Source organism: Coregonus clupeaformis, chromosome 17, assembly GCF_020615455.1.
Source record: "Coregonus clupeaformis isolate EN_2021a chromosome 17, ASM2061545v1, whole genome shotgun sequence".
Classification (NCBI taxonomy): Eukaryota; Metazoa; Chordata; class Actinopteri; order Salmoniformes; family Salmonidae; genus Coregonus; species Coregonus clupeaformis.
This window is the reverse complement of record NC_059208.1, coordinates 38,267,157-38,411,335: the sequence shown is the minus strand read 5'-3', so window position 1 is coordinate 38,411,335 and position 144,179 is coordinate 38,267,157. Positions and strand designations below refer to the sequence as shown.

At 42.9% G+C, this 144,179-nt stretch overlaps 2 protein-coding genes across 3 annotated transcripts; both read right to left on the bottom strand.

Moving 5' to 3' along the window:
- Positions 1-41,371: 41,371 nt before the first annotated feature.
- On the bottom strand, positions 41,372-52,802 carry anxa14 (annexin A14). Of its 2 annotated transcripts, XM_041901884.1 has the most exons (13): positions 52,719-52,802; positions 52,069-52,108; positions 51,464-51,560; positions 51,230-51,318; positions 50,973-51,086; positions 46,460-46,550; positions 46,189-46,268; positions 45,947-45,985; positions 45,764-45,854; positions 45,558-45,653; positions 43,635-43,690; positions 43,408-43,515; positions 41,372-41,942 (listed from the first exon to the last, which is right to left on the bottom strand). In XM_041901884.1, the coding sequence occupies exons 2-13, from the start codon at positions 52,093-52,095 to the stop codon at positions 41,883-41,885; spliced, it is 948 nt and encodes a 315-aa protein (XP_041757818.1). In that variant the 5' UTR covers positions 52,096-52,108; positions 52,719-52,802; the 3' UTR covers positions 41,372-41,882. The 2 variants fall into 2 exon arrangements, with proteins under 2 accessions (XP_041757818.1, XP_041757819.1); XM_041901885.1 differs by lacking the exon at positions 45,558-45,653.
- A 3,213-nt stretch (positions 52,803-56,015) lies between these two features.
- LOC121586376 (beta/gamma crystallin domain-containing protein 1) lies at positions 56,016-124,546 on the bottom strand. Its single transcript, XM_041903000.2, has 20 exons — positions 122,296-124,546; positions 101,114-103,175; positions 89,824-89,871; positions 83,121-83,239; positions 81,868-82,081; positions 80,730-80,869; positions 80,382-80,508; positions 80,140-80,175; positions 79,877-80,016; positions 79,653-79,779; positions 70,726-70,880; positions 66,951-67,077; positions 66,691-66,726; positions 66,443-66,555; positions 63,848-63,977; positions 63,324-63,463; positions 63,091-63,214; positions 62,699-62,857; positions 60,339-60,498; positions 56,016-57,070 (listed from the first exon to the last, which is right to left on the bottom strand). Exons 1-20 carry the CDS (start codon positions 124,407-124,409, stop codon positions 56,982-56,984), a joined length of 6,360 nt encoding a protein of 2,119 aa, XP_041758934.1. The 5' UTR covers positions 124,410-124,546; the 3' UTR covers positions 56,016-56,981.
- Between the last annotated feature and the right edge of the window lie 19,633 nt (positions 124,547-144,179).

Genomic DNA, 144,179 nt, shown 5'->3' with positions numbered 1-144,179 from the left:
CACCAGGCCTCGACGAGTCTCCCCCTGGTGGCTAAGCTGCGGTACGCCACAGTATATGTACATTTTGAAAATGCCTCAATAGTTGTTTGTATTTCATGCAAGTTCCTGCAGCATATCCATACTCTAGCATCACACCTTTCGGGAAGCTTTAGGAATTGTTGATGAAACAAAATGTACTCTAATCTGTTAGATCTAAAACAAACCAACCAATTTTTATGACCCTATTAAGTTAACAAATGTACTTATTGCATTATCATTTGTCATTGTCATGCTTCTTGCTGGGGGTTTTTCACATGGTGAAGTTGCATTTATGGAATAAACAAAACTTAGTATACCAATCCCTCCCCTCCTCTCTACCAGAGCAAAGAGCAGAAATTGTTTCAATTAGATTCTGATAGCTTATTGACATGATAAAGCAGCTATTCATATGCCGTAAATAGAGAAGTGTTTAGGGCAGAGAATCCAATATATGAGATAGCTACAGATAGTACTAGATACAATGGTCAATTCACACAAACATATTAAGACTGTATATTTTAAATTAACACCGTGATTTACACTAACCGATTGGAGATCTACTGTAGTATCACCAGTAGCATATTACCAGTAGCAATGGCTACTACTATTATGGTACGAGCAGTGGCTTATCTCTCTGATAAACATAAAAGTGCCCTACAAACAGGAAATGCGTGTGGGATGATAAGACATGTGATAAGGCTCTCCTACAAAGGCTTTGCCCACTGGGCACAGACGTCAATTCAACGTCTATTCCACGTTGGTTCAATGTAATTTCATTGAAATGACGCGGAAGTACCTGTGCATCAAGTCTGACACCAACAGGCTCTTGAACAGCTTCTATCCCCAAGTCATACGACTGATATATATCTAACAAAATAGCTACACGGACTATCTGAGTTAACCATGTATCTTTATTGACCTTTTATTTCAATCTTTGCACTGTCTCTATGCACGCTCACAGGGCCCTACACACTCACAGTCACTCCAACACACACACACAAACACTAACTCCAACATTTTCTCACTCACACGTAATATGCACATACATTTATACTGACTCTACACACCCACTCATATACAAGCTGCTGCTACTCTGTTTATCTTATATCCTGTTGCCTAGTCCCCTTACCCTTATACATATCTACCTCTATCACTCCAGTATCTCTGCACATATAAATATGGTATTGGAACTGACTTTTTAAATATTTCCTGTATGCTTACTTACTTACCTTATTGTGTATCTCATATTTCCTATTCTTATTTCTCATGTTTTTTTTTTCTTTCTAGTAATACATTTTTATTGATTATTGCATTGTTGGGTTTTGAGTTTGCAAGAAAGGCATTTCACTGTACTTGTGCATGTGACATTAAAACTTGAAACTTGAAATAACGTTGATTCAACCAGTGTGTGCTTTGTCCAGGTGATATGGGTCACAATCAGTATTTCAGGAACTGCAAACAATAGCAGGTAATATCACAATTCAAATAGAAAACAATATCACAGTAGCCTACAAGCTTACTGGTATTTTATTCTATTCATATGATTGAGAACAGGGATATTGAAACCAAAGTTAGTTATTGGTCAAAAATTCCTTATCATAATATCAACAGTCGACATTACAATTTTGAATAAACAGGTGGGAGAACTCAGCACTGCCAGGTCTCAAAGTAGTCCAGTCAGTGTTGGTTTTTGTGGTCACATTCCAGTTCATGTGGTTTGGCTTATCTGATCTACTCTCTCAAATCCAGGCTCAGTCACTGTTGGTTTTTCATGGAGGTGATTTAAGGTTAACACTGAATAGAAAGAGAACAGAGGTCGGTCGGTGATGAAGTTTGCTGACTTTTTATTAGAGGTCGAACACATCATACAGATTGTCGGCCTGCACAGTAGGGAGCCGCTTCCCTACCTATACAATAATAGGTAAAACCTGGCTGTGTGCACGAAGAACTGCGTCTTCTCTGGAAACAGGCATTACATTAATCAGAGTCTAATATCCATTTCAGACAGAAAATGTGCTATATTACCTGTAAAAAATATAAGACGGCAATGTTTATACAACCCGCTTTCAAACAGCCCCTTATTTACCACTTTCTTGCAGGCATACAGTGAGGGAAAAAAGTATTTGATCCCCTGCTGATTTTGTACGTTTGCCCACTGACAAAGAAATTATCAGTCTATAATTTTAATGGTAGGTTTATTTGAACAATGAGAGACAGAATAACAACAACAAAATCCAGAAAAACGCTTGTCAAAAATGTTATAAATTGATTTATATTTTAATGAAGGAAATAAGTATTTGACCCCCTCTCAATCAGAAAGATTTCTGGCTCCCATGTGTCTTTTATACAGGTAACGAGCTGAGATTAGGAGCACACTCTTAAAGGGAGTGCTCCTAATCTCAGCTTGTTACCTGTATAAAAGACACCTGTCCACAGAAGCAATCAATCAATCAGATTCCAAACTCTCCACCATGACCAAGACCAAAGAGCTCTCCAAGGATGTCAGGGACAAGATTGTAGACCTACACAAGGCTGGAATGGGCTACAAGACCATCGCCAAGCAGCTTGGTGAGAAGGTGACAACAGTTGGTGCGATTATTCGCAAATGGAAGAAACACAAAATAACTGTCAATCTCCCTCGGCCTGGGGCTCCATGCAAGATCTCACCTCGTGGAGTTGCAATGATCATGAGAACGGTGAGGAATCAGCCCAGAACTACACGGGAGGATCTTGTCAATGATCTCAAGGCAGCTGTGACCATAGTCACCAAGAAAACAATTGGTAACACCTACGCCGTGAAGGACTGAAATCCTGCAGCGCCCGCAAAGGTCCCCCCTGCTCAAGAAAGCACATAGACAGGGCCATCTGAAGTTTGCCAATGAACATCTGAATGATTCAGAGGAGAACTGGGTGAAAGTGTTGTGGTCAGATGAGACCAAAATCGAGCACTTTGGCATCAACTCAACTCGCCGTGTTTGGAGGAGGAGGAATGCTGCCTATGACCCCAAGAACACCATCCCCACCGTCAAACATGGAGGTGGAAACATTATGCTTTGGGGGTGTTTTTCTGCTAAGGGAACAGGACAACTTCACCACATCAAAGGGACGATGGACGGGGCCATCCCTTCCCTCAGCCAGGGCATTGAAAATGGGTCGTGGATGGGTATTCCAGCATTACAATGACCCAAAACACACGGCCAAGGCAACAAAGGAGTGGCTCAAGAAGAAGCACATTAAGGTCCTGGAGTGGCCTAGCCAGTCTCCAGACCTTAATCCCATAGAAAATATGTGGAGGGAGCTGAAGGTTTGAGTTGCCAAACATCAGCCTCGAAACCTTAATGACTTGGAGAAGATCTGCAAAGAGGAGTGGGACAAAATCCCTCCTGAGATGTGTGAAAACCTGGTGGCCAACTACAAGAAACGTCTGACCTCTGTGATTGCCAACAAGGGTTTTGCCACCAAGTACTAAGTCATGTTTTGCAGAGGGGTCAAATACTTATTTCCCTCAGTAAAATGCAAATCAATTTATAACATGTGTTTTTCTGGATTTTTTTGTTGTTATTCTGTCTCTCACTGTTCAAATAAACCTACCTTTAAAATTATAGACTAATCATGTCTTTGTCAGTGGGCAAACGTACAAAATCAGCAGGGGATCAAATACTTTTTTCCCTCACTGTTTGCCCATTTTATACATATCAGTGTTTAACTGGCAAATTGGGAGGGGTGGGTGGTGTAGTTAAACCATGGGGGCTGTTTGCAGTTAAAATTAGAGAGGTGTTAAACAATGGAAGTGTTAATGTATTTACCTGCAAAAAAGCAGAGAACCATTCACACAGACCAGATACCTGTATTTTGGTTACAGGGTCAGTGAAAATGCAGGTATCATGACTAGGTCTTTAGGTGGATTTTAATTTGACATGTTTTTTTTACCCCCTACCTCTTTCAGATATACCAAAAAGCAGGTAAAAAGAAGCATGCATGGTAAATTAGTGGAAACTTTGTTTGTGTACGAAAGGGGTGTAAGTCCAAATCTAAAAGTTCTCTCATCCGAACCTCCACTGCCACCAAAACGATAAAGCCACTTATACTATTATGTCCTCCTCAGTCCACAGAAAGTTTAATGACTGCAAGAGAGAGACCCAGGTCTGACTAAAAATGTGGTGCAGTACAGATGCTCACTGTATAGAAGGGGAGATGCTGCCTATCTAGTCAAATCACATCCATCTTCTTTAGCGTCCTCAACCTCAGCTACCCCCTGGGCAATGCCATGTTATGTTCACCACACATCACTCATTTGCTTCCTTTTTTACATATCAGGCAAATTTCAGTATCTGCTCTCTCTGTATCCAAACCCTAATGGAGCGAACTGGAGTCAGTCCAGTTACTACTTAATTATCGTGACGTTAGACGTCCCCAGTTGGATCTCCGTCCGTGACTATGAAACATTATTACTTTTGGGAACCTGGTAGCAGTATAAAAAGCCAGAGAGAAGGTCGGACTCTGCCATATAGACAGGGGAAACCGCTGAAGACCAACTGGGAGAGAGATGGGGAAGTTTATACTGTTTGCCTCTCTGGCCTTTCTGCCATTGGTTCTCATTGAGGTAGGTGATGCTGTGTACTGTACTGCATCTTTGTTCCCCTTTAAAGGCAGTGGTTGGCACATAGATTCAAGCAAGGGCTATTCTATTACGTAGCAAAATATATAGAATTTGTCTGTTTAAATGTACACTACCGTTCAAAAGTTTGGGGTCACTTAGAAATGTCCTTGTTTTCGAAAGAAAAGCAATTTTTGTTGTCCATTAAAATAACATCAAATTGATCAGAAATACAGTGTAGACATTGTTAATGTTGTAAATGTCTATTGTCGCTGGAGATGGATGATTTTTAATGGAATATCTACATAGGCGTGCAGAGGCCCATTATCAGCAACCATCAGTCCTGTGTTCCAATGGCACGTTGTGTTTACTAATCCAAGTTGATCGTTTTAAAAGACTAATTGATCTTTAAAACCCTTTTGCAATTATGTTAGCACAGCTGAAAAATTTTGTGCTGATTAAAGAAGCAATAAAACTGGCCTTCTTGAGACTAGTTGAGTATCTGGAGCATCAGCAATTGTGGGTTCAGTTACAGGCTTTCTTCTGAAACTCGTCAGTCTATTCTTGTTCTGAGAAATGAAGGCTATTCCATGCGAGAAATTGCCAAGAAACTGAAGATCTCGTACAACGCTGTGTACTACTCCCAAACACAGAACAGCGCAAACTGGCTCTAACCAGAATAGAAAGAGGAGTGGGAGGCCCCGGTGCACAACTGAGCAAGAGGACAAATACATTAGAGTGTCTAGTTTGAGAAACAGATGCCTCACAGGTCCTCAACTGGCAGCTTCATTAAATAGTACCCGCAAAACACCAGTCTCAACGTCAACAGTGAAGAGGCGACTCTGGGATGCTGACCTTCTAGGCAGAGTTGCAAAGAAAAAGCCATATCTCAGACTGGCCAATAAAAATAAAATATTAAGATGGGCAAAAGAACACAGACACTAGACAGAGGAAGATTGGAAAAAAGTGTTATGGACAGACGAATCGAAGTTTGAGGTGTTTGGATCACAAAGAAGAACATTTGTGAGACGCAGACCAAATGAAAAGATGCTGTAGGAGTGCTTGATGCCATCTGTCCATAATGAAGTGACAAACACAGTCACCGGATCTCAACCCTATTGAGCTGTTGTGGGAGCAGCTTGACCGTATGGTATGTAAGAAGTGCCCATCAAGCCAATCCAACTTGTGGGAGGTGCTTCAGGAAGCATGGGGTGAAATCTCTTCAGATTACCTCAACAAATTGACAACTAGCATGCCAAAGGTCTGCAAGGCTGTAATTGCTGCAAATGGAGGATTCTTTGACGAAAGCAAAGTTTGTAGGACACAATTATTATTTAAATTAAAAATCATTATTTCTAACCTTGTCAATTGACTACATTTCCTGTTCATTTTGCTATATTTCCTATTAAAACTCATTTCATGTATGTTTTCATTGAATACAAGGACATTTCTAAGTGACCCCAAACTTTTGAACGGTAGTGTATGTTTGCAGTAGCTAACCATAATCATTTTAAATTCTAATTGACTACGCTTACTTAAAACATGCCAAACAAAAATGAGCTGTCCACAAGCTGATGTTTCTTTGCTTAGTCAAATGTGTTCTGTTTTAATCACAACGAAGGGTACAGTATTATATTACAAACCAAAATGTAATATATAATAATAATACAGTGCCTTGCAAGAAGTATTCATCCCCCTTGTTGTTTTTCCTATTTTGTTGCATTACAACCTGTAATTTAAATGGATTTTTATTTGGATTTCATGTCATGGACATACACAAAATAGTCCAAATTGGTGAAGTGAAATGAAAAAAATAACTTGTTTCAAAAAAGTATAAAAAATAAATAACGGAAAAGTGGTGCGTGCATATCTGTTCACCCCCTTTGCTATGAAGCCACTACATAAGATCTGGTGCAACCAATTACCTTCAGAAGTCACATAATTAGTTAAATAAAGTCCACCTGTGTGCAATCTAAGTGTCACATGATCTCAGTATACATACACCTGTTCTGAAAGGCCCCAGAGTCTGCAACACCACTAAGCAAGGGACACCACCAAGCAAGGGGCACCATGAAGACCAAGGAGCTCTCCAAACAGGTCAGGGACAAAGTTGTGGAGAAGTACAGATCAGGGTTGGGTTATAAAAAAATATATAAAACGTTGAATATCCCTCTGAGCACCATTAAATCCATTATTTAAAAATGGAAGGAATATGGCACCACAACAAACCTGCCAAGAGAGGGCCGTCCACCAAAACTCACGGACCAGGCAAGGAGGGCGTTAATCAGAGAGGCAACAAAGATACCAAAGATAACCCTGAAGGAGCTGCAAAGCTCCACAGCGGAGATTGGAGTATCTGTCCATAGGACCACTTTAAGCCGTACACTCCACAGAGCTGGGCTTTACGGAAGAGTGGCCAGAAAAAAGCCATTGCGTAAAGAAAGAATTAAGCAAACACGTTTGGTGTTCGCCAAAAGGCATGTGGGAGACTCCTCAAACATATGGAAGAAGGTACTCTGGTCAGATGAGACTAAAATTGAGCTTTTTGGCCATCAAGGAAAACGCCATGTCTGGTGCAAACCCAACACCTCTCATCACCCCGAGAACACCATCCCCCACAGTGAAGCATGGTGGTGGCAGCATCATGCTGTGGGGATGTTTTTCATTGGCAGGGACTGGGAAACTGGTCAGAATTTAAGGAATGATGGATGGCGCTAAATACAGGGAAATTCTTGAGGGAAACCTGTTTTAGTCTTCCAGAGATTTGAGACTGGGACGGAGGTTCACCTTCCAGCAGGACAATGACCCTAAGCATACTGCTAAAGCAACACTCGAATGGTTTAAGGGGAAACATTTAAATGTCTTGGAATGGCCTAGTCAAAGCCCAGACCTCAATCCAATTGAGAATCTGTGGTATGACTTAAAGATTGCTGTACACCAGCGGAACCCATCCAACTTGAAGGAGCTGGAGCAGTTTACCTTGAAGAATGGGCAAAAATCCCAGTGGCTAGATGTGCCAAGCTTATAGAGACATACCCAAAGATACTTGCAGCTGTAATTGCTGAAAAAGGTGGCTCTACGAAGTATTGACTAGTTCTGCACGCTCAAGTTTTCAGTTTTTTTGTCTTATTTCTTGTTTGTTTCACAATAAAAAATATTTTGTATCTTCAAAGTGGTAGGCATGTTGTGTAAATCAAATGATACAAACCCCCCAAAAATCAATTTTAATTCCAGGTTATTAGGCAACAAAATAGGAAAAATGCCAAGGGGGGTGAATACTTTCGCAAGCCACTGTATATGACAGATGTTTTTATCCAAAGTGACTTACAGTCATTTGTGCATACATTTTATGTACGGTTGGTGCTGGGAATCAAACCCACAATCCTGTCCTGGCAAGAGCCGTGCTCTAGCTACTGAGCTACAGAGGACCAATATGTTTAGTAGCCTAAAATGGATTATTATAGATAATGTTGATGAATGACATGACAGGATAGCATAAATATATACTCAGCCCTACTGACCATACTTAGTCAATGACACTTCGGGATTTTTGGCAATGAGATCCATGGGTATCTGCTATCTATCCCGACGTATCCCTTTAAAGTGATACACTGGGGTTTTAGGCATTTTCATACTATACATAATTATATTATTCACACTATCTCACTGCCTTTTCTAAAGTCTTATAAAGGATTATAACACCTATCAATTCAAAACAATTTGAAGTAAAGGGGGGGGGGGGGTAGAAGGATTACTTTATCCTATCCCAGGTATTCCTTAAAGAGGTGGGGTTTCAAATGTCTCCGGAAGGTGGTGAGTGACTCCGCTGTCCTGGCGTCGTGAGGGAGCTTGTTCCACCATTGGGGTGCCAGAGCAGCGAACAGTTTTGACTGGGCTGAGCGGGAACTATGCTTCCGCAGAGGTAGGGGAGCCAGCAGGCCAGAGGTGGATGAACGCAGTGCCCTCGTTTGGGTGTAGAGACTGATCAGAGCCTGAAGGTACGGAGGTGCCGTTCCCCTCACAGCTCCGTAGGCAAGCACCATGGTCTTGTAGCAGATGCGGGCTTCAACTGGAAGCCAGTGGAGTGTGCGGAGGAGCGGGGTGACGTGAGAGAACTTGGGAAGGTTGCGGCATTCTGGATGAGATGTAGGGGTTTAATGGCACAGGCAGGGAGCCCAGCCAACAGCGAGTTGCAGTAATCCAGACGGGAGATGACAAGTGCCTGGATTAGGACCTGTGCCGCTTCCTGTGTAAGGCAGGGTCGTACTCTCCGAATGTTGTAGAGCATGAACCTACAGGATCGGGTCACCGCCTTGTAGTGTGTATATACAGTGCATTCAGAAAGTATTCAGACCCTTTGACTTTTTCAAAATATTGTTACGTTACAGCCTTATTCTAAAATGGATTCAAATGTATTTTTTTTTACCTCATCAATCTACACACAATACCCCATAAAGACAAAGCAAAAACCGTTTTTTTTTTTTTTTTGCAAATGTATTAAGAATAAACAACTGAAATATTACATTTACATACGTATTCAGACTCTTTACTCAGTACTTGTTTGAAGCACCTTTGGCAGCGATTACAGTCTCGAGTGTTCTTGGGTATGACACTACAAGCTTGGCAAACCTGTATTTGGGGAGTTTCTCCCATTCTTCTCTGCAGATCCTCTCAAGATCTGTCAGGTTGGATGGGGAGCGTCACTGCACAGCTATTTTCAGGTCTCTCCAGAGATGTTCAATCGGGTTCAAGTCTGGCTCTGGCTGGGCCACTCAAGGACATTCAGAGGCTTGTCCCGAAGCCACTCCTGCATTGTCTTGGCTGTGTTCGTAGGGTTGTTGTCCTGTTGGAAGGTGAACCTTTGCCCCAATCTGAGGTCCTGAGCGCTCTGGAGCAGGTTTTCATCAAGGATCTCTCTGTACTTTGCTCCGTTCATCTTTCCCCTGATCCTGACTAGTCTCCCAGTCCCTGCCGCTGAAAAACATCCCCACAGCATGATGCTGCCACCACCATGCTTCACCGTAGGGATGGTGCCAGGTTTCCTCCAGACGTGATGTTTGGCATTCAGGCGAAAGAGTTCAATCTTGATTTCATCAGACCAGAGGATCTTGTTTCTCATGGTCTGAGAGTCCTTTAGGTGTCTTTTGGCAAACTCCAAGCGGGCTGTCATGTGCCTTTTACTGAGGAGTGGCTTCCGTCTGGTCACTCTACCATAAAGGCCTGATTGGTGGAGTGCTGCAGAGATAGTTGTCCTTCTGGAAGGTTCTCCCATCTCCACAGAGGAACTCTGGAGCTCTGTCAGAGCGACCATCAGGTTCTTGGTCAACTCCCTGACCAAGGCCCTTCTCCCCCGATTGCTCAGTTTGGCCGGGTGGCCAGCTCTAGGAAGAGTCTTGGTGGTTCAAAACGTATTCCATTTAAGAATGATTGAGGCCACTGTGTTCTTCATTGCTGGAGAAATGTTTTGGTACCCATCCCCAGATCTTAGCCTCGACACAATCCTGTCTCGGAGCTCTACAGACAATTCCTTCAACCTCATGGCTTGGTTTTTTCTCTGACATGGACTGTCAACTGTGGGACCTTATATAGACAGGTGTGTGACTTTCCAAATCATGTCTAATCAATTGAATTTGCCACAGGTGGACTCCAATCAAGTTGTAGAAACATCTCAAGGATGATCAATGCAAACAGGATGCACCTGAGCTCATTTTTGAGTCTCATAGCAAAGGGTCTGAATACTTATGTAAATGTTTATTTATTTAATACATTTGCAAATATTTCTAAAAACCTGTTTTCGCTTTGTCATTATGGGGTATTAGGTGTAGATTGATGAGGATTTTTTATTTATTTAATCAATTTTAGAATAAGGCTGTAACGTAACAAAATGTGTTAAAAGTGAAGGGGTCTGAATACTTTCCGAATGCACTGTAAATAAACATGACAATCTTAATATCATGCATATCAGCAATATTTAGGCTACCTAATGATCTGGGTTGCAGTAAACGTATGTTCATCCCATAGAGATATGTGTTCAACCCAGAGCTAGACAGCACAGAAAAATAACATAAATGCTCTGGACACTGTTCTGTTTTTGTACAATTAACAGTATTTGATAACTACATCATTTAAGGTATTCTATGTATTCCTCCTTGCAAATCAAATCAATCAGATAGAATGAAGAAATCGAGGCCTCTGCATGATTGCAAAATAATTAATAGCTTTGAGAGTTCTAATAGGATTAAATGCTATTAATAACCAATCAATGCAACATTTCCCTGTCACCAATCTCTCCTCTCCCTCTGGTGTCTATGTTTGTGTATGGGAAAGCTCTGGTGAGAGGAACTAAGAGATAGGATTTATCTGTAAAAACAAAACAAACTACTAGATTAGACCAGATGAAAGGCAGAGGAGACAGGGAACACTTATGTAACACAGAATACAGACTGCAACTGTCAGCCACGAGAACTGGAGCCATATGCAAAGTAAGTGTGGCTGGAGCAGTCAGGTAGGGTGGTTGACCTTTTGTGGCATAGCCATGAGTCATTGTCGACCTCTCGGAAACAGTGTGGGAGGACTTTATCTCTGCTATCAGACAATTGGAGTCAATCTTTGGCTAAAGGCCGCAACACACTTCATGCAAACTACGCAAACGAGCGATGGAGCATCGTTTTCACATGTGGTTTTGTGTGGAAAAGGGGACTGGACCGTATACGACGCTCCTTTGCTCTGTTTGCGTGAAGTGTGTAGCGGCCTTAACACAGTCCAGTCTGTCCAGTCCCCAACCACGTCTCATCATAGTGGATAACTAATGTGGGAATTGATTAGTGCACTTTCATCAGTGCATCTTTGCTTGAAATGAATTGACGTAATAATTAATGACATAGATATGAAATCTACAAATTATATATAATTGACTATTGGCCATGACGACTGACATCACATTAAGATACATTACCATTTATGTATCATGACATACTGTATATAGGGGTGTTATAGCAGGGCATTTCAATTAGCTTTTTGCTCGTTGTTTGTTTCATGAGTTATAATAATATGTTATCTGATATATCTTTCTCCTATGATCTTTGACAGGCTACAGACATAACTACCAGCGCAACTGTTACCCATACAAACATTACGACAGTAACAGCAACCATCTCATCAAAACCCGTCAGCAACCAACACTCAGAGAACACCACATTTCCAAACGATTCCTCCATGATGACAACCTCCAAAAACAACATCAGCAGTAACGTTACCATGGGACCTCTTACAATACATGTCTCCAACCATACAACAATGACCGCCACAACCCTTGGCACGCAGTCCACACACTCTACTCTAGTTACCACCACCACCACCACCGTCACCCAAACCACCACGACAACCACAACACCTGTGTCCCTGCAGACCACTGATTATATCACAGCAAACCAGACCAACACAACTGCTGCCAACCATATGTCGCCCACACCTCATGGAGGCACCGCAGCCCTGTTGGGCTCTTGCAGTCTACTCCTGGGGCCCCTGATCTCCATAATGATCCAAATGGAATAGGAATAAGAACACAGCCCTGTGGAACACTTTACTGGAAGAGTACATTACTTCACAGTCATTCACTAACAACTCATAAAAAAAGGTTTGTGTGCAGTTTCACAGGTGCAGGCTTAGTAATAGTGAATAATAATAATGAAGGTGCTATATAAAGGTGGAAATTGTAGTAGGTGAGCTGTGTATACTATTCATTAGGCATGGACATTGTATGAAGGAGCTATGAAGATGCTTTGGGACTGAGACTCTCAACAGACTGATCGAAATGACAAGCACTGAGCCCTTCCCCTCTTTTCACCACTACCAATGACTGGTCCCCACAAACTTATAAAAAATACCATGTATATGCATATCACCATGTGCAAAATTGCTGAAAACATAATCACCAGCACAAGCTTAATTTCTTTTATCATAATAATAATAATAGTTAATAGGACATGTGAAACGTTTGATTGTACTGTAGTTGTAAATAAAAAACACTCTTGTTAAGTAGTACCATTGTACTGTATTGTATTGTAGTACCATTTCGTTTTTAGAATTTTTAAGTAAATACTAATTTTGGCCATTTAAGGGGGCGGTACACCAACATTTGAAATATGGTTATTTCTAGTAACAAAAAGTGACTCATCCATTGATCTTGAGAGAAAATGACCAAACATATTATTTATTTAATTACCCCACAACCAGCATTAGCATCGCTGCTAGTGAAACACTGGCAGTGGTAGGGCCTATGGCAGAATGCTTTAAAAAGCAAGTCACTTCAAACCAAATGTTATAGCAATCCAAGTACCATAAATTGCATACAGAGAATATTGGATGATATTATAGGAATTCTGGTATTTATATAACATTTCCCGTAAATAGTCCAGTGACGCGAGCCTACCAGACGAGCTAAATACCTTCTATGCTCGCTTCGAGTCAAGCAACACTGAACCATGCATGAGAGCACCAGCTGTTTTGGGGGAGTTTCTCCCATTCTTCTTTGCAGATCCTCTCAAGATCTGTCAGGTTGGATGGGGTGCGTCGCTCCACAGCTATTTTCAGGTCTGAGATGTTCGATCGGGTCTGGCTGGGCCACTCAAGGACATTCAGAGGCTTGTCCCAAAGCCACTCCTGCATTGTCTTGGCTGTGTGCTTAGGAGTCCTGTCCTGTTGGAAGGTGAACCTTTCGGACAATTATTTCGACCTCATGGCTTGGTTTTTGCTCTGACATGCACTGTCAACTGTGGGACCTTATATAGACAGGTGTGTGCCTTTCCAAATCATGTCCAATCAACTGAATTTACCACAGGTGGACTTCAATCAAGTTGTAGAAACATCTCAAGGATGATCATTGGAAACCGGATGCACCTGAGCTCAGTTTCGAGTCTCATAGCAAAGGGTCTGAATACTTATGTAAATAAGGTATTTCTGTTTTTTTATTTAATACATTTGCAAATATTTCTAAAAACCTGTTTTCACTTTCTCATTATGGGGTATTGTGAGTAGATTGATAAGGGGAAAAAATAATTTAATACATTTTAGAATAAGGCTGTAATGTAACAAAATGTGATAAAAGTCAAGGGGTCTGAATACTTTCCAAATGCACTGTATCTACCTCAATTACCTTGTACCCTTGCACATCGACTTGGTACTGGTACCCCGTGTATATAGCCAAGTTATTGTTACTCATTGTGTATTTTCCAGAGAAACCTGGATTCATATAAATATATTAATTAGATTTGCCCTAAAATAACTACTTTTCGGGAATACTCACCAATAGTCGAAGCTCGCATCCACTACAAGACAATGGTACTTGCCTACGGAGCAGCAAGAGGAACTGCTCCTCCCTACCTGCAGGCTATGCTCAAACCTGAGACCCCAACCAGAGCACTCTGTTCTGCAACCTCTGGTCTCTTGGCCCTCCCAACCCTACAGGAGAGCAGCTCCAGCTCAGCCCAGTCCAAGCTCTTCTCTGTCCTGGAACCCCAATGGTGGAACCAGCTTCCCCCTGAAGATAGGACAGCAGAGTCCCTGCCCATCTGAAACCCTACCTCTTCAAATAATATCTTAAATAATTGTTCAAACCTTGTCATATGAAGAGAAATAATGAAGAGAAATTATAGATAAAACATATCGGTGCTCATCAACCATTGGACATTAACATTACACAACAAGTTGGAAATTGCAAATTCAACAATGAGTGGTTGTCAATCCAGCATGACTTCTGTCGCGCTCAAAACAACTGGAAACTCACAACTGGGAAATCTGACTTCAGTGAGTTCAAGACAACGAGCTCCGACTGGGAAAATAAGTTTTGAACGGTCATTCAACTCGGAATTGCAAGTCGGGAATGGGCCTCTTTCTAGAGCTCCGACCTGAAGATCACTGACGTCATCATGATTCTACCTTGTTTTTTCCTGAGTTCCCAGAGAATGCCAGAATGCCCACGAAGGACCACCGTGCCACCTTCCTGTTCAAGCTAGCACAGCACAACAAGGCGAGTCCAAAAATATCTTGTATGCTTGCTGCATAAATTATATAATATGCCAGGGAGATATGTATACTGTAGCTAAGAAAGTAATATATGTGTATTTTGTGTAGTAAGCTGTTAGTGGCCCTCACCCTCATAATTTTGCCTACTGTTCTGACTTGGCGGTGCACATGTAGCCTATAGCCTGTTTTAGAGAAATGTAATCATCGAATATTATAAGAGCTTTCATTGTCTGCTTATGTGCCCCCTTTATTTATCCTACGGTTCGGACTTGTTGTACAGGGAGAATACTGTAAGAACAGCCCATGTTCTGAATTCTGTCGGTGTACATATCAAAAGTGCTGAACAAATAGTAATTTCCTAGCTCGCTCATTAATGTCTTAATCGAAATTACGCTCGTAGTCCCCTTATGCCAATCTATCTGCACTATTAAAGCTGATCCACGCGACTCCTAAGTCGAACCAGCAGGCCGCCTCGAGTGCCTCTCCTCCGCCAGCAATGTTTTGGGTCGGCCTCTGGAATCAGTTCAATTGTTCTCTGGAGAGCGAACAAAGGATCTGCTTCGGGGAAGTTGTATTCCTGGTCGTGATGCTGGTAGTTCTGGTGAGTTACCGCCACTCTGATATCCAATAGTTCTTCCCGGCTGTATGTAATGACACAAAACATTTCCTGAGCTAATAATGTAAAAAATTATTCATAAAAAAACTAAATACCGCAAAGTTTCCTAAGAGCTAGTCGCGAGGCCACCATCTCCGTCTGCACATTCTTGGTTAGGGGACAGAATGCAGTCAGACCATCAAATAATTGGCATATATATTACTCTTGCAGAATTTCCACGTGGGCGAGGATATTGGAAATGTAATCAAAGCCTATTGGATGATAACTTGTTTTTAACTAGGATAGATCCCCTTATTGTATGGGGCACGTTTAAATGTGCCTTTAGAGGCCATGCAATTCAGTACTCATCTCTAAAACAAAAGCAATTTAGGTCAACAGAGTCCATATTAACAAAGGAAATGGAAGGAATAATAGTACAGATAGAAAGCAATAAAAACTGTACCATAGAGGCACAGAATAAGTTAGAGGAAAAACAAAAAGAAATGGAGGAAGTTATTCAAGAAAGATCAAGTGTAATATATTATACAAATAAAGCGAACTGGATGGAAAATGGGGGAAAATGCACCAAATTATTTTGTAATCTTCAACATAGAAATGCTACCAAAAATAATTTACTGAAACTTGTGACAATCGATGGAGTCACCAAAGATTCACCAAACAATATTTTGAAAGAGAAATCAAAGTACTTTAAGCACATGTTTTCGTTTCAGTCTCCTCCATCTCCACTAACCAAAGATAACTGTATGGATTTGATTTATAATAATAATGTAAAATTAACAGCTGTACATAAAGACTCAGGTGAAGGCCAAATTACAGAGGAGGAACTTCTTGATGCAATTAAAGCATTTCAGTCCGGGAAAACTCCAGGGTTGTATGGCATACCAGTCGAGGTATACCAAACCTTTTTTGATATACTCAGAGGACCATTATTAGCATGTTTTAACCTCTCCTACAAAAATGGTAGATTATCAGATACTCAACAAGAAGGTCTGATTTCATTTTACTGAAGCAGGATCCAAGTGGTAAATATAAAGATTTGGTCCATTTAAAAAATTGGAGGCCCCTTACACTTCAGTGTTGTGATACAAAAATTCTAGCAAAATGCATAGCGCATATAATTAAAAAGGTATTGTCGGATATTATTAATCCTAATCAGACAGTTTTTTTTTACATGAACGATACATTGGAGATAATATAAGACAAGTTCTCGAAACAATATAACACTATGAAAAATCTGGGAAACCAGGCCTGGTTTTCATAGCTGACTTTGAAAAGGCTTTTGATGAAGTACGACTGGAATTTATATACTGTATACAGTGGAGAGAACAAGTATTTGATATACTGCCGATTTTGCAGGTTTTCCTACTTACAAAGCATGTAGAGGTCTGTAATTTTTATCATAGGTACACTTCAACTGTGAGAGACGGAATCTAAAACAAAAATCCAGAAAATCACATTGTATGATTTTTAAGTAATTACTTTGCATTTTATTGCATGACATAAGTATTTGATCACCAACCAACCAGTAAGAATTCCGGCTCTCACAGACCTGTTAGTTTTTCTTTAAGAAGCCCTCCTGTTCTCCACTCATTACCTGTATTAACTGCACCTGTTTGAACTCGTTACCTGTATAAAAGACACCTGTCCACACATTCAATCAAACAAACAGACTCCAACCTCTTCACAATGGCCAAGACCAGAGAGCTGTGTAAGGACATCAGGGATAAAATGGTAGACCTGCACAAGGCTGGGATGGGCTACAGGACAATAGGCAAGCAGCTTGGTGAGAAGGCAACAACTGTTGGCGCAATTATTAGAAAATGGAAGAAGTTCAAGATGACGGTCAATCACCCTCGTTCTGGGGCTCCATGCAAGATCTCACCTCGTGGGGCATCAATGATCATGAGGAAGGTGAGGGATCAGCCCAGAACTACACGTCAGGACCTGGTCAATGACCTGAAGAGAGCTGGGACCACAGTCTCAAAGAAAAGCATTAGTAACACACTACGCCGTCATGGATTAAAATCCTGCAGCGCACGTAAGGTCCCCCTGCTCAAGCCAGCACATGTCCAGGCCCATCTGATGTTTGCCAATGACCATCTGGATGATCCAGAGTAGGAATGGGAGAAGGTCATGTGGACTGATGAGACAAAAATAGAGCTTTTTGGTCTAAACTCCACTCGCCGTGTTTGGAGGAAGAAGAAGGATGAGTACAACCCCAATAACACCATCCCAACCGTGAAGCATGGAGGTGGAAACATCATTCTTTGGGGATGCTTTTCCGCAAAGGGGACAGGACGACTGCACCGTATTGAGGGGAGAATGGATGGGGCCATGTATCGCGAGATCTTGGCCAACAACCTCCTTCCCTCAGTAAGCGCATTGAAGATGGGTCGTGGCTGGGTCTTCCATCATGACAACGACCCGAAACACACAGCCAGGGTAACTAAGGAGTGGCTCCGTAAGAAGCATCTCAAGGTCCTGGAGTGGCCTAGCCAGTCTCCAGACCTGAACCCAATAGAAAATCTTTGGAGGGAGCTGAAAGTCTGTTTTGCCCAGCGACAGCCCCGAAACCTGAAGGATCTGGAGAAGATCTGTATGGAGGAGTGGGCCAAAATCCCTGCTGCAGTGTGTGCAAACCTGGTCAAGACCTACAGGAAATGTATGATCTCTATAATTGCAAACAAAGGTTTCTGTACCAAATATTAAGTTCTGCTTTTCTGATGTATCAAATACTTATGTCATGCAATAAAATGCAAATCAATTACTTAAAAACCATACAATGTGATTTTCTGGATTTTTGTCTTAGATTCTGTCTCTCACAGTTGAAGTGTACCTATGATAAAAATTACAGACCTCTACATGCTTTGTAAGTAGGAAAACCTGCAAAATCGGCAGTGTATCAAATACTTGTTCTCCCCACTGTAAATGCCTGGAATATTTAATTAGTAAGAATGTCTCACCCCATCATCAAGAATGGCCTTTTTCCCTTTATTCAGATTACAACCTCTCACTTTCGGTTATTTGAAAATAAAATAATCTCCAAAATATCGCTATTTTTAAAACAAGCCATAGAAGGTTGGTTGTAATATCAGTTTAATCCACTAGAAAGAACAGAACAAATAATACAACATATATTGTGGTTAACTCTAATATACTCATTGATTTAAAAAAAACATTATTTTAAAAAAGTAAGGGAAAAAAAAGTATGAGAATGTATGCACTCACTAACTGTAAGTCGCTCTGGATAAGAGCATGTGCTAAATTACTAAAATTTAAAAATTTAAATGATATCATAAATAGGACTGGTGGAGTTATGTCACACATGCAGCTAACAATAATATATGGAAATGTCTGCTCTACCCAAAATTACAACCAACTAATTGTAGCATTACCGCAAAAATGGAAGAGGCAAGTGGAAGAGGGAAAAAGTAAGGAACTTGTCTGTTGGCCCTCCATTAAAGATCAAAATTGGTTAAAGAAAATTGTGATAAATAAAAAAGTATACCAGTTTCATTTAAGGACCAAAAAATGGACAGCTGGAAAAGCATTCCAGGTGAAGCTGGTTGAGAGAATGCCATGTATATATACAGTACCAGTCAAAAGTTTGGACACAGCTACTCATTCAAGGGTTTTTCTTTATTTGTTACTATTTTCTACATTGTAGAATAAAAACTAGACATCAAAACTAGACATAAAAACTATGAAATAACACACATGGAATCATGTATTAACCAAAAAAGGGTTAAACAAATCTAAATATATTTTAGATTTTAGATTCTTCAAAGTAGCCACCCTTTGCCTTGATGACAGCTTTGCACACTCTTGGCATTCTATCAACCAGCTTCACCTGGAATGCTTTTCCAGCAGTCTTGAAGGAGTTCCCACATATGCTGAGCACTTGTTGGCTGCTTTTCGTTCACTCTGCGGTCCAACTCATCCCAAACCATCTCAATTGGGTTGAGGTCGGGTGATTGTGGAGGCCAGGTCATCTGATGCAGCACTCCATCACTCTCCTTCTTGGTCAAATAGCCCTTACACAGCCTGGAGGTGTGTTGGGTCATTGTCCTGTTGAAAAACAAATTATAGTCCCACTAAGCGTAAACCAGATGGGATGGCGTATCGCTGCAGAATGCTGTGGTAGCCATGCTGGTTAAGTGTGCCTTGAATTCTAAATAAATCACTGACAGTGTCACTAGCAAAGCACCCCCACACCATCACACCTCCTCCTCCATGCTTCACGGTGGGAACCACACATGCGGAGATCAACCATTCACCTACTCTGCGTCTCACATAGACACAGCGGTTGGAACCAAACATCTCCAATTTGGACTCATCAGACCAAAGGACAGATTTCCACCGGTCTAATGTCCATTGCTCGTGTTTCTTGGCCCAAGCAAGTCTCTTCTTCTTATTGGTGTCCTTTAGTAGTGGTTTCTTTGCAGTAATTTGACCATGAAGGCCTGATTCACGCAGTCTCCTCTGAGCAGTTGATGTTGAGATATGTCTGTTACTTGAATTCTGTGAAGCATTTATTTGGGCTGCAATTTCTGAGGCTGGTAACTCTAAAGAACTTATCCTCTGCAGCAGAGGTCTTCCTTTCCTGTGGCGGTCCTCATGAGAGACAGTTTCATCATAGCGCTTGATGGTTTTTGCGAATGTACTCGAAGAAGTTCTTGAAATGTTCTGTATTGACTGACCTTCATGTCTTAAAACCTCAAACCTCTGGCTCTTTTTTATATATATATATATTTTTAAAGTTTTCCCAAATGTGCCGAATTGGTTTTCAAGTACATAACTATAGAGAACATACAAAAATGCTATGGTAATACAAAATGTAAGTTTGCACACTCCCATAAAGGATCATAAAGGATGGATCATTAGCTTCCCTACAGAAAATACACTAACCTTCACACATCTAGATGGCTGGGCGGGGTGGGTGTGGAGTCAGAGGTCAAACTGTACAACCCAGTTCCTACATTTGAATATAAAAATGGATTTTCAAACAAAAGTACACTACATTTTATCTATGGGACCCTCAGGATGACAAAACAGAGCAAGATTACTGAATGTCAGTACATGATTTACCTTCAGAGGTGAATGTACCAAACCAGTTGCCGTGATAAAAGTGTTTTGTTGTTGTGCACTATCCTCAAACAATAGCATGGTCTTTTGTTTGCTGTAATAGCTACCATAAATTGGACATTGCAGTTAGATTAACAATAATTTAAGCTTTCTGGCCATATAAGACATGTCTATGTCCCAGAAAGTTGGCTGTTGTTTACATTTTTACATTTACATTTTAGTCCTTTAGCAGACACTCTTATCCAGAGCGACTTACAGTTAGTGAGTGCATACATTATTTATTTTTTAATTTTTTCATACTGGCCCCCCGTGGGAATCGAACCCACAACCCTGGCGTTGCAAACGCCATGCTCTACCAACAGAGCTACATCCCTGCCGGCCATTCCCTCCCATACCCTGGACGACGCTGGGCCAATTGTGCGCCGCCCCATGGGTCTCCCAGTCGTGGCCGGCTATGACAGAGCCTGGATTCTAACCAGGATCTCTAGTGGCACAGCTAGCACTGCGATGCAGTGCCTTAGATCACTGCGCCACTAGTCACATATCGCAACACCATTCTAGTCACATATCGCATATTGAGCAACAACTGTCCCGTATAAGGGACACCGATCCCTTAGAGGTTAAAGTAATGATGGACTGTCGTTTCTCTTTGCTTATTTGAGCTGTTCTTGCCATAATATGGACTTGGTCTTTTTCCAAATAGGGCTATCTTCTGTATACCACCCCTACCTTGTCACAACACAACTGATTGGCTCAAATGCATTAAGAAGGAAAGAAATTCCACAAATTAACCTTTAACAAGGCACACCTGTTAATTGAAATGCATTCCAGGTGACTACCTCATGAAGCTGGTTGAGAGAATGCCAAGAGTGTGCAAAGATGTCATAAATGCAAAGGGGGTGGCTACTTTGAAGAATCTCAAATATATAATATATTTTGATTTTGTTAACCCTTTTTTGGTTACTACATGATTCCATATGTGTTATTTCATAGTTTTGATGGCTTCACTATTATTTTACAAAGTAGAAAATAGTAAAAATAAAGAAAAACCCTGGAATGAGCAGGTGTGTCTAAATTTTTGACTGGTACTGTATATATACACTACCGTTCAAAAGTTTGGGGTCAGTTCCTTTTTTTTGAAAGAAAAGCAATTTTTTTTGTCCATTAAAATTACATCAAATTGATCAGAAATACAGTGTAGAAATTGTTAATGTTGTAAATGGCTATTGTAGCTGGAAATGGTTGATTTTAATGGAATATCTACATAGGCGTACAGAGGCCCATTATCAGCAACCATCAGTCCTGTGTTCCAATGGCACGTTGTGTTTGCTAATCCAAGTTTATCATTTTAAAAAGGCTAATCGATCATTAGAAAACCCTTTTGCAATTATGTTAGCACAGTTGAAAACTGTTGTGCTGATTAAAGAAGCAATTAAACTAACTGGCCTTATTGAGACTATTTGAGTATCTGGAGCATAAGCAATTGTGGGTTTGATTACAGGCTCAAAATGTCCAGAAACAATAACTGCTAGAGCTGCCCAGTTCAACTGTAAGTGCTGTCAGGGGCGCAACTTTGGTTTTAGAAGTAGGGGGGGACACTCCAAACAGCCTACCCGACCGTTCGGAGGCGTCCGCATGGTCCTAAAGCACACAGTTACCTCGTTATGTGTCACATTTCAATTATAAAACTGGGGGGGACAAAAATGCAATTTCAGAATGTCCCCCCCTCCCCAGTGAAAGTTGCACCCCTGAGTGCTGTTATTGTGAAGTGGAAACATCTAGGAGCAACAACGGCAAATAAATCGTCTGTCCTAAGTTGCAACGCTCAATACTGAGTTCCAAACTGCCTCTGGAAGCAACATCAGCACAAGAACTGTTCGTCGGGAGCTTCACGAAATGGGTTTCCATGGCCAAGCAGCCGCACACAAGCCTAAGATCACCCTGCGCAATGCTAAGCGTCTGCTCGAGTGGTGTAAAGCCATTGGACTCTGGAGCAGTGGAAACACGTTCTCTGGAGTGATGAATCACGCTTCACCATCTGGCAGTGCGACGGACAAATCTGGGTTTGGCAGATGCCAGGAGAACGCTACCTGCCCCAATGCATAGTGCCAACTGTAAAGTTTGGTGGAGGAGGAATAATGGTCTGGGGCTGTTTTTCATGGTTCAGGCTAGGCCCCTTAGTTCCAGTGAAGGGAAATTTTAACGCTACAGTATACAATGACATTCTAGGCGATTTTGTGCTTCCAACTTTGTGGCAACAGTTTGGGGAAGGCCCTTTCCTGTTTCAGCATGACAATGACCCCGTGCACAAAGCGAGGTCCATACAGAAATGGTTTGTCGAGATTGGTGTGGAAGAACTTGACTGGCCTGGACAGAACCCTGACCCCAACCCCATCGAACACCTTTGGGATGAATTGGAGCGCCGACTGAGAGCCAGGCCTAATCTCCCAACATCAGTGCCCCACCTCAGTAATGCTCTTGTGGCTGAATGGAAACAAGTCCCTGCAGCAATGTTCCAACATCTAGTGGAAAGCCTTTCCAGAAGAGTGGAGGCTGTTATAGCAGCAAAGGGGGGACCAACTCCATATTAATGCCCATTATTTTGGAATGAGATGTTCGACGAGCTGGTGTCCACATAGTTTTAGTCATGTCATGACTGTAAGTCGCTTTGGATAAAAGCGTCTGCTAAATGGCATATTATATTATATTATGTAGTGTACGTTGTTTATCTGATGCTACAAAGAATAATGTTATCTGTTTTAATGTTAATGCTATGTAAGTCTATGTATTTTACACATATTTTACACAATTTTTGATAGGCCTATGACCTAGGCCCTATGTATTGTACATTCCACTATGACTATGCATTATTGCACTAGTTCTTGAAAAAATATTATAGTTTAGTTTGCATGGACCTCCTTTGATGTTGCACAATCATACATCTTCTTTAACCCCAACTGTTTGCAGTTTACAAAACCCGTAAATACAGAGAAATGTTCTTTGCGAATGAATGGGCAAGGCTTTGGCAACTTTGCATTCATGGGCGGTCCCCCTTCTGTAATGTGGGCTGGTCAAGGTTGTTTCCTGGATGGATGGTATCTAAGCTGAGGACGGTGCATTTGATCCGTTATATAAGACCAAGCTCACCCTAGGCTGTAGTCAGACTCTACACAGCCAGATCAGACAAAGGATAGCAAATCCAGTATAGTAGACACAGGACTAACCCAGGACAGCAGTTTCCTCTAGTATCTGACCCATAAGACACCTCACCTCTCTGCAATATGAAGTACCTGGTTCTGGGACTCTGCACACTGGCCCTGCTGGCCTCCACCATGGCACAGGTAATGTACTAATTCCTTATTCAGAAATAACAGCTGAACACGTTTTAAATTCATTAGCATCCCACTCTCTTAGCAAGGCTCTGCAGGGGGAGAAAGACATAGAATGGATGGAGCGATGGGGAGACCTGACTAGATCTAAGTGGTCCTAATGGTGGATAGAGGGCAGGATAGACAGTGAGACTGGTAGACTATATTGACCTGTGGTATAGTAAGCGCTTGGAAATGCGTAGTGCATAACAGCAGTGATCCACTATACGGTAGCTTCACCCTCATGTCGGTGATAGCAAGCAGGCTTGGTAGTGCTAGGTATCAACAGCCAATCCAGTAGGGGCTGGAAACTATAGTGAACTTCGATTGATCAATAGCAACACGATGACGCGGAGTACATGACAAAAGTTCAGCTTTCCCCAACTTTGGTCCCACCCTGTTCACGCGCCCTCACCCATGCTTGCATCGCCCACTTCTCTTCCCTTCATTGAAAATGAACGGGGCTCCATTGTTTCATCACCCCCAACATGCTAGATGGATTTCTGCCTTTAGGGAAGTACCAAAACACCTTGATAGGGGAGACGCATGCAAGCAGATGAGGAAATTTGGCTAGGATGGAAGAAATTATACCACCCCAGCAATTTTCGAACTGTCCCTAATTCATTTCAGTTTCAAATAGACATGGGGGAATTAACGCTGAATTAACATGTAGCCTAATGTAAATAATTCCATTTTAACCAACAGAATTCTACAACAAGACCAACAACTGACCACAATTATTCTACAACAGGACCAACAACTGAGCAACAACATTCTACAACAGGACCAACAACTGACCAAAATAATTCTACAATAGGACCAACAACTGACCAAAATAATTCTACAATTGGACCAACAACTGACCAAAATAATTCTACAATTGGACCAACAACTGACCAAAATAATTCTACAATTGGACCAACAACTGCCACCACAGAAGCCACATGGTCAACCACTCTCACCACACCAGCAGGGGGCAGCCATGTCTTCAGTTACTCCCTGACTGTACTGTTTGGTTCGACAGCCACCCTGATCCTGCATTCACTATGGAAATGATCGCCACCTAGACGGCAAGAGTCACATTTACCGCACCATCCTGAGAGCGTGTTGGAAACTGAATGAAAAGCACAGGAGAATGATCTACACAGCTTTCTCTTGTCTCTGACAATGTTTTTTTTTTTTTACATTGACCTTGAGGTTTGTGTGTCCTCTGTGTATTTCAAGATGCAGAATTAACATACTCTGGTTGATAGGTATGTTGCAATGCCTAAAATATATGAATGTTTTATAATCATTCCAGCTGTGAGTTCCTTTGAACAAAATAGCTAATTATACAAATTGTGAATGATTTATTTTCTCATAGCACAAATGTTGATCAGTACCCAAATACAATGTTTTTTCTTTATTGCTATGTGACCCAGTTAAATATATCATGATCTTTTATCACAGTAAATCGGTTTATCTGAATTTCTCTTGCTTTCAATCTTAATATCAGTTCCATTGTTTAGCTTTTTAGGGCACGTTAAGGTCAATGTATTAAAAGTGTCCACTCCAAAAGTTCCTTCAAAGGAAAAATAAATATATTCTAATCTAATTTAAGATAAAGTTATTAATTAACAATGTAAGTATTATCAAAATATATCACATACAATGTGACTGCACTTATCAATACAGGTACAGAAGGCGCATTGACGACATAGATACAGTAGAAGCTAAACTAACTATAACAAGGTTTATCATCTTATCAGACTTATACCCCAATATACACTGAGTGTACAAAACAACTGCTCTTTCCATGAAATAGACTGACCAGGTGAATCCAGGTGAAAGCTATGATCCCTTATACAGTGGGGGAAAAAAGTATTTAGTCAGCCACCAATTGTGCAAGTTCTCCCACTTAAAAAGATGAGAGAGGCCTGTAATTTTCATCATAGGTACACGTCAATTTTTTTTCCAGAAAATCACACTGTAGGATTTTTTATGAATTTATTTGCAAATTATGGTGGAAAATAAGTATTTGGTCACGTACAAACAAGCAAGATTTCTGGCTCTCACAGACCTGTAACTTCTTCTTTAAGAGGCTCCTCTGTCCTCCACTCGTTACCTGTATTAATGGCACCTGTTTGAACTTGTTATCAGTATAAAAGACACCTGTCCACAACCTCAAACAGTCACACTCCAAACTCCACTATGGCCAAGACCAAAGAGCTGTAAAAGGACACCATTAACAAAATTGTAGACCTGCACCAGGCTGGGAAGACTGAATCTGCAATAGGTAAGCAGCTTGGTTTGAAGAAATCAACTGTGGGAGCAATTATTAGGAAATGGAAGACATACAAGACCACTGATAATCTCCCTCGATCTGGGGCTCCACGCAAGATCTCACCCCGTGGGGTCAAAATGATCACAAGAACGGTGAGCAAAAATCCCAGAACCACACGGGGGGACCTAGTGAATGACCTGCAGAGAGCTGGGACCAAAGTAACAAAGCCTACCATCAGTAACACACTACGCCGCCAGGGACTCAAATCCTGCAGTGCCAGACGTGTCCCCCTGCTTAAGCCAGTACATGTCCAGGCCCGTCTGAAGTTTGCTAGAGTGCATTTGGATGATCCAGAAGAGGATTGGGAGAATGTCATATGGTCAGATGAAACCAAAATATAACTTTTTGGTAAAAACTCAACTCGTCGTGTTTGGAGGACAAAGAATGCTGAGTTGCATCCAAAGAACACCATACCTACTGTGAAGCATGGGGGTGGAAACATCATGCTTTGGGGCTGTTTTTCTACAAAGGGACCAGGACGACTGATCCGTGTAAAGGAAAGAATGAATGGGGCCATGTATCGTGAGATTTTGAGTGAAAACCTCCTTCCATCAGCAAGGGCATTGAAGATGAAACGTGGCTGGGTCTTTCAGCATGACAATGATCCCAAACACACCGCCCGGGCAATGAAGAAGTAGCTTCGTAAGAAGCATTTCAAGGTCCTGGAGTGGCCTAGCCAGTCTCCAGATCTCAACCCCATAGAAAATCTTTGGAGGGAGTTGAAAGTCTGTGTTGCCCAGTGACAGCCCCAAAACATCACTACTCTAGAGGAGATCTGCATGGAGGAATGGGCCAAAATACCAGCAACAGTGTGTGAAAACCTTGTGAAGACTTACAGAAAACGTTTGACCTGTGTCATTGCCAACAAAGGGTATATAACAAAGTATTGAGAAACTTTTGTTATTGACCAAATACTTATTTTCCACCATAATTTGCAAATAAATTCATTAAAAATCCTACAATGTGATTTTCTGGAAAAAGAAATCTCATTTTGTCTGTCATAGTTGACGTGTACCTATGATGAAAATTACAGGCCTCTCTCATCTTTTTAAGTGGGAGAACTTGCACAATTGGTGGCTGACTAAATACTTTTTTTCCCCACTATATTTGTCACTTTTTAAATCCACTTCAATCAGTGTAGATGAAGGGGAGGAGACCGGTTAAAGAAGGATTTTTAAGCCTTGATACAATTGAGACATTTATTTATATATTTTTATTTCACCTTTATTTAGCCAGGTAAGCCAGTTGAGAACAAGTTCTCATTTACAACTGCGACCTGGCCAAGATAAAGCAAAGCAGATTGTGTATGTGTGCCATTCAGAGTGGGAATGGGCAAGACAAAAAATGTAAGTCCCTTTGAACAGGGTATGGTAGTAGGTGCCAGGCGCACCAGTTTGAGTTTGTCAATTACTGCAATGCTGCTGGGTTTTTCACGCTCAACAGTTTCACGTGTGTATCAAGAATGGTCCACCAACCAATGGACATCCAGCCAACTTGACAACTGTGGGAAGCATTGGAGTCAACATGGGCCAGCATCCCTGTGGAACACTTAGGGCACCTTGTAGAGTCCATGGGGTTAAACAAATCAAAATATATTTTAGATTTTAGATTCTTCCCTGTGCCTTGATGACAGCTTTGCACACTCTTGGCATTCTCTCAACCAGCTTCACCTGGAATGCTTTTCCAACAGTGTTGAAGGAGTTCCCACATATGCTGAGCACTTGTTGGCTGCTTTTCATTCACTCTGCGGTCCAACTCATCCCAAACCATCTCAATTGGGTTGAGGTCGGGTGATTGTGGAGGCCAGGTCATCTGATGCAGCACTACATCACTCTCCTTCTTCGTCAAATAGCCCTTACACAGCCTGGAGGTGTGTTGGGTCATTGTCCTGTTGAAATACAAATTATAGTCCCATTAAGCGCAAACCAGATGGGATGGCGAATCGCTGTAGAATGCTGTGGTAGCCATGCTGGTTAAGTGTGCCTTGAATTCTAAATAAATCACTGACAGTGTCACTAGCAAAGCACCCCCACACCATCACACCTCCTCCTCCATGCTTCACGGTGGGAACCACACATGCGGAGATCATCCGTTCACCTACTCTGCGTCTCACATAGACATGGCGGTTGGAACCAAACATCTCCAATTTGGACTCATCAGACCAAAGGACAGATTTCCACCGGTCTAATGTCCATTGCTCGTTTTTTTTGGCCCAAGCAAGTCTCTTCTTCTTATTGGTGTCCTTTAGTAGTGGTTTCTTTGCAGTAATTTGACCATGAAGGCCTGATTCACACAGTCTACTCTGAGCAGTTGATGTTGAGATATGTCTGTTACTTGAATTCTGTGAAACATTTATTTGGGCTGCAATTTCTGAGGCTGGTAACTCTAATGAACTTATCATCTGCAGCAGAGGTAACTCTGGGTCTTCCTTTCCTGTGGCGGTCCTCATGAGAGAAAGTTTCATCATAGCGCTTGATGGTTTTTGCGAATGCACTTGAAGAAACTTTCAAAGTTCTTGAAATGTTCCGTATTGACTGACCTTCATGTCTTAAAACCTCTTAAACCTCAGACCCTTTTTTATAATTTTCGCCTAAAAGGACATACCCAAATCTAACTGCCTGTAGCTCAGGACCTGAAGCAAGGATATGCATATTTTTGATATAATTTGAAAGGAAACACTTTGAAGTTTGTGGAAATGTGAAATTCATGTAGGAGAATATAACACATTAGATCTGGTAAAAGATAATACAACCAAAAAAACATGCATTTTCTATTATAAAGTTTCAGACTGACCCAGTGAAGAATTACAACACTACACAATATTTTGTATATAGTCTGCCAGGAGTTTTCCCAAATGTGCCGAATTGGTTTTCAAGTACATAACTATAGAGAACATACAAAAATGCAATGGTAATACAAAATGTAAGTTTGCACACTCCCAGGAATGTCATAAATGATGGATCATTAGCTTCCCTACAGAAAAGACACTAACCTTCACATATCCAGATGGCCGGGCGGGGTGGGTGTGGAACAGAGGTCAAACTGTAGAACCCAGTTCCTACATTTGAATATAAAAATGGATTTTTCAAACAAAACTATACTACATTTTATCTCTGGGACCCTCAGGATGACAAATCAGAGCAAGATTACTGAATGTCAGTACATGATTTACCTTCAGAGGTGAATGTACCAAACCAGCTGCCGTGATAAAAGTGTTTTGTTGTTGTGCACTATCCTCAAACAATAGCATGGTATTTTGATTTGCTGCAATAGCTACTGTAAATTGGACACTGCAGTTAGATTAACAATAATGTAAGATTTCTGGCCATATAAGACATGTCTATGTCCCGGAAAGTTGGCTATTGTTTACAACACCGTTCTAGTCACATATCGCATATTGAGCAACAACTGTCCCGTATAAGGGACACCGATCCCGTAGAGGTAAAAGTAATGATGGACTGTCATTTCTCTTTGCTTATTTGAGCTGTTCTTGCCATAATATGGACTTGGTCTTTTATCAAATAGGGCTATCTTCTGTATACCACCCCTACCTTGTCACAACACAACTGATTGGCTCAAATTACATTTACATTTACATTTACGTCATTTAGCAGACGCTCTTATCCAGAGCGACTTACAAATTGGTGCATTCACCTTATAGCCAGTGGGATAACCACTTTATAATGTTTTTATTTATTTAAAAAAGGGGGAGGTAGAAGGATTACATTAACAAATGCATTAAGAAGGAAAGAAATTCCACAAATTAACTTTTAAGAAGGCACACCTGTTAATTGAAATGCATTCCAGGTGACTACCTCATGAAGCCGGTTGAGAGAATGCCAAGAGTGTGCAAAGATGTCATCAAGGAAAAGGGTGGCTACTTTGAAGAATCTCAAACTAAAATATATTTTGATTTGTTTAACCCTTTTTTGGTTACTACATGATTCCATATGTGTTATTTCATAGTTTTGACGTCTTCACTATTATTTTACAATGTAGAAAATAGTTAAAATAAAGAAAAACCCTGGAATGAGCCGGTGTATATACACTACCGTTCAAAAGTTTGGGGTCACTTAGAAATTTCCTTGTTTTCGAAAGAAAAGCAATTTTTTTAGCCATTAAAATAACATCAAATTGATCAGAAATGCAGTGTAGACATTGTTAATTTTGTAGCTATTGTAGCTGGAAACGGCTGATATTTAATGGAAGTGCACTGGGGCCTCCCACTCCTCTTTCTATTCTGGTTAGAGCCAGTTTGCGCTGTTCTGTGAAGGGAGTAGTACACAGCGTTGTACGAGATTTTCAGTTTCTTGGCATTTTCTCGTATGGAATAGCCTTCATTTCCCAGAACAAGAATAGACTGACGAGTTTCAGAAGAAAGTTATTTGTTTCTGGCCATTTTGAGCCTGTAATCAAACCCACAATTGCTAATGCTCCAGATACTCAACTAGTCTCAAGAAGGCCAGTTTCATTGCTTCTTTAAATCAGCACAACAGTTTTCAGCTGTGCTAACATAATTGCAAAAGGGTTTTCTAATGATCAACTAGCCTTTTAAAATGATAAACTTGGATTAGAAAACACAACGTTCCATTGGAACACAGGACTGATGGTTGCTGATAATGGGCCTCTGTACGCCTATGTAGATATTCCATTAAAATCAACCATTTCCAGCTACAATAGCCATTTACAACATTAACAATGTCTACACTATATTTCTGATCAATTTGATGTTATTTCGAAATTAGGTGGTTTTGGCTGGGGTGAAAATGACCCCAAATAACATATATATCTTTAGTCCATATTGATACAGAAACACTAAACAATGATTTAGATTTATTAAGAAAAAGTTGATTGACAAAGTCATGAAAGAATTTAATAAATGACCTTGATCAAAAATATGCCTCTGGGGTCAAAATGACATCAGTTGGTAGTATGATGGTTAAAGGAAAATGTTTTAACAACCGTCATAACTGATGATAAACTAGCAATACAAACACAACACATACTCAAATAACATTTTATTAGGAGGATGAGCCCAGTTCAAGGAAATATGAAACTAGTTACACTATGAATTGTGAACTTTATTACATTCACTGGAAATTGGGAGGGAATACAATGTAGCAATGAAAGAGTCAGGTAATAGAGGTCATAAAGAAACAAAAAGGGGTGATGACGCCATTCAAATTGACTTTCCGCATCTCGGAAGGTGGTGGTAAGGATTAGATGCGTCATTTATCATGTGGTTCATGCCAACCACACTTATCTAAAAGCCGATAAGGCCTAACCCACTGTACACAGTCTGGTTGAATCAACATTGTTTAGATGACATTTTAATGAAATTACTTTGCACCAACGTGGAATAGACGTTGAATTGACGTTTTCCTCAAGGGTTCAATAGAATGTTAGCCTATGTATCTGATCCTTTATGCTCACATGCCATAAGTGATAAGCAGTGTCTAGCTGACATGAGGTCGACACCTGTGTGAATCTATATCAGGTAATAGTTTTTTCATGGTAACTGAGGGGCTTCCCTAATGAAACCCCTATTCCCCATATAGTGCAATAATATGGGCCCTGGTCAATGGGCACGGGTGAGTTTGAAATAGTAAGACCCAGATACACTATATATACAAAAGTATGTGGACACCCCTTCAAATTAGTGGATTCGGCTATTTTAGCCACATCCGTTGTTGACAGGTGTAAACTCGAGCACACAGCCATGCAATCTCCATAGACAAACATTGGCAGTAGAATGGCCTTACTGAAGAGCTCAGTAACTTTCAACGTGGCACCGTCATCGGAAGCCACCTTTCCAACAAGTCAGTTTGTCAAATTTCTGCCCTGCAAAGTTGCTGTCAGGGGCGCAACTTTGGTTTTAGAAGTAGGGGGGGACACTCCAAACAGCCTACCCGACAGTTCAGAGGCGTCCGCATGGTCCTAAAGCACACAGTTGCCTCGTTTTGTGTCACATTTCAATGATAACACTGGGGGGGACAAAAATGCAATTTCAGAATGTCCCCCCCAACCCTGTGAAAGTTGCGCCCCTGAGTGCTGTTATTGTGAAGTGGAAACATCTAGGAGCAACAACGGCATATAAATCGTCTGTCCTCGTTTGCAACACTCACTACTGAGTTCCAAACTGCCTCTGGAAGCAACATCAGCACAAGAACTGTTCGTCGGGAGCTTCATGAAATGGATTTCCATGGCCAAGCAGCGTCGGCTCGAGTGGTGTAAAGCCATTGGACTCTGGAGCAGTGGAAACGCGTTCTCTGGAGTGATGAATCACGCTTCACCATCTGGCAGTGCGACGGACGAATCTGGGTTTGGCAGATGCCAGGAGAACGCTACCTGCCCCAATGCATAGTGCCAACTGTAAAGTTTGGTGGAGGAGGAATAATGGTCTGGCGCTGTTTTTCATGGTTCGGGCTAGGCCCCTTAGTTCCAGTGAAGGGAAATTTTAACGCTACAGTATACAATGACATTCTAGGCGATTTTGTGCTTCCAACTTTGTGGCAACAGTTTGGGGAAGGCCCTTTCCTGTTTCAGCATGACAATGACCCCGTGCACAAAGCGAGGTCCATACAGAAATGGTTTGTCGAGATTGGTGTGGAAGAACTTGACTGGCCTGCACAGAACCCTGACCCCAACCCCATCGAACACCTTTGGGATGAATTGGAGCGCCAGGCCTAATCTCCCAACATCAGTGCCCCACCTCAGTAAAGCTCTTGTGGCTGAATGGAAACAAGTCCCTGCAGCAATGTTCCAACATCTAGTGGAAAGCCTTTCCAGAAGAGTGGAGGCTATTATAGCAGCAAAGGGGGGACAAACTCCAGATTAATGGCCATTATTTTGGAATGAGATGTTCGACGAGCAGGTGTCCACATAGTTTTAGTCATGTAGTGTACGTTGTTTATCTGATGCTACAGAGAATAATGTTATCTGTTTTAATGTTAATGCTATGTAAGTCTATGTATTTTACACATATTTTATACAATTTTTGATAGGCCTATGGCCTAGGCCCTATGTATTGTACATTCCACTATGACTATGCATTATTGCACTAGTTCTTGAAAAAATATTATAGTTTAGTTTGCACAATCATACATCTTCTTTAACCCCAACTGTTTGCAGTTTACAAAACCCGTAAATACAGAGAAATGTTCTTTGCGAATGAATGGGCAAGGCTTTGGCAACTTTGCATTCATGGGCGGTCCCCCTTCTGTAATGTGGGCTGGTCAAGGTTGTTTCCTGGATGGATGGTATCTAAGCTGAGGACGGTGCATTTGATCCGTTATATAAGACCAGGCTCACCCTAGGCTGTAGTCAGACTCTACACAGCCAGATCAGACAAAGGATAGCAAATCCAGTATAGTAGACACAGGACTAACCCAGGACAGCAGTTTCCTCTAGTATCTGACCCATAAGACACCTCACCTCTCTGCAATATGAAGTACCTGGTTCTGGGACTCTGCACACTGGCCCTGCTGGCCTCCACCATGGCACAGGTAATGTACTTATTCCTTATTCAGGAATAACAGCTGAACACGTTTTGAATTCATTAGCATTCCACTCTCTTAGCAAGGCTCTGCAGGGGGAGAAATACATTGAAAGGATGGAGCGATGGGGAGACCTGACTAGATCTAAGTGGTCCTAATGGTGGATAGAGGGCAGGATAGACAGTCAGACTGGTAGACTATATTGACCTGTGGTATAGTAAGCGCTTGGAAAAGCGTAGTGCATAACAGCAGTGATCCACTATACGCTAGCTTAACCCTCATGTCGGTGATAGCAAGCAGGCTTGGTAGTGCTAGGTATCAACAGCCAATCCAGTAGGGGCTGGAAACTATAGTGAACTTCGATTGATCAATAGCAACACGATGACGCGGAGTACATGACAAAAGTTCAGCTTTCCCCAACTTTGGTCCCACCCTGTTCACGCGCCCTCACCCATGCTTGCATCGCCCACTTCTCTTCCCTTCATTGAAAATGAACGGGGCTCCATTGTTTCATCAACCCCAACATGCTAGATGGATTTCTGCCTTTAGGGAAGTACCAAAACACCTTGATAGGGGAGACGCATGCAAGCAGGTGAGGAAATTTGGCTAGGATGGAAGAAATTATACCACCCCAGCAATTTTCGAACTGTCCCTAATTCATTTCAGTTTCAAATAGACATGGGGGAATTAACGCTGAATTAACATGTAGCCTAATGTAAATAATTCCATTTCACCCAACAGAATTCTACAACAAGACCAACAACTGTCCAAAATAATTCTACAATTGGACCAACAACTGACCAAAATAATTCTACAATTGGACCAACAACTGACCAAAATAATTCTACAATTGGACCAACAACTGCCACCACAGAAGCCACATGGTCAACCACCCTCACCACACCAGCAGGGGGCAGCCATGTCTTCAGTTACTCCCTGACTCTACTGTTTGGTTCGACAGCCACCCTGATCCTGCATTCACTATGGAAATGATCGCCACCTAGACGGCAAGAGTCACATTTACCGCACCATCCTGAGAGCGTGTTGGAAACTGAATGAAAAGCACAGGAGAATGATCTACACAGCTTTCTCTTGTCTCTGACAATGTTTTTTTTTTTTTACATTGACCTTGAGGTTTGTGTGTCCTCTGTGTATTTCAAGATGCAGAATTAACATACTTTGGTTGATAGGTACGTTGCATGCCTAAAATATATGAATGTTTTATAATCATTCCAGCTGTGAGTTCCTTTGAACAAAATAGCTAATTATACAAATTGTGAATGATTTATTTTCTCATCGCACAAATGTTGATCAGTACCCAAATACAATGTTTTTTCTTTATTGCTATGTGACCCAGTTAAATATATTACATATTAATTTATCAAGTATTTTATTAAAATCATGATCTTTTATCACAGTAAATCGGTTTATCTGAATTTCTCTTGCTTTCAATCTTAATATCAGTTCCATTGTTTAGCTTTTTAGGGCACGTTAAGGTCAATGTATTAAAAGTGTCCACTCCAAAAGTTCCTTCAAAGGAAAAATAAATATATTCTAATCTAATTTAAGATAAAGTTATTAATTAACAATGTAAGTATTATCAAAATATATCACATACAATGTGACTGCACTTATCAATACAGGTACAGAAGGCGCATTGACGACATAGATACAGTAGAAGCTAAACTAACTATGATAAGGTTTATCATCTTATCAGACTTATACCAAAGTATACAAAACAACTGCTCTTTCCATGAAATAGACTGACCAGGTGAATCCAGGTGAAAGCTATGATCCCTTATATATGTCACTTGTTAAATCCACTTCAATCAGTGTAGATGAAGGGGAGGAGACCGGTTAAAGAAGGATTTTTAAGCCTTGATACAATTGAGACATTTATTTATTAATTTTTATTTCACCTTTATTTAACCAGGTAAGCCAGTTGAGAACAAGTTCTAATTTACAACTGCGACCTGGCCACGATAAAACAAAGCAGATTGTGTATGTGTGCCATTCAGAGTGGGAATGGGCAAGACAAAACATTTAAGTGCCTTTGAACAGGGTATGGTAGTAGGTGCCAGGCGCACCAGTTTGAGTGTGTCAAGAACTGCAATGCTGCTGGGTTTTTCACGCTCAACAGTTTCCCGTGTGTATCAAGAGTGGTCCACCAACCAAAGGACATCCAGCCAACTTGACACAATTGTGGGAAGCATTGGAGTCAACATGGGCCAGCATCCCTGTGGAACACTTAAGGCACCTTGTAGAGTCCATGCCCCGACGAATTGAGGCTGTTCTGAAGGCAAAAGCAGATGGAACTCAATTTCAGGAAGGGGTTCCTAATGTTTTGTACACTCAGTGTATATTTGTTAATCTAATACTGCATGCTATAATAAATAAATAAGGAAATAGGGTGCATTGCGTTCTAAAGACAGAAACAAAACAGGGGGAAAGTGGGTGGTACGCTCCATTTCCACTGAAAATATACACTACAACGACGATACTGTCCTGTTGTTGTGCATTGTCATGGAGTACACTTTCCAAAAGCCAAAGGACAATTATTAAACTGTATCTATTTCCCCTTACCGGTAAATGCTGCATGTCTTCTCACTTCAATAAAACACATCAAACAATAGCATACTTCCATGCTGTTATCAGGTTATTATGGAACTGATGGGCCAATTTATGTTTTATGAAGCGGTATTAGTTTGTGGTTGTGACATGTCACTATTTTCTGTAATGACAACTCAAAGAGTTATTCCGCTACACTGCCAAACTGAACAATATCTCAAAAGTGCATTGTAGGCATACCTGATCTAAATATATTGTGGATTATAGGCATATATGATCTAAATATAGAATTATATATTTATTTTTGACAGTGAAGTTCAGGATGAAGATGGGAAGTCATTTGGGAGAAATTCTAGGTCTTCTTTGCTCTACTGTATAACATGTCTGACCTCACCTGCTATATCAATTTTCTGGTAAGAGGAAGTTCATCCCCAAACAATACAGTAAATGTGACACAATAATATTTTATCAAAGCAATAAAAACACAACTGAAGTGAGGCTTTATCACAGAGCTGCAACGTCACTACAGGGAAGTCTATCAGACAAGAGGATGCAGTTTAAAATCCAGAGGATGCAGTTTAAAATCCAGACGAGAACTAAAATGTTCAATAAAACAAGTATATTCAGAAAACAAGGTTTACGGTCTAGGCAAAACAAAATAACTCATGGGTATATTGAGGTGAAGGAAGAATAAGAATAAATGTTGTAGTTCTATGCATTATGTTGTAGTTCTATGCATGATGTTGTAGTTCTATGCATGATGTTGTAGTTCTATGCATGATGTTGTAGTTCTATGCATGATGTGTGAGAAGATATAGTAGATTGTCCATTCAATAGACATCATAGAGAAAGGGGCACAAGTTGTTAGTGGGACTAATGTTCTTCCATAGCCTAGGTCTGGTGTGGTTGTCTATGGATCATACAGTGGGGAAAAAAAATATTTAGTCAGCCACCAATTGTGCAAGTTCTCCCACTTAAAAAGATGAGAGAGGCCTGTAATTTTCATCATAGGTACACGTCAACTATGACAGACAAAATGAGGGAAAAAAAATCCAGAAAAATCACATTGTAGGGTTTTTAATGAATTTATTTGCAAATAATGGTGGAAAATAAGTATTTGGTCAATAACAAAAGTTTCTCAATACTTTGTTATATACCCTTTGTTGGCAATGACACAGGTCAAACATTTTCTGTAAGTCTTCACAAGGTTTTCACACACTGTTGCTGGTATTTTGGCCCATTCCTCCATGCAGATCTCCTCTAGAGCAGTGATGTTTTGGGGCTGTCGCTGGGCAACATGGACTTTCAACTCCCTCCAAAGATTTTCTATGGGGTTGAGATCTGGAGACTGGCTAGGCCACTCCAGGACCTTGAAATGCTTCTTACGAAGCCACTCCTTCGTTGCCCGGGCGGTGTGTTTGGGATCATTGTCATGCTGAAAGACCCAGCCACGTTTCATCTTCAATGCCCTTGCTGATGGAAGGAGGTTTTCACTCAAAATCTCACGATACATGGCCCCATTCATGCTTTCCTTTACACGGATCAGTCGTCCTGGTCCCTTTGCAGAAAAACAGCCCCAAAGCATGATGTTTCCACCCCCATGCTTCACAGTAGGTATGGTGTTCTTTGGATGCAACTCAGCATTCTTTGTCCTCCAAACACAACGAGTTGAGTTTTTACCAAAAAGTTATATTTTGGTTTCATCTGACCATATGACATTCTCCAAATCCTCTTCTGGATCATCCAAATGCACTCTAGCAAACTTCAGACGGGCCTGGACAAGTACTGGCTTAAGCAGGGGGACACGTCTGGCACTGCAGGATTTGAGTCCCTGGCGGCGTAGTGTGTTACTGATGGTAGGCTTTGTTACTTTGGTCCCAGCTCTCTGCAGGTCATTCACTAGGTCCCCCCCGTGTGGTTCTGGGATTTTTGCTCACCGTTCTTGTGATCATTTTGACCCCACGGGGTGAGATCTTGCGTGGAGCCCCAGATCGAGGGAGATTATCAGTGGTCTTGTATGTCTTCCATTTCCTAATAATTGCTCCCACAGTTGATTTCTTCAAACCAAGCTGCTTACCTATTGCAGATTCAGTCTTCCCAGACTGGTGCAGGTCTACAATTTTGTTTCTGGTGTCCTTTGACAGCTCTTTGGTCTTGGCCATAGTGGAGTTTGGAGTGTGACTGTTTGAGGTTGTGGACAGGTGTCTTTTATACTGATAACAAGTTCAAACAGGTGCCATTAATACAGGTAACGAGTGGAGGACAGAGGAGCCTCTTAAAGAAGAAGTTACAGGTCTGTGAGAGCCAGAAATCTTGCTTGTTTGTAGGTGACCAAATACTTATTTTCCACCATAATTTGCAAATAAATTCATAAAAAATCCTACAATGTGATTTTCAGGATATTTTTCCTCAATTTGTCTGTCATAGTTGACGTGTACCCATGATGAAAATTACAGGCCTCTCTCATCTTTTTAAGTGGGAGAACTTGCACAATTGGTGGCTGACTAAATACTTTTTTTCCCCACATAGGCTAGGACTGGGACTGCTTAAAAAACGTATTTGTATTTGGCAATCTCTGTAATAAAAATAGATTTTTTCATCAAATAATGATGTCATTTGTGTTATATGACGCCAAGGAATTTGCTAAGCAACATCATTGCCCCTGGACTGTGTTCGTTCTAGCAGCTATCAGTATGATATTTATTTACACATTTACCCAAATTAAGATTTTCCATGAACAGAAACAGTAGAGTAAAAGTAATGGAGAGGTAGTGTAAAACACTAAAAGTGATGTGTTGAACCTTGACTCTGCTGTTTTGTACACTGACATGATATGCATGCCGAAACTGCCGGTAAAAAACCCAACAACACGTGCACACACACACAATCTTCCTGAAACCAGAGGAACGTGGTGTGTTCACACCTCGGCACATGCAGGGACTATATATATAAGAGAAGTCCAACTCAGAAAAGGACATAGACTCTACAGCACTCGATACACTGAGGACCATCTCTGGATACATAGAACAGGACAGACCATCAACAACTTTCCAAGCCTCCTGCAGTATTTTACTCTTAGGACACCTCACCTACTCTCCAATATGAAGTATTTTCTGGGACTCTGTACACTGGCCCTGCTGGCCTCCACCATCGCAATGGTAATGAAATGGACAGTACTCAACAGAGTTGGGGTCAATTTCATTTAAAATCAGTTAGTTCAGGAGATGACTTAAGATTCCAATTCAAGAATTAAAAAGTGGCATACATTTTTTCAAAATCACTTACTGAATGGTTTTTTGAAGTTGAAATGGAATTGACCCCAATCCTTCTATAAAATATCAGAATTACTGAACAATACTTCAGACGTGTTGCATTTGAATTTGATGACTGAGGATTTTTTTCTTTGGGGAAAAGCAGCAACGTCTAGTATGCTATTAGTCTGCAATTGAGTACCTTGAAAGTTACAATTTCTGGTGTCGAACCGTAATCCGGAAAGGTGTCAATTTCATTCCAGTAAGTGATATTATTTCCAATAAGAATTTCAATTCACTTCCTGGATTTAAATTGAATTGACCCTCAATCTCACTGTTACTACATTCCTTAAAGCTAGAATCCTTAATTTAAACAATAACAAAGCGGTCACCCCGCCTGTGTTTTGGTAAAAAGCTGAGGGATGGGCCTGGAGAACTGTAACCACTCTCAAATTCATACACAGAGCTATGGATGAAAATACTATAGTTTTAACTATGGGCTGGATTCAATCCGTATCGCCAAAGTATCGCGGAAGATCCACGTTAAAATTGAAAGGTAATTTCTGATTGAGCCGACATATGCAGCATTTACCATGAATGCAGTCTCCACAACCGCAGGAATATTGCCTTTGATTGTCAATTGCGCTATAAAGCAGATCTCTATGGATTGAATAGAGCCCTATGTTTTGAGGCAATACAGTGTTTGTTTACATTTAAATTGTTTACAAACATTGGAGTAAAACAAGCTTGCATTTTGGATTCTGATGGGGGACGACAATTGAACTAAAGGCTCTATTCAATCCGTATCGCAGAAATTCAACGTTACAGTGTAATTTAAATGTAAAGGCAATGTTCCCACATTAGTGGAGACTGCATTCACTGTAAACGCTGCATATGTTGGCTCAATCGGAAATTACCTTTACATTTCTAGCGCGCAATCTGTAACGCTTCAGCGATACAGATTGAATAGAGCCCTAAACTCATGAGGCAGTTATAAGTTATATTCTTCAAGAATCAATGTGTATATATCATTCATTTATAAGTCCAAAAATGTATCCAGCAACTAAGGACTCAAGCTTCAAAAGGGACATTATACTTTCAAATAAAAGTTTGTTAGTCCAATGACATCGGTTGTGTAGATCCAGCTATACGCCTCCATATCAAATTAATGGAAAAGATGAGCACTGAATAAAACCAGGAAATTAGACAGTGCTAATCTTTTCCATTCATTTAGGAGTGAGGCCTATAGCTGGATCTACACAATCAATGTTTCATCTTGACATTAGTCTATTTTTGAGGTCTGAAAACATCTGACAAACTTTCATTTATGAGTGAAATGTCCCTTTAAGAATGATTTGCAGTCCATATTGATTCCATTGTTTCTTCTATCATTCTCTGTATTCAGGATACCAATGCAACCGCTACTCCTGCAACGGCTGCTCCAACAATGGCTGCTTCTGCTCCTACAATGGCTGCTCCTGCAATTGCAGCTCCTGCTCCTACAACCGCTGCTCCTGCTCCTGCTCCTACTCCTACAACCGCTGCTCCTGCTCCTACAACAGCAGCACATGTCCCACCCACCACACCAAGTGGCAGCCCAGCAACCAGAGCATCTCTGTTGTGTTCTGTGGTGCCTCTTCTGCTCTACACCCTGTGGTTCTAAGTGGTGCACCCCCTCTGGCCTGGAGTTTGTATTGCTCAGGCCAAATAGACTGACTGGCTATGAATGAACCCAGAGCTACTGAGGAAAGCAAACATGTATGTGAAAGTATGGATTTTCCTCTACTGGCACACAGTCATTGATGTTTCATGTTAGAGGTTAAACTTTGCATATGGACACGTTATGAGAGAAGCAAGTTGTTCTTAAACTTGAATGTGTTGTAAACAGTCACCAATGGATACAATTCTTTGGGCAAACAGATATTTATTGAGGAACTTGCCTCCACTGCCCTTTTAGACGTATTTTTGTCTGTTTGTTTTTTTTAAATGCACTGATTAGAAGGAATTAATGTTGTAGAAAATATACTTGATTGTAATCCAATTTTTATTTTAATAAAAGTATGGAAGTACACTTCAAATTAAAGTACACTTCAAACAATTATAGAAAAAATTTGTAGAAACTGACTTTACTGTCATTTTAAGCATTATGAGTATTAGCAATTGAACAACGTTTTATTTTCTTGTATTACCGTGTAGGACTGAGACATAGAGCAATACAGATGTAGGATCTTAATTTGATCAATGCAGGACATGTAAAACTTGTAGTGTATTTGAGGTTTAAAAAGGCTTCTGAAGTTTGTAATTTTCACTTGATTTCAGACATGATTTTTCCTTACAAAAATGTATCAACCCCTACAATATCTTGTATTAATTATAATCCACATAACAATTCACATTTCCGGTTGCTGCAGAAATATTTTCTTGCTGTAGCAAACTTCCTCAAATTAAGATCCTACATCTGTATACTGTAAATACTAAAATGTGATTAGTAATGTGTAGGCTGAGCTAATGTGAAATTGTACACAAAACTCAATTCTTTAGTCTTCAGATCGACAGATAGCCAGCAATGCTTGTAGGTGATCTCCTTTGAATTGTTTCTGTTGAAAAACATTGGAACATTTAAAAATTTTAAATTAATTTTGAAAGACTGTTGGTTATACTGCTTGGTTGAGATACTGTAGATAGTTTCATTGACATGCATTTCTACTGTATTTGTTACAGGAAATAAATAAATTACTTTTTTTTTCATTCCTCAAACAGGTGTGCTACTGGCATACAGATAAGTGTGTGTACATGTGGGAGTCTAAATGTGCATTACATCTGGTGGGTGGATGCACACAGTGGTGTAGTGGTGCCTGGAGAAGTGGGTATACTCTAATTCTGCCCAAAATTTCCCAAACGGCCAGACCGGTGAAGGACAGGCACCCTGTGTGATTTGTTTTCTTCAGATTTTCAATCTCACAAATTGGATGTTAAGAGACTGGTAGACCATCCTTGTTGCACAGTCATCCCTAGTTAACACAGCCACAAAGTCATAATTACTATTTCCAAACTATATAGGCCTATATTGGACTTACTTTTTAATTATTTAAGTTTCAATAAATTGTAGCAAGGTACATAGCAAGGTAGCAATGGAAGACGAAGAATTGAATAGCATTCTCCAATATATAAATCCCCACTTCCTGCTCAGACCACAATAAAAATAGTTATTGAGGAACGTCTTAAATGGCCAAAGTGTCTTTGCACTTTTGCAAACTGGCTATGGCAAAAGTGCATGTTTTGGGTTCTTTGGCCAATTAATGGACAAGGTGAGAACATGTTGTATAGTGGAATGTACATCAGACATGATTTATGACAACATGTCTGTATGCCATGAAATTGAACATATTTCAGACGTATCTTACAGAAGCATGAAATCAGTTCCATATCACTGTACACACTTTCCATCTACACTTCACTGCCTGATGATTGCATTACAATCAACTGTGATTTTGTGAAATTATTCATCAGCTTCATCCTGGAGAACAACACAGGTGCAGCAATTCAGCTTTCTGAATTGCCCTATAGGCACCAGAACATCAAATCTAAGAACATTTTGAAGATTGTTCCACAAATAAGGTGCAAGAAAACTAAAAGCTTATTTATCTAACTCATTAGAGACCAAATACATTTCCAGAGTTAGCCATCGCTGAGACCGGGTGTGGTAACTCATATGTCTAAAGTTTAGTTTTGATGTTAGGTACAGTGGGAAAACATAGCAATGTATCAACCTATGTGACATCAAAGAGGGCCAACCAACTTTCTGGTAGAGAATGCAGTGATGAGTACTAAAATTGTCGCCCGTAATATAATATATGATACGGCGTATACCTCTACTACACTACTTTGATACGCATGAGTGGGGATTAAGACGTGAGTATAGGCAATGCCCAATGAAAAAAAAGTGGGTATACCTGCATATAGCCCCCACTACACCACTGGGTACACATACACTGTACATATGATTGTATGTGTGTGTAAATGTGTCTGTTTGGTCCGTGCATGCATATGTGTGTGTCTGACCTGTAGGGCTGTGTAGAGTGAGGTGCCTGTCTGTCTGAGATAAGCAACTCTCACACACAGCAGATCCTCCTCACTGTGGGACACCATCACCCCCTGGACTATGGCTGCCTGGAGGGGACAAACAGAGATTTACCAACCAAACACAATGGAAAACCAAACACCCCAAAGACAGACAGACGGACGGACGGACAGACAGACTCATGAGTTCTGAATATGTTGATGCTTACCTTCATGGTCTCGAGTCTTTGAGCCAGGTAGAGGTTTGGGCTCTGTATGCAACGCACTGTTATCAGAGAGAAAGGTTAGTGATCCTTTGTGTGTGAGTCCATGCACATATTAACATACAGTTGAAGACGGAAGTTTACATACACCTTAGCCAAATACATTTAAACTCAGTTATTCACAATTCCTGACATTTAATCTTAGTAAAAATTCCCTGTCTTAGGTCAGTTAGGATCACCACTTTATTTTAAGAATGTGAAATGTCAGAATAATAGTAGAGAGAATGATTTATTTGAGCTTTTATTTCTTTCATCACATTCCCAGTGGGTCAAAAGTTTACACACACTCAATTAGTATTTGGTAGCATTGCCTTTAAATTGTTTCACTTGGGTCAAACGTTTCAGGTAGCTTTCCACAAGCTTCCCACAATAAGTTGGGTGAATTTTGGCCCATTCCTCCTGACAGAGCTGGTGTAACTGAGTCAGGTTTGTAGGCCTCCTTGCTCGCACACGCTTTTTCAGTTCTGCCCACAAATGTTCTATAGGATTGAGGTCAGGGCTTTGTGATGGCCACTCCAATACCTTGACTTTGTTGTCCTTAAGCCATTTTTCCACAACTTTGGAAGTATGCTTGGGGTCATTGTCCATTTGGAAAACCCATTTGCGACCAAGCTTTAACTTCCTGACTGATGTCTTGAGATGTTGCTTCAATATATCCACATCATTTTCTTTCCTCATGATGCCATCTATTTTGTGAAGTGCACCAGTCCCTCCTGCAGCAAAGCACCCCCACAGCATGATGCTGCCACCCCCGTGCTTCACGATTGGGATGGTGTTCTTCGGCTTGCAAGCCACCCCCTTTATCCTCCAAACATAACGATGGTCATTATGGCCAAACAGTTCTATTTTTGTTTAATCAGACCAGATGACATTTCTCCAAAAAGTACAATCTTTGTCCCCATGTGCAGTTGCAAACCATAGTCTGGCTTTTTTATGGCGGTTTTGGAGCAGTGGCTTCTTCCTTGCTGAGCGGCCTTTCAGGTTATGTCGATATAGGACTTGTTTTACTGTGGATATAGATACTTTTGTACCTGTTTCCTCCAGCATCTTCACAAGGTCCTTTGCTGTTGTTCTGGGATTGATTTGCACTTTTCGCACCAAAGTACGTTCATCTCTAGGAGACAGAACGCGTCTCCTTCCTGAGCGGTATGACTGCTGCGTGGTCCTATGGTGTTTATACTTGCGTACTATTGTTTGTACAGATTAATGTGGTACCTTCAGGTGTTTTGAAATTGTTCCCAAGGATGAACCAGACTTGTGGAGGTCTACAATTGTTTTTCTGAGGTCTTGGCTGATTTATTTAGATTTTCCCATGATGTCAAGCAAAGAGGCTCTAAGTTTGAAGGTAGGCCTTGAAATACATCCACAGGTACACCTCCAATTGACTCAAATGATGTCAATTAGCCTATCAGAAGCTTCTAAAGCCATGACATCATTTTCTGGAATTTTCCAAGCTGTTTAAAGGCACAGTCAACTTAATGTATGTAAACTTCTGACCCACTGGAATTGTGATATAGTGAATTATAAGTTAAATAATCTGTCATGCACAAAGTAGATGTCCTAACCGACTTGCCAAAACTATAGTTTGTTAACAAGAAATTTGTGGAGTGGTTGAAAAACGAGTTTTAATAACTCCAACCTAAGTGTATGTAATCTTTCGACTTCAACCGTACCTCTACTGCATGTACAGTGCACTCTGTGCTCTGCTGCTTGTGGGCTCATAACTGTTTTCACTGGACATCCATTTCATTAGCAATGATGTAAGCATATGATGTAAGATAAATGTAAACATTTGAATGTACACATTAAACACATGACACACACCCACACCCACACCCAGACACATGCACACACATTCCAGTGTTTTACCCAGTGTTTTCAGCCCAAGTCTCACATCTCCACTGAATGCTTTCTCTATTGCTTCATCCACTGGCTCATGCTTCTCACTCTCCAAATTGACGAACACTGCACACACAACACAACTATATTACACACACACACACACACACACACACACACACACACACACACACACACACACACACACACACACACACACACACACACACACACACCTTGGTTAAGATGTTCAGAGTCTCTGGTCGTCAGAATGGTGATCCATGGTCCAGGATCTGCCTTTGCCTGATTGATAGCTTCAGAGAGAGCCTGCTCATTCACAAGCACATAAGGTTAAACAGACACAAACTCACACACACAAATACACGGTGCAGTACACTAGTGCATTATACTGTACGCACCTCTGTGTCTCTTTGCACCACACCTCCTCCCTTTTCCTTCTATTGAGTGTGAAGAGGTAGAGGAATAGAGACTGGGATCAAGATCAGTATTTCTAAACGTTTTTAATTATATCGTTTGCCTATTTAAAATGTACATGTACAATTTAGTCATTTAGCGGACAATCTTACAGAGGTTCTTCTAATAAGTGTAACATGTTAGTGAAGAGGATTTCTGTCAGGGAGGGGAGAGGGACAAGGTTCACCTTGAGTAAGGCCACGACGAGTTTGGCAAAGTCCCCACTGGTCTCACCCTTCAGGTCCGTCTCTAGATCCTTATTATACTCTAAAACACACACCACATTAAGTTATGGGGACATTATTTGGCCTCTGAATACTTTGGTGATTACTTCATTAGAACATATCACAGTAGAACTGTATTGATGAAAGAGCAATTCTGCAATGTGATGTTATGAAGTGATTGCAGCAATTTAGATAATGATGTCTTTATAATATCTTTGAATTGTTGTAACTTACGCTCCTTGTAGGTAGAGGTGATGTTGGCAAGCACCTTGGGTGACCTGGTGCACAGAATCTCTAGCAAACCCTCCTCATCTGTACCAATGCCCTGTATATAAAAAATACAGCTATTTGACTTTGTCATTTCAATTACTGTATGTTGCTCATCTGTACATTTACAGTATGTCTGCTCAATGTTCCATGAACCTGCTCTCCCTCCCTCCCCCCTCCCTCCCTCATAGACATCACTAGGATGTATGATCAGGATCATGGACTCATTTCTATTGATCAAGAAAAAGCTTTTGAAAGTGTGTCATGCATATTTGATTAGGCAGGTGTGTCCACTCTCGTGTCAGCTCTACAGTCTAGCCATATAACCACTGCTGTGTAGGCTGAGGGAGAGGCTGCAGGGGATGTCAGTTCTGGGGGCAGTAGGTGGGGTTCGTGTTGGCTTATGCTGATGATGTGACACTGTTTGTCAAGAGGGAGGGAGATGTGGAGGAGGTTAGCATGGCTTTATTGTTGTTTGAGGTGAACTGGGAGAAGAGTGAAGGGTTGATTATGGGGATATGGGCCAGAGCAGGATGTCCTAGACTTACTGGGGGGCTACAGTGGGGCAGAGTAGGGATGAAGTTCCTAGGGGTGTTCTTGGGGACCTCAGAATTCCAGGAGAGAAACTAGGAGGGGCTGGTGGACAATGTTGCTGCTAAGTTGTCTAAATGGTGGGGGTTGTTGCCACTGATCAAATAAAATCATCAAATTAAATGTTATTTGTCACATGCTTCGTAAACAGCAGGTGTAGAGCAACAGTGAAATGCTTACTGATGGGCCAAACAATGCAGAGAGAAAAATAGAGAAATAATAGAAAAAATTATAACATAAGGAATAAATACACAATGAGTAACGATAACTTGGCTATATACACGGGGTAAGTACTGAGTCGATGTACAGGGGTATGAGGTGATTGAGGTATAGGTTGGGATAAAGTGACTAGGCAACAGGGTAGACAAACAGTAGCAACAGCGTATGTGATGAGTCAAAAGAGGTGCAAAAAGGGTCAATACAGATAGTCTGGGTAGCTATTTGGTTAAACTATTTAACTAACTATTTAGAAGTATTTTAGGGGAACGGTGCTTTCACTAACAACTTGGCCGCTTCAATGCTCTGGCACTGGCTGATGGTGTTGGACCCCCCACAGAGTCTCGTCAAGCATCTGCAAAAGTTACTTGTGGACCTTTTTTTGTCTGGTCGACACTGGACATGCATAAGGGGGACAAGGGCTGGTGGACATTGGGTCCAGAGTCACAGCTTTCCACCTACAAGCTGTGCAGAGACTTTTGAACCAGCAGGGGGTGTGCTGGAGAGACACAGCATGGGCTATTCCAAGGAAGGGAGGGGCCTTGGATATGACAGGCACTTGTTCCTTTTGGATCTGGAGCAGGCCGATATGTCAACCCTTACTCCGTTCTACCGCGCTGTGCTTTGGGCGTGGAACGAGACTCTTAACTGTTTACAGAGATGTTTCATGGCCAGGAGCATGGATAATGGAGGAGCCACTCTTCCACAACCAACTCATCCAGTCCAGAGTGCTGACTTCTGTGAGCTTGCGAGCCAGACTTGTGAGAGCGGGGTGACTGTGTCAATCAGATTTGTGAACATGGTCCCTAGCTGTGTGTTGCCGCTTTCCATGTCTGTTGTCTGTAACTTGTGAGGTGTGGAAACACTTTGTTGCTTTTATGAATTTTGCCTTGCTGCTTTTTGTTCTATGTTGCTCGGTCTGTATGCTACGTCTTGTTTGTCCTATGTTGCTATGTCTGTATGCTATGTCTTGTTCTATGTTGTTATTGTCTATATTGTAATTGTTTTTAATAACCTGCCCAGGGACTGCGGTTGAAAATTAGCCGGTTGGCTAAAACCGGCACTTTTACTGAAACGTTGATTAATGTGCACTGTCCCTGTAAAAATAAACTCAAACTCAAACTCAACTCAAACTCAAACTAAGTTAGGTGATCTGAGAGAGAAGGCTGAGTGGAAATCTGCCAGTGACATGACAGAGGCTTCCTCCATTAAGTAATCCAGGCTGCTGCAGCAGGTGGTGGAGGGGTTCCATGCTGCACTACCGGGCTCCTTCAGAGAGCTGCTGGGAAACAGGCAGAGACTGGGCTGTTTAACCATGAATGACACTGATCTAGCTCCTTTTACCATCTATCTAATTTTTTCCCAGCTGCTGCTGCAGGGGAACACCAGCAGGGTGAGGAGATTATTTTATTGTTCAGGACTCCGGAGCTGGGGGTTTTTGTACAACCAGCAAACAGGCTTTGTATATGGTGGCTGTCAATGTGGATCAGAAAGACAATCTGCATGGGCTGAGAGCAACGGGGTGGCCGGGGGCTTGCGACCGGTCCCTTCTCTGAGAGGATGTTGGCGCTCCCTGTATAAGACTCCCATAGAGAAGTGTACTGCTGATCTACAGTGGAGGATTATTCACGGGCTATCGCCACAAACAGATATGTGTCACACCTTGATCCACCAGTGAGGAGGGGGTGTTTGTTCTGTGGGGAGGAGGAGACAGTGCAGCATCTGTTTTTCTTTTGTTCCAGGCTGACAGGGCTGTTTTCTGTCCTGGGGATGGTGGTGTACAGGGCTAGGGTTGGGGCTGACATGGGACCTACAGTACCAGTCAAAAGTTTGGACACCTACTCATTCCAGGGTTTTTCTTTATTCTTACTATTTTCTGCATAGTAGAATAATAGTGAAGACATCAAAACTATGAAACAACACATATGGAATCATGTAGTAACCAAAAATGTGTTAAACAAATCAAAATATATTTTATATATATATTTTTTTTTTGCCACCCTTTGCCTTGATGACAGCTTTGCACACTCTTGGCATTCTCTCAACCAGCTTCATGAGGTAGTCAACTGGAATGCATTTCAATTAACAGGTGTGCCTTGTTAAAAGAACAGCTCAAATAAGCAAAGAGAAACGACAGTCCATCATTACTTTAAGACATGAAGGTCAGTCAATACGGAAAATGTCAAGAACTTTGAAAGTTTCTTCAAGTGCAGTCGCAAAAACCATCAAGCGCTATGATGAAACTGGCTCTCATGAGGACCGCCACAGGAATGGAAGACCCAAAGTTACCTCTGCTGCAGAGGATAAGTTCATTAGAGTTACCAGCCTCAGATTGCAGCCCAAATAAACACTTCACAGAGTTCAAGTAACAGACACATCTCAACATCAACTGTTCAGAGGAGACTGTGTGAATTAGGCCTTAAGGATCAAATTGCTGCAAAGAAACCACTACTAAAGGACACCAATAATAAGAAGAGACTTCCTTGGGCCAAGAAATACGAGCAATGGACATTAGACCGGTGGAAATGTGTCCTTTGGTCTGGAGTCCAAATTGGAGATTTTTGGTTCCAACCGCCATGTCTTTGTGAGACGGGTGAACGGATGATCTCCGCATGTGTATTTCCCACCGTAAAGCATGAAGGAGGAGGTGTTATGGTGTGGGAGTGCTTTGCTAGTGACACTGTGATTTATTTAGAATTCAAGGCACAGTTAACCAGCATGGCTACCACAGCATTCTGCAGCGATACGCCATCCTATCTGGTTTGGGCTTAGTGGGACTATCATTTGTTTTTCAACAGGACAATGACCCAACACACCTCCAGGCTGTGTAAGGGCTATTTGACGAAGAAGGAGAGTGATGGAGTGCTGCATCAGATGACCTGGCCTCCACAATCCCCCGACCTCAACCAAATTGAGATGGTTTGGGATGAGTCGGACCGCAGAGTGAAGGAAAAGCAGCCAACAAGTGCTCAGCATATGTGGGAACTCCTTCAAGACTGTTGAAAAAGCATTCCAGGTGAAGCTGGTTGAGAGAATGCCAAAAGTGTGCAAAGCTGTCATCAAGGCAAAGGGTGTCTATTTGAAGAATCTCAAATATATTTTGATTTGTTTAACCCTTTTTTGGCTACATGATTCCATATGTGTTATTTCATAGTTTTGATGTCTTCACTATTATTCTACAATGTAGAAAATAATAAAAAGAAAGGAAAACCCTTGAATGAGTAGGTGTGTCCAAACTTTTGACTGGTACTGTATATGTTGGAGGGCCTAGGTTTAGCGTGGCTAAGAGGCGAAGGGACTGCCTAGTAAACTACCTGTTCGGGCAGGCAAAAATGGCAGTGTGGAAGAACAAGAAGCATGAGATGCAGGGGGTGGGGTGTATGGACCCCAGAGCTATGCTGCTGGGGCGGGCTCGGCTGACACTGGATCATGCTTACTGTGGGCTGATGAACCATCTGGGGAACCTTGTAGAGGTTTGGGGTTCTGTGTGCAGTGGACGAGGAAGGGTGGCTTGGTTTTAACTGTTTAGTACTGTTACAATGTAGTAAAGAGTGTACTAAAGTGATGCAAATTATTGGGCCAATAAAGGTATTTTTGAAATATAAAAAGTATCTCTCTATCCCCTCCCTTCCTCCCTCTTTCTCCTGTCCCCCTCTCTCCCACCATCCCTCACCTCCATGGATTGTCTCAGACGGTAAGCATCGAACTGCAGTGGGGTCATCACCAAGGCCAACAGCAAATTCTCCAACTCCCCAGACAGGGCCTTCTTCAGCCCAGAGGACAACTCCTGGATCAGGGGGACAACACATAGTCAGTGGGCATGTTGACTCCAGACACTGAACTATGGTCAGTTTGGAATTTTTACCTGTAATGGTTGAGGTTAGGATTTGAAGTGGGTAACCTGGTCCCAGTATTGTAGTTACTAGTTACCTTCTCTGTGATGGTTTTGAAGGTCTGAGCGATGATTTGTCTTTGAGCATTGTTGCGGTTGGTCAGGATTTTTATCAGAGTAACTGCATCTGTAATCAGACCAGAAACGATATCTTGTTAAGAATGTATTAAATAAAACAATGCAAATAATTTTTAATACCCAAGGGTAGAACAAAATTAGCATTGAAACACATATACTTGAATCATTATGAGTTCTGATGACTGAGGCTGTACCTTTCTGTTCCAGGGCAGCCTGAATGTCCAGAGCATCTCTCTTAGCATGGAAGTAAGGGAAGGGCCTTATAGTACCCAAGGTACCCCAGGACATATTCTAGGAGAGGACCAGTGAAAGAATGAGGAAGAGAGGAAGGGCAAGGCCAATGGAGGAGAGGATGGAGGGCGACGATAGGGGAAATGGACAGGGAGAGGGGTAGGGTAAAGATAGAGAAAAGGCATTGGAAGGGGGAAAAAAAAGGAAGAGGGGGAAGAAATGGGGAGAGTGAAGAAAGTTAAGTGGGAGGACAAGGAGACAGATGAGGGGGGAGTGAGAAATGGGAGGGAGAGAGAGCTCAGTAAAACAGTGACAAGATGAGGACTGTGAGGGAGAGGGAGGGGAGTGAAACTGACAAATGTGCATTTTGCCTGGCAGACATTATCCTAAAGGTTTCACACTCTTCCATTTCACAACGGAGAATTTTAAGAATTTTAAACATACAATTGTCATCCATAGTGCAGGAAAAAGAGGCGGTAGGACAGGTAGGGTGAAGAAACACTGACGAAACTAAGATAACGAGATGAAAGATTGAAAGACAAAGGGGACAGAGGTTCCTAACACTCACATATGATGGCAAGTACTCAATGTCCATGTCTGAATTTCACCTGCAAAAGAGGAAACAAGAAAGACCATTTAATACAACGCCACCATTGTTTTATGCATGAATGAATACACGTGAGGAATGATGGAATGTGTCGTCGTTAAAAACTCAGATTTTATCACAAAAGCAGTCATGACCTATCATAAGTAACAAGATTTTGTTAAATGCATTGATAGCCTTTACAGAAGGGTGTTTTACAGAATCAAAACCTGTAATTAAGGTTTTTTAAGTCAAAAAATGCCTTATAGTGTAGAAGGCACTATAAATGCGTTAACTATGTGTAACCAATGTCCTATTTCTTGGGTTTTCTTTACATGTATTATTTATTTTTTATAAGTTATACTATTTTGATATTGATTACTGCACTGTTGGGTAGAGCTTGCAAGTTAAGCATTTCACTGTACTTGTGTATGTGACAATATAACTTGAACTTGAACTTAGCCCACAACATAAAATTCTGAAATTCATAAAGGTTGCCTGCCCAAAAGACAGAAACCACTCTAAAGTCACTCACAATCAGTAATATGATAATATGGTCACTAATATACACACTATAAGCTACAATCCTTTCTCAAAAGAGCGGTCAGACAAATAATGATAGTAATAGTTCCTACCTGTGACAAAGAAAACCTGTGGTCAGAACGAAAGGTGAGCAAGTAGCTAAACTGCCCTTACAACAACTAAACTGCCCTTACTGCACCCGCCTCACTCTCTTTCACTCAGATTCCTCTTGTGAAAATCTTATTTTTGAACCTATGAGAGCTCAGGACCCATGCTTAGGTCATTGCCATTGGTCCATCAGATAACTACGGCAACTCGCGTAGATAGCTAGGAATGTTAGACATTTCCTAGTTAAGGAGGCATCTGGACTATCTGGTCTATTCCAGTGTTTCCCAAACTCGATCCTCGGTACCCAAAGAGGTGCACGTTTTGGTTTTTGGCCTAACACTACACAGCTGATTCAAATGATCAAAGCTTGATGATTAGTTGACTCTTTGAATCAGCTGTGTAGTGCTAGGGCTAAAACCAAAACATACACAGAGTTTGGGAAACCTTGGTCTATTCAATCAAATCTGTTATCCAAGTATCCGGGGTAAGTTCCTTCTTGCAAACGTTAAACGGGTGAGTTTTTGTGCAGGGCAAGGAAGGTTTCCTCAACCTTACCACATAAACGAAATGACCCGTTTTGACTGAAACAAGAGGGACTGAAACCTTAACGTTAAGAATGGAGGGAGTCCAACAAAGGAGCCATTCAACACCCCGGACTGTGAAAACCCCTAAGATCAGATATCCATTCAACAGCTCTGATCTTGTTCCTCCAGTTTAACATTACACAGAGAGAGAGAGAGAGAGAGAGAGAGAGAGAGAGAGAGAGAGAGAGAGAGAGAGAGAGAGAGAGAAAGAAAACATTCTACTTCTCTATGTATTTCCACTTGACTCAGTCCTAAAACTATTTTGTTTTGGCAATATTTACATATACAGTGCAATGAAAAAGTATTTGCCCCCTTTCAAATTTTCTCTACTTTTGCATATTTGTGATACTGAATGTTATCAGATCTTCAACCATAACCTAATATTAGATAAAGGGAACATAAGTGAACAAATAACACAACAATTACATATTTATTTCATAAACAAAGTTATGCAACACCCAATTCCCCTGTGTGAAAAAGTAATTGACCCCTTACACTCAATAACTGGTTGTGCCACCTTTAGCTGCAATGACTCCAACCAAATGCTTCCTGTAGTTGTTGATCAGTCTCTCACGTCGCTGTGGAGGAACTGCTTTAACTCAGTGACGTGTGGGTTTTCAAGCATGATCTGCTCGTTTCAAGTCCTGCCACAACATCTCAATTGGGATTATGTCTGGACTTTGACTAGGCCATTAGCAATTTTCATGTAGACTTGATTGTGTGTTTTGGATCATTGTCTTGCTGCATGACCCAGCTGCGCTTCAGCTTCAGCTCACAGACAGATGGTTTGACATTCTCCTGTAGAATTCTCTGATACAGAGCAGAATTCATGGTTCCTTCTATTGAGGCAAGTCGTCCAGGTCCTGAGGCAGCAAAGCATCCCCAAACCATCATACCACCACCACCAAAGCATCCCCAAACCATCACACCACCACCACCATGCTTGACCTTTGGTATGATGTTCTTACTGTGGAATGCAGTGTTTGGTTTTCGCCAGGCATAATGGGACCCATCTCGACCCATCTCGTCCAAAAAGTTGACTCGAGTTTGCCAAAAAGCACCTGGATGATCATCAAGACTCTTGGAAGAACGTTCTATGGACAGATGATTCAAAAGTACAACTTTTTGGACGACATGGTTCCACTGCTCCAGCTCCTTCAAGTTGGATGGGTTCCGCTGGTGTACAGCAATCTTTAAGTCATACCACAGATTCTCAATTGGATTGAGGTCTGGGCTTTGACTAGGCCATTCCAAGACATTTAAATGTTTCCCCTTAAACCACTCAGTGTTGCTTTAGCAGTATGCTTAGGGTCATTGTCCTACTGGAAGGTGAACCTCTGTCCCAGTCTCAAATCTCTGGAAGACTGAAACAGGTTTCCCTCAAGAATTTCCCTGTACTTAGCGCCGTCCATCATTCCTTCAATTCTGACCAGTTACCCAGTCCCTGCCGATGAAAAACATCCCCACAGCATGATGGTGTTCTCGGGGTGATGAGAGGTGTTGGGTTTGCGCCAGACATAGCGTTTTCCTTGATGGCCAAAAAGCTCAATTTTAGTCTCATCTGACCAGAGTATCTTCTTCCATATGTTTGGGGAGTCTCCCACATGCCTTTTGGCAAACACCAAACGTGTTTGCTTATTTCTTTCTTTAAGTAATGGCTTTTTTCTGGCCACTCTTCCGTAAAGCCCAGCTCTGTGGAGTGTATGGCTTAATGTGGTCCTATGGACAGATACTCCAATCGCTACTGTGGAGCTTTGCAGCTCCTTCATGGTTATCTTTGGTCTCTTTGTTGCCTCTCTGATTAATGCCCTCCTTGCCTGGTCCATGAGTTTTGGTGGGCGGCCCTCTCTTGGCAGGTTTGTTGTGGTGCCATATTCTTTCAATTTTTTAATAATGGATTTAGTGGTGCTCCGTGGGATGTTCAGTTTCTGATATTTTTTTATAACCCAACCCTGATCTGTACTTCTCCACAACTTTGTCCCTGACCTGTTTGGAGAGCTCCTTGGTCTTCATGGGGCCGCTTGCTTGGGGGTGCCCCTTGCTTAGTGGTGTTGCAGACTCTGGGGCCTTTCATAACAGGTGTATATATACTGAGATCATGTGACAGATCATGTGACACTTAAATAAAGTCCACCTGTGTGCAATCTAACTAATTATGTAATTGGTTGCACCAGATCTTTTTAGGGGCTTCATAGCAAAGGGGGTGAATACATATGCACGCACCACTTTTCCGTTATTTATTTTTTCGAATTTTTTGAAACAAGTTATTTTTTTCATTTCACTTCAGCAATTTGGACTATTTTGTTTATGTCCATTATATGAAATCCAAATAAAAATCGATTTAAATTATAGGTTGTAATGCAACAAAATAGGAAAAACGCCAAGGGGGATGAATAGTTTTGCAAGGCACTGTAGTATGTTCTGTACTGAGTAGGCCACATACTATACTATCAGTTGTCTTGTCTCACTCTTTACAGTCCTGTATCTTGTACGCACATCACCATGGTATTCAGAACAGCTTGCTCAGTGTTTCTAGATTATGTCTGTGTGAATACTGATAGCCAATCTAGATGATAAGTCAGACAGACAGTACCACTGCTCACCTCTGACCTATCTGCATTATAATAACATGTGAAAGCACAGGATGACCCAGATGTTCTGTCTCCAAGGAATACATGACAGTATACTGTAACTTATCTATAATTAAAGATCTATGAAAGAAGACATTTTAGATTAACACATTTTAACAATTGATACGTTTTATTTAATATTTATATTTGATATTTTAAAACCATTCACATATTTTTGGTATCAAAGAGTGCACAGAGAAGCAAGGCATTTGGTGTTATAAAACAAATAAAGTAACCTGTATGTTGACAGTGATTGGCAATGTATGATTAATATCTATGCAACTACAGTAGTAATACCATAGTGAAATAGAAACATCACCTTAAAGAACATAGACTAGCATTCGAGAGTAATTCCATAAAAGCCCACAGGGTCATTGCATGTCATCATACATTGTTATATGTATTGTGTATGTATTATACTGCATAAAGAATACACTTCTCATCCAATGTTTTCCCAAAACGTAGTACATGAAATCGTTTTTTTTGGTCTTTTGTTTGACTAAGTCAATTCAGAAAATAATGTGCATATATTTGGCTTCCTTTATGAATCCATCTTAAATATACTGCTTGTAGCCACAGATAATGTACCATATAGTAGAAGTAATCATTGGTGAGTTCAAGTGAATGGTTCAGTCCACTACTGTGTGTGGGTAAGCCGGGTCATACCATCCAAGTCAAGGAAGAATCTGAGAGAGTAGAATGTCTGTAAATAGAATAATCCAAATATACATATTTAAGGAGGGGGGCGGGGAGCATTACCCTTCACATCCTCTCCAGTTGATTCAAAAGGCACTGGTTGTTTATTGTTCAGTCGTTCGTATGCTGCGGTCCTCACATCAAGGCAAAAAATGATAACGGAATTTCACTGAATTAAATAAAACCCCTTTAACTGCAATGAAGATGTTCTCAGATCATCTTGACAGTGCCTGATGATGACACAAGGTTAAGTCTGTGGTGCTTCCTAAAGGCCAAGCAGGAGTTCTGAGGGGTTGGGGATATTGCAACGTATTGTATTGGAGGAGCGGGTGAAGGGTGTGGGAAGGTTATTGGAAGGTTATAGCAGCTCCAGCTCCCACTGTTGGCAAGGCCTCTCCTCACTCTCTGGTAAAATCACCACATGGTCTCTGTCGTACTGCTTGCCACCTGAGAGATACAATTATATCATTAATTTATAGCATGCTTATCAATAAGTGATGTAAATATTTAATATCAACAATGCCTACTTATTACATCTATATCTTATCAGTAGCCTTTATTTCCTATATATGTTGTGCCCATCACATCCCTGATCAATCCCCTGTCCAAATAAATAAGTGGGGGGGGGCAGCAATGTTCCCTCTAAGCTGCCGTGCACCTCCTCCAGGACTGCAGCGGAGAAGAAAGGCCATGCAGAGACACAAGAGACTGAACACTGAGTTCACCCAATTAGTATATCAGCCCTTTTTCAAAGCAACAAACAAAAACAAATCTAACTTTGCAAGATTGAGTCCGTGATTTTGTTGTAGGCAGAGCCAGAGCGCAACGGAGTAGAATTCTATTGGTGGGGGTAGCCCACGAGCGGTCTTTCAATCACCCGCGAGTGAATGTGCTTTTCAGATTAGTGCGTGTGCACATTTCTTGATATTCTATGCTAGTTAGCGAGTTATTAGCCCACTGAACAAAAAGAGAAATAAGCTTTTTGTGATATGAAAACAATTCTGGGATATTTTATTTCAGCTCATGAAACATGGGACCAACACATTACATCGGAAAGTATTCAGACCCCTTGACTTTTTCCACATTTCGTTACATTACAGCCTTTTTCTAAAATTGATTAAATAATTTTTGTTTCCTCATCAATCTACACACAATACCCCATAAATGACAAAGCAAAAACACGTTTTTAGACATTTTTGTTAATGTATAAAAAATTAAAAACGGAAATATCATATTTACATAAGTATGTAAATTACAGCCTTGAGAATTCTTGGGTATGAAGCCATAAGCTTGGCACACCTGTTTTTGGGGAGCTTCTCCCATTATTTTATGCAGATCCTTTCAAGCTCTGTCAGGTTGGATGGTTAGCGTCGCTGCACAGCTATTTTCAGGACTCTCCTGAGATGTTCGATCGGGTTCAAGTCTGGGCTCTGGCTGGGCCACTCAAGGACATTCAGAGACTTGTCCCGAAGCCACTCCTGCGTTGTCTTGGCTGTGTGCTTAGGGTTGCTGTCCTGTTGGAAGGTGAACCTTCGCCTCAGTCTGAGGTCCTGAACGCTCTGGAGCAGTCTGAGGTCCTGAACGCTCTGGAGCAGGTTTTCATCAAGGATCTCTCTGTACTTTGCTCCGTTCATCTTTCCCTCGATCCTGACTAGTCTCCCAGTCCCTGCCGCTGAAAGACATCCCCACAGCATGATGCTGCCACCATCATGCTTCACCGTAGGGATGGTGCCAGGTGTCCTCCAGATGTGACGCTTGGCATTCAGGCCAAAGAGTTCAATCTTGGTTTCATCAAACCAGAAAATCTTGTTTCTCATGGTCTGACAATCCTTTAGGTGCCTTTTGGCCAACTCCAAGCAGGGTTGTCGTGTGCCTTTTACTGAGGAGTGGCTTCCGTCTGGCCACTCTACCATAAAGGCCTGAATGGTGGAGTGCTGCAGAGATGGTTGTCCTTCTGGAAGGTTCTCCCATCTCCACAGAGGAACTCTAGAGCTCTGTCAGAGTGACCATCGGGTTCTTGGTCACCTCCCTGACCAAGGCCCTTCTCCCCCGATTGCTCAGTTTGGCCGGGTGGCCAGCTCTAGGAAGAGTCTTGGTGGTTCCAAACTTCTTCCATTTATGAATGATGGAAGCCACTGTGTTCTTGGGGACCTTCAATGCTGCAGAAATTTTTTGGTACCCTTCCCCAGATCTGTGCCTCGACACAATCCTGTCTCGGAGCTCTACGGACAATTCCTTTGGCTTGGTTTTTGCTCTGACATGCACTGTCCAACTGTGGGACCTTATATAGACAGGTGTGTGCCTTTCCAAATCATGTCCAATCAATTGAATTTACCACAGGTGGACTCCAATCAAATTGTAGAAACATCCCAAGGATGATCAATGTAAACAGGATGCACCTGAGCTCAATTTCTAGTCTCATAGCAAAGGGTCTGAATAATTATGTAAATAAGGTATTTCAGTTTTATTTTATTTTATAAATTCGCAAACATTTCTAAAATCCTGTTTGTGTGTCGATTGATAAGAATTTGTATTTATTGAATCCATTTTAGAATAAGGCTGTAACGTAACAAAATGTGGAAAAAGTCAAGGGGTCTGAATACTTTCCGAATGTACTCTATTGAAAGCAGGTGCTTCCACAAAGGTGTTGTTCCTGAGTTAAGAAATTAACATCCCCTCATGTTTAGGGTAATGTATAAAAATGCTGGGTAGGCCATTATTTTGGCTACCATAGCTATGCCCCCATTGGATGACAATGCCCCCATCCACAGGGCAGAAGTGGTCAATTGTTGAATGGTTTGATGAGCATGAAAACGATGTAAACCATATGCCACAGGAGTCGCGTTTGAGTTTTTCACTCAAGAAAAGGAAAGATAAAAGGCAGAAAAAATATTTTGCTGAGTTTTGTAAACACAGATCTAAAACGCTTCTTATTGTAAATTCTGCTCAGCTTCAGTCAGGGTTCGCTCCAAATAAAATGACTAATTTTGTTCAGTATAGATAATTATAGGTCAGCAATGGGGAGTTACTGCTTCCTACAAGAGCACAACATGCCAGTCTTTAAAAAAGCCAGTCAGGTAAAAAGCTTAATTAAAGGGGCAGTGTTGTATTTTGAGACAGGCTTGAATGTGCAAATAAGCCAATAGGCAGAAGGGGTAGTCTAATTCTCTGTATGTTAATAATAATAATTTTATTTTGTAAAGTGGTTTCTTGAATCATACAACACAATACAATGCAATTTACAGTCACCTTTTTGGCACATGGTGTTACAGACCCAAGTAAAAAAGTATAAATTAATGTCAAGCCCTTCATAATGTAAAAACGTTATTAAAAGTATCATGCAATGTAGGCCTGCATTGAACACCACATATAGGCTACTGTATAATTTCCTTGTGAAAATATAATGGGATACATTATGCTCAAATAGCCACGATAGCCTATTGCCTACTGTCTAAAACTGTAACGGTACAGCCTCAGTGTTCACTGTAAATGGGCGTTGGAAGTTGCACAAAATTCTCACAAGGTTCAAGTTTCCGCTCACAAGACCTAGTGTCCTTAGTCCCCCCAAACATTAGAGGGAACATTGGGGGGGGGGTGTATATTACCCCAAACATTTACCCAATAGGTGCTGAGTGTGCATAGTATTGCATGAAAGTACAATTCATATGTGTGTAGTTACTATAATTTCACTCCTAAGATGACAGTAGTGTCTCACCCTTGATGTCCAACACCATGCCAGGGAAGGTGAGGCTGGGGATGGTGCCTCTCATCTGGGCTGACCAGGTCTGGACAGGCTGCCGGGTCTCTGACCACAGCACCACCTTCGCCCCCGCCTCCACGTTCCCCATCACCTGCAGGCTCATAGCAGGAGCCAACTAGAGACAGAGAAAGAGAGACATAAAAAATGTAGAACTCTGGTCAACTCTATTTGTTTTCAGTAGAAATATACAATAAACTTCCATATTTATTTTGATTACTATAGGACTAGCAGATTGACTGTTGAACAATGTAAACTCAGCAAAAAAAGAAACGTCCCTTTTTCAGGACCCTGTCTTTCAAAGATAATTAATAGAAATCCAAATAACTTCAGATCTTCATTGTAAAGGGTTTAAACACTGTTTCCCATGCTTGTTCAATGAACCATAAACAATTAATGAACATGCACCTGTGGAACGGTCGTTAAGACAATAACAGCTTACAGACGGTAGGCAATTATGGTCACAGTTATGAAAACTTAGGACACTAAAGAGGCCTTTCTACTGACTCTGAAAAACACCAAAAGAAAGATGCCCAGGGTCCCTGCTCAACTGCGTGAACGTGCCTTAGGCATGCTGCAAGGAGGCATGAGGACTGCAGATGTGGCCAGGGCAATAAATTGCAATGCCCGTACTGTGAGATGCCTAAGACAGCGCTACAGGGAGACAGGACGGACAGCTGATTGTCCTCGCAGTGGCAGACCACGTGTAACAACACCTGCACAGGATCGGTACATCCGAACATCACACCTGCGGGACAGGTACAGGATGGCAACAACAACTGCCCGAGTTACACCAGGAACGCACAATCCCTCCATCAGTGCTCAGACTGTCCGCAATAGGCTGAGAGAGGCTGGACTGAGGGCTTGTAGGCCTGTTGTAAGGCAGGTCCTCACCAGACATCACCGGCAACAACATCGCCTATGGGCACAAACCCACCGTCGCTGGACCAGACAGGACTGGCAAAAAGTGCTCTTCACTGATGAGTCACGGTTTTGTCTCACCAGGGGTGATGGTCGGATTCGCGTTTATCGTCAAAGAAATGAGCGTTACACCGAGGCCTGTACTCTGGAGCGGGATTGATTTGGAGGTGGAGGGTCCGTCATGGTCTGGGGCGGTGTGTCACAGCATCATCGGACTGAGCTTGTTGTCATTGCAGGCAATCTCAACGCTGTGCATTACAGGGAAGACATCCTCCTCCCTCATGTGGTATCCTTCCTGCAGGCTCATCCTGACATGGCCCTCCAGCATCACAATGCCACCAGCCATACCGCTCGTTCTGTGCGTGATTTCCTTCAAGATATAATAATAATAATAATAATAATATGCCATTTAGCAGACGCTTTTATCCAAAGCGACTTACAGTAATGTGTGCATACATTTTTGTGTATGGGTGGTCCCGGGGTATGGGGTGGTCCCGGGGATCGAACCCACTACCTTGGCGTTACAAGCGCCATGCTCTACCAGCTGAGCTACAGAGATAGGAATGTCAGTGTTCTGCTATGGCCAGCGAAGAGCCCGGATCGCAATCCCATTGAGCACGTCTGGGACCTGTTGGATCGGAGGGTGAGGGCTAGGGCCATTCCCCCCAGAAATGTTCGGGAACTTGCAGGTGCCTTGGTGGAAGAGTGGGGTAACATCTCACAGCAAGAACTGGCAAATCTGGTGCAGTCCATGAGGAGGAGATGCACTGCAGTACTTAATGCAGCTGGTGGCCACAACAGATACTGACTGTTACTTTTGATTTTGACCCCCGCTTTGTACAGGGACACATTATTCCATTTCTGTTAGTCACATGTCTGTGGAACTTGTTTAGTTTATGTCTCAGTTGTTGAATCTTGTTATGTTCATACAAATATTTACACATGTTAAGTTTGCTGAAAATAAACGGTGTTGACAGTGAGAGGACGTTTCTTTTTTTGCTGAGTTTATATGTGAATCTAAGACCTGGGGTGGGAAACTCTGGTCCTCAAGGGCTACAGTGTATGCTAGTGTCCATCTTTGCCTTTTAATCAGAGACTAATGTCTACCCGGACAAACAGGTGTGTGCACTCTATGGCCAATCGATCAATCAATCAATCAATAATTGTGATTGATATAATTGATAAATGTATCAATCAAGTGCCAGGAAGGTATCAACTCAAATATATATATTTTTAAAACAGCAGGACTGCAGCTCTTGAGAACTGGAATCTGGGAACCCATGGGGTTCCACGAGGGAGTCCCAGGGGTTCCTCAGTAAGGTGAAAGAAAATGATCATTAGAATAAAGAAAATTGAAATAAAAAAAGTTTAGGAACTTTATTCCTAGTGAGTAATACCTTGTTCTTGATGAGGCCCTCCTGGTAGAACCAGATGTCGCTCATGCCTTCCACCTGCTCGGTCACCACCACGCGTCCCGACTTAATTTCCTCTACACCGCCCTGGATGGACAGGAAGTGACCTCGCTCCTTGCTCTTGATGCGGAAGAAGCACCGCCTCTGCAGGAAATGGAAACAGTCACATGTCAAAGCAAATAGAAGTAGCGTAAGGGCTTCATAACTTTGTATAAGCTTTTATGATGTCTTATTATAACGCTTATAATAAATTAGGTCTCTATGTAGCAAATTTTAAACTGACTCACAATAGTCAGGATCACTATTCTAAGCAAACTTTTTTTTTCTTACGGTGCATTATAACTGGAATGAAGTAAGAAGTCGAGTGAGATACTAACCTGTAGTACTGGGTACATTGAGCCAATGGTGAGAAGCTGACTGAACTTGGGCCAGTTGGTGATTTCGATGGGTTCTAACAGGAGCTGGCGCCCCCTGTAGTTACTGTGCTCACACAGCACCCAGCTGCAAAGAGCGCAAGTGAGGCATAGGGTGAGAGAGTTACACAAGATCACATAATGTAAACACTCTGAATAACACAAACAAGCATGCACACACACACATCCACACTCACCAGCCTCGGTTGACTCTGACAGAGAGTAGATGGTTGTTGTAGCCCTCCTCCAGCATATTGACCACCTCTGTGTCCACTGTGATCTCCCTGCCCTCCAAACACTCCAGACCAAACAGAGAGATGGAGGGCACTGAGAATCCCTGGGGAAACAGGGGGGTTAAGATATACAGTGTTAATATTAAGATATACTTTTTTAGTCCACATGGGATGGAAATTTGTCTTCTGCTTTTTTTCCAACCCCTCTGATATCCACACACATTAGGTTGAATAGGCTGGAGCAGTGTTACAGTGGGTCAGGGTAGAGGAGTAATGGTATGATGGAGAGAGAGGGCTGGGGGCATTAAGTCAAATATACCTTAAATACTATGATGAACAACAAATTGATTCATTAAGTGATTGCAAATAAAAAATGGAGAAAGCTAGAGAGTGAGAGACAGACACACAAAGTGAAATGTACTGGTGAGAGGGAGGTGAAAAAGCCAGTCTATATACGAGTGGGACTAGTATATCAGGATTGTTCTTACCAGTGGGATAGTCTTCAGCGAGCGTATGACACAGTTCGGAGGACAGCCCATGCTGGTGAAGTTGGGGTAGTCTCCTTCTGACAGGATGTACATGTTCCCTGAATACTCACGGCCCTCGTACACCACCCAACTGAAACACAGAGGAACACACAAAATCCATTTAAAACAAATTTACTAACTCCACATACTCATCAGTACAGTTGTAATATTTATGTGCCGGCTCATCTCTAGGTCCTTCTCCATCACTCCATACCATCCTCTACATCTCCACTAAGCCTGTGTATCCTTCCATCTCTCCTAATTCTACATTTTCCCTCTCTCACACTTTGTGTGTGCGTGTGTGCGTATATATATATAATATATATATATATACAGTGGGGAAAAAAAGTATTTAGTCAGGCACCAATTGTGCAAGTTCTCCCACTTAAAAAGATGAGAGAGGCCTGTAATTTTCATCATAGGTACACGTCAACTATGACAGACAAAATGAGAAAAAAAAATCCAGAAAATCACATTGTAGGATTTTTAATGAATTTATTTGCAAATTATGGTGGAAAATAAGTATTTGGTCAATATCAAAAGTTTCTCAATACTTTCTTATATACCCTTTGTTGGCAATGATACAGGTCAAACGTTTTCTGTAAGTCTTCACAAGGTTTTCACACACTTTTGCTGGTATTTTGGCCCATTCCTCCATGCAGATCTCCTCTAGAGCAGTGATGTTTTGGGGCTGTCGCTGGGCAACACGGACTTTCAACTCCCTCCAAAGATTTTCTATGGGGTTGAGATCTGGAGACTCCAGGACCTTGAAATGCTTCTTACGAAGCCACTCCTTCGTTGCCCGGGCGGTGTGTTTTGGATCATTGTCATGCTGAAAGACCCAGCCACGTTTCATCTTCAATGCCCTTGCTGATGGAAGGAGGTTTTCACTCAAAATCTCACGATACATGGCCCCATTCATTTTTTCCTTTACCGGATCAGTCGTCCTGGTCCCTTTGCAGAAAAACAGCCCCAAAGGATGATGTTTTCACTCCCATGCTTCACAGTAGGTATGGTGTTCTTTGGATGCAACTCAGCATTCTTTGTCCTCCAAACACGACAAGTTGAGTTTTTACCAAAAAGTTCTATTTTGGTTTCATCTGACCATATGACTTTCTCCCAATCCTCTTCTGGATGCACTCTAGCAAACTTCAGACGGGCCTGGACATGTACTGGCTTAAGCAGGGGACACGTCTAGCACTGCAGGATTTGAGTCCCTGGTGGCGTAGTGTGTTACTGATGGTAGGCTTTGTTACTTTGGTCCCAGCTCTCTGCAGGGTCATTCACTAGGTCCCCGTGTGGTTCTGGGATTTTTGCTCACCGTTCTTGTGATCATTTTGACCCCACGGGGTGAGATCTTGCGTGGAGCCCCAGATCGAGGAGATTATCAGTGGTCTTGTATGTCTTCCATTTCCTAATAATTGCTCCCACAGTTGATTTCTTCAAACCAAGCTGCTTACCTATTGCAGATTCAGTCTTCCCAGCCTGGTGCAGGTCTACAATTTTGTTTCTGGTGTCCTTTGACAGCTCTTTGGTCTTGGCCATAGTGGAGTTTGGAGTGTGACTGTTTGAGGTTGTGGACAGGTGTCTTTTATACTGATAACAAGTTCAAACAGGTGCCATTAATACAGGTAACAGTGGAGGACAGAGGAGCCTCTTAAAGAAGAAGTTACTGGTCTGTGAGAGCCAGAAATCTTGCTTGTTTGTAGGTGACCAAATACTTATTTTCCACCATAATTTGCAAATAATTTCATTAAAAATCCTACAATGTGATTTTCTGGATTTTCTTTTCTCAATTTGTCTGTCATAGTTGACGTGTACCTATGATGAAAATGACAGGCCTCTCTCATCTTTTTAAGTGGGAGAACTTGCACAATTGGTGGCTGACTAAATACTTTTTTTCCCCACTGTATATATATATATATATATATATATATATGAGTGTGTGTGTGTCTGCATGCATGTATGTATGTGTGTTGGTTCTGTCCCAAAAGCGATAAACTTGGTAGAGTAATAATTCTGGGATGGCTCATCTCTCATCTCGAAGTCCTCCATCCCAGTGTTTCTCAACTCTTGTTTTCGAGTACCCCTAACAGTACACATTTTTGTTGTGGCAGCGAACAAGCACATGCAATTCTACTTGTCAACTAATCATCAAGCCCTTGACAAGATGAATGAGGTGTGTTTTCCCAGAGCAACAACAACAAAAATGTGAACTGTTGGGGGTACTCAAGGACCGGAGTTGAGAAACACAAATGTATCAACATCTACACACTCTTAGAAAAAAGGGTTCAAAAAGGGTTCTGCGGCTGTCCCCATAGGAATACTATTTTTGTTTCCAGGTAGAACTATTTTGGGTTCAATGTAGAACTCTCTGTGGAAAGGATTCTACCTGGAACCAAAAGGGGTTCTTCAAAGGGTTCTCCTATGTTCTCGATAGTACCTTTTATTCTAAGAGTGCACTAAGCCTGTGTAACATCCCAAATTCTCCTTCATTCTTTCCTCTCTTTGGCTACTGCCAGAATGTTAGCTCTGAGTGTGTTGGTTCTGTCCCACCTTCCTCCCACCACTCTGCAGGACTTGGCGATGAGCTTGTCAGAGAGGGACTCCTGGTTCTTGTCACACAGATGGCATTCACCCTGGAAATCTGGCTCTGTGTACAGAATCACCTGAAGCGGACAGGGAGAGCGAAGGAAGAAAGAGAGAAAAAAAAAAAAAAATCGGTCACATTTACTGTAGACATAGCTCAAGTGAATTGTGAAAAGAGACTGCAGAAGGATATACGATTATACAAGATGTCTCACCTCACTTCTGACGTTGCCCTGGTTTTCACTTGGAGCCTGAAACAGACACAAGAGAACTGAGTAAACATCACAATGTCAAACATCCTTTTCATTATTCCTCAGGCTGACAAAGAAGCACCCACAGCGATCAAAATATTGCAATATTAACATTAAAGGAGCATCGAAACAGTTTGGATATTCTCCTTTCAGTTCATTTTCCTGTCTGTTTCCGTCTCTTCACTGTCAACTCAATATAAAATAGTCTCTAGGCTCCTACTCACCTGTAGGATGGGCTGGACAGAGCAGATGCGGTTGTCTGAAGAGCCCCAATCAGTAGAGTTACTGTAGAAACCTTTCTCCAGGATATACTGGTCACCAGAGAAGTCCACATGAGAGTAGGCTATCCATCTGGAGGAGGAGAGAACAGTGGTCACTTTGAGTCAAACCTCCACTAATACTCTAACATCCTTCATTCACTGTTTTTATTTTATTTTATTTCACCTTTATTTAACCAGGTAAGCCAGTTGAGAACAAGTTCTCATTTACAACTGCGACCTGGCCAAGATAAAGCAAAGCAGTCCGATAAAAATAACACAGAGTTACATATGGGATAAACAAAAAGTACAGTCAATAACACAATAGAAAACCTATATACAGTGTGTGCAAATGTAGTAAGTTATGGAGGTAAGGCAATAAATAGGCCATAGTGCAAAATAATTATAATTTAGTATTAACACTGGAATGATAGATGTGCAGAAGATGATGTGCAAATAGAGATACTGGGGTGCAAATGAGCAAAATAAAGAACAATATGGGGATGAGGTAGTTGGGTGGGCTAATTACAGATGGGCTGTGTACAGGTGCAGTGATCGGTAAGCTGCACTGACAACTGATGCTTAAAGTTAGTGAGGGAGATAAGAGTCTCCAGCTTCAGAGATTTTTGCAGTTCGTTCCAGTCATTGGCAGCAGAGAACTGGAAGGAATGGCGGCCAAAGGAGGTGTTGGCTTTGGGGATGACCAGTGAGATATACCTGCTGAAGCGCATACTACAGGTGGGTGTTGCTATGGTGACCAATGAGCTAAGATAAGGCAGGGATTTGCCTAGCAGTGATTTATAGATGACCTGGAGCCAGTGGGTTTGGCGACGAATATGTAGTGAGGGCCAGCCAACGATAGCGTACAGGTCACAATGGTGGGTAGTATATGGGGCTTTGGTGACAAAACGGATGGCGCTGTGATAGACTACATCCAATATGCTGAGTAGAGTGTTGGAGGCTATTTTGTAAATGACATTGCCGAAGTCAAGGATCGGTAGGATAGTCAGTTTTACGAGGGCATGTTTGGCAGCATGAGTGATGGAGGCTTTGTTGCGAAATAGGAAGCCGATTCTAGATTTAACTTTGGTGATGCTTAATGTGAGTCTGGAAGGAGAGTTTACGGTCTAACCAGACACCTAGGTATTTGTAGTTGTCCACATATTCTAAGTCAGACCCACCGACAGTAGTGATTCTAGTCGGGCGGGCGGGTGCAAGCAGCATTCGATTGAAGAGCATGCATTTAGTTTTACTAGCGTTTAAGAGCAGTTGGAGGCTACAGAAGGAGTGCTGTATGGCATTGAAGCTTGTTTGGAGGTTTGTTAACACGGTGTCCAATGAAGGGCCAGATGTATACAAAATGGTGTCATCTGCGTAGAGGTGGATCTGAGAGTCACCAGCAGCAAGAGCGACATCATTGATATACACAGAGAATAGAGTCGGCCCGAGAATTGAACCCTGTGGCACCCCCATAGAGACTGCCAGAGGTCCAGACAACAGGCCATCCGATTTGACACATTGAACTCTATCTGAGAAGTAGTTGGTAAACCAGGCGAGGCAGTCATTTGAGAAACCAAGGCTATTTAGTCTGCCAATAAGAATGCAGTGATTGACGCAGTCGAAAGCCTTGGCCAGGTCGATGAAGACGGCTGCACAGTACTGTCTTTTATCGATCGTGGTTATAATATCGTTTAGGACCTTGAACGTGGCTGAGTTGCACCCATGACCAGCTCGGAAACCAGATTGCATAGCGGAGAAGGTACGGTGGGATTCGAAATGGTCGGTGATCTGTTTGTTAACTTGGCTTTGAAATACTTTCGAAAGGCAGGGCAGGATGGATATCGGTCTGTAACAGTTTGGATCTAGAGTGTCACCCCCTTTGAAGAGGGGGATGACCACGGGAGCTTTCCAATCTCTGGGGATCTCAGACGATACGAAAGAGAGGTTGAACAGGCTGGTAATAGGTGTTGCGACAATTTCAGCAGCTAATTTTAGAAAGAAAGGGTACAGATTGTTTAGCCCAGCTGATTTGTAGGGGTCCAGATTTTGCAGCTCTTTCAGAACATCAGCTATCTGAATTTGGGTGAATGAGAAGCAGGGGGGGGCAAGGGCAAGTTGCAGCGGAGGGTGCAGAGCTAGTGGCCGGGGTAGGTGTAGCCAGGTGGAAAGCATGGTCAGCCATAGCAAAATGCTTGGATGTACGCTACAGGATGTTTTTGTGCTGGTCAAGGGCAGTCAAGTCTGGGGTGAACCAGGGGCTATATCTGTACTTAGTTCAGAATTTTTTGATTGGGGCATGCTTATTTAAGATGAAGAGGAAAGCACTTTTAAAAGAACAACCCTGCATCCTCTACTGACGGAATGAGGTCAATATCCATCCAGGATACCCGAGCCAGGTCAATTAGAAAGGCCTGCTCGCTGAAGTGTTTTAGGGAGCGTTTGACAGTGATGAGGGGTGGTCGTTTGACCGCGGACCCATTATGGACACAGGCAATGAGGCAGTGATCGCTGAGATCCTGGTTGAAGACAGCAGAGGTGCATTTAGAGGGTAAATTAGTCAGGATGATATCTATGAGGGTGCCCATGTTAACGGATTTAGGGTTGTACCTGGTAGGTTCCTTGATAATTTGTGTGAGATTGAGGGCATCTAGTTTAGATTGTAGGACGGCCGGGGTGTTAAGCATATCCCAGTTTAGGTCACCAAGCAATACGAACTCTGAGGATAGATGGGGGGAAATTAATTCACATATGGTGTCCAGGGCACAGCTGGGGGCTGACAGGGGTCTGTAGCAAGCGGCAACAGTGAGAGACTTATTTCTGGAAAGGTGGATTTTTATAAATCCAGGTATTATCGAATATGATCATATTCTTATTAACCTTTCAGCCCGTATCAAGTTATTATCAGAGCCATATCTATATTGGCTCTAGTCATGATTATATTCTTATTATCTTATCAGGCCTCTGACACACAAAAATTATATCAGTCATTACTATACTATTACTATATAACCAGGGGTGAAAGTAAGGCGTTACAATCCGGTACAACTTCCCGGCAAAATAAATAGTAGGGGTATGCTGTACCGGTAAAACATGAGCCTATCACAAAAATGAAAACAAAATGTCAAGAAAACTGTAGACTACTACACCATTATTTATCATTACCGCATGTCAGACTAATGAAAAATTAGCGAATGGACTTGAAAACGGGTGGTTTAGCCTACGTGTGATGTGGTTCGATGTGAACACTGACATTTTGCCAAGGCAGAGATGAGTAGCAAACACTGAGACGTGCAGAGACAGCAGTGGACTTATAAATTCTGGCCTAATGACAATCGGCAAATGTCATTACACTTTTTGGTGTTTTGTGTAATACCAGTCTCTTTCCATTCACCACTGTTTGGAGGCGGGTAATATGTTGCCAGTAGAAGAACGTGCGCGGGTATCCTAGTAAAGAAGCCCTTTGAAGTGATTGTTTGACAATCAGATGAAAACATCATGACTGGTTGTGTTTATGCCACAATAAATGGTAATACATTTTAAAAGTTAAATGACAAATATTTTTGACTAGGCCCACAGATTATTGAATTAATAGGGATTCTATTTGTAATTCTATGATTAGGCCTATAACAAATATTGGAGGTCCCGTACTGGGAAGAAATTAATTCTACTTTCACCCTTGTATATTACACTAGACTATACCACTTAGACTATAACGCTGCTCATCACAAGCATGTGTACTTACGCTCCACTGAGGACCTGGATGGCGCGAGTGGTGGTGCGGTAGTTAAACAGCTCCACGTCAGGAATGGCCTCGGTCACCTCAAAGGTGTTCTCCTGCTCCACCTCCTCCTCCTCGCCTGGCTGCTCATACATCACCAGCATGGGCTCCGTCAGGTCCTACAGGGGACAGAGGGGTCATAGGTCACATACTGTGGCTCCAGGTAGGAGTTGTCTTTAGGCACAGATCTAGGACCAGCTACATTTTAAACTTAACCAGCAGGAAAGGAATAGCTACAGTAAGCACGCTGGCGCCCACAGACACAGTGAGGTCTAGATGTGGTGTGTTCCACTGTCCTTACAGGTGCCATCTGTTGGTCCGTTTCTGGTCAAAAAGTATTTCACACTGATTAGTTCAATAGAACTACATTTGTTTTTGAGTGAATGGCCACAATGCCCTATGGCAAAAGGGGACAAGTAAATTCTAGATATTTAATCCTAAACCCAAGCCAAAAGCCTAACCTGAGTACGTTCCTGTGCCTGGGTCATCTGCATGTAATACAGGTCACCACCAAAATAATGGAAACACTTGAAATTGTTGCATGTTGCGTTTATATTTACTAAATTTGACTGAGTTACAGTTCATAAAAGGAAATCAGTCAATTTAAATAAATAAATTAGGCCCTAATCTATGGATTACACATGACTGGGCAGGGGTGCAGCCAAGGGTGGGCCTGGGAGGGCATAGGCCCACCCACTGGGGAGGCAGGCCCACCCACTGGGGAGCCAGGCCCAGCCAATCAGAATTAGTTTTTCCCCACAAAAGAGCTTTATTACAGAGAGAAATACTCCTCAGTTTCATCAGCTGTCCGGGTGGCAGGTCTCAGACGATCCCGCAGGTGAAGAAGCCGGTTGTGGAGGCCCTGGGCTGGTGTGGTTACACGTGGTCTGCGGTTGTGAGGCCGGTTGGACGTACTGCCAAATACTCTAAAACGACGTTGGAGGCAGCTTATGGTAGAGAAATTAACATTAAATTCTCTGGCAACAGCTCTGGTGGACATCCTGCAGTCAGCATGCCAATTGCACACTCCCTCAAAACTTGAGACATATGTGGCATTGTTTTGTGTGACAAAACTGCACATTTTAGAGTGGCCTTTTATTGTCCCCAGCACAAGGTGCACCTGTGTAATGATCACGCTGTTTAATCAGCTTCTTGATATGCCACACCTGTCAGGTGGATGGATTATTTTGGCAAAGGAGAAATGTTCAATAATAGGGATGTAAACAAATTTGTGCACAACATTTGAGAGAAATAAGCTTTTTGTGATATGGAAAAATTCGAGGATCTTTTATTTCAGCACATGAAACATGGGACCAACACTTTACATGTTGCGTTTGTATTTTTGTTCAGTATATATTGAAAGCAGGTGCTTCCACACACGTGTTGTTCCTGAGTTAATTAAGAAATTAACATCCCATCATGCTTAGGGTCATATATAAAAATGCTGGGTAGGCCATTATTTTGGCTACCATAGCTATGCCCCCATAGGATGACAATGCCCCCATCCACAGGGCAGCAGTGGTCAATGATTGAATGGTTTGATGAGCATGAAAATGACGTAAACCATATGCCACAGGAGTCATGTTTGCGTTTTTCACGCAGAAAAGGAAAGATAAAATGCAGATCTAAAATGCTTGTTATTGTAAATTCTGCTCAGCTTCAGTCAGGGTTCGCTCCAAATCATGAATGTAAAATGACTAATTTCGTGCTTCAGTTGCACTCGGATGAAGTATATTTGCTCGTCATTAGATCACCAGTCAGTGCTCTGACTGATGTGTAGGCGACTTTTCTAAGGTACTTTCCTCCAGTGTAGTGTTTCCTCTGGTAGCAAGTTAAAATGCAAGATTAACTTCAAGCAAAACATTAAGAAATGTAGCTGGTGACATTATTTCTATGATAAACATTAGAAATATGATGGTCATGCATCGTTTTTGCAAAGAATACCTTGCTTTTTACTTACGTGTGGCTGATGAAAAGTATTTTCTGCCGAATATGTTGCACGAATGTATTTTGTGTGAAGAAAAACTAGAGTTGCACGCCTCTTATCACTCTATTGAAGCCAAAAAACACTGACTTCCAATATGAAACTCAGATGAAATTATTTAAAAAGGCAGAAAATGCAGATTTCTGAAAGCTAATGTGACCCCGGTGCCATGACCGTCTCACTCACCAGATCTCAACCCAATTGAACATGCATGGGAGATTCTGAAGCAGCGCCTGAGACAGCGTTTTCCACCACCATCAACAAAACACCAAATTATGGAATTTCTCGTGGAAGAATGGTGTCGCATCCCTCCAATAGAGTTCCAGACACTTGAAGAATCTATGTCAAGGTGCATTGAAGCTGTTCTGGCTCGTGGGGGCCCAACACCCTATTGTCACGCCCTGACTTATGGAACTCTTGTATGTTGAGTCAGGGTGTGGAGATCTATGTTATTATTTCTATGTTCACTTTCTAGGTTTTGTGTTTCTATGTTTGGCCGGGTGTGATTCCCAATCAGAGGCAGCTGTCACTCGTTGTCTCTGATTGGGGATCACACTTTAGTAGCCTGTTTGCTATCATTAGTTGTGGGATCTTGTTCCGTGTATAGGCTTGTATTGTGTTTAGCCTGAGGACTTCACGTTACGTTGTTTTGTTCGTGTGTTTATTTTGATTAAATAAACATGTATGCATTTCACGCTGCGCCTTGGTCTGACCCGTCCTTCAACGAACGTGACACCTATAAAGACACTATGTTGATGTTTAATTTATTTAGGTAGTTACCTGTATATACAAAGTGTACAAAACATTAGGAACACCTTCCTTATATTCAGCTGTACCCCTTTTTGCCCTTAGAACAGCCTCAATTCGTCGGGGCACGGACTCTACAAGGTGTCAAAAGCGTTCCACAGGGATGCTGGCCCATGTTGACTACAATGCTTACCACAGTTGTGTCAAGTTAGCTGGATTTTCTTTTAGGTGGTGAACCATTATTGATACACACAGGAAACTGTTGAGTGTGAACAACCCAGCAGCGTAAGAGTTGACACAATCGTCCTCCATTTGGCAAATCTGACCATAACTCTAACCTTCTGATTCCTGCTTATAAGCAAAAACTAAAGCAGGAAAAACCAGTGACTCGGTTAATAAAAAAGTGGTCAGATGACGCAGATGCTAAGCTACAGGACTGTTTTGCTAGCACAGACTGGAACATGTTCCGTGATTCTTCAGATAGCATTGAGGAGTACACCACATCAGTCACTGGCTTCATCAATAAGTGCATCGATCAAATCAAATCAAATCAAATCAAATTTTATTGGTCACATGCGCCGAATACAACAGGTGCAGACATTACAGTGAAATGCTTACTTACAGCCCTTAACCAACAGTGCATCGATGACGTCGTCCCCACAGTGACCGTACGTACATATCCCAACCAGAAGCCATGGATTACAGGCAACATCCGCACTGACCTAAAGGGTAGAGCTGCCGCTTTCAAGGAGCGGGACTCTAATCCGGACGCTTATAAGAAATCCCGCTATGTCCTCCGATTAACCATCAAACATGCAAAGAGTCAATACCGGACTAAGATTGAATCATATTACACCGGCTCTGACGCTCATCGGATGTGGCAGGGCTTGAAAACTATTACAGACTACAAAGGGAAGCACCCCGCTGCCAGGGACCAGACTTCCAGACACATTATCACCCGCGGCCAGACGATTACCAGGACGTGTACTCCGAGCATGTGCTGACCAACTGGCAAGTGTCTTCACTGACATTTTCAACATGTCCCTGACTGAGTCTGTAATACCAACATGTTTCAAGCAGACCACCATAGTCCCCGTGCCCAAGGACACTAAGATAACCTGCCTAAATGACTACCGACCCGTAGCACTGACGTCTGTAGCTATGAAGTGCTTTGGCTCAAATCAACACCATTATCCCAGAAACCCTAGACCCACTCCAATTTGCATACCGCCACAACAGATCCACAGATGATGCAATCTCTATTGCACTCCACACTGCCCTTTCCCACCTGGACAAGAGGAACACCTACGGGAGAATGCTATTCATTGACTACAGCTCAGCATTCAACACCATAGTGCCCTCAAAGCTCATCACTAAGCTAAGGACCCTGGGACTAAACGACTCCCTCTGCAACTGGATCCTGGAATTCCTGACGGGCCGCCCCCAGGTGGTAAGGGTAGGTAACAACACATCTGCCACACTGATCCTCAACACGGGGGCCCCTCAGGAGTGCGTGCTCAGTCCCCTCCTGTACTCCCTGTTCACCCATGATTGCATGGCCAGTCACGACTCCAACACCATCATTAAGTTTACCGACGACACAACAGTGGTAGGCCTGATCACCGACAACGATGAGACAGCCTATTGGGAGGAGGTGAGAGACCTGGCCGTGTGGTGCCAGGATAACAACCTCTCCCTCAACATGACCAAGACAAAGGAGATGATTGTGGACTACAGGGAAAAAAAAGAGGACTGAGCACGCCCCCATTCTCATCGACAGGGCTGTAGTGGAACAGGTTGACCAGGCACTGGTGTCCACATCACCAACGAACTATCATGGGCCAAACACACCAAGACAGTCGTGAAGAGGGCACGACAAAGCCTATTCCCCTCAGGAGACTGAAAAGATTTGGCATGGGTCCTCAGATCTTCAAAATATTCTACAGCTGCACCATCGAGAGCATCCTGACTGGTTGCATCACCGCCTGGTATGGCAACTGATTGGCCTCCGACCGCAAGGCACTACAGAGGGTAGTGCGTACGGCCCAGTACATCACTGGGGCCAGGAAGGCCCTCAAAATTGTCAAAGACTCCAGCCACCCTAGTCATAGACTGTTCTCTCTGCTACCGCACGGCAAGCGGTACCGGAGTGCCAAGTCTAGGTCCAAAATACTTCTCAACAGCTTCTACCCCCAAGCCATAAGACTCCTGAACAGCTAATCATGGCTACCCTGACTATTTGCACTGCCCCCCCCACCCCCACCCCATCTTTTTACGCTGCTGCTACTCTGTTAATTATTTATGCATAGTCACTTTAACTCTACCCACATGTACATATTACCTCAACTACCTCAACTAGCCGGTGCCCCCGCACATTGACTCTGCACCGGTACCCCCTATATATATAGCCTCCCTACTGTTATTTTATTTGACTTCTGCTCTTTTTTTCTCAACAGTTTTTTATTTTTATATTTTTATAAAAATAAATAAATGCTTTGTTGGTTAAGGGCTATAAGTAAGCATTTCACTATAATGTCTACACCTGTTGTATTCGGCGCATGTGGCCAATACAATTTGATTTGATTTGATTTGACTTAACACAATCAAACCGGTGCAACTGGCACCTACTACCATACCCCGTTCAAAGGCACTTAAATATTTTGTCTTACCCATTCACCATCTGAATGGCACACATAAACAACCCATGTCTCAATTGTCTCAAGGCTTAAAAATCCTTCTTTAACACTAGAACCGCTAAAGCAGTAATTTTGACTGCTTGTGATTTTTTTCGTATAATTGTTCTGCCATTTATTTTGTCATGCCCCCCTCTGTTATATACGTCTATATAACACACTGTCGTTGTTAGAATCTTAATATCACAAACAGAACTGGAGTTATAACCAGTTTTAGGAGGGCATGTCATTTTTTGGACTGGTTTTCCCAGTTGCCCCTCCTTCTCCCAACAGTAGGGCCTAATCTCCTTCTTCTACCGACAGTTGAAAGTGCAGGGCCCAGTTGATAATCCCCCGGACAATTGCCTCGAAACTGAACCTGAACTATACCGAAACTAATTTCACACATACAGTGAGGGAAAAAAGTATTTGATCCCCTGCTGATTTTGTATATGTTTGCCCACTGACAAAGACATGATCAGTCTATCATTTTAATGGTAGGTTTATTTGAACAGTAAACGCATGTCAAAAATGTTATAAATTGATTTGCATTTTAATGAGGGAAATAAGTATTTGACCCCTCTGCAAAACATGACTTAGTACTTGGTGGCAAAACCCTTGTTGGCAGTCACAGAGGTCAGACGTTTCTTGTAGTTGGCCACCAGGTTTGCACACACCTTAGGAGGGATTTTGTTCTACTCCTCTTTGCAGATCTTCTCCAAGTCATTAAGGTTTCGAGGCTGACGTTTGGCAACTCGAACCTTCAGCTCCCTCCACAGATTTTCTATGGGATTAAGGTCTGGAGACTGGCTAGGCCACTCCAGGACCTTAATGTGCTTCTTCTTGAGCCACTCCTTTGTTGCCTTGGTCGTGTGTTTTGGGTCATTGTCATGCTGGAATACCCATCCACGACCCACTTTCAATGCCCTGGCTGAGGGAAGGAGGTTCTCACCCAAGATTTGACGGTACATGGCCCCGTCCATCGTTCCTTTGATGCGGTGAAGTTGTCCTGTCCCCTTAGCAGAAAAACACCCCCAAAGCATAATGTTTCCACCTCCATGTTTGACGGTGGGGATGGTGTTCTTGGGGTCATAGGCAGCATTCCTCCTCCTCCAAACACGGCGAGTTGAGTTGATGCCAAAGAGCTCGATTTTGGTCTCATCTGACCACAACACTTTCACCCAGTTCTCCTCTGAATCATTCAGATGTTCATTAGCAAACTTCAGACGGCCCTGTATATGTGCTTTCTTGAGCAGGGGGACCTTGCGGGCGCTGCAGGATTTCAGTCCTTCACGGCGTAGTGTGTTTCCAATAGTTTTCTTGGTGACTATGGTCCCAGCTGCCTTGAGATCATTGACAAGATCCTCCCCTGTAGTTCTGGGCTGATTCCTCACCATTCTCATGATCATTGCAACTCCACGAGGTGAGATCTTGTATGGAGCCCCAGGCCGAGGGAAATTGACAGTTATTTTGTGTTTCTTCCATTTGCGAATAATCGCACCAACTGTTGTCACCTTCTCACCAAGCTGCTTGGCGATGGTCTTGTAGCCCATTCCTGCCTTGTGTAGGTCTACACTCTTGTCCCTGACATCCTTGGAGAGCTCTTTGGTCTTGGCCATGGTGGAGAGTTTGGAATCTGATTGATTGCTTCTGTGGACAGGTGTCTTTTATACAGGTAACAAACTGAGATTAGGAGCACTCCCTTTAAGAGTGTGCTCCTAATCTCAGCTCGTTACCTGTATAAAAGACACCTGGGAGCCAGAAATCTTTCTGATTGAGAGGGGGTCAAATACTTATTTCCCTCATTAAAATGCAAATCAATTTATAAAATTTTTGACATGCGTTTTTCTGGATTTTTTTGTTGTTATTCTGTCTCTCACTGTTCAAATAAACCTACCATTAAAATTATAGACTGATCATTTCTTTGTCAGTGGGCAAACTTACAAAATCAGCAGGGGATCAAATACTTTTTTTCCCTCACTGTATAACAACAGCTGAAATAAATTAAGTAAAGTATGATGGGGAGAATGGGTGAGTTGATGAGCGAGGGGAAGCGAAAGAGGCATATTTATGTAATCACCAATTGTGAATGAAGAACAGGGCGGGCCAGTCTATTGTATTGATCCATTCTAATTATAATCTTTAAATGGTATGTACCCTATATCAGTCCACCGAATCAAAGCAGTCTTAACAGTCTACTCTGGCCTACTTGGAGTAGGCTACACAGCGAGAGTGTGCGTAATTGTACATGCTGAACGGCTTTCAATCTCTGAGAAAATATCCACATCCGGCAGGAGGCGAGAGTGTCAGAGAATGTGGTGATGAGGCTTGTGGAACCTTACATTGGCAAGCGGAGCAATGTCACCATGGACAATTTCTTAACTTCACTGTCATTGGCGAACAAGTTGCTTGCAAAGAAAACAAGTCTGGCCGGCACCATGAACAAAGTGAGACGGGAGCTCCTTCTGCGCAAAATAAGGCACCTGCACAGCTGTTGTACTCCACAACAGTGCTGAAGAATGACAAGACAACGGAATACAACCAAGAGAAAACCGGATACTATTACGCACTACAACCAAACAATGGTATGTCAAAGCAAGTGAAAGTTACGAACTTTGTGTCAACTGTTAGGGCAAGCGATAACAGCTAAATGAAATCCAACTGATGCCATTGCGTGAAGATGCACACAAGCACGAGCTGAAAATAATTGACTATTTATGACTGCAGTCATATCGACACTTATATTCATTATAATGCCATTATTTATTTTGTGCCGAGTTTCACTATTTATCAAGGCCACTTTGTGCTTATAATGTTTAGGCTACTGATGTTTTCATCATTTGACCACACGTCTTTTGACCGTGCTTCTTGGTGGTTGGGGTATTTTTTTTATTTGATTTTGTCGTTATAAAAATAAGCTGTTACCATGTTCCAACACATATGCTTTCTGTTTCATAGTTGTAACAAACGCACTCCACTAATAAAATGGTTTGAACACTTGAATGTTGGCTTTTTTTGTTGTTGGGCATATAGCCTACAGTAACATAAACTAATGAAAATGCTATTGTGTTATTTGAAATAAAATACAAATCATATTCTAATGTTACCCAAGGCCTTCATAAACACAACCAAATGATCATTTTTGCTATAGCATATGAAACTTTTAATTTTTTAATTACACTGTTATAATGTTGCAGTCATAATGACTGCTCATTAGCTTGAAGGGGGGGTCCATCGACACCCAGCGGTTCTAGTATTAACTCGTCTCATACCCATCATCTACACTGATTTAAATGGTATTAACAAGTGACATCAATAAGGGATCATAGCTTTCACCTGGTCAGTCTACGTAATGGAAAGAGCTGTTTTGTAAACTCAGTGTATGATAAATATGCCATTTAGGACATGGTCATTCCTGCAGTAGCTGGATACAAGATACAAGGTCCTGATAGAGATGGGGGTGTTAAGTGATGGTATGGCCCACTCACCGCTCGTATGACTCTGACAGAGCGCAGCTCGGCATCGCAGCCCCCCCACACCCTCCAGTCGTGGTACTCTCCCTCCTCCAACAGATACTGGTGGCCTCGGAAACCCTCCTTCTCATAGCCCACCCAGCTAGAAGTACAGGGAGACACAGGATGAGATGCATGAAGTAAGACACTCACACATGCATACACACACACACACACACACACACACACAGTTTACTCACCAGCCTCCCTGTACTTTGATGGATCCAGCGCTGTACATGAAGGCAGTCTGCTGTCTATCCAGTCTGGTCATGAAGTCTCTCATATTGGTGTAAATCGTCCTCGACTTCCCAGTGAAGTAAGGCTTGTCATATAGCACCAGCTGGAAACAACAGGGAACAACATGCATCATTTGAAGTTGTGTAATTAGATTTATTGATTGTTTGATTGACTCGTTCATTCATTCATTTCAATATCATGGCCATCGCATTGCCGTATCTCTTACCTTGGGCTCACCAGGTTTCTCCACTCTTGGTTCACCCTGTAAAAAAAAACATTTCTTAAATGTAATCTTAACTAATTTAATCTATAATGTAATGCATTACCTTGTTCCCCTGTAAAATGACGTTGAATGGGAATGTGTATTCTACTCAATCTAAATCTAAACCGTGTACATTGTCCTAATTGTAATAAGTCTGCACAACTCTAGAAGGTGAAAGGTGTTCTGGAGGTGGAGGGGATTCTTACGATTTTGAGAGGGTGCACTGAGCCCACGTAGGGTTGTTCCACGCCCCAGGCTGCAGGGTTGGGGAACCCCCCCACCTCCAGAACACGTGGTACGCCCTGGAAGAAAGGCTGAGGGTACACCAGCCATCTGAAGAGAGAAGAGAGTCAATCCAATCAGAACAGGGATATCATAACAGAAGATAGACCTCACAAAACCATGTCATTATGTCGATAAAATAAACAATATAAAAACATATTTAATTTGAAGCTATATTTGATTAAACAATCATCTACTTTCATAAAATGTTTATCCTTGTGCCACACGTGTCCTACTAAAAAGTAGTTGGCAGAGCAGACTCTGTTACTCACAGTCCAGCATTGATGATAATGGAGTTGGCTTTGATGGGGAAGCCGAATATCCTGGCGTCATCTGACGTGTCTCTGAAGATCACCTTCTTCCCCTCTGCATTCTCCTCTGGGAACAGACTGATCTCTGGCACACTGTAGTCCTGTGGGGGCAGAGAGAAATGTCAAGTATGACTAGAGGGTGCTATAGTTTCACAGAGAGCAGCGCATTTGTGATACAGGCTCTAACAAAGGAGACGGCATTTCGAGGCAGCAATCCTTAAGAGTGCCAGAGTCTGTCAACACATCTTCTACTGAACCACACCTAATCAGATTGGCATAACTCTTGCCAAACTCTTGCCTTGTGGCATTCATCCACCTGTTGGAGATTATTTGACTTGAGCCCATTGTAGTTGCATAATGAGTCCGTTTATAATAGCATAATTCCGCTTATTAGTAGGAATAATTTGTTATTGGCTAGGATGTTGGAGCTGGAGAGTGTTAATGCAGCGACAAGGGAAATACAGAAAGTGTCTTTGTCCAGATATGTTATTGTTTTATATTAATATTACTAAGGAGGTAGGTGAAGAGCCACAGTCGAGTCTCAGTTCCTGGTAAAGTCAGGCTAGTTTCTGTTTGAACTAGGGCAGGGAGAGACGTGGAGTTCAACATCGAGGTGAGGACAACAGTTGAAGAGAGAAGAAACCTCTGAGAGGGTGGGGCTAGAGGGGCCCATCTCGACAATACTCCAACTGTAGTCTTATCTCTCATACACACACCCCTGACCAAGAAGGTTCTGGACTCAGGCTGGGCCACGATATCACCAATAGAAGGAACAGACTCAGTTCTTACCCAGCAACAGAGAATGAATGTTTATTCTAGACATGCAAGGAGGTGAATCCGCCTAATCGGAAGGTATAAATATATACTTGTGTGAATTGTATGTGTGCTATGCAGCCATGACATCCAGTTTGGGTGTAATAAATCTAGTCTGAGCTTCCTTTGGTGTCCGACTGGATTTGTACCAGAATTTAGAACCTAACACACCTAAAGCCTTTGTAATTAGCGGTTACTCAAAAAGGCCTGGTTAGAGAAACACTGCTCTATGGCTAATCATAATAGTAACAAGTCCTCATAAGGGTCATCTGTGACTTCTTCTTACCCTGACTGCTCTTCGTACTGATCCTATGATGAACCTCCTGGCCGGCTTGGCCTCCACTACTTCTTCTCCTCCCTCCTTCTGTCCCTTCTGTCCATTTTTCTGCTGTTGTTCCTCCTCCTCCTCAGGGGGGTCGAAGGGATAGGTGAGCTCTATGTCCCCCTCGTCCAAAGCTATCTTCTCCCCTTTGAAGTTGGGCTTCTCGTACAAGACCCAGCTGAAGAGAGGAATGGAAAGACAGGAAAATGAAAAGTAACGGTCCATGGTCTGAACAAGATTAATTTGAACACAATGCATGCCCTATTTCAAAGGTGATTTAAACAGCCACAGCTGGTGAATAGATTGAGCATTGCTCTAACAAATGGACACACTGGTAGAGCTCTACACTAGCACACTGAGGATGGCACGGGTGTCACTATTCAAGATATTAATGGGTAAGTATAAATATTTATCCAGTTATGCAAATGCACACAATATGTTGATTCATTCATAATCATATCCCACAGAGTTGAAAAGGGTTTCTACCTGGAACCAAAAAGGGTTCTTCAAAGGGTTATCCTATTGGGACAGTCAAATAACCCTTTTAGGTTCTGGATAGCACCTTTTTTTTTTACCCCCTTTTTCTCTCAAATTTTGTGATATCCAATTGCGTGTCCAATTTCAGACATTGGTGTTTAGTTCCGTGTATCTCAGTGGGTGATAAGGGGGCATTCAAGATCTACATGATTTGGCAGCATTGGAGATACTTTAATAACCTTGACAAGACAGTTCAAATATTGTTTCTTGCTTTGAGGTTGGGCCAAATATGTGGAAGTGACTTGTGACATGAGGAAAAAGTGTGGCCTTTGATTTTGTTTGCTGCTGGAGGCAGTAAAATATAGGCACCAATTACAATTTCTCTGTGGCTCTGTGTTTTTTCCAGGGCACGTAAGGTGCTTTGGAACTGGCGATTACATCCATTGTTGATCTGTTCACAATTGACTGTTTTGTCTGTTTGTTTGTGTGTTTGTGTTTGTTTGTTTGTGTGTGTGTGTGTGTGTGTGTGTGTGTGTGTGTGTGTGTGTGTGTGTGTGTGTGTGTGTGTGTGTGTGTGTGTGTGTGTGTGTGTGTGTGTGTGTGTGTGTGTGTGTGTGTGTGTGTGTACACGTGCATGTCATATACCCATGTGTGTGGGTGTGTGCATCCCCTCGAGTCTAAAGTCCACACGCAGTTATAACTACAGCAGTGAGTGAGTAAGTGTGCATTTGAACACTTACCCTCCCCTGACAACCCTGATAGAGATAGTCTCCTGTAGTTGCCAGGGTGTGGCATCAATGACGTCACTCCGCACCTCAATCATCTGGCCACACATCCCTGGCTGGTCAAAGATGAACATCTGGAAAAGACAGCACCATTTCATTAGAGATGCTCAAATTAAAAACGCCACACTGATACTGTCCCATGCTCCATCCTCTATCTGTTTGTGCTTTAGCCAATATCTCTGACGTACATTAAAAGGTTCTGATGAAGGCCATTGTAAAAGGGAATGAAGGCTCAAATGTCAAGCTTTTAATAGTTGCTCAAATAAAATAATATGTTTTTAATAGTGAGCGAGCGTTGCACCCTTTTCTTTTCAATGATGATGTAATTTTTGGGTTTGCACCTTGACTCATGTTTGTTGAGGGCCTCAACTTCTTACCGTACATTAAAGGAACAAACTGATCTAATGACCAGGCTAACTCTATCTAGCTCTTTCCTCCATCACTGGAGGCAGCAACCAGCAAAAAGAGTGTGATGCAACTTAGATACAGCGCTTTGTGTTGTTAACCATGTGAACGTTCAGGTAAGGTATGCCATTGTGTATCACAGCTAGGCTCTTTAATCAGAAACTGTCTGAGCTAAATGTCAAGCAAGTCTGTAGGTGCCATGACGAATTCCAGGTTTATTGATACAGTTGGGAGAAAAGCTAATTGGTTGCATGCAGGAGCAAGCTTGACATGTATCTAGTTTCATAATCTCCATCTTAATGGCAATAGGTAAATAGGGCAGGTATTTAGCTAGTGTTACTCAGTGTTGAAATACCACAATAATTGTTTGCGAACAGGATCGTTGACTGGAGCACAAAAGCATTGGCAAGGCATGGATGTAACTTCTGCCAAAGAGGAAATAATTGTGAATGGCTAATAATGAGAGACTGAAACTGTTACCAACAATAAAACTAAAACATGCCCATCAAGTACGCCCAGTGCTTAATTTGAGCCGGATCCTGCCGGAACAGGATCCGGCACCTCTTTGGCCGGATCCGGTACCTCTCGTGACATGAAAAAAGTCACTTTTTGCAATGTAAGAATTCTAATAAAAGTTCATTTGAGTTGCCTCTTCGTTAAACAAGAGCGAGATATAAGCTTTTGGGACGAACGCATTGGCCATCACCGGCGAGTGAGCTGCGCATTATTGGGTGAGTCAGTGAAACTGGAAAGCATGTTTAGGACTATAATTTCCTCCTCATATTGCAGCCTACAATATGAGTTTCCACACACCTAGGCCTATGCTATTGATGGATTCAAGGTAGTTTTTATTGATCTCAGATTCGCAATTTGTCAGTGTCAAAGTAGCCTGTCATTTCGATCATTCGTACGGTATTAAAAAAGATTCTGCCAAAATGCTGAAATGCGTTTATAAAAGGCCACATTTTTCCCGTACCCTAGGCTACTGAAATGTTCCCCATGTGTCAATGCCTCTACTCTACTGCTCTATGCAACTACGCAAATGCGATGATATGCATGCAATGCTTTATGCTTTTTTTCTCACGCGTTCCAGTACCTCAGAGCTCCCCAGGTCACCCCCCTCTCGTGCTCACTTTTTGTTCCGGCACCTCCCAATTTACAAATGTCACGCCCTGACTCAGGGGACTCTTATATGTTGAGTCAGGGTGTGAATGTTCTATGTTGTATTTTCTATGTTTGTGTTCTAGTATGTATAGATCTATGTTGGCCGGTGTGGTTCCCAATCAGAGGCAGCTGTCGCGCGTTGTCTCTGATTGGGGATCATACTTGGCACTAGGCAGCCTATTGGCACTAGGTAGTTGTGGGATCTTGTTCCGTGTTTAGGCTAGTTTTGTGTTCAGCCTTTGGACTTCACATTTCGTTGGTTCGTTGTTTTGTCGTGTGTTTATTCGTTGTGAAATAAACATGTATGCATATCACGCTGCGCCTTGGTCTGACCCGTCCTTCAATGTCCGTGACAGAAGATCCCACCAAACACGGACCAAGCAGCGTGCCCAGGAGGACCGAACACCCTGGACACAGGTGGGGAAGATGTGTCGTGGGAACAGATATTTGCGGGGAAAGGACCATGGGCGAAGGTAGATGCCCAGGCAGGAGAGGAGCAACGGCAACACTGAGGGCGCCGGTCGAGGAGGAAGCCCGAGAAGCAGCCCCAAGAAAATGTGGTTGGCGGAGCCTAGTTTCAGAGCAGAGCCAAATCCCCGTACTCACGTGAGGAAGTGACTGGGCAGGCTCCGTGTTATGCGATGCAACGTACTGTGTTGCCAGTGCGCCGGCACAGTCCTGTATGTCCTGTGCTAGCACCACACACGTGCCGTGCGAAGATGGGCATCCAGCCAGGACGGGGTGTGCCGGCTCAACGCTCCTGGTCTCCAGTACGCCTCCTCGGTCCCGCATATCCTGCGCCGGTTCTGCGTACTGTATCGCCAGTGCGCGTGCACAGCCCAGTGCGTCCTGTGCTAATGCCTCACATATACTGTGCGGAAGTAGGCATCCAGCCAGGACGGGTTGTGTCAGCTCTCTGCTCCAGACCTCCAGTCTGCCTCCACAGTCCGGTACGGCCCGTTCCTGCTCCCCGCACCAAGCCAGTGGTGCGTGTCGCCAGTCCGGCCCGGCCCGTTCCTGCTCCTCGCACCATGCCAGTGGTGCGTGTCGCCAGTCCGGCCCAGCCTGTTCCTGCTCCTCGCACCAAGCCAGTGGTGCGTGTTCCCAGTCCGGCCCGGCCTGTTCCTGATCCTCGCACCAAGCCAGTGGTGCGTGTTCCTAGTCCGGTCCGGCCCGTGCCTGCTCCTCGCACCAGACCAGTCTGGCACAGCCCGTGCCCGTTCCACCGGTGCCTTGTCAGGCACCGGTCAGCTGCTCCACTCCGGAGGCAGAACAGTCCGCTCCACCGGTGCCTGATCCAGCTCCGGTCAGCGGCTCCACTCCGGAGCCAGAGCAGTCCGTTCCACCGGTGCCTAGTCCAGCTCCGGTCAGCTGATCCACTCCGGAGGCAGAGCAGTCCGCTCCACCGGTGCCTGATCCAGCTCCGGTCAGCGGCTCCACTCCGGAGCCAGAGCAGTCCGTTCCACCGGTGCCTAGTCCAGCTCCGGTCAGCGGCTCCAGTCCGGAGCCTGAGCAGTCCGCTCCACCGGTGCCCGGTCCAGCTCCGGTCAGCGGTTCCAGTCCAGACCCAGACGTCAGCCCCTCTCCATGTTCGGGGTCTCCCACACCAGGGTCCAGACAGGGCTTGGAGTATCGTGGGAGGAAGGAGAGGGGAAGCAGCGCGCCGAGGTCCAGACCAGACCAGGGGCGCAACAGGGAGGCGGAGAGTATGTGGTCGTCACGCCCGGAGCCGGATCCGCCTCCGAGGCGGAATGCCCAACCGGCCCCTACCCTGTTGTGTAAAAGTTGTGCGGTCGGAGTCTGCACCTTTGGGGGGGTACTGTCACGCCCTGACTCAGGGGACTCTTATATGTTGAGTCAGGGTGTGAATGTTCTATGTTGTATTTTCTATGTTTGTGTTCTAGTATGTATAGATCTATGTTGGCCGGTGTGGTTCCCAATCAGAGGCAGCTGTCGCTCGTTGTCTCTGATTGGGGATCATACTTAGGCAGCCTATTGGCACTAGGTAGTTGTGGGATCTTGTTCCGTGTTTAGGCTAGTTTTGTGTTCAGCCTTTGGACTTCACATTTCGTTGGTTCGTTGTTTTGTCGTGTGTTTATTTGTTGTGAAATAAACATGTATGCATATCACGCTGCGCCTTGGTCTGACCCGTCCTTCAACGTCCGTGACAACAAATGATGCACTGATTTTGATTTAATTTTCTCTCAAATCAAGCACTGTAAGCTTTGGCGACCCCATGCTGGGGTTGCGATCCTTAGGTTGGGAACCCCTGCTCTCTTAGTATGTTAGGACTATAGTGAATGAACTGGGCTTTTTGTAATATTGTCCAAACCACTGAGTGTGCATTGGAATTTTTTTTATGGCTTTCTTTGTGAAGATGTGGCATATTTCCACTTCCACACAGTTCTGAGTGATAGATCCAAATATTCAACAGCCCAAATAGAGAGCGATGTTTGGCTGAGTGAATCTGAATGGAATCATACTAATCTAATTTCATCAGCTTCGCCATGCTCTACATGAGATCACTCTCATCCTTAATTACTCGCCTTTGGCAACTAACTGTCACATTGGGTTACGGTGAACTGTGAAGCCATTAATTCACTTTGAATTATCATCATTAATCCTACATTAAAGAACACTGGGGTGTAAAAAATATGTTTAAAGATGTTGTGGTTACTATTGCTGCTTGGAGACCTCCATAGTTCAAGTCAAGAAGGCTGGCAAAATATACTTTTTTTGATAAGGGTAACCTGGTGAGCAGTCATCCTTTATTACATTAAAAAAGGTTGCAATGGGACATTGACCTTTACTGTAGGACAAATTGTATACTGTAGGACAAAGACGATAGGTGAGGGATAGAGGTGGGTGATTCCTGTAGTTGTTTCACCTGGAGAATAAACCCTCCTCCTCACAGCTGCCAATGTCCCTTAGTGTTGATGATGTGGTTGTTACTGACATAGAGCACATGGCTGAGCTCTTTAATCACCATTAAGTCAGGATTCCTATTTGACTCAGCCATGCCTCCTTGCCCGTCCAACATTTCCTCATCTCCCAGCCGTTCTAATGCGACTAGCCCCGATGCTCCTCCCTCTTTTCCCCCTGTCCAGCTACAAAGTTTCTCCTGCAGGCGGTCACAGAGTCCGACGTGCTAAAGGAGCTCCTTAAACTTGACACCAAAAAACCATCTGGGTCAGATGGTTTAGACTCTTTCGTCTTTAAGGTTGCAGCCCATATCATTGCCAATCCTCTCTGACCTTTTTAACCTGTCTCTCCTCTCTGGGGAGGTTCCCATTGCATGGAAGGCAGCCACAGTGCATCCTTTATTTAAAGGGGGAGATCAAGCTGATCCTAAATGTTATAGGCCAATTTCTATTTTGCCCTGTTTATCAAAAGTGTTGGAAAAACGTGTCAATATTCAGCTGACTGGCTTTCTTGACGTCTATAGTATTCTCTCTGGTATGCAATCTGGTTTCCGCTCAGGTTATGAATGTGTCACTGAAACCTTAAAAGGTCCTAAATGATGTCACCATTTCCCTTGATTCTAAGCAATGTTGTGTTACTATTTTTATTGACTTGGCCAAAGCTTTTGATACGGTAGACCATTCCATCCTTGTCGGCCAACTAAGGAGTATTGGTGTCTCTGAGGGGTATTCTGCCTAATTTGCTAACTACCTCTCTCAAAGAGTGCAGTGTATAAAGTCAGAACATCTGCTATCTCAGCCACTGCCTGTCACCGAGGGAGTACCCCAAGGCTCAATCCTAGGACCCACACTCTTCTCAATTTACATCAACAATATAGCTCAGGCAGTAGGAAGGTCTCTCACCCATTTATATGCAGATGATACAGTCTTATACTCTGCTGGCCCCTCCCCGGATTTTGTGCTAAATGATCTACAACAAAGCTTTCTTAGTGTCCAACAAGCTTTCTCTGCCCTTAAACCTTGTTCTGAACACATCCAAAACAAAGGTCAAGTGGTTTGGTAAGAAGAATGCCCCTCTCCCCACCGGTGTGATTACTACCTCTGAGGGTTTAGAGCTTGAGGTAGTCACCTCATACAGGTACTTGGGAGTATGGCTAGACAGTACACTGTTCTTCTCTCAGCACATATCAAAGCTGCAGGCTAAGGTTACATCTAGACTTGGTTTCCTCTATCGTAATCGCTCCTCTTTCACCCCAGCTGCCAAACTAACCCTGATTCAGATGACCATCCTACCCATGCTAGATTACGGAGACGTAATTTATAGAAGGGTGCTCTCGAGCGGCTAGATGTTCTTTACCATTCAGCCATCAGATTTGCCACCAATGGTCCTTATAGGACACATCACTGCACTCTATACTCCTCTGTAAGCTGGTCATCTCTGTATACACGTCGCAAGACCCACTGGTTGATGCTTATTTACAAAACCCTCTTAGGCCTCACTCCCCCTTATCTGAGATACCTACTGCAGCCCTCATCCTCCACATACAATAATAATAATATAATAATAATCATACATACAACACCCGTTCTGCCAGTCATATTCTGTTAAAGGTCCCCAAAACACACACATCCCTGGGTCACTCCTCTTTCCAGTTCGCTGCAGCTAGCGACTGGAACGAGCTGCAAAAAACACTCAAACTGGACAGTTTTATCTCCATCTCTTCATTCAAAGACTCAATCATGGACACTCTTACTGACAGTTGTGGCTGCTTCGCGTGATGTATTGTTGTCTCTACCTTCTTGCCCTTTGTGCTGTTGTCTGTGCCCAATAATGTTTGTACCAAGTCTTGTGCTGCTACCATGTTGTGCTGCTGCCATGTGTTACCACCATGTTGTTTTCATGTTGGGTTGCTACCTTGCTGTGTTGTCGTGTGTTGCTGCCATGCTATGTTGTTGTCTTAGGTCTCTTTTAATGTAGTGTTGTCTCTCTTGTTGTGATATGTATTTGGTCCTTTATTTTTATTTTGTATTTTTTTATCCCAGCCGCGTTCCCGCAGGAGGCCTTTTGCCTTTTGGCAGGCCGTCATTGTAAATAAGAATTTGTTCTTAACTGACTTGCCTAGTTAAATAAAGGTTCAATAAATAAATAAAAAGTCAGACAGACTCACCTTTCCTGGCCGAGGGTTGAGCTTTCCATGCTCTTTCTCCTTGGTGAGCTGCAGACACACGGAGAAAAACAGCCATTTAGTCATTTCATATTTTATCAAACCACTATAAATAGCACATAGTTATCTTACCTAGCAATCTTTTAAGATGAATGCACTAACTAAGTCGCTCTGGATAAGAGCGTCTGCTAAATGACTAAAATGTATTTTTATTTTTTATTTTAACAGTGCTTCACTAGACTTTCTACAGTATGTCATGTTTAACTTGTCTTGGACAAGATATTAGGGATTCAAATCTAAATAGTTAACATACCAAACCTCAAAATATCTAAACTACGACAGCAATAGTACCCAAACAACTACAGAAATGGTAAACCCACAACCCCCAGCATCCCTGTCAACCCGTTTTGCAAATACTGATTAACACACAAGGCCACCCATGTCCCATTACTCCCTGAGAGAATGCAAACATTAACTTCACATTGAGAGGAACGATGTATGACATAGACAAAAACGACTCTGTGTGTGTGTGTGTGTGTTTGTCCACACAATTAACCATTCAAAAGGGGGAATACCCTTTGCAGTGATTTACTACTGTTTATCTATTTCACATTATTTCAGCCAGTAGGACACACATGTCTAACAATCTCAGCATTACTTAATCTAAGAGAACTTGTTCTGAGTAAGACAAGGAGAGGGGAGCGGCCATTTTGAAAGCACAACAACCTCTCAGATCTCCCAGAGAGAAGTCAGAATGACGCATTCTTGTGTACTTGGGGAACTGGTGACATGTAGTTGGAATGCGATAGAATGTGTCCACACTGTGGTCTGTAGTCCTTCACCTTTCTGGGCAGACAGGTAGAGAGTTTGTGTGTGTGTGTGTGTGTGTGTGTGTGTGTGTGTGTGTGTGTGTGTGTGTGTGTGTGTGTGTGTGTGTGTGTGTGTGTGTGTGTGTGTGTGTGTGTGTCTTAATGTGCAAGTCATTAGGGTATCAAATGTCTGCTTGACTCTTTGCAGTAGGAGCTCATAGGAAATAGGAACTTATCCACTAGATCTCCTTACACTCTGAAATCAAAGATCAAATGCGGTTTGAAAGTCCCTCCTACTTCCTGGATCATATCCAACCCTGTTTTTGAATGGCCTTCAAGTTTATATAATCAAATTCATGAAAACGCGTTCATTTAAGATATGTAAAATTATATTCGTATTAGTCGATTAATTTAATTATACCCAATGCCTTCTATGAAGGCTTTCGTTTACGAAAAGAAAACATTATCGAAAACCTTAACGAAAGGCATCAGGTAGAAGTAAATTAATACATGAATACAAATATAATTTTATACACTGCTCAAAAAAATAAAGGGAACACTTAAACAACACAATGTAACTCCAAGTCAATCACACTTCTGTGAAATCAAACTGTCCATTTAGGAAGCAACACTGATTGACAATACATTTCACATGCTGTTGTGCAAATGGAATAGACAACAGGTGGAAATTATAGGCAATTAGCAAGACACCCCCAATAAAGAAGTGGTTCTGCAGGTGGTGACCACAGACCACTTCTCAGTTCCTATGCTTCCTGGCTGATGTTTTGGTCACTTTTGAATGCTGGCGGTGCTTTCACTCTAGTGGTAGCATGAGACAGAGTCTACAACCCACACAAGTGGCTCAGGTAGTGCAGCTCATCCAGGATGGCACATCAATGCGAGCTGTGGCAAGAAGGTTTGCTGTGTCTGTCAGCGTAGTGTCCAGAGCATGGAGGCGCTACCAGAAGACAGGCCAGTACATCAGGAGACGTGGAGGAGGCCGTAGGAGGGCAACAACCCAGCAGCAGGACCGCTACCTCCACCTTTGTGCAAGGAGGAGCAGGAAGAGCACTGCCAGAGCCCTGCAAAATGACGTCCAGCAGGCCACAAATGTGCATGTGTCTGCTCAAACGGTCAGAAACAGACTCCATGAGGGTGGTATGAGGGCCCGACGTCCACAGGTGGGGGTTGTGCTTACAGCCCAACACCGTGCAGGACGTTTGGCATTTGCCAGAGAACACCAAGATTGGCAAATTCGCCACTGGCGCCCTGTGCTCTTCACAGATGAAAGCAGGTTCACACTGAGCACATGTGACAGACGTGACAGAGTCGGGAGACGCCGTGGAGAACATTCTGCTGCCTGCAACATCCTCCAGCATGACCGGTTTGGCGGTGGGTCAGTCATGGTGTGGGGTGGCATTTCTTTGGGGGGCCGCACAGCCCTCCATGTGCTCGCCAGAGGTAGCCTGACTGCCATTAGGTACCGAGATGAGATCCTCAGACCCCCTTGTGAGACCATATGCTGGTGCGGTTGGCCCTGGGTTCCTCCTAATGCAAGACAATACTAGACCTCATGTGGCTGGAGTGTGTCAGCAGTTCCTGCAAGAGGAAGGCATTGATGCTATGGACTGGCCCGCCCGTTCCCCAGACCTGAATCCAATTGAGCATATCTGGGACATCATGTCTCGCTCCATCCACCAACGCCACGTTGCACCACAGACTGTCCAGGAGTTGGCGGATGCTTTAGTCCAGGTCTGGGAGGAGATCCCTCAGGAGACCATCCGCCACCTCATCAGGAGCATGCCCAGGCGTTGTAGGGAGGTCATACAGGCACGTGGAGGCCACACACACTACTGAGCCTCATTTTGACTTGTTTTAAGGACATTACATCAAAGTTGGATCAGCCTGTAGTGTGGTTTTCCACTTTAGTTTTGAGGGTGACTCCAAATCCAGACCTCCATGGGTTGATCAATTTGATTTCCATTGATAATTTGTGTGTGATTTTGTTGTCAGCACATTCAACTATGTAAAGAAAAAAGTATTTAATAAGATTATTTCATTCATTCAGATCTAGGATGTGTTGTTTAAGTGTTCCCTTTATTTTTTTGAGCAGTGTATATATTAAATGACTGCATTTTCATACATTTGATGACAATCTTGAAGGCCATTCAAAAACAGCGTGGGACATAGGCGGGACTTTCATATCGTATTCAGGTCATAAACAGAATATGTTGCTGCTCCAGTCCACAGATTGTTTATCCTAGTATGACTGTCTAGTAAGACTTACTGCCTTTACACTGCACCCTGAAACATTTGTGGCTAAATTAGTCTTGAACTATAACAAAGTGGCCCTCGACTTCATTCAGCTTGAGCATTCCAAACAGTAACAGGACATCTGTTGACTTGACTTGAAAATGAGCAGAGGGGAGGATTGAGCCACAGTTTAAAAGACCTACCTTAGCTTTGCCATTGCCCTTCACAGGGAAAAGGCCACCCTCATCTTTGTCACAAGTTATAATGCTTCAGGGCTTCACAAAGACAGGTAGGACCAGATTTACTGTTAGACTGTTTTCTCTAGTCTAAGAACCCCCCCCCCCAGCCATCTCAGATGTCTGTTTAAAATGTCATAACCTATTACAAATCCCAACATTGGAACAACAAACTGAAACCTTTTCAAATGTATCAAAGGAGCTGTGTCAACATCTATAAAATCATCTAATTACGTGCAATTCAAGATTATAAGGCACAGGCAAGAAAGGTTCATACTATTTTGTTCTTGCATCATGGCTTGCTGAGAGAGATGCCTTTGCAGACTCAGTGAGCCATAGCCAAAACAGTCTGGTATGGAACGTATAGAAAATGCTGCCGGTGCGTTGTGTAAGCCGTAAGTCAACTCGTACAGTCATTAAACAAAACACGTTTATCTGTGTTGTCATTGGGGGTAGAAAAAAACTGACAAACTGCTGAGAGACGGAGTGAACACTCCCACAATAGAGGGATCATCATTTACATTTTAGTCATTTAGTGTCCTCACCTGTCTGGTTACGACACACCACTGCCAAGGTCCTGTTGTCAAAGGTGATTGAGCGTTGGTTACCGTGGTAATTATCCAGACTGTTTCTGTGCGAAGTGTGCATTTTCAGTTGGCGACAGGAATTTGGTTGTAAAGGACACTAGTCCACGCTAAAGGCCATTGACTGGCATGATTAATAACGCATACTGCTCTTTCCATGACATAGACTGACCAGGTGGATCCAGGTGAAAGCTATGATCCCTTATTGGTGTCAACTGTTAAATCCACTTCAATCACTGTAGATGAAGGGGAGGAGACAGGTTAAAGAAGGATTTTTAAGCCTTGAGACAATTGAGACATGGATTGTGTATGTGTGCCATTCAGAGGGTGAATGAGCAAGACAAAATATTTAAGTGTCTTTGAACAGGGTATGGTAGTAAGTGCCAGGCACACCTGTTTGTGTCAAGAACTGCAACACTGCTGGGTTTTTCACGCTCAACAGTTTCCCGTGTGTATCAAGAATAGTCCAACACCCAAAGGACATCCAGCCAACTTGACACAACTGTGGGAAGCATTGGAGTCAACATGGGCCAGCATCCCTGTGGAACGCTTTCAACAGCTTGTAGAGTCCATGCCCCAATGAATTTAGGATGTTCTCAGGGCAAAGGGGGGGGGGTGCAACTCAGTATTAGGAAGGTGTTCTTAATGTTTTGCACACTCAGTGTATAAGAGTTATATAATGACTATAACTATAAACCACACAATAGTAGTGAGACATCAGCATGTGACGTTGATTGAAATGCCAGGCATAGGTCCACACAGCAAAGTGAAGTTTTTACCGAAATTCACACAAGCAGGGACAAGATGGGTACGTGGAAGCAATCTTTGCAGCCAAGCAAGTGCAGCCAAGCAATAACGACACACATAGTATATATAGATATATATATATACTCATTCAAGGGTTTTTCTTTATTTTTACTATTTTCTACATTGTAGAATAATAGTGAAGACATCAGAACTATGAAATAACACATATGGAATCATGTAGTAACCAAAAAAGTGTTAAACAAATCAAAGATTCTTCAAATAGCCACCCTTTGCTTTGATGACAGCTTTGCACACTTGGCATTATCTCAACCAGCTTCATGAGGTAGTCACCTGGAATGCATTTCAATTAACTTTTCAAAAGTTAAGTTGTGGAATTTCTTTCCTTCTTAATGCGTTTGAGCCAATCAGTTGTGTTGTGAAAAGGTAGGGGGGGGGTATACAGAAGATAGCCCTATTTGGTAAAAGACCAAGTCCATATTATGGCAAGAACAGCTCAAATAAGCAAAGAGAAATGACAGTCCATCATTATTTTAAGACATGAAGGTCAATCAATACGGAACATTTCAAGAACTTTGAACGTTTATTTAATGAAACTGGCTCTCATGAGGACCGCCACAGGAATGGATGACCCAGAGTTACCTCTGCTGTAGAGGATAAGTTCATTAGAGTTACCAGCCTAAATAAATGCTTCACAGAGTTCAAGTAACAGACACATCTCAACATCAACTGTTCAGAGGAGACTGTGTGAATCAGGTCGTCATGATCGAATTGCTGCAAAGAAACCACTACTAAAGGACACCAATAAGAAGAAGAGACTTGCTTGGGACAAGAAACACGAGCAATGGACATTAGACCGGTGAAAATGTGTCCTTTGGTCTGGAGTCCAAATTGGAGATTTTTGGTTCCAACCGCCATGTCTTTGTGAGATGCGGTGTGGGTGAACGGATGATCTCCGCATTTGTATTTCCCACCGTAAAGCATGGAGGAGGAGGTGTTATGGTGTGGGGGTGCTTTGCTGGTGACACTGTCTGTGATTTATTTAGAATTCAAGGAACACTTAACCAGCATGGCTACCACAGCGTTCTGCAGCCATACACCATCCCATCTGGTTTGGGCTTAGTGGGACTATCATTTTTTTTCAACAGGACAATGAACCAACACACCTCCAGGCTGTGTAAGGGCTATTTTCCCAAGAAGGAGAGTGATTGAGTGCTGCATCAGATGACATGGCCTCCACCATCCCCAGACCTCAACCCAATTGAGATAGTTTGGGATGAGTCGGACGGCAGAGTGAAGGAAAAGCAGCCATCAAGTGCTCAGCATATGCGGGAACTCCTTCAAGACTGTTGGAAAAGCATTCCAGGTGAAGCTGGTTGAGAGAATGCCAAGAGTGTGCAAAGCTGTCATCAAGGCAAAGGGTGGCTATTTGAAGAATCTAAAATATCAAATATATTTTGTTTGTTTAACACTTTTTTGGATACTACATGTGTTATTTCATACTTTTGATGTCTTCACTATTATTCTACAATGTAGAAAATAAAGAAAACCCCTTGAATGATTAGGTGTTCTAAAACTTTTTACCGGTATTGTATACATATATTATAACTGAATTATAGCTTCCATCCAAACATCATGAATGATATATATTTATGTCATAGTCTACTCCATTACAATCAAAAGTTACTTCAATTTCAACAAGTGAATGCTAGCAATAGCTATTATATGTCTGTCTTAATGAGTGTTAGCAAGCTAATAGCACACCCTGCACACAAACATTTATATTTTTAAGGGGTATGCAGTAGGTTGATAACAATATCACCAAGGTATGTTGTATCAGACATTTCAAACAACATTCCCAGCTAATGAGAAAACAGTCATGGTATTTAATTTAAGAGAATTAACAAGATTTAACAAGGCACCCTTGGGGTTAATTTAAATGGGCTCCAATGGGAGATTGAGAGATTTTTACATCCGTACCCCAGTATGACCCACGTGACCGCAGTGACTGTGACTCCGTGAGGTACTATGAAAATCACTAAGTACAGTTGTGGACACGAACATGTTTGTTTTTTAAAACCCTGTACTGTAGTCCAGGATTTTGTGGCATCGGTAAAATACGCTTGAGTGGCACGTTAGACATGCATTGCGGAAATTGTTCTGTCAATACCGCGACGTGACCTAACTTTTTAGTGCCTGCAACTGCAACTGCATGGTACATGATTGATGATTGACAGATCAGTTACTCAAGTCTTTCATTTAACCTCGGTTGTCTTTCTTTATCTCTCTCTCCCCATGTCTCTGATTAATTGAGTGAACGCTCGTAGGTCCGGGACGATACCAGTATCGCGATACTCTAGTATCATGGCAAGGAAACAAAACATGAAGCCGATTTAAGTTCTTTAGGAAAACAGCCCTAATGTTGGAAACAAACATCATTATGATGTCATCCAGTCACATTTATTTATTTTCCTAGCTATAGCACACAATATTTTACATACAGCAGGTTTTTAAAGGACCAAAGAGTTTGGTCTGCTTCTTGTTGCGATACTGGTATCGTCACAGCCCTAGAACACTGTCACTTCCATCATGTACTCACGCCTCTCCACTATCTCCACCTCCCTCCCAAGTGTCAACCTCCAGCCAAGCACTGCAGGCTGGAAATGTGCTTACAGATTTCGTCTTGCAGTCTCAGCACGATACGTTCAGACTGTGCACAGACTTGTGTAAAAGAGAGATGAACGGAACAGCGGGGGAAAGAAAGAGAAGACAATCATTTTCCCCCTTCCACCACCCTCCCTCCTCCTCTCCCGGGCCAGGCTGTCAACTCAGCTCTATCAGATCCACCAGTAAACAAAAAGGTCAAACTTGAGGTAAACGAGAGACGAAAAGACAAAAGACGAGGTGTGGCAGCCCAAGCAGGATTCAACAGATAGATCGCTTGGTTTAAAGGTGCTAACATAAGAAAGAAAAACAGATAACACTGTGCCAAGATTATTATGCCCCTGATGCTATCTGGATGGGTATCTTTCATTCATGTCATACAGTGGGGGAAAAAAGTATTTAGTCAGCCACCAATTGTGCAAGTTCTCCCACTGAAAAAGATGAGAGAGGCCTGTAATTTTCATCATAGGTACACGTCAACTATGACAGACAAAATGAGAAAAAAAATCCAGAAAATCACATTGTAGGATTTTTAATGAATTTATTTGCAAATTATGGTGGAAAATAAGTATTTGGTCAATAACAAAAGTTTCTCAATACTTTGTTATATACCCTTTGTTGGCAATGACACAGGTCAAACGTTTTCTGTAAGTCTTCACAAGGTTTTCACACACTGTTGCTGGTATTTTGGCCCATTCCTCCATGCAGATCTCCTCTAGAGCAGTGATGTTTTGGGGCTGTCGCTGGGCAACACAGACTTTCAACTCCCTCCAAAGATTTTCTATGGGGTTGAGATCTGGAGACTGGCTAGGCCACTCCAGTACCTTGAAATGCTTCTTACGATGCCACTCCTTCGTTGCCCGGGCGGTGTGTTTGGGATCATTGTCATGCTGAAAGACCCAGCCACGTTTCATCTTCAATGCCCTTGCTGATGGAAGGAGGTTTTCACTCAAAGTCTCACGATACATGGCCCCATTCATTCTTTCCTTTACACGGATCAGTCGTCCTGGTCCCTTTGCAGAAAAACAGCCCCAAAGCATGATGTTTCCACCCCCATGCTTCACAGTAGGTATGGTGTTCTTTGGATGCAACTCAGCATTCTTTGTCCTCCAAACACGACTGAGTTGAGTTTTTACCAAAAAGTTATATTTTGGTTTCATCTGACTATATGACATTCTCCCAATCCTCTTCTGGATCATCCAAATGCACTCTAGCAAACTTCAGACGGGCCTGGACATGTACTGGCTTAAGCAGGGGGACACGTCTCGCACTGCAGGATTTGAGTCCCTGGCGGCGTAGTGTGTTACTGATGGTAGGCTTTGTTACTTTGGTCCCAGCTCTCTGCAGGTCATTCACTAGGTCCCCCCCGTGTGGTTCTGGGATTTTTGCTCACCGTTCTTGTGATCATTTTGACCCCACGGGGTGAGATCTTGCGTGGAGCCCCAGATCGAGGGAGATTATCAGTGGTCTTGTATGTCTTCCATTTCCTAATAATTGCTCCCACAGTTGATTTCTTCAAACCAAGCTGCTTACCTATTGCAGATTCAGTCTTCCCCAGCCTGGTGCAGGTCTACAATTTTGTTTCTGGTGTCCTTTGACAGCTCTTTGGTCTTGGCCATAGTGGAGTTTGGAGTGTGACTGTTTGAGGTTGTGGACAGGTGTCTTTTATACTGATAACAAGTTCAAACAGGTGCCATTAATACAGGTAATGAGTGGAGGACAGAGGAGCCTCTTAAAGAAGAAGTTACAGGTCTGTGAGAGCCAGAAATCTTGCTTGTTTGTAGGTGACCAAATACTTATTTTCCACCATAATTTGCAAATAAATTCATAAAAAATCCTACAATGTGATTTAGTTGACGTGTACCTATGATGAAAATTACAGGCCTCTCTCATCTTTTAAGTGGGAGAACTTGCACAATTGGTGGCTGACTAAATACTTTTTTTCCCCACTGTAGATGTACAGTGTGTCCAAGGCCTGTTGCCCTATACGCATCTTGTTAAGATAGTGTAAATTCCTGAGTATTAAAATTCCCCAGAAACTCCAACCATTGTGTTTTGATAGGTCTGTCTTTGCGTGTGTTGGACTCTCTCTTTCGCCCTTTCACGCTCCCATCTCTCTCTCCTTCTCTTAATATCTCACTCTCCCTTTGCTTGTCTATCTCTCTCCATCTCTCCCTTCCTTCTCCTCTGTTGGCAGAGGGAAAGCAGGATGAGGCTGTAAAAGCCAACAGTGGGTGGTGAAACAAACTGTCTCCAAACACTTGCCTGGCAACACCCACATCATAACAGGCCACTTACTGTCCCTGTCCTGGTGACTTAGCATTCATGTAGGTCAGACAGCCACTAACATTATAGGTTACTGAACTGCTCTTGTGACTTCTATCCGAATCCTTAGCTGAGATCTAGGCTATGCATGCACAAAAACTCTTGCATTAATCAAAGATTGATGTCAATGGGAGATTTGCTCAAAAACTTGAGTCACCCTTGTGGATCTCATATTCAGATTTATATAAGGATTCGGCCTATAGAATTGAGGTCAGAGACCCAGTTCCATTGGAGGAGCCAAATCACATGGTGAAAGGGTCAATAATAGTCTCAATGACAGAAACATGAGCTGCTCAGGTCTACCTGTGGCCTGAGGGGAGGCAGGGCTATTAGATATCCGGACCAGCACACAAACATAACACACGTGCACTGTGCCAACTCTGCAAAACACTACAGTCTGCACAGGATAAGTGCCAACATCTCGGTAGAATGGTGTAAGATAAAGCTCGACTGGATGAGTTGTGCTCAGTATATCCTAATGTTAGTATCTACATGCACCATTGTGACTGATATATGCCTGACAATGTCATTACTGAGGGAACATAAGGATGTGGCCATGTTGGATGTTGTAAGCATAAACAGTGTCAGTAAACTGTAAAAACAAGCCATAATGAATGATTGTGAAACCATTCATTGGTATGTTCCATGTTCTTCTGTGGAAGAACCAATGGAGTGTTATATAATGAGTTTTGCATGTGATCCAAGCCTTAAGGCATATTGAGTGGTGTGTGAGGCGTGCGTGCCTGGGTGAATGTGTGTGTTGGCATGAAAGACCTCACTGTTCAGGAGCTGTCCTGAAAGATTTTCAGAGGCACGCTGCGGAATGTTGGCTTAACCCACATGCCTCATAACCACGGCAACCCCAGCCACACAAGAAGCTACTTCTTTATTTGTAGAATTTCTTCTAAAAACATTTCCCTCTTTTTTTGCTCACCTGTATTGTTTTCTGTTACTGTATTTATTAGAGACCTGAAAATTTGTATTATGACATGAGATAATGCAGATGGGAAGAGCTAGTAGCTACATGAGAGAGGAGCACGGATCCTGTGGCTGATGTAATGTATATAGCCATGGATCTATTGTGTTTCATCACCCTAGTCTCCGAGACCATTTCACTGCACTCACCCTTTCACATTCAGGAAGGGCATCGGCATCACTGTGGTGGAACTCATTCAGTGAAAGGTAGAAAATCAGGAAACTACACCGGGAATTGTCACTTTTTCTCAAATCAGATTGTCACGTAATCTCTTCCTAAACTCATCTGTATTTCAAAACTTCCATATAAACTAATGATAAAATGCTTAGTAAGCGTCTAAAACATGTACATCCTGCATACTTAGGCTGAATTCCATTTCCTCCTTTCCCTCCTATATTCTTCTCCTCTCACACCGTGTTCTCACAATCTCTCACTAAACATTGTCATGAAGCCAATGGTGAAATACGTGTCCAAGACAAATCCAATCCAATTGCAGTCCTATTAAATGCCTCTATTCCCATTGTACTAGACCCCTTCCCATAAGACTCTTTGTCATGAATTCTATCACTCCTTTTACCATCCCCATGATCCCAGTATTCACACAATCTCTTACTGAAACCTTCTCCAACTCAAACTTTGCAACTAAACCAATGCTAAATTAAACCCCAGGTCAGTACTCACATAGGCGTCGGGGAAGGCTCTATACTTGGGCACCAGGTTCTTCTCAGGCTCTGGCTCTGGACTGAAGTGAGATCCTCCATGGACAGACCCTCCATGGGGGGACCCCATGTTGAACAGTGGTGAGTTCAGGCCTTCGTTACTGAAGTTCCTCTGCAGACCCAGACCAATAGAGCCCACAGAACCCATACCACTCAGCCCCTGGCTGAGCTTGGACTGGGAGTCGTTAGCATTGGCGAACGACCTGTGGATGTCCAGAGATGAGCTTGTGGGACTGAGAAGGTCTCCTAGGGTAGAGGTGAAGCTAGGGAGGGGAGGGGGCCTGCTCATTCGAGAGTTGGTGTCTGTGTTGTTTCCGGTTAAGGAGCCAGACATCAGGGAGGAGAAAAGTTCGTAGCGGAAGGGGGTTGAAGGGTCAGTTCCAGTTCCGGTTCCAACTCCAGATTCAAATCCAAGTCCGCTCCCAGGCCCACCGGCCATACCCATACCAACCCCTGAGCTCATGTGGTTAGGCCCTATGTCCGGTAGGGAGCCCGTACGGAACAGAGAGGGCCGCTGGCCTGGGCTATGGGCCTTGCCATTCTCCTGGGGTTGATCCATCGATGCCGAACGATAGCTGGAGTAGAGGAGCGAGTTGCCCAGGCGCGAGGGGTTTGGAGACTGGTTGTTGCTCCCTCCATTTAGCAGGGGGGACGGCGAATGCTCTGAGGATGAGTCACTGCCCAAGGAGCTCTTCCTCACGACGATGCTGTTAAGAGCCGAGGCTCGGAGTGGGAGGTTGAGGCCTCCACGGCTCCAATGGTGGTTCCCAGCCTGCTGCTCCTGCTGCTGTTGGAGCTTCATCAACTCCAGAGGGGAGCGCATCTCTTTGGAGGCACCCCAGTTGAGGCCCAGGTCTGCGGGCAGGTTGTAGCGGTCGTTAGGGCCCTCCAGCGAAGACCCAGAGGGCACCTGGGGAGATTTGGTGTTGGTGGGGCTGGAGCATGGGGTATCCTCCACGATAGGGGAAAGGGAGGAGAAGATGGAGGGGATGATGGTCCCACGCAGGCTCCTCTGTCTCTGGAGCGGGCTAGGATTCATGCTCTTCAGGGTGTCCACCAGGCTTTCCATGTCACCGTGATAGGGGGAGCCCGGGTCAGGGGTCACGGGAGAGGAAGAGGGGGAAGGGTCTGAGGAGGAGGGGTCAGGGAGCAGCTCCACGCGTGTGGCCTTGTACACTCCAGAAAAGGAGTCACTGCTGCCTCTGCTGTAGTCCACGTCGTCAACGGTCTGACCCGCCGAGGAGAAGTTTGAGACTGGGAGCAACTGTGAGTCACAGCCTGACTTTATCTTCTTTGCCACGGACTCTCCCGCCCTACTCTTTTGCTCTACCCCTCTTGCTCTCTGTCCTGCAGGTGCAGTGGCTAGCTCCTCCTCCTCCTCCTCCTCCTCCTCCTCCCACTCCCTCCTCCTCCCCCTGCCTGTTCCTGGCTCGCTACTCTCATGGCTCAGCTGAACTTCGCTCCAGTCGCTCAGCCAGTGACCGTTGCCGGGGGAACCAGGCATGTCCGAGGAGAGGGAGGACAGGCCAGGTTCCTGGAATGGCGGCCCGGGGGAGGTGAGGTGTTGTGTGTACACAGAGAGGGAGGGGGAGAGGGAGGAGTAGAATCCATTGTATGTGGACGATCTTGACTCATCCGACTGAGAGTCAGAGAGCCAGGACACCCCTGTGGGGTCGAAAGTGGTTTGCACCCCCTCATACCGGTTTCTCCATTTGTATTCTGGTGCAACTGGACCTAGGTCACTTTCAGTTCTATTGGGGTCAGTGATAGTGCTTTCACTGTAGTCCACACTGAATTCAGTGTGGTCTGTGGTGTCATTGTCAGTGACCCGGGAGACTTTGCGGAAGCCCTGTTTTGATTCATCCATGCCCTCGTGGGTGGGAGAGGGTCTTATAATGAGAGTGGAACGGTATGATTTCATCTCGCTGTCTGACTCCAGATCAGCCACTATCTGCTGAATTTCTGAATCAGAGCCCTCAGAGTATTTTAAAGTTGTACTGAAAACAGCTGAAGCATCCAGAGACCTAACAGGTAGGAGACAAACAGAATGACACAAGTTAATATGACCAATCATGGAAGTGTGTTAAGGACTGTTTTTTCAAGAGGTGGTGATTATCTAGGCGAGCTATGGAAATTATAGAGGTGAATTTTAGGTATGCAGAATTGGGTGTACTGTAAAAAAGGTTAACAGAAGCTAGGCTACATGTTTCATCAGCAGTGTGTCAATGACTGGGTTTTGTGGCATTGATTGGGAAATGTAACAGTGCTGGCCCAAAACTTCATACATCTTTTTTATGTATATAGTTAGTACATTTGTATTTGACAAATATATATTATACATTGTGTGTTATACAAGGCGCAAAAAAAATGCACACATAACTTACACACATTGCAACAATGTTTAACCGGAGATTAGTTTGTGTTTACAATGTGAATGAAGAGTTGCTGAAAGCTAAAGGTTACTTTAAGTCAACAGGTTTCAAATGATACCAGGCCAAACCTACTGTGATACTACTGTGGATGTAACCGTTTGTTAAATCACCTTTGAGCTTGAATGTCACAGGTTAACTATCAGGCAATGTTGAAATGACTTTGAAATGAATCACTATTTCTCAAATCGCCTTCAAATGTGCAAAGAGCTCCAAACAAAGTGTTACAGGTACAGTCACTTTTAAATCCCAGTACTATTCCACAAATGACTTGAATAACCGTTAACAGCTATAGTAATCACTGTTCTGTTACAGCTCTCATGTTGGGAGAACTTTCAGGGGGTGGCATTAACTAATTAAGTGCCCTACCTACTCTTCACGGAAGGAATGGGTGGTTACCAGGAGCACTTGGAGGTCATAAGATCAAACAATAGCACTGTGTTGTGATAACCTTACCACAAACCTGTTGGTGTACAACCTGAGCTCTCTCATATGTCAAATCAAAACACACAGAAGCCAGACATGCATTCCTCATAGGTCACTGTTGCATAATTACTATGTTTTGAAGTATGATTCATATGCTTTTAGCAGACGCGGCAAAACTTCTACATCTGCATTGCTTGCTGTTTGGGGATTTAGGCTGGGTTTCTGTATAGCACTTTGTGACATCTGCTGATGTAAAAAGGGCTTTATAAATACATTTGATTGATTGATCGATTTAATTGGATAGTCCATCTGTAGATGCTCTACAGCAGGGTTCTTCAATTCCGGTCCTGGAGGGCCGAAACTCCTGTTTTTCATCCTCTCCTTCTAATCAGGGGCTAATTCAGACCTTGGACACCAGGGGAGTGCAAATAACTACCATGTAGAAATAAAAAAGAAGTGTTTCGGCCCTCCAGGACCGGAATTGAAGAACCCTGCTCTACAGGCAATCTACAGACTAGTCAGTAACATTTCAACTATCTACTAACACTAACCATAACCTTAGCAAGAAGTCGCTTATCAACATATAGTTTGTTGATAGTATGACAATCTGTAGACCATCTAGAGATGGACTATCCAAATAAAGTGTGAGCGACGCTTTAGCATTGACAGTGACACACATGTTTGATATGTGGTTCATTTGGGAATCGAAATCAAACCTGGTCCTGGGGCCTCAAAGGGTTACACTTGTTTCCCTTCCTAGCGCTCAACAGTTCATTCTTCATCAAGCCTTTGATTTGAAATCAGGTGTGTGAGTGCTAGGGCAAAAACAAAAATGTGCATCCATTGGGTCCCCAGGACTAGGATTTCGAGGGCACTGAACTAGCTCACCTGATTCAAGTAGTCAAGGGGCTTGATAATTAGTTGACAAGTTGAACAAGGTGTGCTAGCTCTGGAATAGTTCAAATACATGGAAAGGATTGGGGTCCCAGAGGAGAGGTTAGAAAACCCCTGCTCTAACCGACTGAACCATTAGAACCACTGACTTATGATAAGATGAAGCAGAAGCCTTTGATTTAGTGTCCACAACAAAAATGTGTTGGTCTGTTCAAACATGCAGGGTCTCTCTCCAGGGACAGGTAAAACATAAAGTGCACAATATGCAAACTACTGGAGAGTGGAGTGAACACAGACGTAAGCGTCCTATCTATGTGTTCCAGACTAAACAGCAGTCCTTTTATGAGCCGACAACGAATGTTTACCTACAGTAAATGGAGTTAATCTATCCTCACAACTCCTACCTAATTTCATACTACCACTTTGGAAAAATTTGACAGCACATCACTACAACAATGTCATTCCGTAGCAGTGTATTTATTTTTCTAAACTATTTCTTTATCCCACTTTTCTCCCGTGTGTGTCTTGGTAGCCTGCTATTCCACTTCTCCAGCCCTGAGTTTCAGCAGGTAGCTCAGCTCATCACCACACCTGCACCCCGGGGAAGACAGAAGGGCCTAGCTACCACATACCACTGCACCTCTGCTGGAACATGCAGCATTAAAGAGCGACTACTCCTAAAAAGCAACCTATGTGTCATTGGTATGAGTCAAACATGTATTCTAGTGTCAAAATATAAATAGGATAATTTGTCATAATGTCAGTCTCGTCCAAAACTACGATTTGTGAGATGATAGGAAGAGATTGTATGTCATGGAATGAAGGTTACAGTAACAGTTTTCCATGGGTTGGGTTTATTTTAATCCTGCCCACATTCCCTCAGCCGGCAGTACCCAAGTAATCATCAATTCGGAGGACAGCTGCACGCGACCTGATCGTAATTCCCATGGTCAATTTGGTTTGACATTCGATATCCCTATGGGGCTAGTTAGGGACCATTAGTAAATTACACAATGTACTACATTTTAAAAGGTCAATAGGTCAACTTTGCCACGGTCGCACACCAGCCGGCTGAAGCTAATTGGCGAAATAATTTGGCTAACTCTTCCCACCTGCGAACACACACAAGAGATACCCACATCAAACCACACCCCGAAGTGCAGTTGCCCTTTAAATGTCAAATCAACAAACTCGCAATCATCTGCTCCAACATGGGAAATTGTGAATTCACACACACATGCTGACACACCTGTGCTGGCGGAGTGATGCCAGGAAAATAACCTCTCCCTCAACGTCAATAAAAAGGTAGGATCTTATTGTGGACTACAGGAAACAGAAGAGGGAGCATGCCCACATCGTCATCGACAGGGCCGCAGTAGATCAGGTCAAAAGCTTTAAGTTTCTTGGCATACACATCACTGATGACCTGAAATGATCTCACTACACCGACATTGTGGTGAAGAAGGGCAACAGCGCCTCTACAACCTCTAGCGGCTGAAGAAATTTGGCATGGCCCCTAAGACCCTCATGAACTTCTACATATGCACCATTGAGAGCATCCTGTTGGGCTGTATCACCACCTAAGATTTGACTGAGTTACAGTTCATATAAGGAAATCAGTCAATTGAAATAAATACATTAGGCCCTAGTCTATGGATTTCACATGACTGGGAATACAGATATGAATCTGTTGGTCACAGATACCTTTAAAAAAAGGTATGGGGCGTGGATCAATAAACCAGTCAGTATCTGGTGTGACCACCATTTGCCTCATGCACCGCGACACATCTCCTTCGCATAGAGTTGACCAGGCTGTTGATTGTGGAATGTTGTCCTACTCCTCTTCAATGGCTGTGCGAAGTTGCTGGATATTGGCGGGAACTGGAACACGCTGTCATACACGTAGATCCAGAGCATCCCAAACATGCTCAATAGGTGACATGCCTGGTGAGTATACAGGCCATGGAAAAACTGGGACATTTTCAGCTTCCAGGAATTGGGTACAAATCCTTGCGACATGGGGCCGTGCATTATCAAGCTGAAACATGAGGAATGGCGGCGGATGAATGGCACGACAATGGGCCTCAGGATGTCGTCACGGTATCTCTGTGCATTAAAATTGCCATAGATCAAATACAATTGTGTTTGTTGTCCGTAGCTTATGTCTTCCCATACCATAACCCCACCACCACCATGGGGCACTCTGTTCACAATGTTAACATCTGCAAACTGCTTGCCCACACGACGCCATACACGTGGTCTGCGGTTGTGAGGCCGGTTGGAGGTACTGCCAAATTCTGGTGGACATTCCTGCAGTCAGCATGCCTATTACACGATCCCTCAAAATTTGAGACATCTGTGGCATTGTGTTGTGTGACAAACGGCACATTTTTTAATAGCCTTTTATTGTCCCCAGCACAAGGTGCACCTGTGTAATGATCATGCTGTTTAATCAGATTTTTGATCTGCCACACCTGTCAGGTAGATAGATTATCTTGGCAAAGGAAAAATACTCACTAACAGGGATGTAAACAAATTTGTGCACAAAATTGAAGATAAATAAGCTTTTTGTGCGGATGGAAAATTTCTGGGAACTTTTATTTCAGCTCATGAAACATGGGACCAACACTTTACATGTTGCGTTTATATTTTTGTTCAGCGTAGTTTCTCTTGTGTAAATTCCCCCGGTGTACATATGTATAGATTGAATTTTGATACTGCTACAGTGCTATTTGGGTTGTTAATTTGATTCGTCCATCCGTTCTTGATTTCTTGCCTTTGGCATTTCACTGCACTGCTAAAACACCTTCTAAAATGTGTACGTGAGCAATAAACATTGATTTGATTTAGAACATGTTCCAATTGAAATTTTGGTACCATTAGGACTTTTATTTTTTATTACTCCTTTTTTTCTCTATGCTATCTGAAAGGTAAGGTGGAGGAAGAACATGAATCCCCACACACTCTTTGCTTGTTCTTACATTTTAATAGCAATGCATCAATCACTAAGAGATTTTATCAGGCTTCACTTTTGAAATTCAGCAGCATTCCAACAGCTGTTGTGCAGGTATTTATTTTCTTATGGCAGTATTTGTACCCTGGCTGCACCTGTGGATGTTTTTTCTTTAATGTACTACAGTACTTTGAATTGGGGCCTGCCTGTGTGCCTCCACATTCCACACAGGTCTCTCCATTCTCACAGAAACCATCTCTGGTACCACGTGCACAGCTGGTACCAGGTGTACATGCAGAGTGCCAGTGCAACTTTGGATTCAGAGTTACAGAGCAACACGATCCATTGGGATCTCAGTCATGACGTCATGTGAAACCGCCACCACTGTAGCTCAACATACTGGGATGTATAGTTCCCATAAGATCATTAATTTGGTCGGCGTTACTGATGTTCTAGAGCTGTACATTCTCTTCAGTCATTAAAGACTCCGGTATTTTGGCGACTAAGAAAGTATTTTTTAAACCTCCCGCTTTGGGCTGATGTGTCAATGTGTAGTTCACACATGCATCATCTATGAGCAGAATTATTGTCTTACCTCAATTAACTGTTTTCTTGAAGCTGTGCAGTGCAATTTTCCCTACATTTCCCCCCAAGTGGGCCAGCTCCCTATTTTTTAAACCTCCCGCTTTGGGCTGATGTGTCAATGTGTAGTTCACACATGCATCATCTATGAGCAGAATTACTGTCTTACCTCAATTAACTGTTTTCTTGAAGCTGTGCAGTGCAATATTCCCTACATTTCCCCCAAGTGGGCCAGCTCCCTATTTTTTAAACCTCCCGCATTGGGCTGATGTGTCAATGTGTAGCTCACACATGCATCATCTATGAGCAAAATTACTGTCTTACCTCAATTAACTGTTTTCTTGAAGCTGTGCAGTGCAATTTTCCCTACATTTCCCCCCAAGTGGGCCAGCTCCCTAGCAATTTGAGTTCTAGCCAATGAGCTTCCGCCCGCACATTTGAGTGACAGCTAGCAAGCGGCATGCCCAGCGTTATCCAATGAGGTTGCAGGGTGGGCCCAACAGCTCAGTGGACGCAGCAGAGAGAGAGCAATGACGTGGCGCACATATCTACATATTTCGGGGACCACTTTTGGCTCGTGATTGCTACATTCAGAACTACTTGCTAATAAGAATACAAATGTCCTGGAGAATCTCTTTCAATTTGTCAGTCACCGCTGACTGTTTTTCTAACATGTTTTAGTGGCAAGGAACTGCATGCTGTCCACAAGTCAATATGCTTAGAGGCCTGGGGGGGTGTGCCTCATATAATGGAGGTTTTCATCACAGGCCAAAATTGTCATTTTTAATTACAGGTAAAGAAATGTTGGTTTGATATCTCTTTTGAAAGTGCTGCCCTCATGTGGTGAACACCTATCAATGCCCATGGGTAATGCTATAATGTAAGGGGTCACAGTATGCTAATCAAGCTCTGTCCTAAATGTGCATTTGTTGTCAATTGTTGACTTTTCTTGAAAGTCTATCTTTTGCATGTTTCTGATTATTACTTCCTTCCTGATATTCATGGAAGAAAATGGAATATCATAGAAAATAAAGTAGATTCGTAGACAAAGAATGGATAGCGCCAATCACCAGATGATACAGTATCAGCAGACATTTGACCCTTCCAATCCCTGTAGCAGGGTGGTCTCTGAGTCCGAAACACTTTTTAGGTGATCCTTGAGGGTTTTTCCTTAGTTTAGCTTTCACCTAGCGTTAACATGTGTGTCCATCAGAGCTCCAATCTCATAAAAGAGGAGGTGGAGGTTTTGTCTATTGGCAGGTTATGACAGGACTTCCTAGTTCATACAAGAGATATTGGACAGTGTAACGTACTCTGCCAAGTACAGAGTGCAACGTACTCTGCCATCCAGGACCTATATACTAGGCGGTGTCAGAGGAAGGCCCAAAAAATTGTCAAATACTCCAGTCACCCAAGTCATAGACTGTTCTTTCTGCTACTGCATGGCAAGCGGTACCGGAGCACCATGTCTAGGTCTACATCTGTTGTATTCGGCGCATGTGACAAATAACATTTTATTTGATTTGATTAAAGCGGAGGCTAGCAAACCATTGTGTCCTGTGTGACATTATAGAAACTGCCCACATTCACACAACCTGATTCTTTCTATTTTTCCTCCTTACATATAGAGATATCTCTTAGTGATATTGTAATAAGTGGACCACTGCGTTCTTAACTCTACTATATGTATATGCCGCCATCTTGTGGGGCAGCAGGAAACAACAACAGATATTGGGAAAGACAACAAACGGACAACACTACTTACTGAAGGGCTATTCAACTGGTGGCCCACGGGCCAGATCCGGCCTGTTTATTAATTTCTACTGGCCCTTTGATGAATTCTGAACATTAATAAAATATCTGCAAAAAGTATCCGCCAGAATCCGACGTTCAGTGCTAAAATGATAAGCACTATGGTTGTGGTCTACACTGAGTGTACAAAACATTAGCTCTCTCCATGACATAGACTGACCAGGTGAATCCAGGTGAAAGCTATGATCCCTTATTGATGTCACCTGTTAAATCCACTTCAATCAGTGTATATGAATGGGAGGAGACAGGTTAAAGAAAGATTGCTAAGCCTGTAGACAATTGAGACAGGTGAATGGGCAAGAGAAATTATGTAAGTGTCTTTGAACGGAGTATGGTAGTAGGTGCCAGGCGCATTGGTTTGAGTGTGTCAAGAACTGCAACACTGATGGGTTTTTCACGCTCAACAGTTTCCCATGTGTATCAAGAATGGTCCACCACCCAAAGGACATCCAGACAACTGTGGGAAGCATTGGAGTCAACATGGGCCAGCATCCCTGTGGAACGCTTTCGACACCTTGTAGTCCAAGCCCCGACAAATAGAGTCTGTTCTGAGGGCAAAAGGGGAAGATGTTCCTAATGTTTTGTACACTCAGTGTATAACGTGGTTTCTAGCATTTTTTTAGAGGCTTCTAGAGCCTATGTGGTATGTTTGACCAATTTTTTATTTAGTTTTGACATTTTTATTTTTCAGAGGGGGGTTACAGGTACAAAAAAAATTATCTAATAAATGCATTTAAAAAAATTACCCAGACCCATTTCCCCACCCCTTCCCATCCTACCCATCAGCTAAGGTTGCTTTTCAGTCCCCCTCCCACCCATTCATCCCCTGAGTATCCCCTTAAATCCCCCCCCCCCCCATACCATCAACTCGCCGCGGGCCAGAAAGTAACAAAAGTATACAGTACCAGTCAAAAGTTTGGACACACCTACTACCTATTTTCTACATTGTAGAATAATTTGTGAAGACATCAAAACTATGAAATAACACATATGGAATCATGTAGTAACCAAAAAAAGTGTTAAACAAATCAAAATATATTTTATATTTGAGATTCTTCAAATAGCCACCCCTTTGCCTTGATGACAGCTTTGCACACTCTTGGCATTCTCAACCAGTGGTTGAGGTAGTCACCTGGAATGCATTTCAATTAACAGGTGTGCCTTCTTAAAAAGTTAATTTGTGAGTGTGTAATTAGAAGGGAGTGTGACCAAAAATGTACCTAATGACTGAGGGAAATTAATTCAAAGCATACTTCCTTCAGACTGGAATTTGGCATTGTCTGATTTGACATATCTGTGTGTTATTTATTGAGATCCTTAGTTTTCAGATGATTTTAAAATGACTAAATTAATAGTTAATAATGGTGAGCGGGCGTTGCGCCTTTTCAATGATGATATAATGTTTTGGTTGCACCTTGACTCACGGTGGCTGAGGGCCCTCCACTTCTTTCCTAATTACTTTTAGCAACATTTCATTTTAAGAAAAGTGCTTTATTGGTGGTTGTGCGTTGCTTTTTTTATACAGTTCTTCCGAAAAATTATGGCATGTGGAAAATGTCCGCCCCCCCCCGCAATTAACATTTTTTACATCTGGCCCCTGTAACAATATAGTTTAATATCCCTGCAGTACTGTATGTTTTCAGATTAACTGATAACAGTGTGGCTTGGCTATATTAACTTTTCTGTGTGGGTCCACTGGGTTCTTTACTGTGTTCAAAGAAAAAGGCCTAGGTCCAACATTCCATGATCAGATAACACATGGCATGCAAAAGGCCTGACAATCAGGTAGACCATGTAAGGCTGCGCCTGCGTTTTATGAGAAACACTTAACATAGTGTACCTATCTTAAAGAATGAAAGCCATAGGCTACATTCTTATGTCTTTCATTCTTGACTACACAAAGAGTGTTGCGTACGCACACATGTTCTCACTCACACACACACACACACACACACACACACACACACACACGTGTCGACAACAGGTGTACCACCGTATGTGCAAATGATGTTTTATGTCACCAGTGTTTTCATAGGAAAAGCATTATCCATCAACAGGTGTATCTCGGGTCTACCATCTAACACAAACAAGCCATTGGACTAGAAGTCAAGTTATTTTACTATGACTCCTCACAGCCCATCCCACTGAGAGGGTACAGAGAGCAATCTCCACAAGTACGTGGTCGGATGGGTGAGGCTAATCACCACTTCTACAGTCTGGCTTGGAGACTTTCACAATATGTGATCCACCAGGAAATGGCCAATTCAACAGCAACAAAAAAGGATGTCATTTTCAATAAAGAAATGTCCATAAATAAGAAATATTAAAAGGTGACAGAAAAAAATGCCTGGGTAAATGCCTGGTAAAGAATGTAGTTGTATCATCTGAGAATTTACAACGTAATGTTTATAGTTCAGACGGCTCAGTTACTTAGATCCACATGTCATGTATCAGAACACTAAAGTAGACCTTTCGTCATGTCTGTCTGTCTGTACATAGTAGGAAAGTGCTATATACAGTTGAAGTCAGAAGTTTAGGTTGGAGTCATTAACTTGTTTTTCAACCACTCCACAAATTTCTTGTTAACAAACGATAGTTTTGGCAAGTGGGTTAGGACATCTACTTTGTGCGTGACACAAGTAATGTTTCCAACAATTGTTTACAGACAGATTATTTCACTTATAATTCACTGTATCACAATTCCAGTGGGTCAGAAGTTTACATACACTAAGTTGACTGTGCCTTTAAACAGCTTAGAAAATTCCAGAAAATGATGTCATGGCTTTAGAAGCTTCTGATAGGCTAATTGATATCATTGGAGTCAATTGGAGGTGCACCTGTGGATGTATTTCAAGGCCTACCTTCAAACTCAGTGCCTCTTTGCTTGACATCATGGGAAAATCAAAGGAAATCAGCCAAGACCTCAGAAAGAAAATTGTAGACCTCCACAAGTCTGGTTCATCCTTAGGAGCAATTTCCAAACGCACGAAGGTACCACGTTCATCTGTACAAACAATAGTATGCAAGTATAAACAACATGGGACCACGCAGCCGTCATACCGCTCAGGAAGGAGACGCGTTCTGTCTCCTAGAGATGAATGTACTTCGGTGCAAAAAGTGCAAATCAATCCCAGAACAACAGCAAAGGACCTTGTGAAGATGCTGGAGGAAACAGGTACAAAAGTATCTATATCCACAGTAAAACAAGTCCTTTATCGACATAACCTGAAAGGCCGCGCAGCAAGGAAGAAGCCACTGCTCCAAAACCGCCATAAAAAAGACAGACTACGGTTTGCAACTGCACATGGGGACAAAGATCGTACTTTTTGGAGAAATGTCCTCTGGTCTGATGAAACAAAAATAGTTTGGCCATAATGACCATCGTTATGTTTGGAGGAAAAAGGGGGTGGGCTTGCAAGCCGAAGAACACCATCCCAACCGTGAAGCATGTGGGTGGCAGCATCATGCTGTGGGGGTGCTTTGCTGCAGGAGGGACTGGTGCACTTCACAAAATAGATGGCATCATGAGGAAGGAAAATTATGTGGATATATTGAAGCAAAATCTCAAGACATCTTGGTCGCAAATGGATCTTCCAAATGGACAATGACCCCAAGCATACTTCCAAAGTTGTGGCAAAATGGCTTAAGGACAACAAAGTCAAGGTATTGGAGTGGCCATCACAAAGCCCTGACCTCAATCCTATAGAACATTTGTGGGCAGAACTGAAAAAGTGTGTGCAAGCAAGGAGGCCTACAAACCTGACTCAGTTACACCAGCTCTGTCAGGAGGATGGGCTAATATTCACCCAAACTTATTGTGGGAAGCTTGTGGAAGGCTACCCAAAACATTTGACCCAAGTTAAACAATTTAAAGGCAATGCTACCAAATACTAATTGAGTGTATGTAAACTTCTGACCCACTGGGAATGTGATGAAAGAAATAAAAGCTGAAATAAATCATTCTCTCTACTATTATTCTAACATTTCACATTCTTAAACTAAAGTGGTGATCCTAACTGACCTAAGACAGGGAATTTTTTACTAGGATTAAATGTCAGGAATTGTGAAAAACTGAGTTTAAATGTATTTGGCTAAGGTGTATGTAAACTTCCGACTTCAACTGTAAATCCAATTCATTATTATAGCTAGTTACCATAAATCACAACAGTATAAGATAATACCAGTCTTTGCATTTCCAATAAACAACATTCCAGACACATTGCATAGAGAATGGACATTACCATTGTATCCTCTACTACACCTACTACCATACCATACTCATACAATATCTACATATTTCGGGGACCACTTTTGGCTCGTGATTGCTACATTCAGAACTACTTGCTAATAAGAATACAAATGTCCTGGAGAATCTCTTTCAATTTGTCAGTCACCGCTGACTGTTTTTCTAACATGTTTTAGTGGCAATGAACCGCATGCTGTCCACAAGTCAATATGCTTAGAGGCCTGGGGGGGTGTGCCTCCTATAATGGAGGTTTTCATGACAGGCCAAAATTGTCATTTTTAATTACAGGTAAAGAAATGTTGGTTTGATATCTCTTTTGAAAGTGCTGCCCTCATGTGGTGAACACCTATCAATGCCCATGGGTAATGCTATAATGTAAGGGGTCACAGTATGCTAATCAAGCTCTGTCCTAAATGTGCATTTGTTGTCAATTGTTGACTTTTCTTGAAAGTCTATCTTTTGCATGTTTCTGATTATTACTTCCTTCCTGATATTCATGGAAGAAAATGGAATATCATAGAAAATAAAGTAGATTCGTAGACAAAGAATGGATAGCGCCAATCACCAGATGATACAGTTTCAGCAGACATTTGACCCTTCCAATCCCTGTAGCAGGGTGGTCTCTGAGTCCGAAACACTTTTTAGGTGATCCTTGAGGGTTTTTCCTTAGTTTAGCTTTCACCTAGCGTTAACATGTGTGTCCATCAGAGCTCCAATCTCATAAAAAGAGGAGGTGGAGGTTTTGTCTATTGGCAGGTTATGACAGGACTTCCTAGTTCATACAAGAGATATTGGACAGTGTAACGTACTCTGCCAAGTACAGAGTGCAACGTACTCTGCCATCCAGGACCTATATACTAGGCGGTGTCAGAGGAAGGCCCCAAAAATTGTCAAATACTCCAGTCACCCAAGTCATAGACTGTTCTTTCTGCTACTGCATGGCAAGCGGTACCGGAGCACCATGTCTAGGTCCAAAAAGCTCCTTAAAAGCTTCTAACCCCAAGCCATAAGACTAATGAACATTAATCAAATAGCCACCCGGACTATTTGCATTGACACCCCCCCCACCCCCCCTTTGTTTTTACACTGCTGCTACTCGCTGTTTATTATCTATGCATAGTCACTTTACCCCTACCTACATGTACAAATTACCTTGACTAACCTGTACATTGACTCGGTACCGGTACCCCCTGTATATAGCCTCATTGTTATTTTATTGTGTTACTTTTATTATTTTGTATTTTTTTAACTTTAGTTTATTTAGTAAATATTTTCTTAACCCTATTTTCTTAAAACTGCATTGTTGGTTAAGGGTTTGTAAGTAAGCATTTCACAGTAAGGTCTACATCTGTTGTATTCGGCGCATGTGACAAATAACATTTGATTTGATTTGATTAAAGCGGAGGCTAGCAAACCATTGTGTCCTGTGTGACATTATAGAAACTGCCCACATTCACACAACCTGATTCTTTCTATTTTTCCTCCTTACATATAGAGATATCTCTTAGTGATATTGTAATAAGTGGACCACTGCGTTCTTAACTCTACTATATGTATATGCCGCCATCTTGTGGGGCAGCAGGAAACAACAACAGATATTGGGAAAGACAACAAACGGACAACACTACTTACTGAAGGGCTATTCAACTGGTGGCCCACGGGCCAGATCCGGCCTGTTTATTAATTTCTACTGGCCCTTTGATGAATTCTGAACATTAATAAAATATCTGCAAAAAAGTATCCGCCAGAATCCGACGTTCAGTGCTAAAATGATAAGCACTATGGTTGTGGTCTACACTGAGTGTACAAAACATTAGCTCTCTCCATGACATAGACTGACCAGGTGAATCCAGGTGAAAGCTATGATCCCTTATTGATGTCACCTGTTAAATCCACTTCAATCAGTGTATATGAATGGGAGGAGACAGGTTAAAGAAAGATTGCTAAGCCTGTAGACAATTGAGACAGGTGAATGGGCAAGAGAAATTATGTAAGTGTCTTTGAACGGAGTATGGTAGTAGGTGCCAGGCGCATTGGTTTGAGTGTGTCAAGAACTGCAACACTGATGGGTTTTTCACGCTCAACAGTTTCCCATGTGTATCAAGAATGGTCCACCACCCAAAGGACATCCAGACAACTGTGGGAAGCATTGGAGTCAACATGGGCCAGCATCCCTGTGGAACGCTTTCGACACCTTGTAGTCCAAGCCCCGACAAATAGAGTCTGTTCTGAGGGCAAAAGGGGAAGATGTTCCTAATGTTTTGTACACTCAGTGTATAACGTGGTTTCTAGCATTTTTTTAGAGGCTTCTAGAGCCTATGTGGTATGTTTGACCAATTTTTTATTTAGTTTTGACATTTTTATTTTTCAGAGGGGGGTTACAGGTACAAAAAAATAATCTAATAAATGCATTTAAAAAAATTACCCAGACCCATTTCCCACCCCTTCCCATCCTACCCATCAGCTAAGGTTGCTTTTCAGTCCCCCTCCCACCCATTCATCCCCTGAGTATCCCCTTAAATCCCCCCCCCCCCCATACCATCAACTCGCCGCGGGCCAGAAAGTAACAAAAGTATACAGTACCAGTCAAAAGTTTGGACACACCTACTACCTATTTTCTACATTGTAGAATAATAGTGAAGACATCAAAACTATGAAATAACACATATGGAATCATGTAGTAACCAAAAAAAGTGTTAAACAAATCAAAATATATTTTATATTTGAGATTCTTCAAATAGCCACCCTTTGCCTTGATGACAGCTTTGCACACTCTTGGCATTCTCAACCAGTGGTTGAGGTAGTCACCTGGAATGCATTTCAATTAACAGGTGTGCCTTCTTAAAAAGTTAATTTGTGAGTGTGTAATTAGAAGGGAGTGTGACCAAAAATGTACCTAATGACTGAGGGAAATTAATTCAAAGCATACTTCCTTCAGACTGGAATTTGGCATTGTCTGATTTGACATATCTGTGTGTTATTTATTGAGATCCTTAGTTTTCAGATGATTTTAAAATGACTAAATTAATAGTTAATAATGGTGAGCGGGCGTTGCGCCTTTTCAATGATGATATAATGTTTTGGTTGCACCTTGACTCACGGTGGCTGAGGGCCCTCCACTTCTTTCCTAATTACTTTTAGCAACATTTCATTTTAAGAAAAGTGCTTTATTGGTGGTTGTGCGTTGCTTTTTTTTATACAGTTCTTCCGAAAAATTATGGCATGTGGAAAATGTCCGCCCCCCCGCAATTAACATTTTTTACATCTGGCCCCTGTAACAATATAGTTTAATATCCCTGCAGTACTGTATGTTTTCAGATTAACTGATAACAGTGTGGCTTGGCTATATTAACTTTTCTGTGTGGGTCCACTGGGTTCTTTACTGTGTTCAAAGAAAATGGCCTAGGTCCAACATTCCATGATCAGATAACACATGGCATGCAAAAGGCCTGACAATCAGGTAGACCATGTAAGGCTGCGCCTGCGTTTTATGAGAAACACTTAACATAGTGTACCTATCTTAAAGAATGAAAGCCATAGGCTACATTCTTATGTCTTTCATTCTTGGCTACACAAAGAGTGTTGCGTACACACACATGTTCTCACTCACACACACACACACACACACACACACACACACACACACACACACACACACACACACACACACACACACACGTGTCGACAACAGGTGTACCACCGTATGTGCAAATGATGTTTTAAGTCACCAGTGTTTTCATAGGAAAAGCATTATCCATCAACAGGTGTATCTCGGGTCTACCATCTAACACAAACAAGCCATTGGACTAGAAGTCAAGTTATTTTACTATGACTCCTCACAGCCCATCCCACTGAGAGGGTACAGAGAGCAATCTCCACAAGTACGTGGTCGGATGGGTGAGGCTAATCACCACTTCTACAGTCTGGCTTGGAGACTTTCACAATATGTGATCCACCAGGAAATGGCCAATTCAACAGCAACAAAAAAGGATATCATTTTCAATAAAGAAATGTCCATAAATAAGAAATATTAAAAGGTGGCAGAAAAAAATGCCTGGGTAAATGCCTGGTAAAGAATGTAGTTGTATCATCTGAGAATTTACAACGTAATGTTTATAGTTCAGACGGCTCAGTTACTTAGATCCACATGTCATGTATCAGAACACTAAAGTAGACCTTTCGTCATGTCTGTCTGTCTGTACATAGTAGGAAAGTGCTATATACAGTTGAAGTCGGAAGTTTAGGTTGGAGTCATTAACTTGTTTTTCAACCACTCCACACATTTCTTGTTAACAAACGATAGTTTTGGCAAGTGGGTTAGGACATCTACTTTGTGCGTGACACAAGTAATGTTTCCAACAATTGTTTACAGACAGATTATTTCACTTATAATTCACTGTATCACAATTCCAGTGGGTCAGAAGTTTACATACACTAAGTTGACTGTGCCTTTAAACAGCTTAGAAAATTCCAGAAAATGATGTCATGGCTTTAGAAGCTTCTGATAGGCTAATTTATATCATTGGAGTCAATTGGAGGTGCACCTGTGGATGTATTTCAAGGCCTACCTTCAAACTCAGTGCCTCTTTGCTTGACATCATGGGAAAATCAAAGGAAATCAGCCAAGACCTCAGAAAGAAAATTGTAGACCTCCACAAGTCTGGTTCATCCTTGGGAGCAATTTCCAAACGCCCGAAGGTACCACGTTCATCTGTACAAACAATAGCATGCAAGTATAAACAACATGGGACCACGCAGCCGTCATACCGCTCAGGAAGGAGACCCGTTCTGTCTCCTAGAGATGAATGTACTTCGGTGCAAAAAGTGCAAATCAATCCCAGAACAACAGCAAAGGACCTTGTGAAGATGCTGGAGGAAACAGGTACAAAAGTATCTATATCCACAGTAAAACAAGTCCTTTATCGACATAACCTGAAAGGCCGCGCAGCAAGGAAGAAGCCACTGCTCCAAAACCGCCATAAAAAAGACAGACTACGGTTTGCAACTGCACATGGGGACAAAGATCGTACTTTTTGGAGAAATGTCCTCTGGTCTGATGAAACAAAATTAGTTTGGCCATAATGACCATCGTTATGTTTGGAGGAAAAAGGGTGTGGGCTTGCAAGCCGAAGAACACCAATCCCAACCGTGAAGCATGTGGGTGGCAGCATCATGCTGTGGGGGTGCTTTGCTGCAGGAGGGACTGGTGCACTTCACAAAATAGATGGCATCATGAGGAAGGAAAATTATGTGGATACAGTGGGGAAAAAAAGTATTTAGTCAGCCACCAATTGTGCAAGTTCTCCCACTTAAAAAGATGAGAGAGGCCTGTAATTTTCGTCATAGGTACACGTCAACTATGACAGACAAAATGAGAAAAAAAATTCCAGTAAATCACATTGTAGGATTTTTTATGAATTTATTTGCAAATTATGGTGGAAAATAAGTATTTGGTCAATAACAAAAGTTTCTCAATACTTTGTTATATACCCTTTGTTGGCAATGACACAGGTCAAACGTTTTCTGTAAGTCTTCACAAGGTTTTCACACACTGTTGCTGGTATTTTGGCCCATTCCTCCATGCAGATCTCCTCTAGAGCAGTGATGTTTTGGGGCTGTCGCTGGGCAACACAGACTTTCAACTCCCTCCAAAGATTTTCTATGGGGTTGAGATCTGGAGACTGGCTAGGCCACTCCAGGACCTTGAAATGCTTCTTACGATGCCACTCCTTCGTTGCCCGGGCGGTGTGTTTGGGATCATTGTCATGCTGAAAGACCCAGCCACGTTTAATCTTCAATGCCCTTGCTGATGGAAGGAGGTTTTCACTCAAAATCTCACGATACATGGCCCCATTCATTCTTTCCTTTACACGGATCAGTCGTCCTGGTCCCTTTGCAGAAAAACAGCCCCAAAGCATGATGTTTCCACCCCCATGCTTCACAGTAGGTATGGTGTTCTTTGGATGCAACTCAGCATTCTTTGTCCTCCAAACACGACGAGTTGAGTTTTTACCAAAAAGTTATATTTTGGTTTCATCTGACCATATGACATTCTCCCAATCCTCTTCTGGATCATCCAAATGCACTCTAGCAAACTTCAGATGGGCCTGGACATGTACTGGCTTAAGCAGGGGGACACGTCCGGCACTGCAGGATTTGAGTCCCTGGCGGCGTAGTGTGTTACTGATGGTAGGCTTTGTTACTTTGGTCCCAGCTCTCTGCGGGTCATTCACTAGGTCCCCCCGTGTGGTTCTGGGATTTTTGCTCACTGTTCTTGTGATCATTTTGACCCCACGGGGTGAGATCTTGCGTGGAGCCCCAGATCGAGGGAGATTATCAGTGGTCTTGTATGTCTTCCATTTCCTAATAATTGCTCCCACAGTTGATTTATTCAAACCAAGCTGCTTACCTATTGCAGATGCAGTCTTCCCAGCCTGGTGCAGGTCTACAATTTTGTTTCTGGTGTCCTTTGACAGCTCTTTGGTCTTGGCCATAGTGGAGTTTGGAGTGTGACTGTTTGAGGTTGTGGACAGGTGTCTTTTATACTGATAACAAGTACAAACAGGTGCCATTAATACAGGTAACGAGTGGAGGACAGAGGAACCTCTTAAAGAATAAGTTACAGGTCTGTGAGAGCCAGAAATCTTGCTTGTTTGTAGGTGACCAAATACTTATTTTCCACCATAATTTGCAAATAAATTCATAAAAAATCCTACAATGTGATTTTCTGGAAAAATTTTCTCAATTTGTCTGTCATAGTTGACGTGTACCTATGATGAAAATTACAGGCCTCTCTCATCTTTTTAATTGGGAGAACTTGCACAATTGGTGGCTCACTAAATACTTTTTTCCCCCACTGTATATTGAAGCAAAATCTCAAGACATCTTGGTCGCAAATGGATCTTCCAAATGGACAATGACCCCAAGCATACTTCCAAAGTTGTGGCAAAATGGCTTAAGGACAACAAAGTCAAGGTATTGGAGTGGCCATCACAATCCTATAGAACATTTGTGGGCAGAACTGAAAAAGTGTGTGAGAGCAAGGAGGCCTACAAACCTGACTCAGTTACACCAGCTCTGTCAGGAGGATGGGCCAATATTCACCCAACTTATTGTGGGAAGCTTGTGGAAGGCTACCCAAAACATTTGACCCAAGTTAAACAATTTAAAGGCAATGCTACCAAATACTAATTGAGTGTATGTAAACTTCTGACCCACTGGGAATGTGATGAAAGAAATAAAAGCTGAAATAAATCATTCTCTCTACTATTATTCTAACATTTCACATTCTTAAACTAAAGTGGTGATCCTAACTGACCTAAGACAGGGAATTTTTTACTAGGATTAAATGTCAGGAATTGTGAAAAACTGAGTTTAAATGTATTTGGCTAAGGTGTATGTAAACTTTGACTTCAACTGTAAATCCAATTCATTATTATAGCTAGTTACCATAAATCACAACAGTATAAGATAATACCAGTCTTTGCATTTCCAATAAACAACATTCCAGACACATTGCATAGAGAATGGACATTACCATTGTATCCTCTACTACACCTACTACCATACCATACTCATACAATTTACTGCACACACGTTAGATCAATTATAGTCCAATTGTTGTTGATTCTCCACATTCTCTCACACTCAAAGACACACGTGTGCAATCTGCACACACACTCACTAATTTAGTATAGAATGATCACATGAAACTTAATCACTTCCACCTCCATTTCAAAACACACACATCAAGAGAAGTTGGAAATCAGAGTAAGGATATCAGATTAAATGTTATCACTTACCCTTCGGGCTGGCTGTGGCAGTTGACTCTGTTCCTCTGTGAGTTGAGGAATGTGTCTGCTGTGACTGACAGCTTCACTTCCACCTGCTCTGGCTCTGCACCGGGACTCTCTGTGTCCTCAGTAACAAGACCGTTGGCTCTCTTCCGAAGTCTCTCGAGGATTGTGTCTCCTGTGACTGCAGGATTCACTGCCACATGCTCTGGCACTGGCTCTGCACTGGCTCCGTCTGTGTCCTGAGTGAAAATGCTGTCTATCCACTCAGTACTGAGTGTCCCTTTGTGTTCTCTCTTTACAGTGTAGGTGTTGGACTCTGAATCAGTGCTGTGTAAGACTGTGTCTGTCGCTGTCTCTTCTCTGTCTGTGTCAAGTGTGAGTGTGTTCTCACCATTTGTACTGTGTGTGATAGTGTCTACTTTTGCTTTCTGGTCAGTGAAAGAGGGTATGATCGGTGCACCTGTGTCCTCGATAGTATGAGTGATTAAGTCCACTATCTCTGCTGTGTGTGTGTCAAAAATACTCTCCTCTCCGTCGGTGGTGTATGTGAGTGTGTTATGTGTTGTGAGTGTGTCCTCTCGCTCTCTGTTGTTAGTGTGTTTATTCTCAGCGCTGCAGAACTCGTCCACCCCCTCCTGTGGCTCCTCCTGGCCTGGGGTCTGTGTATATGTGCGGGCCTCTGTTCCCAGGCAAGCGTGCGTAACCACACTCCGGTTACTCCCTGACCCCTCCTCCTCCTCCTCCTCTACATGCTGCTCTGCGGTGAAAGGCGGGGCTGGCGACTCACATTCCATGAGTGTGCACACCTGCTGAACCGGAAGAGCTGGTTCCACCTCCTCCTCACTCACTTCTTTCACCAGTGGCCAGACTGGTTCCACCCCCTCCTCCACCTGCACTAGCCTCCCTGCGTCACTCTCTTCTTGGGACTCAATGTTTCTCTTCTCTTCTTCGTGGACTTCATTCTCTTGACCTCGATCCTTCGTTTCTAACATTTCTTTCTGTGACGCCACACTCCATCCCATTTCAATGGTTTCATGACCATTCATCCATTGTTTGCACGTTCCTTTCTCTTCCTCTTCCTCTGCTTTTACTTTTTCAACTACACTCTCCTCCATGTAATCTTCCAGGATGCTGTAATGGACCACTGATATAGTGACCTCCATAGCACTGCTGTTCTCTGGTATGGTCGCATAATGTGAGCTTGCCCTGACAACTTCTGCATCACAGGGCATATGTTCCTCAATATGTCTATTAGAATCTATGCTGTTGGCCTCTTCCATTATCTCTGCTTCTTGAACTTTCTCAGTAGCCATTGTGGACACATCATTAGATTTTTCCCTGACAATGTCTGCATCACAGGACAGAATATGTTCCTCTTCCATAATCTCTACGTCTGCTTCTTGACCTTTCTCAGTAGCCATTGTTTGAGATATTGTTGAGGAGCCGGAAGCATCAATGGTGAAGGTGGTGGCTGGTTTTGTGACAAAGGATTCCCCCTGGGTGGACTCAAGAGAACTGGAATTCTCAGTGCTTGGATAGGTAGCGCTAACAATGAGGGTGACATTGCCTGAGAGAATGCGATCAGAGTTGTCAAAGTTCAGATCGGAATGAGGAAGGACGAGTTTGGTATTATCAGTGTCCTCAGTATCAAGGTGAATTGGAAGAGCTGAGGTCAAAGACTCCGACTGATCAACAAGGTTTGGTTGAGTGTTTGAGTCTGGTCGGAGCAGATCAGCGTCGGTGTCCGTAACAGGGACTGGTTTATCAAGGTCGGGGTCAGAAATGGTGGAAACCTGGTCAGAAGGAAAACTTTCAGGGAAAAGAGAGTCATAGAGAGCTTCATGTGTGTCACTAGAGCCTGTATCAAGGATAGAGACCTCAGCACTGGGGAGTGATGGGTCTGAGGTGGGAAGCTCAGGCTCAAAGTCATTCATTTCCATTGAATAAGTTGTGGGGAGTGTAGACTCAGAGCACAGAGAGGCAGAAGCCTCAGGCTCAGTGAGGGAGATATCTGTGTTAGGGTGGGAGGTGTCTATTTGAGGAACAGGGGGGTCCATTTTTTCAAGAGAAGTGTCCATATTAGGAGGTGGAGTGTCCATCGTAATGTCAGATGTCTCCATGTCTGGGTCAGACGTGTACCTAGTGATGGCAGATCTGTGGTCAAATATATGATGTGAGGGAAACCTTTCAGGAAAACGAGAGTCGTAAAGATCTTCGAATATTGGTTTAGAGTCAGTAACAGCAAGGTTAGTTTTAGGGGAAGCAGTGGTGTCTCTGTCAGGATGGCTGGCATCCATTTTGGAGACTACAGTTGCAGGTATGTCCTTGTCGGGGACAGGGGTGTCAGTGGCAGGCTGTAATGGAGTTGATTGGGTGGTGTCACTGACACTAGCTTCAATGGCTGTTTCAGACACCTGTTTAACTAGTTCAGGTAAAACAGCACTTGATAAATCAAAGGGGTTATCCAAGGACAGGTGTGGGTCAGTGTCATAATTAATCATGGTTAGGTTGGTGTCAAGACGTCCCTCAGTAGAGTCAGGGTCTGATATGGCTGATTTTTGTTCCGATGTGAAACTTTGAGGAAATAGCGAGTCATACAGAGTTCCATATACCTCTTTGTTGGCAGAGGAAGTGTCAGTGTTGGGGACAGTGTTGTCACTGCTGGTAATGGAGTTGACAGTGTTTGCAATGGAGGCTAGCATTTCAGCTGTAGATTTGTCAGTGCTTGGAACGGGGATGACCATTTCAGCAGGAGAGGGGCAAAGATAAGGAATAGCGGTGCTGACCTCTTCAGAAGTGACGGAGGTGACAGTTTCAGGCATTGGCCTAGATGTATCAGTGGTAGAGACAGAGGTGTCATTGATGGAGGTGGTCTCAATGGTAGTAACAGTGTCAGTAAAGGTGTCCATGTCAGTAACAGAGTTGTTAGTGATAAGAGCAGAGGTGACAGTGATGAGAATAGGTATGTCAGTGTTGTCAGCCAAAGTATCAGGGTTGAAAGCAAAGGTCTCGGTTTTAACCTCAGGGACAGGTATGTCTGTTTCAGTAACAGAGGTTTCTCTATTGGGGTATAAGGCAATGGGAGAGGGATCAGTATTAGGGGTAACAGTGCTGATATTTTCAGCAACAACAGGTTGGCCAATGGAGAAGGTAACATCAGAGGCCTCAGCTTTGGTAAGTGAGAGTTCAGTAACAGGAAGGACAGGATCAGAAAGACCACTACTCACAGGGTCAGAGCTGGGTAAGGGGGAGTGGGAAATGTCATCTCTCTGGTTTGTGGTGTAAACTGTAATAGGAGGAGGGCTAGGGAGGGAAAAGGGTGTAGGTGGGTAAGATGGGTAGCAGGATGGTGGGCTAGATGGGAAAGAGGGAGGAGTTGGGTTAAAGCTATCAACATCCATAGAAGTTGTGTCAGTATGGTCTGTTGAGGCATAAGGGTTGTCACACTGAACATCCGGGCTCTCCTCTTCCTCTGAGGTCTCGTCCCACTCCATCTCAGGCATAGCTAAAGGGGCTTTTCCTGTAGCCCGACCCACTTCAATAGGAATAATCTTATCCATCAGGGATTCCTGGGATTTGGATTGGTTGGTGACAGTCTTAGGTCTGTCCATCGGGGTCTCCTGGGCCTGCGATTCGTTGGTGACAGTGGGAGGAGGATAAGAGGTGACCAGTGTCTTAGTGTTTATGTCAGGCTGAGACATAGCGAACATTACCCTCTTGTTCAGAGTGCCGCCCAGGCTGATGTCCCAGAGGCTGAGGTCCACAGGCTCCTCCTCCTCTTGCCCTTTGACCTCTGGATCGGGTCTGTGGAGGACCATGATGCTCTGGGATAGATCCCCGTCACTCCTCTTCTTCCTTCTCTTCAAGCCGAAGGTGAACGTTCCGAACCTCTTGGGCTTGGCACGGAGGTCCATCTCTGAGTAGCTGAGGTCCTTGGCCTGTTTGCGAGCGATAGACGGAAAGGCAGAGTGAGGGAGAGTGAGTGAGAGAGGGGGAGGGGGAGGGAGAGGTGGGACATTGTGCTAAAAGAGAAAGATTGAGGGAGAAAGAGATTGGGGAGAGAAAGAGAGAGAGAATTACTTCTTAGCTTTGAAATGAACATTTAATACTCTACATCAGCATAATCTCTCGATTTCATAACAAACAAACCCCAATTACTCAGAGCTTGCAAAGCTCCACTGACAACAAAAGGCAAGAATCACTGGTATGTATAGAACAGAAGTTATATAATCCTGCCAGTGTTTGTTCATCTGAGTTCATCTGACCACGCTTCAGTGAAAAAGGAGCAGGGAGACACCCTTCCTTCATTCCATGTAGTACTCCTCCCTTTCTTTGAACAACACCAGTTCCAGAGGAGATACTAAAATCTATGAGTCTAGTGTGGTAATAGGAGAATGATTTAGATCTCCAGTAGTGTGAGTCAGATAGTGGGGATGAGTCGTGAATGACTGGAGGAGAGCCAATGAAAGTGTTTGGTAGCTAATAATACAAACCATATCCTATCTGTCTGGACATCGTTTTCCAAAGGTTATGTTTGATAAGACATGGTTGCAATGTTATTCTGGTGAGCGTACCTTTGTTGAACCTTGATGACAATGGAGAATGGAATGCAAAGCTGTCCATTAGGCAGTCTGTCAGATTTGAATCTGGGCAGAGTTTAAAATAATTCCTCTTTGAATGAAACGCAGAAGATAACAATGGCAGTGAAACCTGAGTCAATCTACAGTATATGAATGGAGCAACTCTGTGTTATGACACACATAAAGACACACACACACACACACGTACTAAAATGTGGAAAAAATTACCAACATTTTAACTTTCAAATGGTAACTCAAAGATGGTTGGAGGTCCACACCAGAAAATGTTGACTTGAATAGGAATATTAGTTGTTTTAAATTATACTGTCAAACTTCCATAGGAAATCTATTGAAATCATAGAAATATAGATAATAGAATAGACATTCCCATTTAAGTTGAAATTTAACTGTGGGTTGACCAGGCGGCCATCTTTGTGGTAGTATTTGGAAGCTAGAATTTTAATTTAAATTATGTACCAGCTAAATTGCAGTGGTCTGAAGGGATATGTCCATTATATGAATTCTATTTCTATGATTGAAATGACACCCTCCCTGTATTCAAGACCTCGGATTACGTAAAATAGGGTCTAAGCTACAACATATAAAAACTAGTTTTTTTTACTTTTTTGTTTTGTTTTGTTTTGAGATAACATTAAAAAAGGTTAAAAAATGTCATAATTTCCTGAAATGTTTTTTAAATAAAAGTTATCAAATAGTTTGACAACCCTGTTTGTAAGCTTTTAAGTGATATCAAACTCAACCGGTTATCTTTTCCAGTGATGACAAAAACGGATGACTGCTTAGTGGAGGACGTCTCATTATAATGGCTGGAATGGAGTCAATGGAATGGTATCAACCACATTTTTTTTTTTTTTTTTTTTGTCATTTAGCAGACGCTCTTACAAGCGACTTACAAGAGCAATTAGGGTTAAGTGCCTTGCTCAAGGGCACATCGACAGATTTTTCACCTAGTCGGCTCGGGGATTAGAACCAGCAACCTTTCGGTTACTGGCACAACGCTCTTAACCACTAAGCTACCTGCCGCCCCACATCAAAAATGTGGTTTCCATGTGGTTGATACCATACCATTCCATTGACTCCATTCCACCCATTATTATAAGCCGTCCTCCCCTCAGCAGCCTCCACTGGGTGGGGTATGCAAAACAGGTCAACTTTGAGCACATCTCCTAAAGGTTTTGTTATTCAGGTCCAAAAAGTCACTTTCTGACCACTTCCACCATGGGCAAATATGCATATAGGCTTGGCGGGGTGGGAAACATGGTTTTTGGGTGGAGAGGGAAGATGTGGGCGAATGGATGGGGACTGAAAGGGGGAATAGGTTGACGAGGGGGGAGCCTTTTTTGTTTATTTTCCTTGCATACAAAATATTACAAAACTTTTCATACTGCTCTTTATCTTTCTTTGTATGCATTTCTCAGATTGTTTCCCCCCTTTTTTTTGTGGCAGCCCACAGGTTCAATCGAACGCTGCTGGCACCCGCCCACCCGACTAGAATCACCACTCTCGACGGGTCTGACCTAGAGTATGTGGACAACTACAAATACCTAGGTGTCTGGATAGACTGTAAACTCTCCTTCCAGACTCACATTAAGCATCTCCAATCAAAAGTTAGATCTAGAATCGGCTTCCTATTTCGCAACAAAGCCTCCTTCACTCATGCTGCCAAACAAGCCCTCGTAAAACTGACTATCCTACCGATCCTTGACTTCGGCGATGTCATTTACAAAATAGCCTCCAACACTCTACTCAGCAAATTGGATGTTGTCTATCACAGTGCCATCCATTTTGTCTCCAAAGCCCCATACACTACCCACCACTGTGACCTGTACGCTATCGTTGGCTGGTCCTCACTACATGTTCGTCGTCAAACCCACTGGCTCCAGGCCATCTATAAATCACTGCTAGGCAAATCCCCGCCTTATCTTAGCTCATTGGTCACCATAGCAGCACCCACCCGTAGTCTGCGCTCCAGCAGGTATATCTCACTGGTCATCCCCAAAGCCAACACCTCCTTTGGCCGCTATTCCTTCCAGTTCTCTGCTGCCAATGACTGGAACGAATTGCAAAAATCTCTGAAGCTGGAGACACTTATCTCCCTCACTAACTTTAAGTATCAGTTGTCAGAGCACCTTACCGATCACTGCACCTGTACACAGCCCATCTGAAATTAGCCCACCCAACTACCTCATCCCTATATTGTTATTTATTTTGCACCCCAGTATCTCTATTTGCACATAATCTCTTGCACATCTAGCATTCCAGTGTTAATACTAATTGTAATTATTTTGCACTATAGCCTATTTATTGCCTTACCTCCATAACTTGCTACATTTGCACACACTGTATATATAGTTTCTGTTGTATTTTTTGACTTTATGTTTTTTTACCCCATATGTAACTCTGTGTTGTTGTTTTTAATCGCACTGCTTTGCTTTATCTTGGCCAGGTCGCAGTTGTAAATGAGAACTTGTTCTCAACTGGCTTACTTGGTTAAATAAAGGTGAAATAAAATAAAAAATAAAAATAAAAGGTACAAGAAAATATGAAATGCAAATATGATAACTGACTATATCTGAATGAATATGACTTAGAATATTATATCTGTACTAGGCTTGGGCGGTATACCGTATACCGGGGTATTTGGAAATAGCCACAGGATGGTTTTTCCAATACCGTCAATACTATTTATTTGAAGTTTTGCAATACATTTTAACATTTGTAGCTACTTTTTAAGTTAATACCTGCAGTCAACTTGTGCAATACGTTAGGAGATAAAGCAGATCGCGTTCTTCATTGCACCTGTCACATTATTTTACATCATGAAGCTTACCGTAGTTCCCCAGAACAGCTGAGCCAGTCATTTGTTTGTTTGTAAATAGCAGAATGGGAGAAAGCGGGAGCCGGTGAGTCCAGCTGTGTATTGACGGGTTGCGATTTATCTTGAAAGTCAACAGTGTTTTTTTGCTTCAATAGAGTGATCAGGGACGTGCATCTAAAGGTTTTCCTTCACAGAAAAGACATTAGTCCAACACATTCGGCAGAAAATAGCTTCATTTTCATCAGATGACAACAGAAGTGCAACGCAAGTCAATGAGCCTACAATGAAATAGCAAGCTTGTTTTTGCAAAAACTATGCATGGCCATCATATTTCTAATGTTTATAGAATGTATGTAATCATAGAAAGAATGTAGCCAGCTACATTTCCTAATGTTTTGCTTAAAATTTGTATTGCATTTTACAGAGAAAAGTAGGTTGGCTACACCGAGAAAAGTACCGTAAAAAAGTAGCTACACATCAGTTAGAGCGCTGTCTACTGATAGAATGCCCATTTGTGAGTTCTCATCTGAGTGGAGAAGTGCAACTGATGCACCAAATTTGTGTGATGCCGAGCAGAAATCACTATAAGAAGCGTTTTACATCTGCGTTTATAAAAACGCAGCAAGATATTTCTTATTGTCACGATCGTCGACAGATGCGGACCATACTTTATTTGTACACAACAAGAACCAAAACAACAAAACGATACGTGAAGTCCTAGGTCATAACACAAACCTTACGGAACAAGATCCCACAATGACTAGTGAAAACAGGCTGCCTAAGTATGGTCCCCAATCAGAGACAACGAGCTACAGCTGTCTCTGATTGGGAAGCACCCTGGCCAACATAGAAATACACGATCTAGAACGACAAACCTAGAAAACTAAACAAGGAAAAATCCACACCCTGGCTCAACATTTAAGAGTCCCCAGAGCCAGGGCGTGACTGCGACCGCGCCAACCAAAACACAAGAGGGTAGGGGCCGGGTGGGTATTCCGCCTCGGCGGCGGATCCGGCTCTGGGCGTGACCACCACACTCTCTCTACCCCACCGTTGCGCCCCTGGTCAGGTCTGGCCCCTCTGGCCGGAGCTGGACTGAACACCGGTGGAGCGGATTGCTCTGGCTCCGGCGTGGAGCAGCTGACCGGTGCCGGACCAGGCACCGGTGGAACAGGCACGGACCGTGCCGGACTGACGACGCGCACCACTGGCTTGGTGCGGGGAGCAGGAACGGGCCGGACCGGGCTGACGACGCGCACCACTGGCTTGGTGCGGGGAGCAGGAACGGGCCGGACCGGGCTGACGACGCGCACCACTGGCTTGGTGCGGGGAGCAGGAACAGGCCGGACCGGGCTGGCGACGCGCACCACTGGCTTGGTGCGGGGAGCAGGAACGGGCCGGACCGGGCTGACGACGCGCACCATTGGCTTGGTGCGGGGAGAAGGAACAGGCCGGACCAGGCTGGCGACGCGCACCATTGGCTTGGTGCGGGGAGCAGGAACAGGCCGGACCGGGTGGCGACGCCGCACCACTGGCTTGGTGCGGGAGCAGGAACAGGCCGGACCGGGCTGACGACGCGCACCATTGGCTTGGTGCGGGGAGCAGGAACAGGCCGGACCGGTTGACGACGCGCACCACTGGCTTGGTGCGGGGAGCAGGAACAGGCCGGACCGGTTGGCGACGCCGCACCACTGGCTTGGTGCGGGGAGCAGGAACGGGCCGGACCGGGCTGACGACGCCGCACCACTGGCTTGGTGCGGGAGCAGGAACAGGCCGGACCGGGCTGGCGACGTGCACCACTGGCTTTGTGCGGGGAGCAGGAACAGGCCGGACCGGGCTGGCGACGCGCACCACAGGCTTAGTGCGGGAGCAGGAACGGGCCTGACCGTACTGGGAACACACACCACTGGCCTTGTGCAGGAATCAGGAACGGGCCGGACCGGACTGGTGACACACACCACTTGCTTGGTGCGAGGAGTGGGACTGGGTTTCCTCATAAACCTCCGCTCCCTCTGCTGCCTAACCAGTTCCTCTCGCCGTGCCTCCACACTCTCCTTCTCCCTCGTGACCAGTGGCCCCCGTAACCTGGTGGCCTCCTCTGCTAACCTGCTGAACCGCGGCCTCCTGCTGCCTCGTCGTCCACGGCGTGAGCCCCCCCAAAACATTTTGGGGGGCTTGTCTATCCCCCGTGAACTTGGCCTCCATGGCTCTCGCCAGACTCTCTCTCTTCTCCTCCCAAGTCCATCCTCTCTCCTCTTCACGCTGCTTGATCCAGTCGTGGTGGGATCTTCTTTCACGATCGTCGACAGATGCGGACCAAGGCGCAGCGTGATAGGCGTACATACTTTATTTGTACACAACAAGAACCAAAACAATAAACAATACGTGAAGTCCTAGGTCATAACACAAACCTTACGGAACAAGATCCCACAATGACTAGTGAAAACAGGCTGCCTAAGTATGGTTCCCAATCAGAGACAACAAGCTACAGCTGTCTCTGATTGGGAACCACCCTGGCCAACATAGAAATACACGATCTAGAACGACAAACCTAGAAAACTAAACAAGGAAAAATCCACACCCTGGCTCAACATTTAAGAGTCCCCAGAGCCAGGGCGTGACACTTGTGCGTTTTCAAATTTTTCCCTGCGTGAAAAACGTAGAATTCTGCATTAAAGCGACCCCTACTTTTAACTTGCTAGTTATCTTTTTTTTTAACCTTTATTTAACTAGGCAAGTCAGTTAAGAACAAATTCTTATTTACAATGACGGCCTACACCGGCCAAACCCAGACCAAGTGGCTGAATTAATAAGGTGACGGGGCACAGGGCACCATATTCTGTTAGCTTTCTGCCATGTTTGAGAAGTCAAAGGCTTTGGATGAGTTATTTGTACAGCTTCCACTATCTTGATTTCCTAGCGTTTTTGTCCTGTCTGTTCTTGGCCCATCTTCTCCTCCCCCCTCTTCTTCAAGCAGAGCAGGCAGGCCCATTGCCCTAGCGACTCCAGACTCCACACAGACACAGCGTGTACACATGCTGCTCCAGAGCCAATACTGTTCTTCCTTCAGAAAGGCATGCATCCAAAACTTCATTTGCGCAATGTCTCTCGTTCACATTCGCTTCTAAATGTCCAAACTCACCAAAAATGACATTTGGTAGCTCCTACCTACAGTGAGGGAAAAAAGTATTTGATCCCTTGCTGATTTTGTACGTTTGCCCACTGACAAAGACATGATCAGTCTATAATTTTAATGGTAGGTTTATTTGAACAGTGAGAGACAGAATAATAACAAAAAATGCAGAAAAACGCATGTAAAAAATGTTATAAATTGATTTGCATTTTAATGAGGGAAATAAGTATTTGACCCCTCTGCAAAACATGACTTAGTACTTGGTGACAAAACCCTTGTTGGCAATCACAGAGGTCAGACGTTTCTTGTAGTTGGCCACCAGGTTTGCACACATCTCAGGAGGGATTTTGTCCCACTCCTCTTTGCAGATCTTCTCCAAGTCATTAATGTTTTGAGGCTGACGTTTGGCAACGCGAACCTTCAGCTCCCTCCACAGATTTTCTATGGGATTAAGGTCTGGAGACTGGCTAGGCCACTCCAGGACCTTAATGTGCTTCTTCTTGAGCCACTCCTTTGTTGCCTTGGCCGTGTGTTTTGGGTCATTGTCATGCTGGAATACCCATCCACGACCCATTTTCAATGCCCTGGCTGAGGGAAGGCGGTTCTCACCCAATATTTGATGGTACATGGCCCCGTCTATCGTCCCTTTGATGCGGTGAAGTTGTCCTGTCCCCTTAGCAGAAAAACACCCCCAAAGCACAATGTTTCCACCTCCATGTTTGACGGTGGGGATGGTGTTCTTGGGGTCATAGGCAGCATTCCTCCTCCTCCAAACACGACGAGTTGAGTTGATGCCAAAGAGTTTGATTTTGGTCTCATCTTACCACAACACTTTCACCCAGTTCTCCTCTGAATCATTCAGATGTTCATTGGCAAACTTCAGACAGGCCTGTATATGTGCTTTCTTGAGCAGGGGGACCTTGCGGGCGCTGCAGGATTTCAGTCCTTCACGGCGTAGTGTGTTACCAATTGTTTTTTTGGTGACTATGGTCCCAGCTGCCTTGAGATCATTGACAAGATCCTCCCGTGTAGTTCTGGGCTGATTACTCACCGTTCTCATGATCATTGCAAATCCATGAGGTGAGATCTTGCATGGAGCCCCAGGCCGAGGGAGATTATTTTGTTATTTTGTGTTTCTTCCATTTGCGAATAATCGCACCAACTGTTGTCACCTTCTCACCAAGCTGCTTGACGATGGTCTTGTAGCCCATTCCAGCCTTGTGTAGGTCTACAATCTTGTCCCTGACATCCTTGGAGAGCTCTTTAGTCTTGGCCATGGCGGAGAGTTTGGAATCTGATTGATTGATTGCTTCTGTGGACAGGTGTCTTTTATACAGGTAACAAGCTGAGATTAGGAGCACTCCCTTTAAGAGTGTGCTCCTAATCTCAGTTCGTTACCTGTATAAAAGACACCTGGGAGTCAGAAATCTTTCTGATTGCGAGGGGGTCAAATACTTATTTATCTTATTCAAATGCAAATCAATTTATAACATTTTGACATGCGTTTTTCTGGATTTTGTTGTTGTTATTCTGTCTCTCACTGTTCAAATAAACCTACCATTAAAATTATAGACTGATCATTTCTTTGTCAGTGGGCAAACGTACAAAATCAGCAGGGGATCAAATACTTTTTTCCCCTCACTGTACACATGATCGTGGGATACTACAGTGTGTAGTATAGTTTTCTACAGTATACTAGCGAATTTTATAGTAAACTGTACTATTTTTTCATGTGGGCAGACAAGTGAACATCGACTGGCAGAGAAGCAGCTGAACTGGTCCCCCCCCATAACCCTCCTAGGTTGATGCTGGTGGGGGCTGCTGTACATCAAATCAGATTATATTGGTCACATACACTGTCACGGTCGTTGAGAGACGGGTCAGACCAAGGTGCAGCGTGGTATGCGTACATGTTTATTAGAACCAATAAACACTCGACAAAAACAACAAAAGCAACATAATGTGAAGCTCACTATGGCTACACACAAACAAGCCAAACCAGAGTCAAGATCCCACAACTAAGGTAGGCAACCAGGCTACCTAAGTATGATCCCCAATCAGAGATGTGCGACAGCTGCCTCTGATTGGGAATCACACCCGGCCAAACCTAGACATACACATACTAGATCTCCAACATAGAATATAATCACATAGATCTCAAACTGAAACTGCGATGCTTCCCCTCTCCTTCCTCCCACGATGCACCAAGCCCTGTCTGGACCCTGGTGTTGGAGGCCCCGACTGTGGAGAGGGGCTGACGTCTGGGCCTAGAGTGGAGCCACTGACCGGAGCTGAACTGGACCCCGGTGGAGCGGACTGCTCTGGCTCCGGAGTAGAGCAGCTGACCGGAGCTGATCTAAACCCCGGTGGAGCGGAATGCCCTGGCTCCGGAGTGGAGCCGCTGACCGGAGCTGAACTGGACCCCGGTGGAGCGGACTGCTCTGGCTCCGTAGTGGAGCCGCTTACCGGAGCTGGACTAGGCACCGGTGGAGCGGACTGCTCTGGCTCTGGAGTGGAGCCACTGACCAGAGCTGGACTGGACACCGGTGGAGCGGACTGCTCTGGCTTCGGAGTGGAGCTGCTGACCGGAGCTGGACTTGGCACCGGTGGAGCGGACTGCTCTGGCTCCGGAGTAGAGCAGCTGACCGGAACTAGACTTTGCACCGGTGGAGCGGACTGCTCTGGCCCTGGAGTGGAGCAGCTGACCGGAGCTGGACTGGGCACCAGTGGAGCGGACTGCTCTGGCACAGGACTGGAGCAGCTGACCGGAGCTGCACTGGACCCGGGTGGAGCGGACTACTCTGGCTCTGGAGTGGAGCAAACTTCCGGACCCGTATCCATCCCCATCTCTGGAGCAGGACTAAACGCTGTGCCCAGCCTGGGCACCGACGCAGAGGAAAATTCCAGCCCTGTAGTAGGACTGGTTGCCGGCCCCTGACTGGGCACCGACACGTTTAGGAGCTCCTGCTCCAAAACGGGGCTGTACGTCGTGCCCACCCTGGGCACTGACGCAGAGGTGGTTTCCAACCCTGTAGTTGGGCTGGTTGCCCAACATAGAATATAATCACATAGATCTCAAACTGAAACTCACACCCTGACCCAACCGACAAGAGTTCTCTAGGTCAGGGCGTGACATACACGTGTTTAGCAGATGTTATTGCGGGTGTAGCGAAATGCTTGTGTTTCTAGCTCCGACAGTACAGTAATATCTAACAAGTAATATCTAACAATTTCACAACATATACCCAATACACAAATCTAAGTAAAGCAATGGAATTAAGAATATATAAAATATATGGACGAGCAATGTCAGAGTGGCATAGACTAAGATACAGTAGAATAGTATAGAATACAGTATATACATATGAGATGAGTAATGCAAGATACAGTGGGGAGAACAAGTATTTGATACACTGTCGATTTTACAGGTTTTCCTACTTACAAAGCATGTAGAGGTCTGTCATTTTTATCATAGGTACACTTCAACTGTGAGAGACGGAATCTAAAACAAAAATCCAGAAAATCACATTGTATGATTTTTAAGTAATTCATTTGCATTTTATTGCATGACATAAGTATTTGATACATCAGAAAAGCAGAACTTCATATTTGGTACAGAAACCTTTGTTTGCAATTACAGAGATCATACGTTTCCTGTAGGTCTTGACCAGGTTTGCACACACTGCAGCAGGGATTTTGGCCCACTCCTCCATACAGACCTTCTCCAGATCCTTCAGGTTTCGGGGCTGTCGCTGGGCAATACGGACTTTCAGCTCCCTCCAAAGATTTTCTATTGGGTTCAGGTCTGGAGACTGGCTAGGCCACTCCAGGACCTTGAGATGCTTCTTACGGAGCCACTCCATAGTTGCCCTGGCTGTGTGTTTTGGGTCGTTGTCATGCTGGAAGACCCAGCCACGACCCATCTTCAATGCTCTTACTGAGGGAAGTAGGTTGTTGGCCAAGATCTCGCGATACATGGCCCCATCCATCCTTCCCTCAATACGGTGCAGTCGTCCTGTCCCCTTTGCAGAAAAGCATCCCCAAAGAATGATGTTTCCACCTCCATGCTTCACGGTTGGGATGGTGTTCTTGGGGTTGTACTCATCCTTCTTCTTCCTCCAAACACGGCGAGTGGAGTTTAGACCAAAAAGCTATATTTTTGTCTCATCAGACCACATTACTTTCTCCCATTCCTCCTCTGGATCATCCAGATGGTCATTGGCAAACTTCAGACGGGCCTGGACATGCGCTGGCTTGAGCAGGGGGACCTTGCGTGCGCAGCAGGATTTTAATCTATGACGGCGTAGTGTGTTACTAATGGTTTTCTTTGAGACTGTGGTCCCAGCTCTCTTCAGGTCATTGACCAGGTCCTGCCGTGTAGTTCTGGGCTGATCCCTCACCTTCCTCATGATCATTGATGCCCCACGAGGTGAGATCTTGCATGGAGCCCCAGACCGAGGGTGATTGACCGTCATCTTGAACTTCTTCCATTTTCTAATAATTGCGCCAACAGTTGTTGCCTTCTCACCAAGCTGCTTGCCTATTGTCCTGTAGCCCATCCCAGCCTTGTGCAGGTCTACAATTTTATCCCTGATGTCCTTACACAGCTCTCTGGTCTTGGCCATTGTGGAGAGGTTGGAGTCTGTTTGATTGAGTGTGTGGACAGGTGTCTTTTATACAGGTAACGAGTTCAAACAGGTGCAGTTAATACAGGTAATGAGTGGAGAACAGGAGGGCTTCTTAAAGAAAAACTAACAGGTCTGTGAGAGCCGGAATTCTTACTGGTTGGTAGGTGATCAAATCCTTATGTCACAGTTGAAGTGTACCTATGATAAAAATGACAGACCTCTACATGCTTTGTAAGTAGGAAAACCTGCAAAATCGGCAGTGTATCAAATACTTGTCCTCCCCACTGTATGTAAACATTATTAAAGTGACTAGCGTTTCATTTATTAAAGTGGCCAGTGCTTTATAATCTATGTATATAGGCAGCAGCCTCTAATGTGCTAGTGAAGGCTATTTAACAGTCTGATGGCCTTGAGATAAAAGCGGTTTTTCAGTCTCTCGGTCCCAGCTTTGATTCACCTGTACTGACCTCCCCTTCTGGACGATAGCAGGGTGAACAGGCAGTGGCTCGGGTGGTTGTGGTCCTTGATTATCTTTTTGGCCTTCCTGTGACATCGGGTGCTGTAGGTGTCCTGGAGGGCTGGTAGTTTACCCCCTGTGATGCGTTGGGCAGACAGCACCACCCTCTGGAGAGCCCTACAGTACCAAGCTGGTGGTGCAGGTCGTACAAATGCTATAGCCTGGTCCCAGATCTGTTTATGCTGTTTTACTAACTCCTAATGTATGATAGTTGTCATGCCATGTTACCATAGCGGTTGGCTTGGCTATACATAGGAGTTGCCTTCAGAAAGTATTCACACCCCTTGACTTTTTCCACATTTTGTTGTGTTAAAGTGGGATTTAATTGTCATTTTTTTGTCAACAATTTACACAAAATACTCTAATGTCAAAATGGAAGAAAAATTGTATCATTTTGTATAAAAATAATTTGGAATAATAAAAGACTTTATCTTGATTAGATAAGTAAGAGTCAATACAGCATAGCTGTGAATCTTTCTTGGTACGTCTTGAAGTCTCTAACTGCAGATTGCCCCTTTAAGCAACACACACACACACACACACACACACACACACACACAAACTCTAGCAGAAAACGCTGTGTATAAACACAGAAAATCTACCAAATTTAAAAAGTTCCAATGCTCCTTACTCACTAGAACACTTTGAGAAGTGTTCACTAATGTGCTAGAAATATAATACACTTTCTTCATAATTTAATTGAAGTTCTACCTCTGTTTTGAGGAATGATAAATCACAGTTAAATCTCCTGATGACGACTGACAATAAAACCTATTGTGTGCTTGGTGCCTGCATACCTCATGCATGGTAACACTGGCTCCCTCTATTGCAGGGGTGTCAAACGTACGGCCCGCGGGCCGGATCAGGCCCGCAAACGGGTTTAATCCGGCCCGCGAGATTATTATTATTATTATTTATTTTTTTATATTTTTTTTTTTTTGTAAAGTTTCAAAATGCGCTGCAATTTTTCAATAAAATAAACTGCTGTTCCAATTGCGTCCACTGGATGGCGCAATAGCAATTGTGTTAAGCAAGCAAATTGTTTATACCGGGGCAGAGCAAGTAGGTCAAGCACGTGCAGCCAATGAGCTACTTTGTTTTGCCCGCAATATTTATTACGGCTTCTACTTTTAACATTATGTGCTTTGGCACCCTCATTGCCCCAATATGTCTCTGTCAAAAAGAGAAAAGTGGACGCAGAGTGCAGAGTGTTCCAAGAAAAATGGTCATCCTATTTATTCACGGAATTGAATGGGAAAGCTGTATGTTTGGTGTGTTCAGAGCATGTTGCAGTGCTGAAAGAATATAACCTTCGTCGCCACTATGTGAGTCTTCATGCCGACAAATATGACAACTTTCAAGGACAGCGGAGATGAGAGAAGGTGAATGAACTGTTGGCGGGTCTGAAGAAACAGCAGTCTGTGTTTACTCACAGCCGAGACATCAGTGACGCTGCAGTGAAAGCTAGCTACCTCATTGCTAATGAAATCGCAGTGGCTTCAAAACCATTTAGTGAGGGTGAATTTGTAAAAACATGCATGATGAAGGCAGCGGAGATTGTGTGCCCTGAAAAGCGGCAGGCTTTTGCAAATATCAGCCTGACAAGAAGCACAGTTGCAGACAGGATTTCCGATCTTTCAGTGGATTTGGACAGCCAGTTGAAGCAAAAAGTAAAGTCATTTATTGCGTTTTCGGTTGCAATTGATGAAAGCACGGACATTACAGATGTTGCACAACTGGCCATTTTCATCCGCGGAGTTGATGACACATTGACCGTCACCGAGGAGTTCGTGGAGTTGGTGCCGATGACAGATACAACGTCATGAAGGTGGTCATCCAAACTGTTAATTTCATCCGATCCAGAAGCCTGAATCACCGTCAGTTTGACAGCCTTCTCAGAGAGAAAGACCACATCTATGGCCTGCCATACCACACTGAGGTAAGATGGTTAAGCCGAGGTGCTGTGCTGAGGCGTTTCTTTGATTTACGAGAAGAAATTGAACAGTTCATGGAAGAAAAGGGCAAACCAGTGTTAGAATTTCATTCCGCAGAATGGATGCAGGACCTTGCATTTATGGTGGATGTTACAGAGCACCTGAATAACTTGAACAAACAGCTGCAAGGGCGCAACAAAGTTGTCACGCAGTATTATGACAGCATACGTTCTTTCAAGTTGAAGCTGTCATTGTGGGAGACGCAACTTGCTGGTGGTGATGCAGCTCACTTCCCCTGTCTGAAAAATGTGTGCGCGACCCAACATGTGGCAGACATGAAGCGGTTCAAAGATAAAATAACGGGACTGTTACGGGAGTTTGAGCAACGCTTTCAGATTTATGTTGATGTTTTTATGTTGATGTGCTATTGTTTTTAATTGATTTTATTTGTATATTTAACCTATTCTTGACTCTGTGGTTCTTGCACTTGTTTGGGGAACAGGATTTCATAATTTTTATCTACATTTCTGCCTGAGAAATGACACCCTGATATAGTTCTGTGATCTGTGAAACAGTTCTGTTAATCACTGAGGCATTGTGTGTTTGTGTGTTCTTTTTCTTTAGAATTTTCAAATAAACTTGACGTGTTTTATGATTAATAGTGATGTTGTGCTTGTACTATTTTGGACACACTGTCCTCAGGCTCCAGCTTTATGTTGTATGTTGATCGTATTAAAACAAAGAAAACAATCTGAAGTTGTTGTTTTTAAGTTATATATACCATGATTTTTCCGGTCCGGCCCACTTGGGAATAGATTTTCCTCCATGTGGCCCCTGAGCTAAAATGAGTTTGACACCCCTGCTCTATTGGGTAAGGGAAGGACTAACCAACCTATTATACACTACATTACCAAAAGTATGTGGACACCTGCTCGTCAAACATCTCATTCCAAAATCATGGGCATTAATATGGAGTTGGTCCCCCCTTTGCTGCTATAACAAGCTTTCTTTATTGAAAAAATTATGATGGAAACTGTGTTTTTCAAATAAATGACGATTGATGAATACTTTTGAAGGTACGCGGGGCACGTGATGTCATCACGTAACTATAAGCTCCACTCCACATTTAATTCTAAATGCCTACTGCTTACAAAATAAAACATTTCCAACTATAAAAATAATGTTTCTTTGCAGGACAAGGATTGTCCTGACTTTCAAGAATGCCTGAATTGCTTCGCCTTGCTTTTCTTGTTGGCTGGCAAGTTTAACCATCCAATTATTTCAGATCTACAGGAGTGCAAGTTTCACCATGGCACGGACCGTGGCGATACGTTGGCACATAAGAATGATTAGAATATGGCAAATATTAGTCAATTATTGCATTCTATTCATGCTGGCTTTTGCAGGCTACCTGAGACATGAAACCGATAGGTGAGAGGGCATACAGGCTGTCGCCAATGTATTAATGCATAATTTGCCTAAATGGGTAATGGAAAAACTTCAACCACTACATTTTTATTCAACACTGTATTATTATTTTTTTGCTATGATGTCATTATGTCCAGCTGTTTTCATCGACACAAGATAGTTCAATGGAAACTCACCCTAGCAGGCAATTGTCTCATCTATTTTCTATGTGAACTTTCTAAATGTTGATCAAAAAAAATAAAAATCACTGGACATCACTGAAATGCTGGAGGTAGAAGTTGGCCCTAACCACAAATCTAGGAACGGATCACCCTACTCCCAATCCTACCATTAACCATAAGGTAGATCAAACCTGTATCAGTTAGCAGGGCAATTTTTCCCTAATCCCTCTGAGCAATTCTAGAAATCTAGCAACAGGAAATAGCCTACATTAAACCAAAATCAATCTGAGCATTAAGCTGCTAATTATCTTATTGGCTTGGCACTTGTTGTATAGGCTACACCAGACCTGAGTTAAAATACTATTTAGGGTATTTCAATTATTTTCAAAGACATTTCATATTTGGATACGTTTTCTTAGAATATTGGAATATATTTGGAAATACACTTGGAGAGTATTAGCATTTTTGAAAATAATGAAATACACAGTGTATAATTAAGTATTTTATTCATGTGCATTACTATTTCTCAAACTGAGCTACAGTTGTTACAGTATGTGCAGTGGTACGATCCGGTATGGGGACCAGCTACACCCATAGTGGGCTTAACTGAAGTAAGACATTGAGCACAGTGAACAATGACTAGAGACTAAATGTCTACTAGATGTGGCAACCCACTGAGATAATACCACAGCAAATATACTGACGATCATCACAAATATCAACATAGAACTGGCAGTTGAGATGAAAACACTACAGCAAACACACTCATATTATATTGAAACATTAGCAGACAAATGGAGTCACAAATGGAGTCACTCGACTAGGGCAAACAGAGATATCCTAGACACAACCTACAGTAGACAAACAAAGGCAAAACCCATGTCGTGTGATTAGCTACAACAGCTTCACATTACGTTAGGTTTAAGGGAAAGAATCAAGTAGTAATATGTGACCGCCAACTGAAGTACTTATATAAGAATGTAATGCATGTCCACCTCCAGATGGATTAACAGGGGTGGCCTAAAGTGTATACAAGGATAGCCTAAAGTGCAATAATATTAGACCAATTTGAACACGCCAGAAGGTTCAAATACATGTGTACTTAATTGTGTTTTTTAAATACTTATTTTCTGTGTATTTTAGTATTTAATCTTTTTTGGGCTGAAATCCACTACTTCTATTAGAAGAATTTGAAAGTATTAGTGCCGAGCAATTAGTGCTTTTTGAGGTCGGTTTGGTTTCGATGCGATAATAAAAAAATAATCCTGGTTTTCGGTTACAATGATTTTAGAGCTTTTTAATGGCAATTCCAAAGCCAAAAATAGTGAACATTCCATTGCTAAAACATTAAATATTCCATTGTCTCTGTCAGGTACACATTAGGTAGACATCAATAGAAAAAATAGGAAATTACTATTAAATAATAAAAAATGCCAGTTGTGTATATTACTTCGTTTTTATTTGATGACTTTATTATTTTTAATTCCTTCAAGTAATCATCTCTGCTCAGGCAGTAGCAGTCAGCCAGCCAGCCAGGCCATCTAACATTTTGTGCTCTCCATTCCGTACTGTCTTCAGTCATCCTATTTAACTAGCCTGCCTAAGTTTGCTGCAGAGCTGTCTGACAAAATCATTTTACTAATTCCTCAAAGTAGATAAGGCATACTTTCATGAACTGTCTCTGTCCCTCTCATCGTTGTGTACATTCCTCTCTCATGCGGTCTGTGTGTATTCAACCTAATGTAGCAAGTGTAAAAGTGTATCCATCCACAGATCTGTATATAATGATGAGACGCTCATGTCTCTGCCCTAACAATGGAATTCAAGCAATTGAACCGACGTCTGTCAATTAGTTGTTTAATAACTGATTTTTTAAAAACAAAATGTCGGTTAATTGCTCAGCAATTAACCGACAATAATAATTGCTCAGCACTAGAAAGTTATTTTCAAATAATATTTTATATTGCCTACTATTTGAAACTGTTTCCAAATACATACCGCTAAGACCAAACAGACCAGGGTTCAAATGCATTGGAGTATTTAAATATTTGTATTTTCAAATGCATGCCAATACTTTCAAAGTGTATTTCTAAATACAGTATATTCCAATACTTCTATTTTGAAATAAAAAAGATCAAAACACTTACTTCAAAATGTATGTGAAAGTTATTTAAATAATTGAAATAGTATTCGAACCCAGGTCTGGAGCACACCACATTCCCAGTTATCTCCAGAAGGTCTGACAGGGGTCAAGGACACCAACTGACCTTTGACCTGGAAGCAGTCAGAGATCTGGTCTTCTTGGTGTGACTGACATCAGGCCAGTCTTCAGCATCCCTCCCCTGGGCATCACCACCAGATCCATTGGTCTCAGCAGCACTGGAGAACACACAAATACAACCTGATTCGAGGTAATTTGTAAATATATGCACTCACTAACTGTAAGTCGCTCTGGATAAGAGCGTCTGCTAAATGACTAAAATGTAAATGTAAATTTGGTGTGCTCACTGAAAGGCAAAGCACGACTCTAGATTTCTTACATACTTCTTATTATAATTTTCCCACTCGCTCTAGCGCTTAAACCACTTGAGCTATTAACACTAAACCAACTTTAGAATGTGCAGATTGACCGTATTCAGATTGCTTGCGAAAATATTTGGTAGTATTTAT

What these genes read in the sequence shown, in the direction of transcription:
- anxa14 (XM_041901884.1), bottom strand. Translation starts at nt 52,095, where the DNA reads ATGGACATTGAGTACTTGCCATCATAT. An exon ending in GTCTGAGACAATCCATGGAG is followed by an intron (nt 46,551 to 50,972) that starts GTGAGGGATGGT and finishes TTTTATATACAG; the next exon opens with GGCATTGGTACAGATGAGGA. An exon ending in ACTTGGGCTGAAAACACTGG is followed by an intron (nt 43,691 to 45,557) that starts GTAAAACACTGG and finishes CTCTGATAACAG; the next exon opens with TGCGTTGCATACAGAGCCCA.
- LOC121586376 (XM_041903000.2), bottom strand. Translation starts at nt 124,409, where the DNA reads ATGGAGACATCTGACATTACGATGGACACTCCACCTCCTAATATGGAC. An exon ending in TGCCACAGCCAGCCCGAAGG is followed by an intron (nt 103,176 to 122,295) that starts GTAAGTGATAAC and finishes CCTACCTGTTAG; the next exon opens with GTCTCTGGATGCTTCAGCTG. An exon ending in ATCAGGGTTGTCAGGGGAGG is followed by an intron (nt 82,082 to 83,120) that starts GTAAGTGTTCAA and finishes TCCTCTCTTCAG; the next exon opens with CTGGGTCTTGTACGAGAAGC.